We start from the raw sequence: 121,679 nt of genomic DNA on the forward strand, positions 1-121,679 counted from the left end.
ACCCTCAATTTTACTGCACATTCTGCACCATATATCACCCTACATAAATGCACCAAAATGCCAAAAATATACGTACAACGTGTAATGATAATAATAATCTATATTATATATACCAGTCGACATTATAAAACGAGGATATCAAATTTTTTTTTCAAAATAGTCTTTTACATTATATAAATAAGTAAAATTGATTTGATTTATATATATTTCTATATTTTTCTCAACTAACCAATAAATTGATAAATAATTTTTAAATTTATTTTTATATTATTCTAGAAATGAAAATAATAATAATTTTAAATATTATTAAAAAATAATATTTATATATAACACATATGCCCCATTTGGTTTTAAAAGCCAGGCCAAAAAAACAATTTTTTAAGTGCTTTTTATTTAATAAAGTTTTTGGCTGACCAGATAATTGCTTAAATAACCACTTTTTTAAGTCAAAATTAGAGATTTTTTAAAAACAAAAAATTATAATTTAAAAAAATGTTTTTTTTAAAAAATGTCTATCAAATCCAAACGGGCATATGCTAAAAATGTCCGCACTGAGCGTGAAAAATGTCCAGAGTCGCTTTCCCCTTCTCTGATTCTCATGACGAAAGCGACCCTTCATCTTCCCCCCTTTGAATTCATCTGTAGCTACTCACTCTTCTTCCCGTTTTTATGCGATACCCTAATTTTTTTTTTAATTTTTTTGGTAGTCATGTTGTTTATCTTTTTAAATTAAAAAATAAAATTAAACAGTAAATCAGCCGTCCCACCTACTACCTTATCCTTGAATTGTTTCTTTATATATATTTGCATAATTTTCTTTCATTTTGCAGTGGAGTTTGGAGTCAGGTCCATCTATGAGTTCGTTCATTAGAAAGGAGTATTTAGGGTTTCACTGCATACAAATCAAACATGATCCCTTTTTGTTGCTAATTCTTAACTCTGTGTGGTTTGTGATTTTTTTTATTATATTGACACAGCTTTATGGGTTTTTTTAATAATTGAAATTTAAATGAACCCTTTATTTGTTCTTTGAGATCTGTGTTGATATCTTGATTATTTTTCTAGTGCGAAAGTTGACACCCACTATTTTGCTGTCCCCCTCCCACAGTTTTGCAGCTATTCTTGATATTAATATTTACTTATTTAGCTAGATTTATTTGTTTAATTTAGTTCATAAGATTAGGGTTTGTGAAAAGTTGTTCTAGGAATATATATGAATTCACTATTGATCTTGAAAGGGTAAGAGCTGTCGATTTTATTAACACAAGTATATGTATACATGTGTCTTTGTGTGATTTAATTATTTGTTTAACTGTTTTTAGAAGAGGGTGTTGTTCAAGATTTACTGCAGTTTTTCCTGTTTATGTAGATTATAAATCAATGATAGCTTGTGGATTTTATTTATTTCTTTTGTTTGGTTTTATTTAAACAGAAATTTTGGGAGTTAAGATCTCTGGGACTAACTCCACTTTTCGATGATTTCTTTGATTGGTTCGTTTTATGAAATTTGCCTGAAAATAGACATTTTTCATTTGCTGTGAAAATATTATGTTGCAATTTACAGAAGTGGTATATATTGTCCACCGAAATATTTGCGTTCGATGTTTGATGAATCGTGGGAGAAATGTCTGTGGCCCGAAGGGATTGCTTGCTAGGTGGAATAATATTTTGACATGATTGTGGAAATGTCTCTAATTATTCATGCACATGATCAAAGAATGAACTAAAGCGAACTTTGTTTTGAGGTGCCTTAATATGGCTTGGCCTGTTCATTTTATTAATTAGTATTTGTTGTTTGCTAGAGAATCTACCAAATTTGAGTGTCGATTTTTCAGAGGGTTGCGGTATGTTTCTTGATTAATCCAATGATTTGGCATTTTTTTTTATATATTATTTAAAGAGTTTATGCGATTATGGTATTTAGTTGTTTGAGACGGTATAACATTGAAAAATTGTCTAAGAGAGCTTCCTTCAGCCCACTCATGGGCGAGATTTGGGGGCGGAATTACCTGCCGACTCATTCATTCGACTGCTTAGTAAAATATATGACAGCATTTTTTGCTACTATGTGATTGAATGAATGACGCGGGAGATAGTTTCACGTCCCTCTCCCTCTTTGCTTGGACTGAAGGGAGCTCCTTTAGCCCTCGGCTTCAATTCGATCATGTCACGAATCTTGCACCCCAAGAAAATGGTGTATACTCGGGGTTTATTTCATAACCATGTATACAAATATTATATGATGTCAATTATATGGTCTCTTATTGCTATACAGGTAATGGTTTTTATCCAATTCATATATATATTTCTTGTTCACACTCATTGTGAAAGAACTTCATCCATTTTCCATAACGTCACACAATGCAGAAACTGCCTTCTATGGTTGACGTGAGACGATAAGGGCTATCGGTAAAACGTTGTTTACTAATCATGAAAATACGCATTTCCGTGGTTTTTTGTCGATGTTATTAGTTAACATTATTGTATATACCTATCTGCTAACTAGTTTCATGTTGGTGATTGTGGACGACTATTTGCTAATCAAAGTGCATATTCATTTTTCTTACTAATAACAGAACTTTTCCTTTGCCTGATCTAGATGGGAGCGGGCACGAGCCGTTGTCGCAAAGTGATCATACGACGAGTTCTGTTCTACTATATCGACTAGAAGTATATATTCTTGGGCATTCGCCGATGGTTATGATTTAATAGTAGCTACTAGCTAGTGTTCTTAGTGATTTTAATGTATGAAAGGTACAATCCTAAATAATGTGATTTAGTGGTAGTTAGATTATTTAGTAATGGAAATCTTTGTAGTATTAAATTATTTAATAATCTTAAAGTAACATTTTCTTTCTTTTTTGATAGATCATATATACGAGATCTAGTTGGATTTGAGTAAGATTCGGAAGAATTGCTTACTTTTTGGTGAAAAGTGTACAAAGTACAAGGGCGCATTACTTCAAGATCTGACCTTTGTCCCATTAAGTTGTATAAAGGATACATTTAACACAGTTTCTTTTTATGTATGTTGGTCCCATAATGAAACTTTTTTAGTGATGTAAATGTTAATAATCTGGCACAAGATTCCGATTAGTGGTGGCCTTTTTCCATTTAATTGCATCGCTTTATCTTGTCTTGGAGCTTTAATTGTCCTTTTATTTCTTTATGTTATCTTAGTCGAGGTGGCATCCATTAGCCCAAAGTTGGAAAAACTGTAATATTACTTGTGTATGTTTATTCTTAGGTTTTGGTATCGTATGTTATCAAATATCAAATTTAGTTATCGCATAGTATAGATGTGATATCTATGTACGTGGTGTTTATGCTGTTCTTACATAATGTTATCATATATAATGCAGCATCATAATTAGAGCCGTCAATTTGGATTAAGTCTGTCAGGTCGGCCCGTCACATAATTTAAGTGGGTTGGGTTAAAATTTTTCAACCCAACAAAAAGTGGGCCTAGATGGACCAACCAACTAGGCCCGCGACCCGCAGGGTTTGCCCGTGGGCCTGGATAATTAATAATTTATTTTTATTTTTATTGTGATATATGTATTTTTTAATAAAAATTGTGAATTTTTTTTGTATTAATTACTTTATATAAAATTTATACACTTGAAATCAATAATTAAAATTTTTATTAAGATGTTTTTATTAATATTTATTTATGAAATGATATTTATAATTAATTATAATATTATTTATTTATTTTTATTTGTCGTGAGCCAATCCACGGGTCAGCCCACCTAACCGCAACCCACCTTGAGTTGGGATTTGATAAAAATCGAAGATCGAAATTATAAATAAACAAACATGCCGAGATAGAATGCATTTTTCCATTTTTAGTCACCATGTTTTCACTCATTGGGGGTATAAAACTGGATATTACCAGTATTGGTAAAAACCTTTGTGACAATCAAGATTTAACGTTGTAATGATTGGTGTTCGTATGGCTTGTTGACATCTAAAATCGCCATCATATTATTATGTATGTAATATTGATGAAATCAAAGCAATAGATTTTGTTTGTACGGTGGTCCCTGGTTTGTTCATAATGATGAGGCCAGTTGAAACTTTTTATATGTATGGGAATCAAAAGGATGTTCCTTTTTTATTTTTTTTTAGGCGTGTTCAAAGTCATAGGCCATTAATATATTACATGACAAAATCTTTTAGATTGATTTTTGTCTATTGATGGGGCTTCATATGTAATGAAATAATGTGGTGTCTATATTGATTGCTTCACATTTATATATGTCTTGTATTTTTATTTTTATTTTATAAATTTTTTTTCCAAAAGTGGATTTCAAACGATTTTATTTCGTGACCATTGGAAATCCAAATAAATTAACAGTAGTAGGTGATTATTTCAAATTTATGTACAAGCCAACTTCAGAAATGAAAAATATATATGTGCTTCTTTTTAATTTAATTTAATTTTTTCAAAAAAATGACGAATCTTCGTGTCTAATTTTTGTTTTTAATTCACAATTTTTCTCACGTCTAGAAACAAATTAAGATATTAGATGGTTTTATTTTTCAATCAAGATCCTAAATTTATGCCATCATCATCAGACCTATAATTTTTAAACTTATCAATACATTAAAAAAAAAATCTCCTAAAAACACAGCCAAGCCGAACGTATGCTATATTTTTAACTCAATTTTTGAATTTTCAATAGCGCGTGTGCTCATCTGATATCAAAATTTCAAATATGAGATGATATATTAAACTCGATACACAATTGTAACAAACCTCTCTTCCATTTCATAAATAAATAAATAAAAGGAACTCAATTTTGAAACTACAATTTAAAGAAAATGTTCGCCTCCAAAACACAAATAAGCAATATCTTATGTTATCTGTTATTTTTTGGAGGATATTTATTTTGTTTAATACGTTTCACTACATTAAAAATTATTTTGAAATTTAGGACCCATATATTTTACTTCACAATAAAAGTTTCATTAGTTTTACACTTCAACGATCCATCTTGCTTATTCAAACTATAAAACGACACCAGAAACAATATCAAAATTTCAGACAAATGTAAATATGATCTTGTCCAAAATGCCGCTATGTCTGAAGCAAATACCATTTAGAGCTTAGCCCTTGTATGTTCCTCATCACTGAACTCAATCAACACCTTCCCAATTGCTTTTCTATCCTTCAGGGCCGCAAAAGCAAGATTTGCCTGTAAAAAAACCCAATAAAATTATTTCAACCACATTTACTCAGATGTTTTCTTAATTCCTCTCACAAAACATTTTATAATATCCAAGACGATACATTGATGATTCTTCAGCCAAGAAGATATTGAGTCGAAAAAGCTTCTCACCTCCCTCAGCCTGAAAGTATGAGAAATCTTGATTGTAATGAGTCCCCTAGCCAACCAAGACAGCAGCTCCTTCAATGAATCCTCGAGAACATGCGGTCGATGCATTTTATAGCTTCCCCAGTAGAGCCCATGAACAGTCCAATTCTGGAGAACAAAAAAAATTGTGTTCCCATAAAAAGTACCCCACCAAGTCTCAGATACTAGATTCAAATTACACTGAGGTTTAACTAAAACAAAGCAAAGAATTAAGAGAAGCGCCTTGTCAAAGCTTGATACACGTGGGTCAGAGTTTTTTTTCTTTTGTTTTGAAATGGGGAAGTGGATTATTACAATTGGATCTCCATGTGGGTCGAGTTCGAGTAAAGCATCTGAGCTGAAATATGGTTGATCTTGACTCGGCTTCTGCTAATACGTAATTTGGGTAACACCACAGACATGTGGAAACCATGGACATACTACACAAACTTGACAGCTAAAACACATATTTCTGGATTTTGAAGCTCAGATCATGATCCAAAAATGTTTCAAAAACAGTTTCCACAGCTTTTATTTGCTAAACAAAATAAATTGGGAATTCAAACTTCATGTTCCATGACTGATGTACTACAGACTGCAGCATTCGGGTTCAAGCAATAAATAACAATTAGTGGCTAGATAATTATTAAAAGAAAATATCAATCATCCACAAGTGGGAAAAATACATTTTCAGTCCTCTTACTTTCATCCTAAAACACTTTTGGACCCTAAACATTTCAACGTAACACTTTTAGTCCTTCAACTTTGAAAATTGCAACACAATGAGTCCTTGCCATTGATGTCATGGTAAAATATATTTGTGAGGACGAATTCATGATATTTATTAAATTTTAGGGGCAAAAAATGAACAAACATTAATAACAAAAATATTATGAAAAGATAAAGACCATAAATAATCACATATCTATCTACAACATAAATATGCTTATTTTTATTTTTATAATATTATTATATGCAAATAAAATTTATTATAGTTTTTTTATTATTGTATGATACTTTAACTACAAATTTTATTTAATCTTGATCTGTTTATCTAAGTGCTTTTGTCCTAAACTTGATTTATTCATTTTTGGTCCCTAAAATATAATGAATGTCACGATCTAGTCCTTGTCATTATATTCAAACATATATAAAATCAAAAGCGATGACTAATTTTATTTTTTCTCTAAAGTTCAAGGACTAGAAGTGTTAAGTAAAAATGTTTAAGGACTAAGTATGAGGACTGAAATTATATTTTCCCTCCACAAGTAATAGCGAAATATAGGGTCGTGAAAACAATAAAAGAATATCAATTCCTTCAATGTTCACAATAACAATAACAAATTCCTTTTCCAATCATAACCACCGAGTTTTTCTACTTTGTGTTCATTACATAAATGATATGGATATATTAGACAATTTTTAGCTTTCACAAAATCTCCTGTGAGACGGTTTCAAAGACAAATTTTGTGAAACGGGTCTTCTAATTGGGTCACCCATCATAAAGTATTATTTTTTATACTAAAAATATTATTATTTATTATAAATATGAGTATGGTTGACCCGTTTCACGGATAAAGATCCGTGAGATCGTTTCACAAGAGACCTACTCGCTCTAGCTTTTTCAATAATATGTGTCAGTCATCAATAAACAGGAGTTCCAAACAACAATAAGAACTAAAGATTTGGATTATCTTCAAAGAAACAAGAAAAAAAAAAGGTTAATGTCTTAAGATTCCGAATCCTTTTAAAGAAGAAGTACCTTAATAAGTGCAATATTTGTGGGAATCACGGGAACTTCCCCACTTGCAAAACCAATAACCAAGATATTTGCTCCCCAGTTCAACAACTTCATGGTTTCTTTTGTAAGTTTTCCTCCAACTGGATCATACAAAACATCGACCCCTTTCAGCTTTCTTGCCTTCAGAAATCCCTTGACACTCTCAGTGACATTTTCTTTGCTCAAATCAACAGCATGATCCACACCTAATGACTTCAGAAATTGCACCTTTTCTTCCCCCCTGCCAGATGATATCACCAACAAATAAAAATAAGATAGCCACCATCTTGCGGACAATTTTACTTTGGGACACACCAACTGGGAGCATGGCGGTTGACTTTCTAAATCAAATAATTTTTTTTTTTTCAAAAGTGCGAGTTTTATTCTCTGAAGTACTCTCTATTTACCCAATCCAATCTTGAGCTCAGCCCTCTTTTGACTCCAAATTTTAGTAAGCAGTGACTACTTGCAGAATATGGGGTTACCTAGCAATGGCGATAACAGTGGCACCACAGACCTTGCCAATTTGCACCGCGGAAACTCCAACTCCCCCTGCCGCACCAAGAACCAGCAAGACCTACATTTTCATTACAATTACATCACAACATAAATAAACACATTGATACTTGTATTTGAATCCCAAAATTCAGCATAATGTTTTCAGGGCACAAAAAGTTATGATCATATTCTACCTGACCAGCCTGCAGTTGAGCTCTATGAACAAGTGCCACGTGAGATGTTCCATATGCGACCGATAGAGCTCCGGCAGCAACCAAGTCACATCCTTTCGGCACTAGAAATCTGCAGGGCCCCAACAGAAGTTATATCAAATCTACATCACATCTAAGCTAATCAGAAGTCTCACAAATTTTTATCTACAATCACACTCAGTATACAAATTTTTATTTCACATAGCAGATATCAACAGGTAGATCAACCATCAGTGGCTCACAGAGGCCTTCAAATAAAGGAAATCTTCAGTTAAGTTTTCTTTATATTTAACTTCTACCACCCCAATACACACTGGACTGACCCTCAAACTGATTTCCTAAACGGATAACTAAAGCAATCGTTTACAGAGCGGCATTTTAGTCGTGTTTATTCCCTTTTACACATTCTCACTCAAGAACAAATCTTTAATCCAAACTGACAAAATAGATAGGCTAAATTTGAAATAACATAACTATGCCTGCGTGATAACCAAGGGAGTGAAGTGGTTACAATTCGGATTCATCGGCAACGATGAATTGGGCGAAAGAACCGAGGCCAGCGAAAGAGCAAATGGGGTCACCGATTTTGAACTTAGTGACACTGGGCCCCACAGAATCGACGGTTCCCGAGTAATCCGAGCCCGGAATGAAGGGCAACGGTGGCTTCTCTTGATATTTGCCTAGGATTTGAAGGTAATTCGCGAAGTTTAAGCTTGTTGCTTTCACTCGGACTCGAACCGCCGTCGGCGAGTTGAGCTGTGGAATCGGGTACGCCGTAGAAATAGTGAGAGCCGAATCCTCCGCGCCATGCGGCGCCACGGTTGGGTCGCCGATTTTTCTGCACAGTAAAGCTTCCATTGCTAACGTTGGCCGTCTTTAACGAATATATAGATTGAATAGTACAACCAAATTACCGATGCCTTGTAATTTTTTTTCATGATCACGCAATAATTTAATTATTATATCTTTCAACAACTAGATTACGTGTATATATATATATATATATATATATATATATAGAAATGATACCCTGCACCCTAGGTGTGCAGGGTAACATGAGTACCGCATACGTGGCGGTCCATGATTGGTCAGCCAGTTTTTGTAAAAAACAATTGTGTGGTTGTGGGCGCGCCACGTAGGCAGGTGCCCACAGGTGTGCAGGGTAAGGGTGTGCAGGGTATCATTACTCATATATATATATTTACTCATATATATATATATATATATATATAAAGTATATTACGACATATATATTCAATATAAAAAAACTTGTAATCTCCAATTTTTTATTGGACTTGTCCATATAAAATTATTATTTAAAAATATTATTTTTCATTTTATTATATATAAAATATATGATAGATAAATATTTGTGATTTGATAATAAAATAATATTATAATTGCAATCTCCAATTTTTTATTGGACTTGTCCATATAAAATTATTATTTAAAAATATTATTTTTCATTTTATTATATATAAAATATATGATAGATAAATATTTTTGATTTGATAATAAAATAATATTATAAATTCAACATTTATGTTAAAATATATTTTGTTTTTTTTAGATTTGTTTATTGAGTTGTTACATCTATAATTATAATATGGAAAAATTATTTTTTTGGTCATGTATGTTTGTCATTTTGCGATTTCAGTCCTTTATATTTTCAGATTTCAGTTTTAGTCCGCTATCTTTATTTTTTTTTGACAATTTTAGTCCTTTTTCCGACGTGGCGCTGACGTGCCACCAATTCAGTGTTGATGTGGAACTGACGTGTACAGTGCCACATAAGCATTTTCGAATAAAAAAAGACCGAAAATGCCAAAAATCGGAACATGCAGGACTAAAATTGAAATATAAAAACATAGAGGACCAAAATCGCAAAGTGACAAACATACAAGACCAAATTTACAGTTTTTCCTTATAATATTATAACAGGAATAGTTAAAAATAGTATTTTATTATATAAAATATATTATAATTAAATATATTAGTTAATAATTCTAACATTCTTATAAAAAAAATGATAGTTATTATTATCATGTGATTTTAATTTATTTTACTATTTTAATCAATAAAATAATTTTGAAAACAAAGTAATTATCGAGATGAATTTAATAACAACAATTGGATTTAAAAATAATGTAGATTCATGTACCAATGTGTAATTAACGGTTTTGTTAATGTTACCCCATTAAAATAGTGCCCAATGAAATATCCAATGACTCATCTTTTTTGAAACATATCATTTGCATAAAAAGATGAGCCGTTGAATCTAACATATGGACATTGCTCATATTACTAACGTCGACGGAACTATAATTTACATCAATGTTTCATATATTAATTCATCAATAATTCATATATTAAAATATGAGTTAATTTGGGTACTGCTCCAAGGTTCTATTACCAATTCAAGTGGAGTCAACTGATTTTCAGTGCATTCCATGTTAATGGATAAATGTCTAGTATTGGATCTAAAAATTCTAAGGGTCACATAAAATTTTCCCACGATATGATATATCATATATATATAAACGAATAAATATATAATTACCTTGTCTGAAATTGAAGTATTCTTGCCGAGTGTTTCAAGTCTAAATTATTCACAAATAAATATCGAAATAAACAGGATCAGTTGGTCTCATGTGGTCTGCTACACACATTTTGCAACATGAAAACATGAGTAACTAGAAGAGATTAACAAGCTGCATGCCAATAAGCTACAACAAATTTAAACTAGAGCTAGGATCAGTGCAAATGTCAATTAAGTATAGCACTTCTTGAATCGCCGGGATTACTGAACCCCGACAAGAAATCGTCCCCGAAGATCACAGCACCGGCTGCCAATGCTCCGGCCCCTAGTACGGTCCCAAATCCAGGTCCGGCACCCCTTCTTTCCCCTTGAGGTGAAACTGATGAAGTCAATGTAGCTGCGTAACTATGCTGTGAATTAATCTCAGTTCTTGGAAGAAACGGAGACGTATATCCGACATTTGGCGGCTGTGTCGGAGGCGGACGATAGGCGGCTCCGCCAGTGGCAGGGTGGTTTTGTCCACCAAAGGATGGGGTACTAATACTACTAAGGTTAATTCCACCACTTGAACCCATGAGAGCTAAATCTTGATAGCCACCTGGTTTTAACCAACGCAAATTAATCATAGAAATGAACTTATATTATATATAATTCCACCACTTTGTTCTAGGATAATAATTTGCAAGATTTTATTAGTTTTTGAAGCTAATTCTGAATAGATTTTAATCATATTTTATTAATCTAATTTAATTAAAATGTAACTACTCTTCACAAAATTGTAGATAATATAGATACATCACCTGAAGTTGATGAAGCAGCAGCATGCTCTTCCCTTTCTTCAGAAACTCTGATGGAAACATCAACAAAACCTCGACATTTATTGGAATTCCTTTTCCTCAGCTGGAAGCTCCCAATTTCCTCAACGGGCTTGGAAATCTCATCAGATTCACCGCCATTGTACTTCTCCAGAAACTCTTTCATCGCAACAGTGGCAGTTCCCTGGAGCGTTTCTCTAAGAAAGACTGGCTCCCGGCTGCGTACTTCCACATGAAGAACCAAATCCTGGAAACCCGATTCATCTTTCGAATGATCGATCGCTGCCGAGAATTTGGTTTTCCACACGGGATTACCAGTGCCTATAGTAGAATTTCAAAATACAGAGCTCAAAATTAATCTGGAACTATTTTCCCCCCTTTTTTCGGTTATCGACCAAAAATTTATTAAATTTGATTCTCATAAGTTTTGCCCATCAATCAACAAGAGAGAAGATGTATTAATCAGTGGCTCTGGCTTCTAGCTACTAATTAATTACCTGAAACATCAATGTTGGTGCAATATTTGTTGTCTGGATCAATCCATCCGACGGCGAACCACTGCAACTTCCACAAAGAGGAGGTGCGCCGCAATCCCCGAGCAGAAATCAGGCAGATTTCGATCCATGTTTTCGCCATTTTCTGCGAGCTTTCCGCTCTGAAGCGGAGAAATGGTGGGAAGAGGTTTGTTCTTTAGTTGGCAAAGGAATAAAGTATGTTTTCTGCTTTAGATCGGGGGAAGGCTACCTTTCTTTATGCTCCTTCCATTTAAGTTTCTATTCTTTTTTTTTTTCGAAGGCAAATTTTATAAAATCAAACCGGGGGAAATATAAAGGACGACAGGTTAAGAGCATGTCGGTCATGATCAGTTGAAGAATCAGCCAACCTAGCTAGTGAATGAGCCATCTGGTTCGCTGATCTATAAACAAAAGATAAAATACAAGATGGTAGTTCTGATAAAAGAAATCTACAATCTTCCGCCAAAAGGCCTAGGCTTGAAACATCCATCACAGAAGAATGGATGACATTGATCACTAGGAGTGCATCTGATTCGATGATAACGTTGATGAGCTTTAGCTCCTTTATCCAGCTTAGAGCCTCGCGAACTCCTAAGGCTTCAGCTGTAGACGAAAGGAAATTGCCTTGGAAGCATCCATATTTAGCATTGATAATAGCTCCGGAGGCGTAGCGAATAATACAACCATAACCCATGCGAGGTGGATCTTTGAAAAAAGCAGCGTCGACATTGCATTTTACAAAATTTTTTGGAGGGAATGTCCAAACATGCGTGGACTGATGGGCTGAATGAGGAGGGCTTTTATTCCTTGAATTAGCTATCAGTCATTGGTTATGAGAATCTGAAGCTGATTGGAAAATAAAATTGCTGGTCTTGTGATTCCGTTCCAAATCAATTCATTCCTAGCAATCCAAATGTTCCACAATATCATGGCAGCTCTGTCAATGTCAGTAGGAGAGTGATTTGATGTTAAGGCAATCCACCAATCTTTGAAAGAAGAAGCTGTACCAACAAAGCTTCCAATGGAGGTGAGGCACCAAACATTTCTAGCAAAAGGGCATTGGACTAGGACATGAAAATCTGTTTCAGGATCGTGATTGCAGAAAGAGCACCAAATCTGGGTCTCGATTCTCCTGTTCTTCAGAGCCATTCTAGTTGGAATGCATCTTGTTAACGTTCTCCAGATGAAGTTGCGCACTTTTGGGGGGAGGGGGGGGGGGTCTTGAGTTGCCAGATTTGAAGCCAATTGATATCATCCCTTATATGATTATCTCCATTTGAAGACAGTAGTTTATATCCATTTTTAACTGTGTAAAGACCTTTGTTGTTGAAACCCCAAATCCATCTGTCTTCCGCATCGAACAAACTCAAGGGAATAGATTGAATCAAACTCTTGTCGCGCACATTAAATAGATCATTCAAAATATCAATATCCCACTCCCCTGCATTGGACGTCCGCAAATCACTTACTTTTGCATGTTGTAGCTCTGGAGGGCCAAATGAAGAGATATAAGGATCATTAGCATCAGGAAGCCATGGTGTTCCCCATATGAGTGTCTGATTTCCTGATCCAATACGACATCTAGCTCCTCTACGAATGAGATTTTGTGTAGCCAATAAACTCCTCCAAACAAAGCTTGGGTTGGACCCTGTTTTGGCTTCCAAAAAATTTGACGTAGGGTAATAACGAGCTTTGAAGATTTGTGCCACAAGAGAGTTTTGGTCTGTGAAGAGCTTCCAACTTTGTTTTGAAAGGAGTGCCAGATTATATTCATGTAACCTACGAAACCCCATTCCTCCCTCTGATTTGTGCTTCGAAAGTTTCTCCCAGCTTTGCCATTTCATTACTCCTCTGGTGTTACCAGATTTACCCACCAAAAAGAGTTCATCATTATTTCTAAATCGGAACAAAGAGTAAGTGGAAGAAGAAACACACTCATGACATAAGTGGGGAGAGCTTGGACTACTGCCTTGAGAAGAATCTCCTTGCCTGCTCTTGAAAGCCATTTATTTCTCCATCCTTTCATACGCTTCCATGTTTTTCTTTTAAGAAAGCAAAAACGTCCGACTTCTTTCGCCCAATCATAGAAGGGAGTCCTAGATAATCCCCATGATTCGAAGTATAATTCACTCCCAAGATTTCACGCATTAAGTACTTCTGTTCATTTGGAATATTTTGGCTGAAAGAGATAGAAGATTTGGAGAAGTTTACAGTTTGCCCAGAAGCAATCTCAAAATTCTGAAGGCAATGTTTGACAGTAGAACATTCCTCTGTTGTAGCTCTGAAGAATAAAAAGCTGTCGTCCGCGAATAGAAGATGAGAGATTTGAGGGCCACAACGAGCTACTTGAATACCATGTAATTTGCCTCTTCTCGTTTCTGCTTGCAAGATAGATGTGAGTCCTTTCATACATAACAAAAAAAGATAGGGCGATAATGGATCCCCCTGGCGAATCCCACGTTGTGGGATGATCGGGCCGATCTCGTGACCATTGTGAACCACCATATAACGCACTGAAGTCACACACTTCATAACAAAATCAACCCATAGGTTGTCGAAGCCTAAGCTGAAAAGCATATGCTTTAAAAAAGGCCATTCGACGCGATCAAAAGCTTTAGACATGTCTAGTTTAAGGGTAGCCACCCCTTTTTTACCTTGAGTTTTTCGTTTCAGATAATGACCCAGCTCGAAAGTTATGAGAATGTTATCAGTTATGTGTCTGCCTGGGATGAAAGCTCCTTGAGTTTTAGAGATGATCGAGTTGAGCATGGTTTTTAGACGATTTGCAATCACCTTGGCCATAACCTTATATATAACATTGCATAAGGAAATAGGGTGGAGATCAGAAAGGTAAACATGACGTTTCTTCTTCGGAATTAGAACAATTGAGGTGTCATTAAAGCCTTTAGGAAGATGACCCTTGTTTAAGAAGTCCAAGCATGCTGCAGAAACATGAGATCCCGTGATATCCCAAAAATGTTGATAAAATCCGGGGTTCATGCCGTCAGGACCAGGAGATTTATCCTTGTGCATTGAGAATAATGCTGCCCGAACTTCATGAGCTTCATAAGAGCGGATAAGCATGCGATTTTGTTGGTCACTAACCTTTTGCGAAACCTGAGATATAATTCAAGATAATTCAAGATAAGGTCTTCCATGCCTTGGCCCTAAAAGCAAGAATTTTCGAGATTGTCTTTGAGTTCCATGATTTGATTTTTCCTCTTGCGCGAGGAGGCGTAATTATGGAAGAGTTTGGAGTTGTTGTCGCCAGCTTGAAGCCAAAAAATCTTAGCTCTTTGTTTCCAAAAGACTTATTCTTGGGCTAGAAGAGAAGAGAGTTTCTGTCTTGTTTCCACAATTTGAATATCATTCAAGTTGTTTGATCGAAGCTTCAACAATCGAATTTTATTTCTGCAATGAGATATTGCTTTTTTTAAAATGAAATTTCACCTTATCTCCCCATACTTGAAGATGATTGCCACAAGATGCAATTCGGTGTTGAATATTTCCTTCGTCACTGATCAACCAACTATGGTTCACCACAGCTCTACACTCTGATTCAAGGATACATGCGTTCTCAAAGCGGAAGCGCTTTTTCTTGCTTGAAAATTTTGAATCAAGATTTAGGAAAATAGCGCTGTGATCAGAATAGATTACCTCTAAGTTGCTGACCTCTGCCATGCTGAAAGTATTTAACCACCGATTAGTAGCCATAGCCCGGTCAATCCTTTCTTCAACAAAAGAATTTGTACCTCGGCATCTTTCCCAAGTGAACCAGTAACCCTTCATTCCCAAGTCTACCAGACCACTCTCGTTGACAACTTCCCTGAAACCATTAATAAGATTTATAGGGTGCGAAATTCGGCCTCTTTTTTCAGAATGAGAGAGAAGATCATTAAAGTCTCCTATGCAACACCATGGAAGAGCCGATCTTTGGGAGAGCATTCGAAGCATATTCCACGATTGATTACGTCTGTTACGCTCCGGGAAACCATAGAAACCAGTTAAGCGCCAAGCCACCATACCCGGGATAGAGACTTCAACATCGATGAAATTAGAAGAATAAGATAAAAGCTTAGCCATATGCTTATATTTCCAGAATAAGGCAAGGCCTCCACCATTGTTTCGGCCAGGAACAAAAAACAGGCCTTCAAAATTCATTTTCTGCTTAAGAAGCTCAACTTTGGAGATAGAAGTTTTAACCTCCATGAGAAAAACAAAAACATGCTTAAACTTGGACGTGAGGCCCAAAACTTATTGGACTGTTCATGGGTTGCCAAGCCCACGATAGTTCCAACTGATGGTGCTCATTGGATTAGGCGGGTCTGGGAACCAGAGCCCGCCTTCAACAAGTTTTTTGGACTGGAAAGGGCCTTGTCCATTTGCATACCCTCTGGCCCAAAGGAAAATTGGTCCTCCTCTTGTGGGTCATCAACTCGACGACGTTTTTGCTCAGTAATGATCATGATTTCCTGGTCATGTGGGATAGAAGCAGCCACATTAGTGTTTACTGAACTCTCTTGGAAATTATCTGAACGTAACCATCTTGCACCAATACCAGAAGGAGTACGTCTGGGAGGTGCACGAAGCCAACTCCCGTAGAGTTTTTCAACTGATTTATCCGGATAATCGAAGAATTTTTCATAAAATTTTTCTGAGTGTCCAATGATGCCACAGAAAAGCAGAATGTAGGTATTTTTCGTACTTGAAATTTGCCCAGCTCCATTATGCTCCTGATTTTTGCAACTTCATCCTCCTTTTTATCGGGCATCGGACATCTAGAGAGACGCGGATTCGTATATAATCCTTCCATACCCCAGTAAAGTTGTTCGTATCTGCTTCAATGTATCGTCCAATGTAGTTACCAATCTCTATGGCCACTCTTTCGGACATGAACCCAACAGGAAGATCATATATCTGGACCCAAAAATCCCCTTGAAAAAGTGGCACCTAAAGTGTGATTATTTTGCTTTTGAAATGGTTTTTGACTATGGATTTGAATTTAATAAAAACATCATGAAGGTCAGATTTGCGTTTGAGAGGGTAGAGTCAGATGTACTTGGTAAAGTGGTCAACAAATATAGCATAGTATTTAAACCCATCACAAGATAGAATAGGTGAGGTCCATACATCAGAGAAGATGATATCCAGTGGTTTAGAAGAGAGAAGAGATGAAGTAGAGAATGATAATTTATGGCTTTTATTGCATTGACATGCATTACATACAAACTCAGATGACATAGAGGAAGATAATCCTAGGTGATAATGGGAAATAATATGTTTAAGAATGGGAAATGCTGGGTGACCGAGTCGATGATGCCATGCCGATGAAGGGGCCTTGATACTAGAAAATGCAAGTATTGGAGTAGACTTTTGGTTGGACATTGGCCACTCATAAACTCCATCCTTATTTCGACCCTGAAAAAGAATTGCCTTTGTGTGGAGTTCCTTCACAAGAAAAGTATTTGGTAAGAATTCAACATAAACATTGTTAGTTGTACAGAATTGGGAGATAGATATGAGGTTCTGTTTTATGTTAGGGACACAAAGGACATTATTAAGTGTAAAACTATTGGATTTAGTGGGAAGAGAAGTGGAACCAGTATGGGTGATGGGGAGTCCCGTGCCATCACCAATTTGAACATCATCAGAGCCGGTGTATGGAGAATGAAGTGATAAGTTACTCAAGTCCGCGGTGACATGATGAGTAGCACCGCTATCAAGGAGCCATGATGGAGTGTTTGAACTAGTATTGGTAGCAAAATGAGCCTGGGGTTGCCCGAATGAGGAGGTTCCAGGATCACGGGAGGGAGTGGACGCCTGAACTGGAATAAATCGAAATGATGGACAACGCTTGGCAGAGTGTCCCTGAACGCCACAAGCTTGACAAGAACCAAGATAAGGGCGAGGAGGAGGACGATTGCTTTTGAAGTGTTGTCCAGGATTGAAGTAGTTATCGTGATTTGATGGTGGGCGCCATGTAGAATTCCGATTGGGATGCGAAGGCGGCGGGCGCCTGCTAGTGTTGTTGCGGTGGGCTGGATTGGCAGAGGCAGGGAAAGGAGCCATGTCCATCTTTGGTCTTACAATTGATGCTTCAAAGTTCAAGAGCTTTTCATGAAGTTCATCGAAAGAGATCGAAGTGTCACGAGCTTGAACAGCTCGAACCAGCTCTTTATAATCATCTCCAAGGCCATCCAAAATTTTGTCTACGAGATCTTCTTCATCCATAGGTGCTCCAAGGATGGCTAGTTTATCAGCATGAACTTTGACAGAGTGAAGAAAGTCAGTAACACTTTGAGGGCCCTTAATAGGATTTTTGAGATGACTTTTCACTTGTTTGATGCGTCCTCGAGTGGATTTGCCATAAGTGTTGGTAAGATGGTCCAGGCATCTTGAGATGTCTTGGCTTGGGCAATGAATGGAATTATGGTGGGTGAAAGAGAACCAACAAGTGCATTGAGAATGAGTTGGTCTTGGCGAATCCAGAGAATGTGTGCAGGATTTGGTGATGTTTTGGCATTTTCAGTAATGGTAGGAGGAGGGCATGGATTACATCCATCAACATAACCAATCAGATCATAACCAACAAATAACGTGTGAAATTGCAGCCTCCATGAGGTATAATTTGTGCTAGTGAGTTTAATGGGTGCTTGTGCAGAAATGTTGATGCTGATGAGTGGTGATGGTTGTGTCGTGTGAACGTTGTGAGTGATGGTGGGTGGTGTAGTAGTCATTGAAGATTCTTCGGAGGCCAAAAGAGAAAAAAAAAAAAAAAAACTTGACTGTGTAGCTATATATATATGCTGGGTGTTCGAAGCGGAGACGATGTGATATCGGCAAGAGTGTTGTGTTCGGCAGAGGGTAATGGAAGGGAGGAAAAGAAATGCTCGTATGAGTTTGGGTGCTTTGATACCATGATAGAAGGTGGAGGATGGAAGAATAACCCAATATCTATTATTGAGGGAGATCACAGTAATATATACAATTCATGAAAGACCCAAAACTGATAATTATTCTAATCACCTACGATCAAGCCCGTAACTTATGAACAATCAATTTACATCTAGAATAGGAGGTAACAAATAACTAATTAGTATTCAGAATCAATTGTCCTTTGTATCTCTATTATTATCTATCTATTATCTATTATTCTTACAAAAGTTACACTTTGAGTTGTGAAATTCCACATATATCCTCTTTTATATTAAATTAGAAATTTTATTTGTTGTATGGGCTTTGTTGGCATTTCCAAAACTTTTTTGAGGTCTTGTATGTCGTCATTTTATAGTTTAACTAAATATGTCATCAATTTGTCTCCATTTATTTATTTTAGTTTGATTAATGGCTAATATTTAATATATTAATAAATGTCCTTGATATTTGTGCTCTTAAAACATTATAACTTAAAAAAAATTATTATTAATTATCACTAATATTATTTCCGTGTGCTTAAAACTATACAAATTAACATTTTATTAATTATTATTATTATCTAAATTAATTATTAATTAACAACTAGCACTTTGCGCACGCAATATGTGTGTTTATCAAATTGCGTGCGTGTGTTTATCAAATTATGATATGAAAAAAAGAAAGGAGAAAAACATCTTATTTCATGTCTTTAACTTGTCCTATATATTACTTGATTGTGTTTCATTGGCATGGCATTTCGATCAGATGAGTTGTGAACCATTGCCTTTCTGCTAGTCATATCTAATCTGTTATATATTTCAGGTTAGTATTATTCTATTTGAAGAAAATCGGAAACTTAATTTGGGTCAGTGGGATTAGCGTATTGTTATGAGGCAAATGACTCATTATGTGCTGATGATGTTTTAAGCTAGCATGTTTTAGACTAATTAGTCTAAAAGATCCATAAATGTCAAATATATCTAGATGCATGTGACAAGATCCGAAAGAATTAAATTGGTGCACTTTCACTTACTAGCTTTTACGATAAAATTATACTAATTTCAAAATGGCCGATTTGTGGTTTAAACAATGACGGAAAAGAATTATAGCCCAAAAGTTCAAGTCTGGCACAGTTTCACAAAATGAAACCAACTTTTCCATGACCAAAAATGTTGAATGGCATTAATGATATTCATTTGGAAGAATTGTGAAAACTTTGTTGGACATATATTCTTCCAGCCCAGCAAAGATATCTTCATCCATGAGATTCTTCACAGCTTGATCATCATCTACATAAGCTTCTTTCTGATTGTAGTCCGTGAGATTAAAATTCGCGTCTTCAATCGATAATTGGCCGCCATCCTGCATGATGTTGACATCTTGATGATCATCTACAACATTCTGATTAATATTCTGATCTTCATCCATTAATATCAAGTAGTCGTCGACATTAAAATCTGCATCATTCACTTTCTTGGCTCTCTTGGCAGAATTAGAAGACTCGCAGAAGTAGTGGTCGTCGTCGTCGTCATGATCTTTGATTCTAATCTTCATGTCTGCCACCTGTTTATTCTTGTATATTTTCTTAAGAACCCAATATTTCATCTGCAAAATTAAGTTTGATACGGTTTACACGACAAATTAAAGGAAAATTTAATCCATGATATGAAAATTATGTTTTTACTTTTATAAGTTACCTTGTTTGAACTACTCGTAGTTTTGACACAAGCAGATGATGTATATTCATGCATCTTGAACTCCGTCCTCTTATTGTGTTGGTAGAAATCGAGTGATCTTTTGTGACCGATCACCGAGCCAGTGCGATCGCACACGGGTTTATCTTTAGCAGTCGCTTTCCAGAACCCATCTTTGGCCTTGCGAGAACAACGCTTGCCGCTGCCCTCCATCTCTGTAAGGAAGTACCAGCCTAGTTCCGATCCCCCCATTTTCGGCATCCCTGCAGAGCGTACGTGGATCAACAAATATATTAATTAAGCAATTTATATATATTTTACCAACTAATCGGTGCATACGTACATACATGATAATTCTAAAATATATAAAATTGCATGTATAAATTCAAGATCCATCGATCGATCGATCCCAAGAATGCCAAAAATCCTTTTCTTTAAAAAACGGCTCTTCCAGTTTCTTTAAAAATTTCATGAACAATATATAATCGGATGACAGAAAAATAAATTTACATAAACAACAATATTAATAGATTAGTTACCAATGAGTTCTTGAGGGTTGTGATCGTAGAAGTTCACGCAAAGAATAACATGGTCCATTCCGTTGGGCAGCGGGAAACCGTTAATCTTGAGCGCCAAATAATAAGCTATCAATACTTCGTCCGTGGGATTGAATCTAAAGCCAACCGGTAGACGACGATTCATCACTCCTGCAGATCCAATCGTATGCATGACTAGCTAGCTGCTCGATCAAGTTGAATTTGAAAGTTGGTGAAGTTTCTTTTTCTGTTTTTTTTTTTGTGAGATGAGAAAGTTAGAATATTGCTTTTAGTTCGCATATATATATGAGTTATTAATTATGTTTATGCGTATGTCAATAGATAATGTAAATTTAATTTGAGTTATCTATAAAATTTTAAATTATTTATCCACTTTCAGATCTAAATATTTGAATCGACTGGACAAAGATTTATTAAGATTGCTACTAGATTCACTCTCTCTCTCAAAAAAAAAAAAAAAAAAAAATTGCTACTACTACTAGATTCCTGGCCCATTTGTTTTATGATTAATTTATTATTTTCCCATGACGAAATTGAAACCCAATTCGGAAGCCATGAGATAAATTAAGATGCATAAAAAGCTCTTGCAATTATAATAATATAATATTAAGATACCAATAAAGAAAAACAAAATAAAATAAAAAGAAAACGGTTATTTCAGTTTGAAATTATCAATTTTTTTTTTTAGTACGTTGTCCCTTGAAATTATCATATTAAAATACATAATTAGCTATATATAAATTGTAATAGTGTAATAAAAGAAAGAAATAGACATATTTTTTGAACTATCATAATAAAAAATATAACTAAATGTTTTTGAAGATTTTAACCATTTTAAGACTTCAATGAAAGATGAGTTTAAGATATATAATTTATGGATAGAGAATCATCATAAATGCTGTTATAATGATTTTAATATTTTAATATATTAAAACAAAAAATAAAATATCTCATCACAAATCAAACTCAATGATTTATGCCATCAAAAGAAAAATAACATTAACAACGGATTTTGTTGAGATTTAACACATTTCATTATATATTTTTGTACTGTTAGTATTTCTATCATCTGAATTACGTACACTTGATGTTCAATTTTTAATTGGTAAATAGAAAAAAAAACACAACAAAATACTAATTTAACATGCTAAATTTAGAATGAGATTAAAATAATAATTAAGACTATTAATTAACATGAAATAAGAATTTATGAAACTATCATTTATATATAATAATGATTATAAAACATTTATTTCAGATGACTAAATTATTATGACGATAAAATACACTATTAATTAATATAAAATAATATATTTTAGGGATAATTACATATACCACTCTTGTGAAATCATGAGTTTATTGAAAATCTTCTATGACTATTAACCCCTTGTGTTTTTAATTTTGTGCACAAATACCCCTGAAACACATACAGACAAGGGGTTGTGTGCTCAAAATTTAAAAACATGTATGAGGATGTATGTGCTCAAGGTTAGAAAACACATGGAACTAATAAATCGTTCTTTTTTCATATGAGTTTTTTTTTAGTAATCTCGGTATTTCAAAGGGGTAGTGTATGCAATTACCCCTATATATATATAAACTAATTACTGAAGATAAATTTTTTTGATAATTCCTCTTAATCTATCAGCATATACTACATACAAGTGATATAGAAACAAGAAAAATGGAGGATAAAGTTTTTTTCATTCTAAATTTATAACTTTGCCCACAAATTATCCATGGATATAAAAAAAAACATGCATGAATAATAATGGAAAATCGAGGTAGAAAACAAGGATGAAAAAGAGAATAAAAAGTTTAGTCTAATCTAAGAGTGATGTGATTTATTGTATCATGACTTTCATGAGTAATAGAGATGTATTTAATTTTTTCATTTATATCCATTATTATCTTAAAATTAATTATTAATAGAGTACTATATATTGTTAGGATCGAAAATATGTGTAGAGGGAGGGGTGAATATACACTTTAAAATATTTTGAAAAACTTTGACCGACAATTAAGCTATGTTACCAGCTCGATTGCTAAGATTGGCTTAGCATATAATTAGCTGTGGGAACTGAACTGGTAAATGCTGAAGTTTCTCACAGTCTAAGTTTGAAATTATATCTAAGGCGAGAGTAAATATGCAGTAAATTAAATAACACAAGGAATTTTTTATGGAAGTTCGAAGTCTAAGCTTCTACGTCTCCCCTTTTTTTGTTTTCAGAAGGATTTTCACTAAAAAAATTTGATTTATACAACTCTTTCCACAAACCCAATCCAATCCATCACTCGATTGGAACTCCTAACAACACAATCTCATATAAATTATTTTTGAATATTTTAATTGGATGTTAATCCTTTTTTTGGGTTAAATATCATTCTTGTCTTATAAAGTATTTCTAATACCTACTTTTTTCATATAAATTATTGTTGAATATTTTAAGTGGACGTATAATTCTTTTATTTAGTTATTATATACGATCATTATTGGTGATAATTTATTTGTTTCGAAAATGTAGGGACATAAGATAAATTAAGATGTATAAAAAATTCTTTTTATTATGATATTAAGATACTAATAAAGAATTTTTTTAAAAAATAAAATAGAAAATTATATTTAGTTTCAAATTATCATATTAAAATACATAATGAGCTATATGTAAATTGAAAACATGATGGAGCTCTCCCTCACGCCTTGGGAGCCAACATGCTTCTTCTTCAACACTTACCTCTATGGACCGACTCTACCTCTTAGAATGAGACTCGAACCTTAGTCCTTGGTTAATTGGCCTCAAAAAAATCAATTTTATAATTTTCGTAGCCGAGTTCTTAATTTTTTTAAAAATTTAGGCAGAGATCGGATCACGTATTTTGTCACTCTTCCTCGAGAATCCTTAAATTATGAAATAACACAAGTTTGAGTAGTGTTAGCTAGAAACTGTCACGCATCTCCCATCCTTTGTAGTTTTGCAGTGTTATTCCATTCCTTGGACTTTCCGGTGGATTGCACCATTTTTTTTCCTACTTCTTGATCCTGGGTCAACCGAAAGGTGGATCCATTTATGTGGCATCTCGTTCCAATCCTAAAATTTTTGGCGGTGCTCCTAGTCATGTGAACAATTGGAAAAAAATGTTTCTTCTTCATCCAACCCCCTAAATAATGGCAGTGCACCACTGAGTGGTATCCTACCTTCACTAAACATGACCCTCCCAAAAAACCTTAAGAAAAACAAAGCATATCTTTGCATGCTAGAGAAATTGGGAGATAGGTGTTTTAGCATTCCTCACCTTTTATCCGAAGATTTCTTATGTCACGCTAATCATAGCCCAGCTGGTGTTCAGTTGGAAGATGATGCCGATAACTACTTTTACTTTTTAAAATTTATGATGAAAATTTTATCACATCTTGTAAACTTCTCATACTTGTTTACTTTTATATTTGTAGGAAAAAATTTGAAAAATTGCAAACAAATAAAAATATAAGGCCAAAAACGTAGTTTTGCCCTTTATTTTTTATATTATAGTTGTGAAAAATTGGAAAGATTGATCGGATGTCGAATTTAATAAAATAATGATAACATGATAAAGTAATAATATTTTTTAGAAAATAATTAATTAATGATAATACATTTAAAATAAAAATAATAATTAATAAAACAAAAAATATTTGTTAAATATTTATAATTGGATTTTATTAAAAATTGCGTATTATGAGTTAAATAGATTTAAAAATTATTTTCACAGGGGTCAAATATGCATTTTTAATATTTCACATGGGTATTTGGTGCAAAAAAAATATCAAAATCTTTGCTCAGTCGCATGAGGGGCGCGTGCGCAACAATCACGCATCTGAAGGGACAGGTGTGCTAATGTTTTAAAATGTTAGGATTGAAGATGCCTATTAAAATTTCACAGGGAAGAAATGTGCATTTTCAATATTTCATAGGGGTGATTGATGCAAATAACTCTGTTAAACTGTAATGAGACGAGTGACTACAAGAAACAAACCTTAAGATTAAAGTTGTTTGAGCATGATCTCTTTTACGTGCCATAACCTCTGAATTTTTTTAAATAGCAACTCTTTCTTCTTCGTAAGGAAAGAAAACAAAGAAGAATAACATGAATTGGAAACAATGATTTGGGAAAATGTAAACGGGTAAAACTTCAGATGCTCATGATCGAGTGAATCACCATTTTTAGTAGCATCTACCACAAAGCACTCAAAACCTCACAAAATCGAACATATAAATAAGGATCTAAGTTAAGAGGAACCTGTGTGTCAAACCCATAAGAAAGAGAAAAGGGAAATAACCCTAAAATTTAGAAATTTACATCAATTGTGGTGTCATTCCAAGTTCCAATGGCTTGAAAACTAGTAGATGCTGGTCAAAGGTCCAAGGCCCATCTTTTATGACCCTTTGCATATCTAGATCGTGGAAGAATTGAAATAGATAAATATTCAGACCAATAGTCTTGATTCTAACACCTTTAACCGAGCGCCAGACGGAAGCCAGAGTATTTTGCATTGCTGTGAAATTGACTTGCCGATCAGTTAAGAGTCGGCCAACTAAGCACTTTTGAAATCCTGGATTTCCGTTTCTTCCTTTGTGGCTGTGAAATGTAGTGTTGCGCCTTCTTCTTCTTCCAAAGTTAGTTGTTTGTAGAAGTCCTCCACCGAGATGGGTGGGGTGCTAGAAGAAGCCATATCAGAAGAGACAAATAAGAGGAAACTGGTGCTATCGGAAATGCACAAAGACAAGGAAACACCCTGTTACAAAAGGACGAACATGAAATTTAAGAACTTGCCAAAGGGCAAGAATTTTTAGAACGAGAAACCACCAAGCACAGAGAGAGCTTTTTTATAATCTACGTTATTCACGTTTAAAGTTTAGAATTTGATTCCATCTTCCCCTCTCTTTGCCTTCTATTCCTTTACTTTTGAATGAATTTATATATATTTGCATTTGTTCTTATAAAAATAATTAATTGTGTGAAATGTAATTTCAAATTTTTATATTGTTTTTGTTAAAAAAGTTGACATTAAGGTTACTTTTGTTGTTTCTATATATTTGGATGATGACCAAGTGAAAATTTGACGATATCATATTTGTTAGTAACTACATTTTTTCTACCCGATGAGGCCTTAGCTCAATGGATAAGGTTGAGGCTCTGAGATCGTTTGGTCTCACGTTCGATTTTTACTTACTGTGGGTAGTTTTCCTAATTTATTTATGTAAATTTAGAAGTTTTTTTTGTAATTCTTTTGCTCGAGATAAGCATGTATCGAGTCCACGCCCAAGTCTCATCTGTAGTGCGGGCAACTACTTTATATAATTGTTATTGTAATGTGGATCAAGATTGTATTGTACTCTCTAAAAAAATTATATTTTTCTAAGTTTATGCCATGTTTTTTAATAACACAAAAATTCATATGAGACGTTTCACGATTCAATTTTTTGGGGTGAATATCTAATCCGAACTGACTCGTGAAAAAATATTTTTTTATGTTAAATATATTACTTTCATTATAAATATGGATCGGATCGGATCGGATCGGATCGAACTATCTTATGGTACAAATCGCAAGATAATGCACAAAAGCTCTTATATTGGTAATTTATTTAAGAAAAATTGCTATTAAAAATTAAATCTTAATCCACATCAAATTATATGGTGCGGTGCTATGTATTTTTATTTTTATAAAACCACATCGGCAACAAAAAAAAACCACATCGACCACACCACTTATTTAATAATTTGATAATTTATAATTATGTGTATATCTATTTAGTATTTCATGTGGTATTATTTAAACAATATATTTCTAATTTACTAATTATATAAATTTAAAATAAAAGAATACTGTTATTTTGGTATAATTTAACTAACTTATTTATTATCTTTAAATCAAGTTAACATTTTATTTTATCATATTAAGGACTTTATTCTTTCATAGACACGCGTATCAATTCATGTATTATTATGTGCTAATTAAGGATAGCGATATTTTTCGAACTCGATGGAGAATCTGATACCCGACCCTAATGGAGGAGGGTATGAAGACATTCGCGGAAGACAAGCCCCATAAAAGATAGACAGGGCACAACATTCTGTCACACTCTGAACTACCCATAGTCTATTTATTGCAGCGCTTGCGATTCTATTCTTGATAACCTGACACCAGGAAAGAGCCAAGGACCGGGTGAGGATGGAACTCTCAAGGCGACATCTGAGATGAGAAGAAACAAAGCGCTAACAACGGATAAGCATGGCACCTGGCATCGACTCATCCCGTCTCGATTACCCTTAACTACTATATTCTTGTGAAAGATTGCCATTAGGATATTTAGTTGGCATACAACTGTTTGAACAGCCTCAGTTAATCCCGTCTTATAAATTACAAGTAAACTTTAAATTCAAAAAAATATAAACAATATGACCTTCGTTGGAAATGAGATCCTTTTGACTAGTGATATATTGTTAAAAATTGCCAATGAACTTCTCATTTAAATGAAGAGGATTAAGTCTTTCCTTCATGGTTCTTCCTTATGTGAAAAGTTTCAAAGTTGTCAGGTCATTTTTGGATTTGAATAATAATAAATGGATAATTGGTATGTGTATTTTGTATTTGAGTGTATTTGTGGATGGAAGTGGATGAAGTAGAATCCTACCCATACTTTGCTGAATATTTGATTAAATATATATGTATTTTTTTTGACAATAAATATATATGTATTTATTTATATTAAAAATGTTAATTTTAATTTATTTTTGTTGGATGATGGTAGTTGGATGGAATATAAACAATTATTACTATAAAGTTAACGTTATTTTTTAAAATAATAATGTTGGGAAAAATTACACATGAATTATGATATTTTTTATTTTTTATATTATGTTTAGTCTGCTAATTTGTTTTATATTTCATTCTTTTCTTATTGTTTTTATAAAAAATGGAAAATAAACATAATTTTATCAAATAATCAAATTTGAAAAAAAAAAAAGTAATTGTATGTGTTAATATGATGATATTTGGGCAATATGAATATTCATTCTCCAATGAGTATGTTGATGTGAATGAAAGTTGGATATCCGACGAGATGTGGATGAGTACGAGTATTGGATGAATATAATAAATGAGAACGACGATCTCATTGTCATCTCTAATTTATACCGGTTATTCGATTTATTTTTTTTAGTTTTAATTTTTAACCAAAAAAACGGACCAAACCGCACAACTAACGAGTTAACCTGCAACCCTTAGGACGTACCAATCGTCTTATTCTCCCTTTCTTCATTCTCATCCTTTTCCTTTTGCGAATTCGGTCGCCACCTAAAAAGCACGATTACTTTTGCTATCCCAATTTCACTTCACAAAAAGCAAACCACATACGCCAGCTGCGCAACACAAGGGAGCAATGGAGCAGAAGGAGCCGAACGAACTAGACGACCATGTGTACGTGCCCGATGACGCGTACATGGAATCGGATTTTGACCAATCAGCTCAGAATCAGGCCGCCGCTGCCCCCAAAACTGAGGTACCTCTTTCTATTCGTTTGTTTGTGTGAAAATTTGAGCGTCTGTGTGTATTGTTTCTGGTGGTTATCGTGTTTGTATGAAATAAAGGTGTATTTTTACGCTTTTTCCCCCCTTCTAATACTGGGTTTAATTTTACAGGACTTGGAGAGTATGAAGAAGAGACTGCAAGAAATTGAGGAAGAAGCTGGCGCGCTTCGCGATATGCAAGCAAAAGTTGAGAAAGAGATGGGTGCCTCTGCACAAGGTTTTTGTTTTTGTTTTTAATTTAAAAAAAAACTCAATTTTAACTTGTACATGGATTTGGTTTTAAAAAAAGATCTTACCTTTATGCGTGAATGTTTTCGACAGATTTGAGTTTGGGATGATTGTCCAACAGGGTGGATTTGTATTTACTATTTATTTGTAGGCTTGAAGAGTTTTTGATTTGGGACGTACAGAGGTGCTAACTAATCTGAAGTAATGTCTGGAAGGAGAACAATTGCGGGCATTGTTGAAATCTTTAAAATTTGATTGTTTGAAGATAGATGCAGATGCTATTTGGCATTTGAGGATTACCTTTCTGCAGTTAAATATTAGTTTTCGTTAATTTCAAACAGGATACAATGATAGTGTGATCATATATATTGTCATGGCATGGAGAAATTGACATTTTCGGAGCATTAAAAAACTTCTTCGTCCTCTCGACTTATGTTATATATTGAATCCTGTTTTGACTATTTTCTATACGATACCTGACTCATGATTACTACTTGGAAGTAAATTATAGTTTGAGATAACTACATGCTGATTTGAAATGGTTTATTATTAATGCATTGGAATGGGATGCAAACTGAACAATGTTCAACGAAGAACAATTGTGTTTGTTTCGATAGTGTTAAGATTTTATGTTAGATGTTGGATGTGTGATTTTGTCTATGTATGAGTGACCACACATTGATAGTCTCATATATTTATGATTAAGAATCTATTAGGCATCCGCATTTTATGGTCAAAGCATAAATTTATTGAGCAAGATAGCTTTTTCTAAAAAATGATTTTGGTGTTTAAATGTACAACCATAGATCAATAATTGGAAAATAAGAGTATTATATTAGAATAAATTACTTTAATTCCACATCGTTCATGTGCTAATTATCATTTTTTCTATTTATCTTCCACCATTTCTTCTCACCATACCTCTATCCTGTCCATCTTTCTGACTCTTACTTTTTTCTGTTTTTTTCTCTTATCACAGAACTTTGTTAATAAATTATTCTTTTAAGAGAATACGGATTACACGTGTGTATTGTGCGCGTCTCCATCGCTAGTATTAATTATTCTCTTATACTGACGGTATCAAAGATAGTTACCTATTGCCAACTGTCACCTTTCATTTGCAATTTCAGTTAGGCAGTTATCATGTTTGCAGTTGGGTGTACTAAACCGAAAAAAACATTAGACCCAAAATGCTAAAATTAAATTTTGAAATGTTACCTATAGAAAAATATAACCAAGCTTTCGATGAAGATGAATATACATAAAGGAGGTGGACATGTCGTCTCATTAAAATTATGCCCTTGGCTTAATGGCCGTTGTGGCATACTGTTGTATATTGAATCCATCACGAAGCGAAATAAATTAGCAATAGTTATTACAATAAAAGGAATCAATCAGAGGATCCAATGGAAAATCAATGCGAGAACAAATAATGAACGATTGAAAATGAAATTTGGTGAAAATTATCTTGATTGAAATGTGACATGGAGATTGGTTTAATTGCTATTTCTACTTTGTTCACCTTAGAGTTCATTACTTAAATGCAAGCTGAAACTTTCACATCCCTGGTAAACAATCTGACATTATAACTTTGGAGATTGGTATTATATTAAAAGTGTATGCTTTTTGAAAATAAACTTTAATGAGATTTTTTCGTCCGACTGCTCCAAGATCTACTTACTATATGTAACATGGTTGACAAATATGCAGTAAAAGATAAACTTGTTAGATAAATCATGAATATACCAAGTTTCAAATGAAAAAAGCAACTAATCTTGTATGAAACTGAAGAATTAGTACAAGGAAATGATATTATTGGCTGCCATAATTAGTGATATCTCTTTCTTATCGTGCTTAAATTAAGTTTCTTGGAGGAAACCATTTGTTACCTTTGGAAATGTTGGGGAAATTCTTTACTGAACAACGTTTGATCGGCTAAATGAGGTCAGCCAACATAAATCATTAACAAACTAGAGAAATTAATTGGTCATTTATGAGATGAATCAGGAAGGGATAATTAGATAACACGAACTGAGTTGTTTCTATCTAACACTAGGGACTTTTATGCAATTTGATTGAATATTTTCTAGCCTTTTCATGCGTTCAGCCACTTAATTTTTTCATGTTTCTTCTGTTGTGAGGTGTGCTGCTTTTATAATCATTCTGAATGAAATCATCGTTTTTTTTTGTTTTGTGCATCAGAAGATCCAGCCGGTGTATCTGCTATTCAGAATGAAAAGGAGGAAGTGGATTCTCGCTCTATATATGTTGGTAATGTAAGTTCTGTAACTTCGTGAGCTGGTATCTGCTATTTTTGTCACTCCATTGATTTTTCGTCGTATTGTATAAGTTGCCAGTTTTCTCTTTACCATGATTGCATCCCTCAAGAAGGAATGTAAGGCAAGAAAAATATGGTTACGTATAAGTCCTAGGACTGAGAAGTATTTTGCTGATTTAACTGAACAAAAGTGAGACTTTTTTCTCGTATTGAAGACTTTTGAATTGTTTTTCCTTTTATCATTTTCCCACCTATTTGACTGGGTTGTTGCAACGACTAAGATAGCTGAGTTTGCTTTATATATATGTGTGTGTGTGTATGTGTGTGTGTTTTCAAATCACAAGTCATGGAAAGCTTTGGTGGATTGTATTTAAAAAATTTTACTTATTATTATTGGATTATTTACTTCCTTTTTATGCATTTGCTTTAGTTCTGAGTTTCTCACTACGTTGTACTGCCTCCAGTTGTTTTTCTTGAGTCTGCATGCTGATATGAACCTCAGTTTGAATTTATTTTTAATCTGCTTCTTTTAATACCACCAAAACCTCAGTTTGAATTTATTTTGAATGTGCTTCTTTTAATATGACTAAATGTCTAAAACGAGTATAGAGTACTTGTGTATTGGTGGAACTTAAGAACTTTAATCTTTTTGGTGCAACAAGGAAGTGTAGTAATTACCAGCCAACAGGTTGGAAAGTACCATTTCATTTATTTACTTTATCACAAAAAATGTATTTCGGTAATTATGTGATTGGAGGTTTTTCTGATTCCTGTATTTATTGGTATAGAAATGTCTGGTTCACCTCTTCACTGAATTGCTTTGCTAACTTTTTTCTCTATCCAAGTCTAGGTGGACTATGCATGCACACCTGAGGAAGTGCAGCAGCATTTTCAGTCTTGTGGGACAGTAAACAGGGTCACGATTTTGACGGATAAGTTTGGTCAGCCCAAAGGTTTTGCTTATGTAGAATTTGTGGAGATTGAAGCTGTTCAAAATGCCGTACTGCTTAACGAATCAGAACTGCATGGCCGCCAACTGAAGGTACTATTAGTATCTTGGTTTGGACATTGTGGCAAATGAATGTTACACATCCTGACACTGTTATTGGTATTTGTCAGGTGTCAGCTAAACGAACAAATGTTCCAGGATTGAAGCAGCATCGAGGAAGGCGTTCACCATATTTGGGATCGAGAGGGGCTTTCATGCCTGGTTATCCCGTCTTCCTTCCTTACGGTTATGGGTTAGTATTGTAGTTTTTTTTTGTTGCTTGGTTTGTGAATTATGTCTTCAGTTAGAGTTTCTGGACGGCATGCTATAATCCATTTCCGTCTCTAACGATAGTAGCTCGAGCTTTAATGGAAGTAATTATAGCCTCTCTCTCTAGTCACAATCATAGGCCCTCGGACAGTCATTTACTCTAGTTTTGTATCTTCACAGTACAAGATCCTTTTTGTTCACACGCTGATGAAATTGCAATTTATCCAAGAAGAATTGTACCGTGCATCTAAACAAGTGCTACATGTTCTTAAAAAGTTGAAAAAAAATTGTACCATTCATCTACTGATGTATCAGGTGAAAAGAAACTCAGGATAGGGCAGGAGATTATGCAGTGGTAGAAATTGCTGCATTTGATAAGCGTGTTCTTGTCGTTGCTGAGTTTCTAATTACCAAAATTCTTTGTCAACCTTATATTGTGCAGAAGGGCTCCAAGGTTCAGGCGTCCAACCCGCTACAGGCCATATTAGTGGATCGAGGTCAGTTCATGGCATGCTGCGTAATGGCTGAAACCAATAGAGCGGGAATTAATTTGACCCTATTAACCGTTCACCCTCTTTTCTTCTTTAACTTCGATTCTCTTGGCATGCCTTGAGGCCAATTTTAGCTTATTTTCATTCTTTGTAACTGTTGTTTTAAAATGAACTGACCCAAAGCTTGATACAGATTTTGGCCTTTTGAGAACTCAATACATTTTGGGGTGAAACCGTAACTTTATATGAAAATTATACATATTTAAAATATAAGAGATTCATACCTTTCCGCTTCCTTCACGGGCTATATATGTCTCAAGTGTCTCTATGATGTATATAGTTCAATCACTTATCTTTATCAAACAAATTATATATTTTGGAATATGATCTAGTGCGACCAACATAATATATTTTGCAGAAAGATAACCTTGAATAAGGTATGGGGGGATTGAAGTCCCTGGAAACACAATTGGATATATTAGAAATATTGCACAAGTTGGTGCACGTAGGGTCACCAAGTTGCTAATTAAAATATTTTGTTGCATATAGCTAGCTCTTAAAGGTGCGATTTGTCGTCTTCAAGATGAACCTGGACCAACATTATATTGCATGTGTTGGTCTGTTAATTTGTGTTTCACACCGATTGAGTAAATATCCTGGAAGCCTTTAATATAGACAAGGGCAACCTTTCTCCCTTGAGCTAGCTTTTGAGGTTGAGTTAGTTTCAAGTCTCATTTCTTAACATGAATGATATCAGAGCCTAGGTTTCGACCTTGGCCCAGGTCTCCTTGAGCTAGCTTTTGAGGATGAGTTAGGTCCAAGTTTCATTTCTTTAACACTATGGATCTTTCATTCCATTTTTTTTTTAAAAAAATATTAATTATATTATGTCTTACAAGTCCCTTTGGCTACTCCTAAAATTTGAACTATTTTCCCCACTGATTAAAATTAGGATCGAATGATCAAATTCGAGCAAATTTATATATAATTTTCAAAAACATTATTAATTTCTTTTTTTAAAAAAAAAAAAAATAAATTTCACAGACAAGACGAGTGTATGAAGTTTTTACGTACGTCCGTCCGCGATCCAACCCATGCATGCACCGGCAGTGACAGTGTTAAAGTGGCAGTGGAACTCTGACGTCAAACCGCCGAACTGCACGCGATTATGCAAGTCTCCATTCATTGCAAATCGATTTAATTTATTAATTATCGGGAATTGATAAAGGTCGTTTTTGGCTTCTTTCTAGTTTACAAACAATTGCTATACTGTACAGTTGTATGTACATAAATCTTTTTAATTCCCATGAAACATGGTCCTGATACAGAGCATTTTCAGCTCTTGATCGCCTATAAATTAATCCCCCCTTGGGCTTCATCCATGAATTATCCCATTTTTGTGAAACACCCCTCAGTAGGAAAAATGACCGAGAGTGCTAAAAATGAAAGAGACTTTGAAAGCTCTCATGATCAAGTTCAATACTCGAGTGGTGCAGGTCATGTCCCTCTTATAAGCTTGGATGGGATGTGCAATCCCGCGCGAAGACCCATTGTCGTGGAACAGATCGCAAACGCTTGTCTTCGTAAAGGTTTCTTTCAAGTAAGTGCGTGCATGAAATCTTTTCTTAGATTTTCAGATTATGAGAATAGTAAAATTATATGTACACGTTCAGTTACATGACGTGTAGCCATATGTAACCGAAAGTGTATTATTTATAAAAATAAAACAAGTCTTATTATAAAGAATTGATCTTGATGGAGACCTTATCCCACACGAGTTAAGCGGGCTTAGTTTATCGTGAACACGTAGGTTATAAATCATGGGATATCTCAACAAATACTGGATGGGGCCTTGTGCGTGGCGTCAGATTTCTTCAATTTGCCGACTCAGGATAAGGCTAAACTCTTGTCCCCTGACATCCGCAGACCGGTTAGATACAGCACAAGTTTTAAGGCCGGCGGTGCGGCGGCGGAGGCGGAGCAGGCCCAATCCTGGAGGGCTTTCCTCAAACATTACGCGAATCCTCTTCCATACTGGATTGGATTGTGGCCTCAAAATCCACCTCTCTACAGGTTGGTTTGGTACACCTCACACAAATTAAGCATCTTCTCTTTATGTTCCAAGCCCGTGATTATTAATCGACACACACACACACACACACTCCTCGTTACAACAGGGAAAAGATTGGAGAATATGTGGTTGAGATACAAAAACTAGCCCTGAAACTAATGGGTGCCATAACAGAGAGCCTTGGACTAGGCCCGACGTACTTATCCAGCAAACTCAATGAAGGGATGCAAGTGATGTCCCTAAATTGCTACCCACCTTGCCCACAGCCGCAGCATTCATTAATAGGCATTCCCCAGCACACAGATTACAGCTGCTTGACGATACTCCTCCAAGATTCACCGGGCCTACAAATCCTGGACTCGGGGGATCACGGGTCCTGGAGGGCGGTACCGGCCATCCACGGGGCCCTGCAGGTCCATGTTGGTGACCATCTCGAGGTTTTGAGCAACGGGAAATACAAGAGCGTGTTGCATAGGGTCACGGTTCGGGCCGAGGGGACGCGGATTTCGATCGCGAGCCTCCACAGTTTGGGGATGAATGTGAAGATGGAGGTTGCTGGAGAGCTCGTGGATGAGCAGAATCCAGAGAGGTACAAGAGCAGCAGCTTCGGGGATTTCTTGAATTTTGCTTCCAAGAATGAACTTGGAGAAGGGACCAGTTTCTTGGATTCACTCAAGTTTAGCCCATAGGCCGTGGTCCGGGCCCGTTTATGAGAAATTTGAGTCATTCACGGGCCTTATCCTGACTGTGTGTTACCTTGGCCCGTGACAAAGGACCCAGCCCATTAGTGGCTTTGGCCTGGTTGTAAACTTGGCCTTTATTAATCTTTTCTTTTTCTTTATCTAGTTGAGTTTTATTTATTATTATTCCCCTCCAAGTCTCAAATATATAGTCAAATTTATGTATTTAGCAGAATATTTCCTCGTGTCTTTTACTAGTATATTCACATTAATTCAGCTTTTGAAAACATGCAAATCATTTTTTTAAATGCAAACTAGGATGAAACAAGGGAGTTTGTATTCCTAGTAAATTTTTTAGTTTATGTGAAAAACTAAACAAGCTTATATATTTGGGACATTTTTAAAGGGTATTTTTTTTTTTTTTTGGTGTCAATTCAAGCAGGTGTAAAATATGTGTGTTTAAATAAAATTAGATGGCACCTTTTGCCTCGTTGTTTCATGGTGAAGTCATGGAGAATTGAATGTATGGAGTACTAGTTTGTTGTTAGAGTAATAAAAAATTGGAAAAATTATTTTTTAGTCCTGTATGTTTGTCACATTGCGATTTTGGTCCTCTATATTTTCATATTTCAGTTTTAGTCCGCTATCTTTATTTTTTTGGCAATTTTAGTCCTTTTTTGATGTGGCGCTGATGTGGTACCAATACAGTGCTGATGTGGAGATGACGTGTATAGTGCCATGTAAGAATTTTTAAATAAAAAGGACTGAAATTATCAAAAATTGAAACATGCATGAATAAAACTGAAATATAAAAATATAGAGGACCGAAATCGTAAAGTTACAAACATAAAAGACCTAAATTGCATTTTTTCCTACAAAAATTCTTATCATCGATTAATTTTACGAGACAAATTCCAATCTAATCATATGCATGAAAAATACTAGTTTTTACTGAAAATATGAGCTATGTCTCACATTTATAGACCACAAGTCTCATAAGAGAACTATTTTCCAACTTAATGAACCAAAAGTAAAAATTGAATTTGCCCACAGGAGCATAGGCGAATTGGTAAGACTTGAGGTGACGTGGGAAAAAAATTTTCTAGCGTTGCGGATTCGATCCTCGTGTGAAATATATTTCCTGCTGAAATAAACCTCTTACTCATGTGGAACACCGTTTTGTAAGTAAAAATTGAATTTAGTAGGGAAAAAAAATATTTTCTCTTAAATTAAATAAAATAAATAGAAAGATGGAGCAAACATGAAAAGATGCATGTGTTGCACTGTTGCACTGGGATAGGCACTTAACATGTGTAAAACCACCCCGAAGAATAGCACATCATGTATTCATCCAAACTTCTATTTATAGGAAATTAATTAAAGTTGATGTACATCCTCAAACTCCCCAAATCAGGACACATTTTTTAAAGATCACACAAGGATTTATTCCAAGAAAAAATACATAATTCAAATCCAACATATATAAATCCTCGAGATTTGGCACCCTAACATTAGAAAGAAAGATTCAAAATCATCCCAAATCCTTAGCCTTTTTAGTAGATCGACTTCTTTTTATATTTATTTATTTATCAAATTTTTTTTATCATATATACATAAAACTCGATCGAGCACAAAGCATGTACAGATCGGCTAGCACGAATCGGTTTTCGGACGATCACTTTAGTTACCATTCATCGTCCCCTTCGTCGAAGGTGTCGGCGGCTCTAAGGGCACTGTCGTTGGAGGAGAACGAGCTTCCGGTGTACGAGCCGCTGTCGGAGACGGCCAAGAAGGAAAGATTTCGCGCTAAATTTTCGGAAAATGCAGTTCATGTCATACCCCTTGTTCTGCTCGTTTGTGCTTTGATTCTTTGGGTTTTCTCAAATTCCGGTAAATATTTCATATTTTAATTTTACTCATCGCTTTCCCTTAGTACTATATAATATGTCATGGAATGAAATGTTGTGTATGTTACAGGATATTGAACATCGGTTGAGATAACGTTATGAATGTCACCATCTGAGATGTATATATGTTTATAATTTGGTTTGCATTAAAGCAGAGATTGATTCGAGAGGGAGTTCGATAGCAGCAAAGATCGAGGGTATGACGATCGAAGGGGACGTGGACACTGATGGAACAGGACATTTACCAGCTGAGTTGGTGGGAGATCTGGATTTAACTAAATCAGGAGATATTGTCAATAATAATCTTGCTAAAACCCTTCATTTCAGGAAAAAATAAATCTTCATTTATTAGGGTTAATTTCAAAACATTCAATGTCTTAAATATATCCATCCATATGATTTAGATTTTCTCGTTTTATACCCATTTGGTAACTTTGTTTCACTTACGTTGTGGATTTTCTTTCTTTCTTTTTTTGAAAATTTAAGGGATTTTGTTTCATTTTAGTTGTACTTCGTATCTTAGATAATAATAATAATAATAATAATAATAATATATAATAATATTAATAATAACTACAACAATAATAATAATTAGCATAATCCCTTATTATTAATTGATCTATTAAAAAATACTACTTTTATGCAATACTTTTCATTTTATATATATATATATATATATATATATATATATATAGATTCAACTAGTCTAAAAAATATGGATATATCCGTGTGAATTTAGAGCCGTCAATTTGGGCTAGGTCCGCCGGGTCGGCTCGTTCCGCCATAATATTTAAGTGAGTTGGGTTGAAATTTTTTCAATCCAACAAAAGGTGGGCATAGATGGCCAACCCGTCTAGGCCCGTGATACGCGCGGGTTGGCTGGCGTGCCTGAAGAATTAATATTTTATTTTTATTTTTATTGTGATATATATGTTTTTTAATAAAAGTTGTGAATTTTTTTTGTATTAATTATTTTATATAAAATTTATGGTAGCGCTTGATCGTGTCACGCCCAAATTACCCGACTCAATCAGATAATCACTAAAAAAAATGTAGTAGTGTGAGTAGGGATCGTTCCCACGAGGAAAAGTAAATTTAATGCGTTCTAAATAAATAAAAAGGGGTTTTGAAGTTTGGACTAACTACTAAAAAATTTAAGCAATTAAATAAATATTCAAATTATCACTATCATGCAAGATTGAAAATTAAACTGGAGAAATCAATAAGAGACGATACTTGGTATCAGTCGACTACACCCTTGATATTCATTCATTCAATCATCGATTTCCTAAAACTAATTAATCCTATTAAATATTCATCATTGAAAATCAAATTCCTGTTTCACCTTAATTTTAGTAAATTAGAAAACAACATTCTAAATTAACCATTACCAATAAATTAACCCAGATAACATCAATATAGATTTAAATCCACGATAGCATTCAAACTAGTAAAACTGACGAACCTAGACAACACAAACATCAGCGGATGTATTTAGCCCAGTCAATAATTGATCCTACAATTTAATAAATTCAACAGCAGAAAATATCAAACGTAGTTGCTTCGCAAATTAGATTATTCAAACAATTACGGATTTGAATTCTAATTTAGCTATAGCTTGCAAAACAAAATCCTAAGATGGTCAATCCTAAAATCTCGCATACAAACATGAAATAAACCAGATCAAATATTGATACTTAACAAGGATTAAACATTACAAATCGAATCTCATGAATAAAATATATCAAGGTTTCGTCTCCCTCAACCAAGTATTAAAACTTAGCCACAACGATTCATGAAAATTCAAGAATAATTAAAAGAAAAGAAGAAAACTTGAGAGAAAATTGAAGAACAAAACCTAGCCTCCAAGAGAGAGTCTCAAAATCTGATAATAATCTCCACAAAAATGGAATTAAGAGTCTAATAAAGCCTAGAGGCTAAAATAACAAAGTTTCCAAAAATATGAAATTCTTTCCAGATCGCGACCCCGCTCGATCGGTAAACATTGGCCGATCGAGCGACCAAAATATCCCAAGGCTACTGACTTCAAAACATGTGCGCCGCTCGATCGGTAAGCTTCTGCAGATCGAGCGGCCAAAATATCCGAGCATACTGTCTTCATCATAAAGCACCCGCTCGATCGGTAAATTCCTGCAGATCGAGCGGCAAAACATTCTTCAAAAATTCCAGCATTTCTATGACTCCAAAGTTCCTTCCAAATCTCCGCAAAGATGCACAACCTAACCACAAAACCGAGAAACCAATCATGCAAACACGGAAAATGCAATATGAACAAAATGCAACAATAAAACATGTAAACAAATGCAAAACGACAACAAAATGACACTAACAAATGCAATAAAAACATAACTATCAAACTCCCCCACACTTAACCCTTACTCGCCCTCAAGTAAGTCATGCAAAATAAAATGAAAGAAAACAAACACATAAGTAAGGAGAATTATGCAATAATATAGCCTCAGAGAAAACCACTTATATTTAAAACAAGTTCATAGCTACTCTCAATCATCAATGATACACCTTCAGTCGAATGCGAACGTGTGTGTGTGTCATGTTACCCCAGCTACATGCAACTTCAAAAGACAAAGTTTCAAGAGTGTTCGCTGACCTATAACAATTCAGTATAAGCCTCACCATCAAGAACTCTCCTCCCAACAATCTTTCAACACAACACAACTGCCTTGAGAATAATTACGCACCGTCGGATTTTGCACCCAACATTTTTAAAAAGTCCCAATAATTACCCGCAGACTTAGCTATAACTAGATAAATTCGTATTTCAATCCCCTCGTCTATAGCCCGGATGGAACTACAATCCGATTAGGTCCGCAAACTTAGCTATGAAATAGTGAATAGAATTTCATTCACATCTCACGCCCGGATGGAATTGTTATATTATTTTGTCTAAAGAATAACCCCATGTAATCCGCATACTTAGCCACAAACAAGATGAATAGGATTTCAAACATCTCGCTCGCAACCCGGATGGAGTTAATTGGTTTTCAAAAAATTTGTTTCTCTTTTTCATAAAACAAAAAATTTTAAGGTGCGCCCAAGAAACTGTATGCCATATCAAAAAAAAATCAAGATTCAAGCACTATCAAATTCCACAAACACCTATTATTGTGCAATGGTCCAACAACCATCCACAAAATCTAATACATCACTACACTTCACTGGTTAAACATGTGTGCTTAAAAATATTCAACAATCAACCTACGGTTTCTCATATCCCATCAAGAGTAATTTTTTTCAAAAAAATCATAATTTTTCAACTATCTCATCATAGACAGATAACTCATACTCAACTTATGCATTTTGACAACATAAACCACAACAACAACAATACGATGCATAACAACACAAGAAACATGCAATACAAACAAAGGAAACAAAATGCATAAAAAAAATGCATACAATGCAACCCCCCCCCCCCCCCCCCCCACCCACACACACACACACACACACACACACTCACACTCAACCTATGCATTGTCCTCAATGCATTACAAGACAAAATATGAACAAACAACTAAACAGAATGAGATGCAAAAATTAAAAACGGAACTCCCCTGGTTTAACAGTCGGCGGCGTTTTCCTCTTCAGCCTCCGGAGGAAGGACAGGAGCGGCATACTGGAACGGGAAAGGCGGCGGATATGGCAGAGCAGCCGGAACGACATTTGGATCAAGACCAAAGTGCAATGTGAGATTTCTCAATAAAGCATCCACAGCTTGCGAATTATGAGCCGCCACCATATTATATGCCTCTTGATGATAGGCGTAGGCAGTGAGCTCACAGATGGCATCGGCTTGAGAGCGAAGAGGAGGTGGAGGTGGCCTTGGCGGGGCTGGTGGTTGTTGAAAGTGGCCGTCCCTCATAAAATGCTTAACACGATACGCCCTCTTGGCTTCGATAAAAGCGGCGTCGAGTGGTCGCTTAGGCTGCAACCACTCTTCATCATTACAAATGACAACTCCGGCGCGTATGCATAGAAAAGAGATGATCATGGGAAAGTAGAGGCCCATTGCGACATTATGGATCGACCGATGGATCTCGCTATGAAGGACGCGCCCCACATTAATTGGCCATCCCATATCAAGCGCGTATAGGAGAAGAGCGCGCTCAAGATTGACCTCGCTAGAATGTAAAATCGGCATCAGATGCCGAGTCACAAAAGCATACCAAGAGGCCGGAAGCACACGTAAAAAACGCTCCTTGAAATTCACTACGGAAACGGGGTCAATCCACACAGTTCCAGGGTAAGCCAGTTGGTCAAGCAACTCATCCAAATCCGGGTCTATTTTCAGGCTTTGATAGAAAGAATCATCCACCTCCGGAATTTCAAATAAAGCATTCAACTCATGGGGTAAAAAAGAAATCAGTTTCCCCCTAACAACTGCCTTGCTATCCGTCCCCCGCATTAGCATAAAATTCGCGAACAATCGGTACTACGGCGGGGGGAGGTTGCTCGCAGAATTTTGTCCAACCCCGCTCTTGAATCATCCCAAAAATTTCACTATCGCCCAATTCTAACTCAAAGCCGCGTTCAAGAATGGGGGAACGATTTACCTTGGCGGTGATGTAACGATCACGAGCGGCGTCATTGACAAAGAGCCCGGTGAATTCGGCATAAGAGCGATCGGCGGCTCGAGAAGATGACTCGCTTTGAACGCGGGTTCATTTAGGTCCCATGGAAAAGTAAGAAGATGATGCAAATAGTAAAGAAGCAATTCGTCGAACACCTGACGTGTGACAAAATCCCGATAGATCCTTGAAGAAACGTGAGATACACCGGCGAAGAACAAAGTCCGGTAGAGGTGCCTGAGAGTATGGATGGCCTGAGAAAGGTAATCTGCGACGAGGAGAAATTTCGTGCGAGGCTGACTGGCGGCGTGAGCAATTTTCCGAAGGGAGAGGAGGCCGGAAAAAATTATCTGAGATGATCATGCCCGGAGAGTCGTGGTGTTGTCTCCGAGAAATTCCCTGCGGATTAAGATAAAGAACAATGAATCAAACGAGAGAAATTGGTAGAAAGGGTTTTGGGGATTTAGGGATTTGGTACGAAAGAGGGGTGAGATGGGATAGAATGAAAGGGGGGAGAAGGGAAATCTGCGTTTAATTTAGTGTAAAAAGTCTGTCGCTCGATCGGCAAGATGTTGCTGATCGAGCGACAACAAAAAGCCCAACTCACTGCCCGAACAAAAGCGCTCTCGCTCGATCGGTAAGATGTTGCCGATCGAGCGAGCCAAAAAAAATTAATATTTTTGGATTTTTCAAAAATTCGGAAAAAATAAGAAAAAAACTGGGAAATAAAATTAAAATTAAGGGAAAAGAAACGAAAAACCACTGGGTTGCCTCCCCGTCAGCGCTAAATTTTCAGTCAGTCTATAGCTCGACTGCACGCCACGAGTTAGTCAACATGTGGCGGAGCATCAAGATTGATATCATGCTCGCTTTCTCCGACATGTTCTTGGACTCCTTCATAATAGTGTTTAAGCCGGTGGCCATTCACCTTGAATGTTTTGGATGTGTCCAAGCTTTGAATTTCGACTGCACCATGAGAAAAGATATTAGTTACAACAAACGGTCCATTCCAACGCGAACGTAACTTACCTGGAAACAACCGAAGTCGGGAATGATAGAGCAAAACTTTCTGACCGACTTTGAAGTGTCATCTAGAGATCATCTTGTCGTGGAAGGCCTTTGTTTTGTCCTTGTAAATATTGGAGCTGGCGTAGGCATCATTGCGGATCTCTTCCAATTCTTGCAACTGCAGCTTTCGATGCTCGCCACTCTCATCCATCTGCATGTTAAAGTTTTTTATAGCCCAATAGGCTCTATGCTCCAATTCCACCAACAGATGACAAGATTTTCCAAAAATTAGACGATATGGATACATTTCAATCGGTGTCTTGAATGCGGTCCTATACGCCCACAAGGCATCATCCAAACGCAAGCTTCAATCCTTTCTAGTAGGATTCACGGTCTTTTCAAGGATAGATTTGATCTCTCTGTTCGAAACCTCAGCTTGACCGTTGGATTGTGGATGATATGCAATGAAGATTTTGTGCGTCACATGGTACTTTTTAAGCAAACTCGCCACAGTTCGGTTGCAGAAGTGTGTACCTCTATCACTGATGAGGGCTCTCGGAATTCCAAATCTAGAGAAAAGGTTATGCTTGATAAACTCTGCAACAACTTGAGAATCGTCAGTACGGGTGGCCTTTACTTCCACCCATTTCGAGACATAGTCCACAACAAGTAATATATAGATAAACCCATATGAACTTGGAAAAGGTCCCATGAAGTCGATGCCCCAAATATCAAAGATCTCACAAACTAGAATAGGTGTTGGGGCATCTCCTTTCGTTGGGAGATGTTACCTGTCTTTTGGCATTGAGCGCACGACTTACAGAACAGGTATGCATCTCGAAATAAGGAAGGCCAGAAAAATCCGCTGTCCAACACCTTCCTTGATGTCTTTTTCGCTCCGAAGTGGCCACCGCATGCATAAGAATGACAAAATGTGAGGATAGGGATTACTTCGCTCGCGGGTACACATCGTCGTATGACTTGATCAGCGCAGTGTTTTCACAAGTATGGATCATCCCACACATAATACTTCGCATCGCTCCTCACCTTGTCCTTTTGCGCCTTTGAAAATTCAGAGGGAAACTCATTAGTAACTAAATAATTCACAATGTTTGCGTACTAGGGTAATTCGGCGCTTGCTGAAAATAATTGCTCATCAGGAAATTCTTCTCGCAAATTCAGCTCCTCATCAACATGAACTAGGCGACTCAAGTGGTCAGCGACTTGATTCTCGGTCCCTCTTTTGTCTTTGATTTCTACATAAAATTCGCTCATAAGTAGTATCCATCGGATCAGTCTTGGCTTTGCCTCATTCTTCGCCATCAGAAAACGAAGAGCTGCATGATCAGAGTAAACAATAACTTTAGTACCAAGTAAATAAGAGCGAAATTTTTGTAATGCAAAGACCACAGCTAAAAGCTCCTTTTCAGTGGTGGAGTAGTTTCGTTGGGCATCGTTCAGGATACGCGAAGCGTAGTATATAGCATGTGATGCTTTCCCAACTTTTTGTCCTAAAACAGCGCCAACTACATAGTCACTGGCATCACACATGATCTCGAATGGCTTGCTCCAATCCGGTGGCTAGATTATTGGTGCAGATGTCAAGGAATCTTTGAGTTGATCAAAAGATGTTTTGCATGGTGCATCAAACTCAAACAGAACATCGTTTTGCAACAGCTTGCACATGGGGGATGCTATCTTGGCGAAGTCCTGAATGTATCTCCTGTAGAAACCTGCATGGCCAAGAAAAGAACGCACTTCCCGCACACATGTGGGATAAGGGAGAGACTGAATGATATCGATTTTAGCCTTATCTACCTCTATCCCCTTAGATGAAATGACATGACCCAATACAACACCTTGCCTAACCATAAAATGACATTTTTCAGAATTTAAAACCAAGTTGGTTTCGACATACCTTTTAAGGACAAGTGCAAGGTTAGACAGACAATTTTCGAATGAATCACCATAGACAGTAAAATCATCCATGAAAACTTCTAAGATATGTTCAATGAAGTCCGAAAAAATACTAACCATACACCGTTGGAAAGTGTCCGGTGCATTGCAAAGTCCAAAGGGCATCCGTCGATACGCAAAGGTGCCAAACAGGCATACGAATGTCGTCTTTTCTTGATCCTCTGGCGCAATCGCAATCAAAAAATAACCAGAATACCCATCAAGAAAACAATAATAAGGATGGCATGCTAAACGTTCAATCATTTGATCAATAAATGGCAAAGGAAAGTGATCCTTTCGGGTTCCCGCATTTAACTTCCTATAATCTATACAAACCCTCCACCCGTTTTGAATGCGGGTGGGAACCAATTCATCATCCTTGTTTTTCACCACAGTTATCCCGGTTTTCTTGGGTACCACTTGTACTGGGCTGACCCACTGACTGTCGGAAATTGGGTAGATGACTCCAACTTCAAGTAGTTTCAAAATTTCAGCCTTGACCATCTCCATCATCGGTAGATTCAACTTCCTCTGCGGTTGACGTGAGGGATTTTCTTCATCCTCCATCAAAATTCGGTGCATGCATGTGGACGGGCTAATTCCCTTGATGTCTGCTATAGTCCACCCAATAGCGGTCTTGTGCTCTTGTAGTACCTTGACTAGTTGTTCCTCTTGGTCGGCTTCCAAACTATTGGAGATTATGATTGGTAATGTTTCTCCTTCACCAAGGAAAACATAATTAAGATGGGTTAGAAGTGTCTTTAGTTCGACCACTGGTGCCTGCAAAACAGATGGAAGACGCCTAGTGTTAGAGATTGGTAAAGATATGTAAGAGACATTACCTGACTGAGGTAGCTTAGGCGAACTATTCAGAATTTCCTCAATCTCCTTCACTTCCTCGCTGAATCCAATTCCATCATTCTGCTGAATGGGTGCAATAATAGCCACCTCTAGATCATCTTTTCTTGCATGCTCACAATAATCTTGTGCCAAGTAATCCACAATATCAACAGAAAACACACAATCATCACTATCAGGAAATTTCATAGCATCATAAATATTAAATTTCACAACCTCGCCATCAAATTCCATAGTAAGTGTGCCACTGTGAACATCAATTTTAGTCATGGACGTTTTCAAGAATGGTCTGCCTAACAAAATAGGACTATTATGATCACCGTTTTCCATGTCTAGCACATAAAAATCTGCAGGAAACACTAATTCATTTACTTGCACTAACACATCCTCCACTACTCCCCTAGGGTATGCATTAGACCTATCCGCTAACTGAATAACAATTCCAGTTTTGTTCATTGGACCAAGTTTCAAGGATGCATAGATAGAATATGGCATAACATTGATTGATGCTCCGAGATCCAACATGGCCTTCTCAAGTCTAACATTCCCTATAGTGCATGGGATAGAAAACATACCTGGATCCTTGCATTTTGCGGGCAATTTTCGTTGGATCACAACAGATACGTTCTCACCAAGTTCCACTTTTTTACAACCCTTCAGTGTCTGCTTCCTCTTTGCTGTGCACAATTTCTTCAAAAACTTTGCGTATCGAGATACCTGCTTAATGGCATCTAACAACGGAATATTCACCTCACATCTACGAAAAGTTTCATAAAGATCCTTTATCCCTTCATTTTTTCTAGATTCCTTAAGTGCTAAGGGAAAAGGGGCCACATGCTTATATTTAGAAAGGGGAGGAAACTTACCTCTTGGCGCTTCTTCCATAGATGCTTCTCCATCAGTCGCCTTTGGTTCTTCTTGTGGCTTCTCCTTGGTTGAAACCTCCATTTCTTTTTCCTTGATCTTCAACTCCTTTCCATTCCTTAAAGTAATTGCACTTGCATTTTCTCTTGGGTTCGGAATTGTCTGAGATGGTAAAGCATTAGAGTGTTGTGCTTCCAGCTTATTGATGGCGGTGGCGAGCTGTCCCATCTGGGTATTCAAGTTTTGAATATTTGTTCTGGTTTCCTGTTGAAAAGCTACAGTATTAGTAGCGAGATCTTTAACGATATTTTCAAGAAACTCACCTGGATTTGGAATTTGAGGACGCTGCTGCTGTTGAGGATACGACGACCTATAAGTTTGATTGTGCGGTGGTGCTCGAGTCCCCGATTGATATGCTTGAGGGTTTCCATATCTCAGATTCGGATGATCCTTCCAACCAGGATTGTATGTGTTGGAATAAGGATCATATTTCCGCTGTGGTGGTCCAGGAAATCCTCCAGTAGCATTGACCTGTTCAATCGAATCTTCTTGAAGTGTGGGACACATATCAGTAGCGTGTCCCACTGCAGCACAAATTCCACATGCCTTTGCAGTCTGTCCATTCCCTACAGCCATATGACGCACAAGAGACGTCAATTCAATTAATTGTTGCTCAAGGGAAGAGACATTTACCTCGTTGTTCTTCTTTTGCACATGCTCATTTCTGATTGTGCCAAATTGTTGAGAATTTGTAGTCATATTCTCTATCAGATTCCTCGCTTGTACCGGAGTTTTATCTACAAAAACTCCTCCACTGGCTACATCTAGCATACTCCTGTCATGAGGTAACAAACCTTCATAGCAAAATTGTATTAATTGATTTTCACTTATCTGGTGTTGCGGACAGCTAGCACAAAGCTTCTTGAACCGCTCCCAGTATTCATGCAGTGATTCCCCGGAGTATTGCTTGATTCCATAGATTTCTTTCCGAATGTTTGCAGGTCTAGAGGCTAGAAAGTATTTTTCCAGGAAAGTTCTTTTCATCTCTATCCAAGTCGTGATAGACCCAGAGGGAAAGTAGTATAGCCAATCCTTAGCAGCACTCTTCAAAGAGAAAGGAAAAGCTCTCAGCTGAATCTGCTCATCTGTCACTCCATGGGGTTTCATACTCGTGCAAACCACGTGAAATTCCATCAAGTGTTTATTTGGATCCTCACCTGCAAGACCATGAAAGGAAGGTAGTAAGTGAATTAATCCAGACTTAAGCTCAAAAGTTGCATTATTTTCTAATGTAGGAAAAGTAATGCATAAAAGTTGTTGATTGGGGTCAGGAGTGCCCAATTGTCTTAGACTCAGGTTAGCATTGGCAGCCATCTCTTCTTCTGGAAAAGCAGCTCGAGCAGCGGCTTCTTGTTGTTGCCTTCGGAGTTCTCTCCTTTGTCTATGCAAAGTTCTTTCAATCTCCGGATCGTAGAGAAAGTCTTCTTCAGCAAAATCACCTGAAAGCATGAACTAGAGAGAACTAGAAACAAATAAAAGAGAAGAGAGTGAGATTAAACAAAATAAAACAAAAAAAAAACACAAAAAATTAACACCGTTCCCCGGTAACAACTCCAAAATTTGGTAGCGCTTGATCGTGTCACGCCCAAATTACCCGACTCAATCAGATAATCACTAAAAAAAATGTAGTAGTGTGAGTAGGGATCGTTCCCACGAGAAAAGGTAAATTTAATGCGTTCTAAATAAATAAAAAGGGGTTTTGAAGTTTGGACTAACTACTAAGAAATTTAAGCAATTAAATATTCAAATTATCACTATCATGCAAGATTGAAAATTAAACTGGAGAAATCAATAAGAGACGAGACTTGGTATCAGTCGACTATACCCTTGATATTCATTCATTCAATCATCGATTCCCTAAAACTAATTAATCCTATTAAATATTCATTATTGAAAATCAAATTCCTGTTTCACCTTAATTTTAGTTAATTAGAAAACAACATTTTAAATTAACCCTTACCAATAAATTAACCCAGAAACCAGCAATCTAGATTTAAATCACCAGCGGTTGTATTTAGCCTAGTCAATAATTGATCCTACAATTTAATAAATTCAACAACAAAAAATATCAAACGTAGTTTCTTCGCAAATTAGATTATTCAAACAATTACGGATTTAAATTCTAATTTAGCTATAGCTTGCAAAACAAAATCCTAAGATGACCAATCCTAAAATCTCGCATACAAACATGAAATAAACCAGATCAAATATTGATACTTAACAAGGATTAAACATTACAAATCGAATCTCATGAATAAAATATATCAAAGTTTCGTCTCCCTTAACCAAGTATTAAAACTTAGCCACAACGATTCATGAAAATTCAAGAATAATAAAAGAAGAAAACTTGAGAGAAAATTGAAGAACAAAACCTAGCCTCCAAGAGAGAGTCTCAAAAAATCTGATAATAATCTCCTCAAAAACGGAATTAAGAGTCTAATAAAGCCTAGAGGCTAAAATAACAAAGTTTCCAAAAATATAAAATTCTTTCCGGATCGCGACGCCCGCTCGATCGGTAAACATTGGCCGATCGAGCGGCCAAAATATCCCAAGGCTACTGACTTCAAAACATGCGCGCCGCTCGATCGGTAAGCTTCTGCAGATCGAGCGGCCAAAATATCCGAGCCTACTGTCTTCATCATAAAGCACCTGCTCGATCGGTAAATTTCTGCAGATCGAGCGGCCAAACATTCTTCAGAAATTCCAGCATTTCTATGACTCCAAAGTTCCTTCCAAATCTCCGCAAAGATGCACAACCTAACCAGTAACCACAAAACCGAGAAATCAATCATGCAAACACGGAAAATGCAATATGAACAAAAGGCAATAATAAAACATGTAAACAAATGCAAAACGACAACAAAATGATACTAACAAATGCAATAAAAACATAACTATCAATTTATACATATGAAATCAATAATTAAAATTTTTATTAATATGTTTCTATTAATATTTATTTATGAAATGATATTTATAATTAATTATAATAATTTTTATTAATTTTTATTTGTAATAAGTCAACTCGCAGGCTGGCCCGCCTAACCCACAACCCACCTTGGGTTGGGTTGGATTGAGGATTTTCAGCACGCCAGGATGGTGGGTCGGCCCGTCCTTGATGGGTTTTTGATGGGTCGGCCCGTCCCATCATGAGTTGGCTCATCTGATAACTCTACATGTGATCATCTTACAAAAAATATACACATACTAGTTATATACACATGCATCCAATAACAACGACAATAGATTCTTACGTAATAAAATAAAATAAAATTATTCCGGTAAAACATTTGAAAAAGATAAACTTTTCTTTGTGTATGCGCAGTTGAGTCCCTTTTCCCGAAAATATCTTCTATATTAATTAAGTCGACGAAGCAACAATTACAGTCCAAGGAGGGAACTGAAATCAGTAATTCATAAATGTCATCAATTGGTCAAAAATTGTGACAGCTAGCTGCTCATTTTTCAACTTTGGTTTCCATATTTTTCAAAGTTCTTTCCTGGTACCTTTTTCCTTGAAGTACTTTATTTAGCACAATACATAATTTTTTGGTGACAGCTATATATGTGATTTTATAAAAATTAGTGAAGATCAAATTTTCTATAATAAAATTCAACATTAAATCGTGTGGTTCGCATAAATACGCGAATAATAAACATATCACGTACAGTGCAAATGAATGTAAAGAATTTAAATAGTTAACTAATGTATATACATAATACATTATTCGTCAACGTAGATTAAAAAAAAGCATAGAATAGGAACGAATTACAATTAAACTTCGGGCTAATTGTATCCACACTCCTGTGAAAAGTCTAAAAGGTAGTATAGGGCTAATTGCATTCACATCCCCTGTGAAAAGTCTAAAAGACATAAAACCCCCTAAGAAATATTAATAGGCTAATGCATCCCTCAGTTTTTTAAAATGTAGCACATTTCACCCCTATGTTATACAAACTCGGGCACATTTATACCCTCTCATAGGGGTTTTTATGCTAATTTTTTTAAAACATAGGGTCTAACATGCTATTAATTTTACACAGGGTGTTTTATGCCTTTTAGACTTTTCACAGGGGGTATGAATGCAATTAGCCCAAAAGGCATAAAACACTTTGTGTAAAATTAATAGCATGTTAGACCATATGTTTAAAAAAATTAGCATAAAACCCCTATGAGAGGGTATAAATGTGCCCGAGTTTGTATAACATAGGGGTGAAATGTGCTACATTTCAAAAAATTGAGGGATGTATTGGCCTATTAATATTTCTTAGGGAGTTTTATGATTTTTAGATTTTTCACAGGGAAAATTAAGGGATAGTAGAATATAATTATTGTTGGACCCCGGACACATTCTTGCATCCATCGAAAAAAGTACATGCTTATTTCATGCATTATATGATGTTGTATTATAGGAGTAAAAATAATATCAACAAACAATTGTAATTTTGATAAATCGAATTCAAGAGATTTTACGTCAATGTTATGTCGTTTGAAAGATAAATTAATTGTAATCCATAAAAATAGTTTCCGAATAAAAGAGGTGGCATATATAACTTGTTAGATTACATGAAACAATACATAAACCCAAATTTAATTAGTAGAGAAAACTAAGCAATATAATTTTTTTTGAAAATGGGCCAAGGAATATGTAATAAACGTGGGATTTGAATCTTTCATAGTTGAATATATATATATATATATATATATATATATATATATATATAATCCCTACCAACCCTTCAAATTTTATCTTAACTCCCTAACCACAATTGTCTTTATTTCAACTCCCTAGTGGTCTCCATTATTGAATTAAATATTATTTAGCAACTAATCCTTTGTACGTGGCATTGTTAACCTATCGAACCAGTCCCGGCCATGCAAGACTATCAGTTACGCAAGGTTTTCAGCCGATATACTCCGAATTAGGGTCCAACATGCTTCCGTAAGATGAAATAAATTTAAATACCTCTTTGACCAAAATGTCGCCGGGTCATACCTGCCGAGTTTTACGAAGTGCTCCTCACACTCCAACCATGCAGTCGCAACAGATGATTTCTGCACAAGCTCCTTCAACGACACCCAGCACAGCCTTAGTTCGTTTTCTACCTTAAGGCTTATGGTATATAAATTTAATTATAAAATATGAGCATGAAAGAACAAGAGGCTTTAAAAAAATTATTCAGACATGATATTATTACATAAATCAACTCCTTTGAAGAGGAGAAGACAACTTGTTTAGCTACTCATAGTAGCCTTGTTCTTGTAATACATAAAGAAAACTTAATACAATAGAGAGAGAAATATTACAACAATTTATTTGTAAGAAAACTGAAGGGAATGATCGATATCTTCAGCTTTCTTGAATGCTTGTATTTATAGCTGAGGTTCCACTCGTTTCACCGAAAAACTTCAGGGAATCTTACAGCTATCTTCTATTTCTTTATGCCATTATTGATGGCATCTTTTACTCGTGGAGGAGACAGCTGTCTTGTATTTTTTAAGCCATTATTGATGGCATCTTTTACTAGTAGAGGAATCACATGTCTGCCACTTTCTTTTGGCTTTATTCTCCTCACATGTCTGCTTTATTGTTGTCGGGGCAACTTTTGCTTTTGAAGTAGGCCCCTGTGAAAACGCATCTTTGGTGGTCTTTGTCCACCTTTGCTTGTCTCGAAAAAATCTTTTCGATCCGTTCGGGGTCTGAAGTTTTTTCTGAATTCTGGCTCCTTCTGGTTAGGACACTCTGGGCAGATGTTCTCTGACCATCTTACGATATGAGCCATGTTACAAAATTTTCGGCGAGTCTCTTTACTCCCCGGTAGCTTGTTGTTCCATAAAAAGTTTCTCTTCTTTTCGAAGAGTTATTCCGCAAAAGCCGTAGTTTTTCCTGTCATTGTGTTTAACAGGAATGATCCGTTCACAGAATTCTGATAAAATTTGAACGAAAACTTGACCTTGTCCATCTCGGTGAGACGAACCCAAATACCCCATGCCCTTCTGGTTGAGATTTCATTTTCTCCAAAAGTGGACACTAATGGTATTTTCTCAGGAATAGAGTCCTTAATGAATCTTTGATTATTCATGTCAGGTCTTCTTAGCTTGATGAAATGAAAGGGTTCGTGTGATCCTTTCCCTGCTGGTTCTGGAGCTGCACTAAAGAAATATAATTCAAGCACATCTCCTCTGGACAAATGATCGTTATTTGCCCATATTTCTTGGACTGCTTCCTGAATCCATTTGGGTAACTGTGATATCTCCGGGAAGCTTGGTGACGTTGTATAAACTGAGACCAAGGCTCCAAATTCATACCTGTAAGGCCCGAAAATATTAAATTATTAATTATGGGATTTGAGAATTAAATTCCATATTATGGGCTAATATTGATTTGAAAAGTTATGGACATGATAGATTTAATTTCCGAGCCGAAAATATTTAATTTGAGAATTTACGGATTTTGAGAATTAAATTTCGAGAATTCTTAAATTAAAAGAATAAATATTCAATTTGAATATTTATGGGATTTAAGATTAAATTCCATGTTTCGGAAATTAAAGAAGATTAATTTTGAAGATACAACCCGATCAGGGACTGATTTTCAAATATCGAAGTTGCAAGGGCTAAAGTGCAAAAAGCCAAGATTATTTAATTAATCCAAATTTATTTAATTTTAATGCGAGTATATTTAATTTTAGAATATTTAGAGTTTCGATTTTAATTCTAATATTCTTAAATTATTTTGGATTGAAATTGAATTAAAAAGAAGGCCGAGGACTCAATTGCAATTAATGAAGACTTGAGGGACTAAATTGCAATATTGATTGAATATATCCGAAATTACATGTCTTAGTCAGATTCAACGTGTAATTTAGATATTTCATTCAGAATTTTGAACAGAGGTAGCCGAGACCTTCAAGTTCTTTTGATTTCCAATTTTCAAAACCCCGTAATTTTTTATCCGATTGTCCGATTTTGATTCCGAAAAGTGTTCTGGAATCCTTGCGACGAGGCATTCGATTTGATGTAAGTATTTAATCATCTTGGCATGTTTTGAAGAACGAAATTTGGTAGAGATCAGTACTTTGGTATATGATTATGTTCTTGACATGTTGTATTGTTTATTTTCGAAACCAGATCGAATATGGATTAAAGAATGAATTTGTTATGATATCCAGCTTGTATTTGATATACTTAGTTGCTGTTATGAGGATTAGAATGATGTATTAATGATTTGGAATGGACGTATGAATTGGATTGAAGTTAAAGAAGTTAGCTTCGAAGTCGATATTAAGTTGATTACCGATTTTGAATCGCTATGCCGCCGGTTGATGTTTTGACATCGTTTTGATAGCCTATAATTGAGTTGAGATAGTTGTTTAGATGTTATGAATGTTATGACATTTTTATTTCTCGATTTCAGTTGAGTTTCGAAGGCTAAAGATTCACGACTCCGAGTTGTACCGAATAAGAAGAAGTTGAAGTTTGAAATGATGTTGATTGAATCTATATTGATGATTTTGATTCAATTTTGAAATGATTGAATAGAATGAAGTTTGATATGAATGTTTTGATGATATGTTTCAGAGTTTAATAGGAGACTATTGACTCAAGAACCTCAACTTGAAACCGAAGAAGAAGTGATCAAGATTGAAGTGAATTTGATTGAAGATTGATTGATGTTTGAATGATCAAATTTTTGTAGGAGTTGTGGTACTTCCTATCCAGATGTGGAACATGACAAACTCGAGAATGAAAGGTATAAGATGACATCGAGAGTCAGGGATTCGATACTCGAGAATGATGATTCTTGAGTTATCCCGAACAAATCACATACTTGTTTAAATACTTGTTCTTGAGGTAGAACTTATGTTATTTTCGATACATCACAGGTAGTGGATCTTTATTGCTTTTGATATTATTGTATATTGAATTGATTCTATGTCAAGGTTGCGGTTAACCTTATTTTCTAGCCCGGAATGGCTACGATAGATGGATATCTATGTCAAGATCGGTTACGAATCTTGATGGCAATGAAGTGATAAGAATCAATTCTTGAGATAAGCGCGCTATATAAATTGAAGTCTTGATTTGAAGTTTGAGTTGATATATGCGTTATTTTAACTCTATTCTTGAATTGACATGTTTAGAGTTGATATGAATTTTATTTAACGCATTTATATGTCGATTATACTGAGAATGATTTCTCACCGGAGTTTATCCGGCTGTTGTCTTGTTTTGTATGTGTGCATGACAACAGAGAGGGCAGGAGCTGATCAACAATGTTATTGACAGCTGGGAGAGAGAGTCTAGCACGTGAGGACTCGGGTTATAGATGAAGTCTTGAGATATAGAAGCATCAAACCTTAGAACTTGTTGGTTTTGAAATGCATGTATGAACTTGAGATAGTTTATGTCGTTTATCGTTATTTAGAGACTTGTTCGATGTAACAAATGCATATATAGATGCTTGAGATCTTGTTTATATTTATATGCATGATTTGGATCTTATATATCATGTTTTAGACTTGAGTTGGATGGATTGAAAGGATCAAGTTGTTGACAAAAGATCAGAACAGATTTTTCTGCCCAGGATTCGCCCGAGCGGCAGAAAATTACAGCCCGGGTGCACCCGGGGCTCAGCCTACTATTTTGGAAAAAAACAGGGGCCCCCGAGCGGCTGTTTTTAACCGCCCGGGCGCACCCCCACTTTGAAAAAAAAAAAAATTTGTTTGATCCTTATTCTTTCCTTATTAGATTAATGATGCTTATTCAGTAATTGCCCCTTAAGATTTGAGATTAGCAACCCGAGGTCCCCACAACAGGTGGTATCAGAGCGTAGGTTCTGGACTGAGATAGAAGTTGAGCGGGGAAGAGTGAGTCACATGCATTTTTATTATTGCATGATTATGCAGTATTTGATTCGATGATTTGATAAAAGGCATGTGCTCGTGATCTACCTTTGAAATTGAATTGATTAATTTACTAATTTGTAAATTTTCGAATTCTTATCGATGTTATTATAAGAATTTCCCCGGGTGATGTAAGCACCCAGAATCGAAGAAAACATTGTTCTTTCGGTGACGTAAGCACCCCAGACTGACAGAGTTGTATGGCCAGACTGAACAGAATGGTATGGCCAGATTGAACAGAACTGTATTATTGCTCAGCTGAATGAAGTATCTCTGATTGAATAAAACAGAATATCAGCGAATGAATAGAGGTATTGCAGGTAGAAGTTGTTCTAAAGACCTAATGTTCGGATATCTGAAAGATACCGATGAAGGATGTATCAGATGGATTGTATACCAACTTCGAAACCTAGCAACCAACTGATAGAGTTTGACGAAGAAATTCTGACAAAATAAAGGTATATTTATTTGTTGGTAAGTGCTTAGAACAGAGTTTTATTAACGTTTCTTTGCCACAACAGATAAATAAATATGAGAAGGAAAAATATACCCTCTTGAAGCTGAATATTTTGAATTTTGAAGAATGTCTTATTAGATTTTCAAGCCTATTATAATTCTTTGAATTATGGATAATAATAATGAAGCTCAAGATTGAGTTGTTTAATTATGGCTTGAATTCGAAGAATATGTCTGAATAAATGTTGACGACTGAAACATGTTATGAAAAACATAGTCTTGTTTAATAGAACTGAAGCTGAATGATGAAGCAAAAGGACTGAAATTGTAAAGATGCTACGGTGTGTGAGAGAAACACATATTTAGCTACAATTTCTATTCCAGAAGTAAACAGAGAATCAGAATGAAATTGCACCTGAGAATGAAATTTCAGGTAACAGATTTATTTTGTTTTGACCTGTCTATTATTGGTGCAATAGATTCATGATAGCTGAAAGCTTATTATATGATCACCTCTGTATCAGAAAAGAGACTGTGTGAATTGAACTGAAGAATGGAACTATTGCTTCGATGAACTGAAACTGAAGATGATTTTGTTCGTATTGAAATATCTGTTTATATTGCATGATAGATGATGATGCAATAATTGAATACAGATGAGTAGAAGAATTGATGATAAGAAGCGATTAAATTAGATCAGTAAAAACATAATGTGCAATTGAATATGATGATATAGAATCTCGAATTAAGATTCTGCGATTTCGGTTCGATATATGATGTTTGATTACAGAAATATTCTGAAATAAGTATATTCAATACATTAGATATGTTCATGATCTAAACCAGAATTGAAAGATATGCCGATGAGTAGAGATGGTAGATTTATTTCAGTAAGATTCTTGACTTTAGTTTAAGTTGTGACCTGAAATTTATCAGAGAATTGATGAGTTTGTGAATTGACTACTGTTTTTGAGGTTTACAAAATAGATGATGATATGAAAATCAGTTACAGATGAGTCTTTTATTTGATTTTACTGAAGTTATTACATCATAAATCATGATTTTTAAAATTCTTGATATTGATTTTGAGGTTTTGGTACCGACCTCAATCGATTTTGATGGACTCTTATTCTTTGTTAGGGTCTGATTTGATTTACTTGTCTTAAGTTGAGATGCTAGTGAGTTGTTTTCACTTAGCATATTGTCATTCATATTATTGTTCTGTGGATGATCTTGACTTAAGTGAGTTTTCCTGATTATGAATTTCAAGAGTCACTGATTGTTTGATGTATACATTCAGTATATTATAATATTTTTGACTTGTAACTGATAGAATTTTCAATTGAGATTTGGGAAATAGAACAAAAAGAAGAGATGAATGCGTGATTGATTGATCTTTTGAATTTATGTGCTTGAAGTATCGAGATAGATACTAAAACAGTCAGAATTATTATAATCCAAATTAAGTGAGAATTGATTTGGAAGGATTAAAGCACATTGAGATGAGATCAAGTTATTAGAATTCAATTGAGAAATATAAATGAAGAATGAAACAGGCATTCGATCAATTGATTTCAGATTTTGTGTATTTTGGTTTGAATATTCAGATGAATATATGACCAATTAGAATGATTTTTAATTGAAAGCACCAGAACTGTTTAGAAGATGAAAGAAACACAGAAAGTAAACTGAAGCGATGAGAATTCAGTATAGAATGCCATATAGAGATATGAATTGAAGCCTCAGATCAGAATATTATGATTGATTATCTGATTGTGATTGATATGTCCGAAAAAAAATATCAGATTTTGAAGATAATGCACGACAATGAATTTAAGATTCATCCAATAATTGTTTTATCAGAAGATAAAGCAAATAGAGGTAACAGAATTAGTACGTTTTCGAAGTTAAACGTACAGAGAGTTTCTGATGAAGTTGAAAATCGTTGACCAGATGAGTTCAGTGATAGTTTAGAAATTCCAGAATTGGTTTGAAATCATGATTTGAAAGAGTATTTTGTGAAACTACCAAGATGAAACAGTTTATATGAAGTAAACAGGTGGTAGTTATGAACAGATTGATTGAAATTACTGGATACGATAATCTGTCTGTATGATCAAATCACTGAATTGTGATTAGATTCGTTGCAAGACAAACAGTTAGCCAAGAAATAATGTTTCAGATTGAAACATTGGGTTTACTATTACATTGTAATACAGATGATTCGAAGACTTTGAGTATTTTTTTGAGGTAAAACATGATATCCTTGAATTGGAAGAATAATCAGAGTAGATGAATTGAATTTCGAGAATGAATTTTATCTGACATGATACCGATTATCAACAGCTCTGAATACACTGTATGAGCTGTGAATAACAGCTATCTATTCAGATCTGTGAAGAAGATAGAGATATGATGAAATTACAGGAATGATTAAAATCGATTGTCAGGATTAAGACTTTAGATTTATTCGACAGATGTGGCATCGATTGATTGATTGATGTTCTGAGAGTTGGTTATATGTGATTACATTATACCATTGTTCGATTGATGGATTATCTGACTTGATTTTCCAGATTTTGAGATTATTCTCAGAACTTTAATACCTGATTCGGTATTATTTGTCTTGATATGTTGCCACTTAATGATTACAATTCCTGTAACAGCTAATGAGTCGATTTTGAGATAATGTTATGATGATATGATGAAAGAAAATCCAATTTCTTTGTGTTGAAATGCTACTATTGAAGTATATAATATCAGATCAACCATGATTTGTCGATATCAGATCAGATTTGATTTGAGAAACACAAGTATGATGAAGATGAATCTGTACAAAGCAAAAACAGAAAAGAAGAATCAGAGTAAGTAATTGAATGATAAATATAACTTTTGAAGCTGAAACTGACTCGTTAAGCATAAAAGTTATTCCTAAACATTATTCGATTCAGAATTGAGAAAGAACGAAGTTGAGATACAGATTCAGAATATGAATGTGAATACTAATTTTGAAGCGATGAATAGAATAACAGTGCAGACTTGATATATCTTCTATGCGGAGCATAGAATGATATCGAGAAAGAAACAAGTCGTTACTGAAGTTGAATTTCACTGACTGAGATATCAGATGGAATTGATGATTCGATTGAACGATTTAATCTTTTCAGTTTGATATGATGGATCTGATTTGTTTCACGTATCTATGTGAAAGAAGTATCAATCGATTTTCTTCCTACGTGCGTTAATCCGATGAGATAGATATTGAAAAGATTCTGAGTTAAGTCGATTATTTGACAGATCCTTGATTGAGGAAAGAAACCACTCAGAAAGAATTCTTATCGGTTAATTAAAATACACGAAAATAGAAACAGATTCGTAGAAATAATCTGATAAGAGATGAAGAGATGAGATACGAAGATTAGAATTGAATGATTGAAGTAAGAATAACTTCAGATAATCATTCAATCTATCAGACTTGATATTTGGATTGACTACGATTTCGAGGACGAAATCATTTCTTAGAGGGGAGGAATTGTAAGGCCCGAAAATATTAAATTATTAATTATGGGATTTGAGAATTAAATTCCATATTATGAGCTAATATTGATTTGAGAAGTTATGGACATGATAGATTTAATTTCCGAGTCGAAAATATTTAATTTGAGAATTTACGGATTTTGAGAATTAAATTCCGAGAATTCTTAAATTAAAAGAATAAAGATTCAATTTGAATATTTATGGGATTTAAGATTAAATTCCATGTTTCGGAAATTAAAGAAGATTAATTTTGAAGATACAACCCGATCAGGGACTGATTTGCAAATATCAAAGTTGCAAGGGCTAAAGTGCAAAAAGCCAAGATTATTTAATTAATCCAAATTTATTTAATTTTAATTCGAGTATATTTAATTTTAGAATATTTAGAGTTTCAATTTTAATTCTAATATTCTTAAATTATTTTGGATTGAAATTGAATTAAAAATGAGGTCGAGGACTCAATTGCAATTAATGAAGACTTGAGAGACTAAATTGCAATATTGATTGAATATATCCGAAATTACATGTCTTAGTCAGCTTCAACGTGTAATTCAGATATTTCATTCAGAATTTTGAACAGAGGTAGCCGAGACCTTCAAGTTCTTTTGATTTCCAATTTTCAAAACCCCGTAATTTTTTATCCGATTGTCCGATTTCGATTCCGAAAAGTGTTCTGGAATCCTTGCGACAAGGCATTCGATTTGATGTAAGTATTTAATCATCTTGGCATGTTTTGAAGAACGAAATTTGGTAGAGATCAGTACTTTGGTATATGATTATGTTCTTGACGTGTTGTATTGTTTATTTTCGAAACCGGGTCGAATATGGATTAAGGAATGAATTTGTTATGATATCCAGCTTGTATCTGATATACTTAGTTGCTGTTATGAGGATTAGAATGATGTATTAATGATTTGGAATGGACGTATGAATTGGATTGAAGTTAAAGAAGTTAGCTTCGAAGTCGATATTAAGTCGATTACCGATTTTGAATCGCTATGCCGCCGGTTGATGTTTTGACATCGTTTTGATAGCCTATAACTGAGTTGAGATAGTTGTTTAGATGTTATGAATGTTATGGCATTTTTATTTCTCGATTTCAGTTGAGTTTCGAAGGCTAACGATTCACGACTCCGAGTTGTACCGAATAAGAAGAAGTTGAAGATTGAAATGATGTTGATTGAATCTATATTGATGATTTTGATTCAATTCTGAAATGATTGAATAGAATGAAGTTTGATATGCATGTTTTGATGATATGTTTCAGAGTTTAATAGGAGACTATTGACTCAAGAACCTCAACTTGAAACCGAAGAAGAAGTGATCAAGATTGAAGTGAATTTGATTGAAGATTGATTGATGTTTGAATGATCAAATTTTTTGTAGGAGTTGTGGTACTTCCTATCCAGATGTGGAACATGACAAACTCGAGAATGAAAGGTATAAGATGACATCGAGAGTCAGGGATTCGATACTCGAGAATGATGATTCTTGAGTTATCCCGAACAAATCACATACTTGTTTAAATACTTGTTCTTGAGATAGAACTTATGTTATTGTCGATACATCACAGGTAGTGGATCTTTATTGCTTTTGATATGATTGTATATTGAATTGATTCTATGCCAAGGTTGCGGTTAACCTTATTTTCTAGCCCGAAATGGCTACGATAGATGGATATCCATGTCAAGATCGGTTACGAATCTTGATGGCAATGAAGTGATAAGAATCAATTCTTGAGATAAGCGTGCTATATAAATTGAAGTCTTGATTTGAAGTTTGAGTTGATATATGCGTTATTTTAACTCTATTCTTGAATTGACATGTTTAGAGTTGATATGAATTTTATTTAACGCATTTATATGTCGATTATACTGAGAATGATTTCTCACCGGAGTTTATCCGGCTGTTGTCTTGTTTTGTATGTGTGCATGACAACAGAGAGGGCAGGAGCTGATCAACGACATTATTGACAGCTGGGAGAGAGAGTCTAGCACGTGAGGACTCGGGTTGTAGATGAAGTCTTGAGATCTAGAAGCATCAAACCTTAGAACTTGTTGGTTTTGAAATGCATGTATGAACTTGAGATAGTTTATGTCGTTTATCGTTATTTAGAGACTTGTTCGATGTAACAAATGCATGTATAGATGCTTGAGATCTTGTTTATGTTTATATGCATGATTTGGATCTTATATATCATGTTTTAGACTTGAGTTGGATGGATTGAAAGGATCAAGTTGTTGACAAAAGATCAGAACAGATTTTTCTGCCCAGGATTCGCCCGAGCGGCAGAAAATTACAGCCTGGGCGCACCCGGGGCCAGCCTACTGTTTTGGAAAAAACAGGGGCGCCCGGGCGGCTGTTTTTAACCGCCCGGGCGCACCCCCCCTTTGATAAAAAAAAATAATAATTTTTTTTTGTTTGATCCTTATTCTTTCCTTATTAGATTAATGATGCTTATTCATTAATTGCCCCTTAAGATTTGTGATTAGCAATCCGAGGTCCCCACAATACCAAAGCTTTACATCCTTAGGATTGACATTGTTTTTTAGCCATACCCTTGGATATATCCCTGCAACATCAACCCTGCAAGTGTTAGGATTAATTTCACTTCTTGTACTTAATTTCTCCCACCTTTGTCGATAAAAAGCAACTTTGAGTCTTTGAACGATAATTTTATGATCACAAATTGTAGTGAACATAAGTCTTCTTGACTCATTGTCTTGTGTGCACTTCTTAAACATTTGTAAGAAGTTATTTCCTAACAGGATATCAGCTCTTGTATCATGGAAATAGATTGGTGGTGTCTTTACCTTGTACCAAGGTGTTTGACATGCTCCTCCCATGAGGATTTCTGCTTGTTTTATTCCTTTGCAAAGAATTAAAATTCTTCTTGAGAAATCTCGTCCAGCAATTTTTGGCAATTCTTCTTCACATTCTTCAGGGAAGACTCCTCTTTTTGCTGTACAAATTCCTGCTCCCGAGTCAATATAAGCTGCAAAGTATTCAGCCTTATATTGTTCATACAACATTCCTATTGGAATGTATATGGAGAAAGGACTTGTTGTCATTTTTTAAAGGGATTATGACCGCTTAATTTGGTATCAATTAGCAAGTGCACTAGGTCAAGTAGTAGTAAAGTGGACTGAGAGTCCAAGTATCGATCCTACAGGGACTGTAGTCCATTCTCAAGAATTAATTATTTAGCTTAATCTAGACAAAATAATAAAAAGGATTTTGAATTGAATAAAAATAAGAATTTAAAAATAAAAAATTCATAAGAAATAAGAATTAAAAATAACTGAAGATAAAATTAATTAAAACGAGACAACCAAGACACACGCAGGTACCAAATAAATTATGTAAACAAGTGACTAATCTAGGATCCAAATTTAATCTTAAATCACGGCGAATTATCCTATCTTGTTTAACAGTCTATTTCTAGAACATGTTAAACCTATTCAAGTTATGACGGATTAATTTTCATAATTCTAATCAAACATGAATGCATTCAATATTTGTGATAATTCAGTTTTCACCTAAAACCGCATACTGAAACCGAATACTATTTCTAGTCGGTTTAACCATATGTCAATTATTGGAGTGATCGAAATCAATTCCTAACCTTTCGACTCAGAATCAATTAACATGCAAGTAAATAATTGATCAGATTATTCACAAGAACAAAATATAAATCCAACAATCAATAAATTTTATAAAGATCTAAAAATCCCAAATCAAAATCCACAAATTCAACATAAAATTGTCTGGTCCAATCTCGCGGTCTTGGTTGAAGAAAAACTACTCAAATAACGAAAACAATATTCAACAAAAGTTTAATAATCTAAAGAAGAAAGGAAGAAAAACTCGAATGGAGCATTCTTCAATCTCCAAGCCTCCTAGCCGCCGTCTATCAGATGCGATTCGAACCCCTTTTCACATCTGATAATCTCCTATTTATATGTCTTTGAAAGCCCAAGAAATAAAGCCCGAAAACTTGAAAGTTTTAATTCCCAAAAATTCTATTTTTTTTGATTCTGCGACATGCACGGACCCTGGATAAGGGTCTGTGTTCAGGTCCGTGCATTAAACTAAAAACGCCGATTTTTTTACGAAGATGCACGGACCCTTATCCGGACCCATGCACGGGGTCCGTGCATACATCCTTGCTTGCGCGCAATTTTCTTGACAAATTCATATCTTCAGTTTTAGCCGTCGGATCGAGCTGAAATTTGGACAGCAGCTTCAAAACATCTTGAACTTGATTTTGAACAGTGAAGATCGTATTTGGATATTTCTAGCATTAAAAATATATTTTTGACCATAGGTGCTCCGTAATTCATGCTTATGACTCTTCTCTTTCTCCAAAAATCATGATTTCTTCAATATTTCTACAAAAATCAACCTGGAGAGTGAAATGTATACACATGCAATAAATCATGAATAAAACTTATAAAACAATATGAATGCACACAAAATATACATAAAAATATAACAAACTAATGCATACAAAATGCACTTATTAACACCCTCATACTTAACTCTTGCTCGCCCTCGAGCAAGACATGCAAAAACACAATATGCACACAAAAACATAAGTAAGGACGATTCATGAACAACATAGCCTCCGATAAGTTTCAACTTCAAGAACTAAAAACCAAAAACTTCTGATTGTTCACAATACACTGTCAGTTTAATGTAAACGTGTGTGTGTGTCATGTCATTCCAGTTTCATGCAACTTCAAAAGAATCTGTCCTAAGAATGCTTAGAGACCTATGACAATTCAATGCAAGTATCACAATCCAGCACTCCTTCATCCCAACAATCCCAAACAAAAACATGCACTTTTTTGAGATTAATTACGCACCGCCGGATTTTGCACCCGGTTTTTCTCAGGCCCCAATAATTACCCGCAAACTTAGCTATAACTAAGATATGATTCGAATTTCAATCCCCTCGTCTATAGCCCGGATGGAGCTACAATCCCATTTAGCCCGCAAACTTAGCTATGAAAGAATGATTAGGATTTCAATCATTTTCCAAGCCCGGATGAAATTAACTTCTTTTTTTTCCACAAAATTTTTTCAAAAAATTTAATAGGTACGCCCAAGATCATACATTCAATGTCTAACAATCATCGGGAATCCAAAGACACTATCATGATCAACAAACACCTATTGCCGTGCAATGGTCAAGCAAACACGAACTTCATCAATTACATCGCTACACTACACTAGTCGAACATGCGTGCTTAATAAGATTCACGATTCAACCAACAGTTTCTCATGTTCAATCAAAAGCAACATTTTTTAAAAAAAAAATTTCAACTATATCCTCATCGGCTATTATGACTCATCCTAATCATTCACACAACACAAACACAAAAAAAAAAAACAACAAAAATGAACGAGATGCAAACAAACACAAAACATTACTTATGCAACACAAACACAACAAACAAAAAAATAAACTAGTCGACCCCCCATACTTATCCAAAGCATTGCCCTCAATGCTTCAGAACCATGAACAGAATGCGAAACAAACACACAATGAAAACAAAAATAACACTCCCCTGGTTTCGTATTCGTCCTCTTCATCTTCCTCTGTAAAATTCCAACATCAACTTCTGGTGGCGGGGCAATATACTGCACATATAAAGGCGACAGGTAAGGCATAGGATTAGCAAAAGATAATAAAAAGAAAACAAAAAACAAAAATAATAATAATAATGAAAAGAGAACACTGGGTTGCCTCCCAGTCAGCGCTAAGTTTATAGTCTACAGCCCGACTATGAAGAAGCAACCATCAAAGAGCGGTTGCCGCCCATAGTACGAATCATACGACTCTACGTATGGGTCTTGATTTCCTACGCCCTCAAGCTTGGCGTGATATTGACATGGAAAGCTCGTCGGTCCAACAACACTGGACATGAACTGATATTCATCTTTATCATCAAAATTCACTTTTGGCTCATCATCGCATGCGAGCTGTTGGGTAAACCTTGTGAAAATCCATCGATTAATCATCTCCAAGTACCTCACAAGGTAAAATAAATAATTAAATAAACAAAAGAAAAATAATAATAATAATAATAATAATAATAATAATAAGTCTAGTCTCAAGCAAATAATCTATCCTAATATTAACTAAACAGTCCCCGGCAACGGCGCCAAAAACTTGACCGCTTAATTCGGTATCAACTAGCAAGTGCACTAGGTCAAGTAGTAGTAAAGTGGACTGAGAGTCCAAGTATCGATTCCACAGGGACTGTAGTCAATTCTCAATAATTAATTATTTAGCTTAATCTAGACAAAATAATAAAAAGGATTTTGAATTGAATAAATCATGACTTAAGTTCCTATGTCATGAATTGAATGCATCCTAGTAAATCATGTTCATGACTTACTAATTTCAATAGTTGCTTCTTCCTATGTTTGTAAACAGAGTTTTCGAATCTGTTTAAGGGATTGTCCCTTATCCAATTCTCTTGGTTTTCCATCTCGTAGAATTTTTATTGAATCCTCCAAGTCTTCTCTTTTGCCATAAACTATATTCTTTTTTCAAGGCGTTTCCATGGTTTATGGTCCTCCAGAAATTCTAGGCCAAGAATGAGCTGATCCATTTTTTTTCCTGGAATTCCACAGATTTGAACTTCCAATTCTCCAATATTTATCACTCCTTGGTAAGTTCCTTTTTCTTGTTGTTCCAAATAGTAAATCGAGTTACAAGGGAACTGATTCCGATAACTTGTAATTTCGAATACTATTTTTACTTCTTTCCATCCTTCTGGAGATCTAAGTTTTCCCATTATAGAAAACTCATTTTTTTCTGGTGGAATTTCTTGAATAGGAGATTTGTCCCATCTCCTACTTGTCATTCGGTCTCCTTAGAAAGATAACCTTCGGGGTTCTATTTTAAGGTCTCTGTATAGAACAGGTCTGTCTTGAATTTGAATGTCTGTTTCCTGAATTAAAGAAAACTCGATTCTTTCCGGGTATATTTCATGAGCAACTTTCCCAAATATCTCTGGAATTTCATTTCTAATAAATAATTCAGAATGGTGAGTATTATAAAGAGCATATGAAATTTGATATGTAATAGAATATGGCATATTACCTTCCTTCATTAGTCTTTTTTCCTTGAAGTTTTGATGCAACGTCAAGGCTCGACTAAAATCTCTATCAGCTAAATTGTAGGCTATTTTTGGATAAATAACTCACACAATTTTTCCTGCGCACAAATTTCCTGAGATAGTTCCTAGAACCGCATCTTGTATATTCCCCATTCTTTTATCGCATACTACGATATCTATGGGTGAATCTATTCCTTCTTTAAAAGTAGCTTTGATCATAATCTGGATTGCTCCAATATGAATCCAAGACATTGTCTTTTCTACTTCTGCTTTTAATTTCTGTAATTCCTCTCGAATTTCTTCAAAGGGAATCAACTGCATCTCAATTTGATTACTGGTTAATTCCATAGGAATCGCCATTTCCCTTCTGGATACCTTATAAATCAAATTATGTCTTCTTTGTCTTAGCCCTAGATTTCCTAAAAATCTTTCAACTTGTCCTGCCGAAAATCCTTGGTACTTCTGTAGTGTTGGATTTTCTCTCATAATCCTTTGAACCATATTATGAGATATCGTGGTTTGACTAAAGAACCCAGCCAAACTTTCATGTGTTTCATGTCGAAACACCTCCTCTTTACTCTGATTCTGATTCATCCTCAGAAACTTCTTGACTAAATAATATCTCTTCTTCGTATATGCTTTCATCTGAGGGGATATCCTCAAAGTGATATATTTGGACTAGATCTTGACAGAAAACCGCATCATCCATATCTGGTGTTGCTTCAAAGAGTTCGACTCCTTTTTTCTCGTTTTCTGGACAATTTGTAGATATATGTCCTTTTGCTCCACATGTCCAGCAGTTGCAATCCTTGAAACTTTCACTTGCCCTTATATGAGTTCTTCTGAAAGTTCTTCTTGATGGTGTTCTTTCCCTGCTTTGTGATGAGTCTGTTGCTGGGGACGTTCTTGTAGGTCCACTTCTTCTACCTGATCTATAGGATCTGGCTTTTTGTTTGGACCAAAATATTCTTGGTTTCCAAGAACTCTTCATTCTTTTATTATAGGGATTATTTCTGAATTTCTTTCTTTTAAATCCCCGTGTTCTGTTTCCAATGATCGTTGGAAGATCATTTTCTCTACATCACAAAGATGTACGCTTATCTATACCCCTTATTTTCTTGTAGTTCTTTTGTAATGCTGCCATATGGCACCATTCGGCCAATTTTCCTTTCAAAAAGGACGTGCGTCTTGCCAATGTATCAAGATTACCTGGAACGTATTCTTTAATCAGCATTTCTCTCCAGGGACTTGGCATTTTTGCGAAAAATAGCTGAATAGCTACATTTTCCTCGACTCCCGAATTTCATCTGTATTTAGTGAATAACATAATGTATTCATCAACTAAATAGATATCATGTAACTCGAGGCTATACAGAGCTTGAGTATATCTTCTCTTTTTTTCTGTATCTTGATTATTGAAATAGTCTACCCCTATGAATTGTGCTTTAAATAGGGTGACCATTCTTTCTCCAATCTCGCTGAGGGATTCTCCTGCTAAGATTGATTCCTTAGTATCTGGCATAGTCATCTCCCATGCGATCTTGACAGATCCCATTAGACTCATTTCTAGAAGTTTAATGAATCTTTCTTTATTGAGATCTAATGTCCATGCTGCAATTCTCATAGCTGACGTCCAATCATCTATAAGATCTTTTCTATTTTTGAAGTCCAAAATATCAAGGTTTAACATAACCCCATAAGGATGTATCGGGTCTAAAACAGTTTTTCCATAAGGAGTTTGATGTAGTGGTATTTTACTCCTTCTTGATCTGGTTCCTACTGGATATGAATTTTCTCCCACATGGAACTCACTATGTGGTTCTTCTGTTTTTACCACATATCTTGGGGGATTTCCCATGGGTTGTTCACCCTCAGGGGAATTCATTTTTAGATCTACAACTTTGAGATTCGCAAAATAATCCGCAAGATCTTGTAGATCCTCGAGATTTAATCTTTCTAAAGTAGTCATCAGATAGTATTTTTCTCTGATACTGTTTTTATAAGATTAATCATCATTTCATCATTAGTTAAAGGTTTTTGAACCATTTTGGTTTTACCTTTATGATGTAACAAAGGTTCGGTACCAAACGAGAGTGGTAACCTTCCTCCTTTATTTCCTTTTCTAGAACCAGAAGTATGTTCTAGGTTTAGAATTTTATTTTGAAGATCCTTTAGAGTTCCAAGAATTTCTTCTTATTTCTTAAGGATTTCTTCAATTTGCCGAGGTATTTCATACAACTGATTGCTGTAATATTGTACCGTCTTTTGAATTTCTCTAAGATCTCCGGAGAGTTTAGAGGAATCTGGGGTAATCTCTAAAAATTTAGAGTTAGAAATTGTAGTGACCCTTACCCGGATCACCTACTAAACAGAACTTAGGCATGCAATCAACTCAATAAAACAGATATCAGAATAAAACTGCGGAAACCATTAACATTATACAATTCCAAGTAAAGGAATCTGTAATTCGTCCAATAATATACAACCAAATCGAATAGCTGTAAAAACCCAACAGTAATAAAACCTAGACGAAGCTCCAGCTGTCCACCCACTAACTAGCCCCTCCTGGATCCACCCTCCTCGTCCAATCGCAAACCTGCCCCATGGAATAGGGTGTCCAGAAAATACAGAGTACAAGATGTGAGCATAAAACGCTCAGTGCGAGAGTATGAGTATACATGCATGCAAAGTGAACTCCCTATAGACTCGAGGTCAAGGATCAGATAACAGAGACAGACCGGGCCCTGGTATGTAGCACGCTGTGCCGTCGCTTCAGGAGGTGGCTCCCATACCGAGATAATCGTGGATACGCCGGACCCAAATCGATGGAACTCCATCCACTAACAGGATAGGGTACAACCCTACTAACAGACATCTCGAAAGAGATACAGCAAGATGCAAATGAATGCAGCATAATATCATGGCATATAAATCATGCAGTCACATAATACATGCATACTCAGTCAGGATATCTCGAACAGTACTTTCGTACCTCAAAACAGTGAAAGCTCTACCAACTCTAGGTCCACGCCTATAGTCTGCTCTACACTGCCAAATGATACTACTATCATTAAAGTGCTCTAAAAGCCTTAACTAAGCTATTGCATACTCCTAAATATTTATAGGGAGCAAAAGCTATACCTTCGTCCGTCGTTAGCCCTTTGATGTCGATGCCTCCAGAACTTGGGCACAACTCCGCTACGACTACCGAACGCCTCTTCGACCTCCGGACCAAGCCTAAGAAGACTAGAACAGCTCCAAAAGGACTAGAATCGAAAGGAGAACTCGGAATTGGCAATTGAAAGTGAAGCCTCGGCCTTCTATTTATAGACAACAATCGGAACGTCCGAACCCAGATCGGAACGTCCGATCCTGCCATCGGAGCTTCCGAAGATCCTGATCTGTCACGTGTCAAAATATCACTTGTTGACTCCGGATAGGGGTGATCGGAGCTTCCGGTCCTGATCGGAGCTTCCGATCCAACCACACGTCATGCCTGACGTAAATAACATCGCTGCCTCCGATCGCTCATCGGAGCTTCCGATCCTGTTCGGAGCTTCCGATCATGCCTTCGGAGCTTACGATCCGTCCGATACCTAATTCAATTAATTAGCATTAATCCTTTAATTACTCAATTAGGGTACGGGCTACTACAGAAATCATTTTTCTTTATTTCTTCAAAATTGAGAGCATTAGTCGCAACCTGTTGTAAGTAATCTATTGTGAATAGATTAACTTGTTTATAGGATTTCGTATAAATAAAATCCTCTTGATTCAAACCTTCGTTTGAAATCATTTTTATTTGTAAAATCTTCTCCTCAACAAAGAAAAGCATGAATTAACGAATAATATTATGTCTGAATAATTAACCTAAGGCTCTGATACCAATTTTCCGCATAATTTTTTATACTGCAAATGAGCACAAAATCTTCAGATTCAAGCATAAAACCTTTACAAGTTAAGCATAGAACCTATAGATTTCAAGCATAGATTAGCATAAATCCAGCACAAGAATTAAATATTAAAATATTCAAGTTTGGTGGTCCTAGGGAGTTATAGTAAAGAATCTTTTGCCTATGGAGTTATAATAAAGTTAGGAAGGATATTAGGGATTTTAGGACAATTCACTAATATCATATTACATATATATATATATATATATATATATATATATATATATATACATAATATTACAGTTTTATTATCCGTTTCATAAAAGTAAAAACTATTTATATCTTTCTCTGTAATTACCAATTAAAGGCTCAGTTTGGTTTGGATGATAGGATAAATAATATATAGATAAGTAATGTAATCTAATAAAAAATAATAAGAAATGATAGTGAATATAGTAATTGATTTGATTGATAGATTATAGTTTATTTGATTTGATGAGTTGAATTTTATATAAAAATATAAAATTACCATTTTACCCTTTTAATAATAAATAAAATATGAATAATATTATTTATAAAGGGGGGTAATATAGTAATTTAAATTCGATGATTTGATTGATGTAAGATAAATAATTAATGATTTGATTGATGTAAAATAAATAATTAATAGAAGGATAAATAATATGGCGAGAAGAACGTAGGATTAGATAAGATAAACTATACATTGATTAATAATAATCCAACCAAACGGAGCCTTTGTGTTTATTTTCTAAAATACCTCATATAATAATGGGATGAAATTTTAAAATCAATAGTTCAATACCACTCAGCATATTAACTAACTACCTAGTATTAATTTATACTAGTAAATATATGCACACGATGTGTGCACATAAGTTAAAATTTTATCCAAGATATAGTTTTATATTTGTGCATAATAAAAATGTTATATGAAATATACTAAGATTTGAGTAATATATATTTAATGTTATGTTTTTTGTTTATATTTAAAAATAATTACAGTAGTTATGAGATAAGAGTATTTTTGAGATAAAAATTGTTATAACATAACCTACCAAAAGTAGTTATTATATATGCCTCAAACACAATAATATAGATAGATAGATATATAATTTCATATTATATCACATATTTTAGTATAACTGCCACAATATACTTCATACATATCATATAATTAAGCTAACATGTTCTCACACAAATTAAAAGATTTCAGTGAGAAAATAAATTTTATTTAAAACAAAATCTCATTTGTATGTACCTTTATTCAGCATATGTTTGACTTTGAGTAGGAAAAAAATATCGAAATTAGTTAATGTATTTAACAGGGCCGATCCTAATAACTTTTGGGTCTGAGTCTAACTTTTAAAAGAGGCCTCTAAATCATAATGTGTGTTCATATTCTTTTATACTAATAACAAATTTTTCGATTTAAGAAATGTGCAATACTAGTCAAAATATTTCTATTTTAATTGAGTAATAAGATCAAACATGTACAAAATAATTACTATAAAACAACTCGTCTAACAGTTTAGAGCTAACAATATTGATCAAATTGTTCAGGAATTTTTTTTCTCAATTAATAGCATAACCAATTCATTCAATCTTTTCATATAACATGGTTTATTGAGGAAATGTTTTGAAAATCTTTAAATTTGAGAAATTTTGTTTTGCACTTACAACTATAAAAAGTATAGTCAATAAGATTTTATAAGCAATATGAGTATTTGAAAAATATCCATCAATTTTTTTTTCAAGTAATTCACTATATCCATTGTCGATTTTGTTTCTCTTGATAATGAGAACTTCAAGAATATCAAATCCAAAAATAAATCGTGCTTATTATAAATATCAGAACAACTCTTATGAGTCAAAAAATATGTTTTTATATTGGTCCAATTACACTAATATATAATAAATTTAGGGAATAAAAATGTTTTTTGTTTATATTGGGCACGAAAAAAAATAATTTATATTTGAACAAAATTATCAAGAGACATAGGAATAATAAACTTCATAAATAAATTTATCAAAAAGCCCAAAAATAATAAAAAAAAAGTTTATATTAGGCAGTAGGCAAAGAAAAAATAATTTCCTGAGATATGAATGAAGAAAGCCCAAGAATAATTATTTTATATTGGATCAACTTACGCTTTTATATAATAATTTTTTTTTCAAAATTATGGGACCCGAAAAAAAATGGGATCGAATCGAATGACTCTTCGGCCTCCAAATAGGAACGGCCCTGGTATTTAATAACGATGAAAGATCGATAAAATAAATTTAAAAAATTAAATAAAAATAAGATCTTATATTTAGAACGAACGAAAAAATGAAATGAATCGGCTTCCTGCTTCTTGCGGGATTTTTTTCGCTTAATCATCTTTGATTTGAGTGTTGGTTATATTTTTCCTATCAATGGATCCTGATGAATTAGTTCGGCTAGTGGAGGAGATGAATTTAATTAGATCCAATCCTAATGAAGTAGTCAATCTTGATGAATCAGAGTTGCGAATCGGAGAAGAAAGGCTTTCTCGGTGTTTGGCGGCACGAGTGTTCTCATCGAAGGCAGTTAACAGGGATGCCTTTTGTTTACATATGCCGAAAATTCTCCAATCTGAAGGGAAAGTGGTGATCGAGGCTACGGGTGATGATACTTTTGTGTTTGAATTTCACTCTTCACGTGATCGGAGCCGTGCACTCAAAGACAGCCCTTGGAACTTCTTTAGGAATCTCTTGATCTTCAAGGAACTCACTGGTCTGCAGAATCCGAGATGCATGAGTTTTGAGGAAACTTCTCTTTGAGGAAACTTCTTCTGAAACTTGGTAAACAGATTGGGGTGGTGGTGGACTTGGATAGGGGAGAAAACGGAGCAATTCTGGGCCGTTTTGCACGCATACGGGTACGTATCAATATAACGTAGCCTCTAAAAAAGTGTATTCGCATATGTGCTATGCCGGATGAGGAAGAGACCATCGTTCTGTTAGTTTATGAAAGATTGCCTGATTTTTGTTATGCTTGCGGAAGAATGGGCCATGTGTATCGGGATTGCGACGATAATACTGTTGATAAGTTAAAACTTGATTATGGGGTGTGGCTGCGAGCCTCGTCACATATTGGAGGAGGCAGAGGTAGTAATGGGAGTGGAAGGAAATCGGATTCAGGTAAGAACACTACAAGAAAAATGGCAAACGACAACGCTTTTTCCGCGTTGTTATTGTCACGAAAAAGCGTTGTCGTAGCCAATGTTGTGAAAGACCGCGGTCAAAGACAACGCGGAAAAAGCGTTGTCTTGACAACACTGGCTACGACAACGTTTTTTCGTAACAATAACAACGCGAAAAAAGCGTTGTGATATTTAAAAAAGACAACGCTTTTTTCGCGTTGTCTTTTTTAGCAACGACAACGTTTAAACTACCTATGACAACGTTTAAAAAACGTTGTCTTTTCTCAAATAAAAAACAAAAAAAATAAAATTTAATTCACAAATTTTCAATATTATAAATCACTCAATATTCAAAATTTTAGAAAATTAAATCTAATATACAGTATTTCAATGTTATAAATTATTCAAATATAACAAAAATCATTCAAATATAACAAATAATCAAATTCTTCATGTTCATCTCGGGCATGTGCGCTATGCTTTCTGCCTCAAACCGGAGTCGGCGATCAGACCAACTCTCAGAATGCTAAATCCATTTGGAGGACTGGGAATGTGCTGAACAATAGGAGCAAACAAGAATAAAATTTCAAAGTCATGGTTATGAATGGCACAATAAATCAAACATCAAAGAAGAAAATTAAAATGAAAACAAATTTGACAACACAATTCAGCCAAGAAGTTAGACGGGCTACTTTGTGTCTCACTTGATGTCTTTGCGGAGGAATATACGGCAGTCCTGAAGATACTTGAATCTATATATGCACAAAACATGCAAATATGGTTGATGCATACAAGGCTCTGAAACATAAAAGCTAAGTTTACAACTTCCAATGCATATTTTTTTATAAAGGCGTAGTGCCCCCTTGTAGATAGATAACACTAACAACAACATAATTTAATGTGATTCAAATAGATCAATAAAAATTCCTTCTTTCTCTAAGCTCGCTTCGACAATGCGAAATAACATATCGTGTTACAAAATGCCACATATGTATATGACCGATGATGAATGTAATTCCTATATATAAAAAATTTATAAAAAACATTAAGCCCTTCACCTTGGACAGTATAAAGTCACCAATCCACCGATTGCAGTCAACATAATTAGTGTGTACTGATGCAATAAATATCTGAAACACAAAAATGTTGATTCAGATCAGTGGGAAAAATAACTCACTCCAGCTACCTGACATTCAAGGGAAAAAAAAAAGGAGAAAAAGGATGAGAAGAAAAACTACTAACAGGGAACTGTACATATTTAGTGGGAAACTTGGAAGGTAGGTCTGTCCAAGTAAATGATTTCTCCACGTACGTCCAGAATTCTGAATCAAATTCAATTTATGTCAGCTACCATAAGTCCAGGTAGAATCATGTTAGCAGATTATATTACTGTTAGACACAAATCTCAATTATTGGAATTAATGAAGAAGCATAAATTTTATTGATGAAATGGAAAATCAAAACTATGATAAAATATAAAATAAATTAAAATGAAATTCCTCTATTTGAAATTTAAGGGCTCGAGAGGTTGATCCTTGCACGAAGTTATTTTGAAATTTCAGCAAAAATTTCTCTACAGTGTTATCCATTCCACAGCTTGCAATACGATACATGTCCGAAGGGTGGAAGTCCTACAATATTCATAACAAATGAAAGGATAGATGCTCAGAGTAAGTTCTACCTGAAGTTCCTACACCATATTCAGAGCATATTCTTACAAAAAGCAATATAGGGAAGACAAAAGGTCGGATAGAACATACCACACTAAGAACTTCATTACGATGTCCCCCAGCACCAGAAAATATCAAAATACATATTCCAGTATGGATGTTCCATAGCCGAACTGATTCATCCTGGCCCATGTTTTATCGTTAATCAACTTTCATGCAAGATATTGTATGATAATCTTAACTTCTTTCAATAGAACAGGAAACAGATTAATTATCATAAACATATACAATATATTTTGGTGGTTAGTAGGTACCTTTGCTTGATGGTGAACAATGGTTGAGGTATCACCATCGTTGGTCGATACCCAATCTCCCTCTGTCGTGTAAATTTCTCTTCTAGTTCGACTCGAGCCAATTAAGTACATAAACTTATATAAACCCTCAATATATAGAAGTTTAATTAGAAGTGATCGCTGCTTTCTAATGGCCGAATTAATTAAACTTGTAACTTTTGACAGGTAATATCCAAGTCTGATAACGAGATCAATTACAACTACTGTGTTTATGACTCTTGCAACCAAGATTACACTCTGAATTGATTGTCAAGCAAACCAAAGTACTTACTCCAAGTCTGTGGGTTTAATATGCCTGTCTGCAGTGATCTCGCCAGAAACTACAGAAGTAGTCACGATGCTGCACAAAAGGGAAACACACGATTCTTAAAATTAACTGTGAGATATAAATACTCAACTAATGGCTAACTGCAAACATCACAAAGCATCATACGAGTTTCGCGGTAAGAATATCTAAAAACTAGAATATAAAAATACTCAACTAATGACAAAAGAATAAAAGAGTTACCATTCCCGACGAAAGTTAAAAGAAATAGCAGAAAGAAAGGAAAGAAATAAATAAAAGAAATAGCTAAGACTGATAGTAAACCAAAATTAGATTAATAATCTGAAGGGGGTCATTAGGTACCTTTGTTACCAAACATGCCTTCAAATTCCATCTAGTTGTGTTTCAAGCGTCTAGTACAGGAGAAAAAAACGATCGTGTAGAAACCAACATGTTAGAACTAAAATTAACTGCAGCATAAAAAACATTTAAAAAAGGGGAAATATATGCTAAACTTTCAACAAGCAAAAAGGTATACTTGAGCACTTGGGCTATGTTCTCGAAATTTCCTCTAACTTTATTAAACAAGATTCTCTCAACTTTCAACAAACAAAATGATAACTAAATCGAACCCCTAAAATTGAGACATTAAAGACAGCAAATTGAAATACATACCAGGCAAGTAAACTTGTAGTTTAGTTGCATTTGACGGGTCGCAACCAATTACAACACCTTCCCACCAGCCATCGTACCAGTGGGCATCAACTGCCACTCCCACCTCAAGCTTAGAATCTGAAGAATCCTCAGAAGGCCATGGCCTAACTGTAAGGCGGCCAGCACATCTTATACCTAACTTATCAGGATCTGCCACTCTGGCAACTGGAACACATTCCTGTACAATTCATATTTCGGTAGATTACTAGGAATAATATATATTTAGCTACTTGTCAAAATCACCAAGTACTCATTTCCAAGTATGCGGTCTGATTATTTTACAGAGGAAACTGCAATGGATATTGCACAGAAAATTAGAGAAAAATAAAGCATGCAATGCATATACACCTCAAGTTTCCCATTTCCATCAGCATCATCGACATCAAGGTGTTGAACCCTCGGGCACTTTTTTGCTAAACACAAGATTTTGCACCTGAACTAACAGCCTCGCATGCCACTGTCCTGACAAAAAAGCTCAATGTTATCACCGACCTTGAATGGGACAGGACCCAGTGGCTCAGACACAACAAGATTGTTAATTATAGGTCTCTTGCCTGACAGTTTGGTTTTCATTCCTTGGCTACGTGTTTCACATTTTTTACCCTGATTGTCCAATGCTGAAGTGAGATCAAGGCCATCTTGTAGAAATCCATTTTCCTATTTAAAAAAACAGGGTGAATAAACAAATGAATAATATGAAGGCAAAGGGGCATAGCAGCCATTCAATTCAAAAATCTAGATAGAATTGTACCTGCATATCTTCACAAATTCTCCTCCAAGAAATGCTTCCAAGGAGATAATAAAGACCTCTACCGATTCATCCCATGTGCACATATTTAAGGAATCTCCACTAATCTTCATTGACTTCTCAAGGTATAGCCATCCTAATCTTTACAATAGATTATTCCTTTTCATGTAATCAATTTTGAACCCAAACGACTCTAAACTAGTTCGATGAGCGACTGAAGCTCGACCCTAAATATAAGCCTGAAAATATTCTAAACACTTGATTCATTCTTTATTGGTTTACACGCCAAAAAAAATACATAAAGATCACTTACTTAAGAGTAAGCATTCATATATACCCATTGGTTATTGAAAGGACGCGAGAGAGAAAATTGGTAATATGATGGAGCAGAAAATCCGATTTAATACCTTGTCGTTGATTAGTTTCCAAATCACCCTTGTCATCTCCTCTCCTGCACAATATATATATATATATATATATATATATATATATATATATATATATATATATATATATATATATATATATATATATATTGAAAAGGCTATGTACTTTCTTAGGCTACTCTCTCTGTTGGGTTTGGGATTTTTTGGGCTAAAGTATAATTCACCAAACAATCAGCCAAGATTGTGAATGTGATTTAAAAAAAAAAAAGGGACTTTAGACAAAGATGAATCAAGCAAAGAAATTTATATACACAAAAAATGTGAAATATGAAAATTTAACTGTACAGGAAATACAGTGAATCGGAGAAAACTATAATAAGTCTAAAGGTTAAAAAAAAATATGATACAACCATAAATAAATAATGATAATTTATAAGTATCGGCATCAAAAAATTATTGGAATTATCAAATAAACCTAATCACTGAGAAAAATTGACGGGAACTAAAATAAAGGTTATCAAGTCACAAATGAAAATATCGATAATCGTTTCACATTAAGAACACGGGAGATGCCCTGAATTTTGAGAAGTTCGGCGTGAGCAGATCTCCAAAATAAACAAAAGAAAATCACCACCCAAAAGAGAAATCCATACCCTTCACAGCTCCTGATAGCATGATTTAAGTATAGCCTGTAGATAACACATACAACTCTAGATTTCAAACATTGATTATCTTAGCGTCGTATGCTTGCCCGCAAAGGCTTTCAAACAGAGAAATATTAGGTAAAGCTCTAACCTCCACCAGCTCCGTTTTCAACTCTCGCTCTTTTCATCGGATCCACGCTATTCAAAAGCCTAGCGGCGATTTCTTGAGCCTTTTGTTTCGCGAGCTCGATCTCGCTCATAGAAGGCCACCTCTCCTTGACCAGCTCCGACACCTGTGTCATGCTAAAAAAAAACGGAACAAAAACAAAAGCCCAAGTACGCAAAAATCCATTAAAAAGATGAAAATCCTCCCCCACATGTATATAAGAAGACATATGAAGGGAAAAAAAAAAGAGGGGTGTACAAGCTAGGACAAAAGAGAGGCCAGAAGAATTGAACACTTACGGCTTGGCTGCGAGAGACTGCAACAGAAGGCAAGGGTTAGCAATGACACCGATGGTCATGTGTTGATTTTGCAAAGCCCTAGACCTTATGGCCACCGCCTCGTCGCCGGAGTTGCCAAGTACCAGGGCAAGGTTCCGGACTGCGAATAAGCTCATCAACAACAATATGTCCCTCATCAAGGCCTTATTCAAGCTCGTCAACTACAAGATTTTTGCGATTAAGCGGCAAAAATCACGAATGATGGAAAGCAGTAGTTGGAATCAAAAGAGAGAAAAAACGAGAGGGAGAAATCGCGACAGGGTTTGGGGATTTTGGGTTTATTTTTTCAACGTGAAGGATAGGGTAGATGTATTTTAAGTTTTATTTAAAATAAAATAAAAAAAATATTTATCCACAACTCATTTAAAAAAGCGTTGTTGTAAATAGAAAAAAAACGCTCAAAGACAACGCTTTTAAAAGCGTTGTCTTTGACCTAAAAAAACGCTCATAGACAACGTTTTTTAAAAAAAGCGTTGTCTTTAATGAATATAAAATATATATAGACAATGATTTTCACTAAAAGCGTTGTGATTTAAAAAACAACAATGCTTTTTTGTAAAAAATGTTGTCTTTTAAGTGTTGTGTTTGAGCATTTTTGTTGTAGTGGAAGGCTGAGACCTCGAATGGGGAAGCTACCCAACAGCAAACCCAAACGGGAAACTCACAAGATTTGGGTAAACAATTGATTCCAGTTGAGGCTGATGGAATTGTTGCTAAGCCAGGGAGAGAATTGCATGCAATACCGAAGGAGATTAGATCTGCTATCTGTATTACCATGGGAGACACAGATACTATTCCCCTCGTGATCTCTTCTAAAGATCAGTCAGGAGACATAGTACGAAATCTTGATAAGAAGGAGGAAGAGTTAATTACTGATAGTGTAGTTGCTACCGAAAGTGGTTTGCACAATGCTAAAAATTGGAAGCGGAGGGCACGAGCGAAGGGTAAGGAAATCGCAACGGTTGTGGAATCTCACTCTTTCACGGGCTCAAAAAGACCATTTACAGAGGATCTTGAATCTGTATCCCAGGAGATTACGAGCCCTATGAAGAAAAGAGCCAAAAATGGTGAATTAACTCCCAGAGTATTGAATGTTTCGGCGGAGGTTGCATCGCAACCCCGCCGATCAATATGAATCTCATTATTTGGAATGCTCGGGGGATCGAGAACCCAAGAGCATTCTGGGAATTGGGGCGACTTATCGCCGAAAAGTGTCTCACCCTCTTATTTTTTAGTGAAAAGAAAATGAGAGAGGTTAATTGTAGATGGTGGAAATTTAAGTTGGGTTTTTCAGGGAGTTTTATGGTGGATTGCAATGGTAAGAGTGGCGGTCTTGCACTGTTTTGGAAGAGTCCAGCCATAGTGTCTGTTAAATCTTTTTCACAGGGTCATATCGACTGTATTATTCAGGAAGATGATGTTATCTGGAAATTCACAGGTTTTTATGGTCATCCAGAAGCTGCTTTACGTCGAATATCTTGGGATCTTCTGCAAAGGTTGAAGGCAATCTCGGAGTTACGGGATTTTCCTTGGTTAGTGGGGGGTGATTTCAATGAAATATGTTATGATAGTGAAAAGCTTGGTGGCAACAGGAAATCCCCCTCACATCTTCAAGCATTCAGAGATACTCTTGAGTTATGTGCTCTCCAAGATATTTCCTGTTTTGGTGAGTTCTTCACATGGGTTAACAGAAGAGAGTCGAATCATGCCATATTTGAGCGGCTGGATCGGTTTGTCGGCAACTTGGGATGGCGATTGATGTTTCCAACAGCACGAGTAGAATCTCTAGAATTTTACCACTCAGATCATAGGCCATTATGCTTGAAACTTTATGGTGATCAGGCCAGATATAGTGATGGTAGTAGGAATTAGTGCTCGCGGTTTAGATTTGAGAAATGCTGGTTGATGGAGGATGCTTGTTCGGAAGTGGTTAAACTCGGGTGGGGTTCTCAGGAGCTGTCATTATCTCTTCAAGAGCGTATTTCTTCTTGCAAGGAGGCTCTATCTCAATGGAACATCTCTTGTTTCAGAAGTATCCCGCGGCAACTCAAATCCAAGAGAAGTTTATTAAATCATCTCAAAACTTGCTCTCAATGGTCGAGAAGTGGAGACCAGATTAAGTGTAACACCCGGAAATTTTAATACGTAAATTCGCATGCATAATTAGGAGAAATTAATTTTAAAATAAGGGTTAAATGAATTTATGTGTTATTATGTGATTTATATGCATAATTTAAGTTATTTTAGCATTTAACCCAAAATTAGTGATTTTTGTGATTTATGGAAATTAATTGGTTTTGATCGCGTAGACGGGACCGTGGACGGACGAGATACCAAAATATTTAGCCAAAAATATTTTATGAGTTTTATGAGCCTTAAAATAATATTTTAAGGTATTTTGTCAAGAAAATTTTAGTATTTAATTATATATTTATTTAAGGGGCTATTTTTAGCCAAAATTAGTCTCTTTATTGACTTTTATTAATTTTTAAAATTAGCCTATTTAATAATTTCGAGATTTGGAGTTATCTTATCAGATTATTATTATTATGATTAGAGTTTTAATTATATTTTCTATGATATATTATCTATATTAATTAGTTAATATTTATTATACAAAAATTAATTTAAAAACCTAAACCTACCCCAAACCCCACCACCCACTACAAATTATTTAGCCGACACTCATCTCCCTCCTTCACGCCTCCATCTTCTTTTTCAGCAGAAAACAAGCCACCATAGCCGATCAACTTTTTATTTGAGGATTTATTTGGTCGTTCGTCGTCCCGGAGTCCCGTAAACGCATCATCCGTTCGTCAATAATTTAAAGGCATGTCTAAAACTTTTCTTTGGCCACCATATGAGCTATTATTGATGCATGATTGTTCTTGTTCAGAAATTTCATAAGTATTTCGAATTTATGCAAACTTTTGATGTTTGATGCATGTATATGAGAATTCATGATCATAACTCATGTTTTTGCCTAGCATGGTTCGGTCCAGGGCTAAGGGCTTGGTCAAGGGGTGTCCTAGGGTCCCTAGGGTCGAGTAGTGTGGTCGGTTTGAGGCTGGAGGGGTCCAAGTCGAAGCCTTCCATTTCTGTTGCACAGCTCGCGCAGATTAGGGTCCTGAGGAAGAAGACTTCGTTCTCCTTCCTCAGGCCATTATTTTGGGTGAGGTTTGTTGGGTTTGAAAGCTTAGGATGTTGGCTAAGATTGAGGACTAGTTTCGTGGCCTTTGGTGGTCTGAGTCATCGGCACGAAGCAAAACGCTGGGACTGCTCCGGCTGCGTGCGAGCTGAGGAAGGGCCAACTTGCAGGGCTTCGTTCTCTGTCTCTAGGCAATGGTTTGGGCTGGTTCTTGTCGTGAAAGAACCGCCTGGGAGTTGGCTTGTTGAGGGTGGTGGTGCTCCGGCCATTTGTGGTCGGAGTTGGCCGGCCGAATGCCGGAATAGGGGGCTGCTCGCACGGCCAAAGGTAAGGAGAGGAGGGGGAATCGGGTTGGGGGTTCTGGGTGGTTCCGGGTCGGGTCAGGGTAGTGGTTCGGGTCAGTAGGGTCTAGGGTCGGGTCAGGTAGGTTCGGGTCCGGGCTAGGTGGGCCGGGCTCGAGTATTTTAATTTTAAAATGTTTAATGCTTTAATTGGATTTTTGGGCCATTTAATTAGAAATAAAATTATTTGGGCTTCCAAATAATTTTATTTGGGCTTTTTAAATTTATTTTAAGTTAACCCAATAATTTTATGGGCCCGTGGGCCCATCGGAATTTTTGGGCTAGTCAGTGATTTTATTGGGCCAGTCTAGGAATTTTTATGAATTAATTAGTTATTGGGCCTAAATATTTTTATTTAAGCCCAATAACATTTAAGTATTTTATTTTAGTAAAAATTATATTTTTTAAAAGTAGTTATTTAATTATGGGCTTTAAGTTAGTTAACAGGCTTTAAGTCAGTTAAGGGGTTTAGTAGAGAGACCAGCAGTCGGGACCAATCCATGAAAATAAACTAAGTCCGGAATATATATTTAATTATTTTTATGCATGAAGTCTATTTTAAGTAAAAGTATATTTATTATTAAAATTAATTAAATATATATTACGGACATATTTTAAGTGCATGCATACATGAAATATTTTATGATGTGTTTATGATTAAGAATTGAGCATGAAAAATATTTTTATGGAAATTGAAGTGATGTGACAGCATAGAAGTGGTTTTACCACTGACACAGAGGTAGTTCTACTACCGGCATAGAAGTGGTTTTACCACTGGCACAGAGGTAGTTTACTACCAGCATAGAGGTGGATTATTCCACCGCCACGTACGATGGTTCTTTAGACTGATCAGTCGGCACAGTTATTAGTCACATTCATGGATATGACCATACTCAGTTTTTATGTTTATGACATGCTCAATTATGTTATGTATGATGAAGAAAGTTATGTTATGTATAAGATTTATGATTCAGCATTTATGTTATGAAAAATGTTTCCATGCATGCTCATATACATGTATATGTATTAGTATTTACGTGATGCATTATTTTAACCCTTGTTATAAAGGATTAGACATGTTGAGCATCTAGGCTCACTACGCTTATATGGTGCAGGTGAGTATGATGTAGCTCCTACCGGTGGCGAGGACGTATGAGCGAGCATGGCAGTGGCCCCGTGACCGTCTCGCTAGAATTTTATTTATGCATGAGTTATTTATTCAGGATATTTTTATGTTTTCAGTGGTTATGATTACTTATTGATTTTTCATGGTTTTTAGTAGACATAAGTTATAAATTTTCACCATAGACATTATTTTATCTATTGCATGACGCGAGATTTTATCAAATAACTGTTTATTATTTTATTAAGCGAGTTATGATTTGAAATATTATTTTTAATATTTATACATATATGTATGGGCGTATATGTATATAGTAGATAAAAAAAAAAAAGTTTTTCCGCATTTAGTAGTACTAGGCGTTTCAATTGGTATCAGAGCACGGTCCTCGGAGGGTGTCCATCTGCCACGTGAAGCTCAGAAATCCTGCTACTGGTCTGTAAGTTTTAAATGTTTTAATAAGATTTAGAAGGAGCATATGTATTAATTTTAAGTATTTCATGTTCAGTAAGATTTTTGAAACCTTTAGTTATGCATTGCGATTTACGTAAAGAAATATGTGGTGGTACAGAATGCCTCCCAGACAGATGAATAGACGCGGAAGACCTCCACCGCCACCGCCACCTCCGCAGAACCCTATGACAGCACTGGAGCAGGCCAGTGCTACGATGATGGCAGGGATTACTGCTCTGTTGGAGCAGCATGCTGCACGTCCCAGACTATCCCATGAGGAGGACGTGGCTGAGAGGTTCCAGAAGAAGGGACCTAAGGAGTTTGCTGGGACCACCGATCCTTTGGTGGCTGAGGGATGGATTCGCTCTCTTGAGTCCATCTTTGATTACATGGGGATCACAGACACCGACAGGGTGAACTGTGCGACGTACATGATGAGAGGGGATGCAGCCCTTTGGTGGGAGGGTGCAGTTAGGGGAGTTCACTTGCCCACACTGACGTGGACGGAGTTTAGGCGTATCTTCTACGCCAAGTACTTTACTGAGGATGTGCGTAGCCGCATGATCCGTGAGTTCATGAGTCTCCGTCAGGGGGACAGGTCTGTTGTGGAGTATGTGAGCCAGTTTGAGAGGGGCTGTCACTTTGTGCCCATGATTGCTGACAGTCCGCAGGAGAAGCTGCGACAGTTTGTGGAGGGCCTGAAGGCTGAGATCAGGCATGATGTGCGTATGGCAGACGTCTTTACATACGAGTCTGCAGTGAGTAGAGCCTTGCGTTCCGAGGAGGGTCGGAGAGAGATCCAGAAGGAACAGCAGCGTAGGAGACAGCTCCAGCTGGAATCTTATCAACCATCTTCGCAGCCACCCACGAAGAAACAGTACACAGGGCCATCTAAGGACCTTAACCAGCAGAGTCAGCAGGGTCAGCAGCAGCAGCAACAGAGGGGCGGGGCCCCTAAGGCAGGAGGAGTACCACTTTGCCCGAAGTGTCAGAAACCACATTCGGGTCTGTGCCTAAGTGGGTCGAATGTGTGTTTTCATTACAAGGAGCCAGGGCACATGTCCATAAATTGTCCAAGGAAGAAGAACACCACCGGGAGGGTGTTTGTCATGCAAGCAGCTGGGGCAGACCCAAACACCTCTTTAATCTCCGGTATGCCCTAACCTATTCTTTTAAGGGAACTTTGGTGAAGTTAAAAATATTTTGTTATCAGAGTGCGCAGCAGAAGCATTACTTTTGGGATACCGAAACTTGGGAACTAGATATGTGATAATGAGTTTAGCGAATTGGATTTTGAAGAACTCCGTTATTAGAATTTGATCCGTCGGATTTCGAGGACGAAATTCAATTTAAGGGGGGGAGAATTGTAACACCCGGAAATTTTAATACGTAAATTCGCATGCATAATTAGGAGAAATTAATTTTAAAATAAGGGTTAAATGAATTTATGTGTTATTATGTGATTTATATGCATAATTTAAGTTATTTTAGCATTTAACCCAAAATTAGTGATTTTTGTGATTTATGGAAATTAATTGGTTTTGATCGCGTAGACGGGACCGTGGACGGACGAGATACCAAAATATTTAGCCAAAAATATTTTATGAGTTTTATGAGCCTTAAAATAATATTTTAAGGTATTTTGTCAAGAAAATTTTAGTATTTAATTATATATTTATTTAAGGGGCTATTTTTAGCCAAAATTAGTCTCTTTATTGACTTTTATTAATTTTTAAAATTAGCCTATTTAATAATTTCGAGATTTGGAGTTATCTTATCAGATTATTATTATTATGATTAGAGATTTAATTATATTTTCTATGATATATTATCTATATTAATTAGTTAATATTTATTATACAAAAATTAATTTAAAAACCTAAACCTACCCCAAACCCCACCACCCACTACAAATTATTTAGCCGACACTCATCTCCCTCCTTCACGCCTCCATCTTCTTTTTCAGCAGAAAACAAGCCACCATAGCCGATCAACTTTTATTTGAGGATTTATTTGGTCGTTCGTCGTCCCGGAGTCCCGTAAACGCATCATCCGTTCGTCAATAATTTAAAGGCATGTCTAAAACTTTTCTTTGGCCACCATATGAGCTATTATTCATGCATGATTTTTCTTGTTCAGAAATTTCATAAGTATTTCGAATTTATGCAAACTTTTGATGTTTGATGCATGTATATGAGAATTCATGATCATAACTCATGTTTTTGCCTAGCATGGTTCGGTCCAGGGCTAAGGGCTTGGTCAAGGGGTGTCCTAGGGTCCCTAGGGTCGAGTAGTGTGGTCGGTTTGAGGCTGGAGGGGTCCAAGTCGAAGCCTTCCATTTCTGTTGCACAGCTCGCGCAGATTAGGGTCCTGAGGAAGAAGACTTCGTTCTCCTTCCTCAGGCCATTATTTTGGGTGAGGTTTGTTGGGTTTGAAAGCTTAGGATGTTGGCTAAGATTGAGGACTGGTTTCGTGGCCTTTGGTGGTCTGAGTCATCGGCACGAAGCAAAACGCTGGGACTGCTCCGGCTGCGTGCGAGCTGAGGAAGGGCCAACTTGCAGGGCTTCGTTCTCTGTCTCTAGGCAATGGTTTGGGCTGGTTCTTGTCGTGAAAGAACCGCCTGGGAGTTGGATTGTTGAGGGTGGTGGTGCTCCGGCCATTTGTGGTCGGAGTTGGCCGGCCGAATGCCGGAATAGGGGGCTGCTCGCACGGCCGAAGGTAAGGAGAGGAGGGGGAATCGGGTTGGGGGTTCTGGGTGGTTCCGGGTCGGGTCAGGGTAGTGGTTCGGGTCAGTAGGGTCTAGGGTCGGGTCAGGTAGGTTCGGGTCCGGGCTAGGTGGGCCGGGCTCGAGTATTTTAATTTTAAAATGTTTAATGCTTTAATTGGATTTTTGGGCCATTTAATTAGAAATAAAATTATTTGGGCTTCCAAATAATTTTATTTGGGCTTTTTAAATTTATTTTAAGTTAACCCAATAATTTTATGGGCCCGTGGGCCCATCGGAATTTTTGGGCTAGTCAGTGATTTTATTGGGCCAGTCTAGGAATTTTTATGAATTAATTAGTTATTGGGCCTAAATATTTTTATTTAAGCCCAATAACATTTAAGTATTTTATTTTAGTAAAAATTATATTTTTTAAAAGTAGTTATTTAATTATGGGCTTTAAGTTAGTTAACAGGCTTTAAGTCAGTTAAGGGGTTTAGTAGAGAGACCAGCAGTCGGGACCAATCCATGAAAATAAACTAAGTCCGGAATATATATTTAATTATTTTTATGCATGAAGTCTATTTTAAGTAAAAGTATATTTATTATTAAAATTAATTAAATATATATTACGGACATATTTTAAGTGCATGCATACATGAAATATTTTATGATGTGTTTATGATTAAGAATTGAGCATGAAAAATATTTTTATGGAAATTGAAGTGATGTGACAGCATAGAAGTGGTTTTACCACTGACACAGAGGTAGTTCTACTACCGGCATAGAAGTGGTTTTACCACTGGCACAGAGGTAGTTTACTACCAGCATAGAGGTGGATTATTCCACCGCCACGTACGATGGTTCTTTAGACTGATCAGTCGGCACAGTTATTAGTCACATTCATGGATATGACCATACTCAGTTTTTATGTTTATGACATGCTCAATTATGTTATGTATGATGAAGAAAGTTATGTTATGTATAAGATTTATGATTCAGCATTTATGTTATGAAAAATGTTTCCATGCATGCTCATATACATGTATATGTATTAGTATTTACGTGATGCATTATTTTAACCCTTGTTATAAAGGATTAGACATGTTGAGCCTCTAGGCTCACTACGCTTATATGGTACAGGTGAGTATGATGTAGCTCCTACCGGTGGCGAGGACGTATGAGCGAGCATGGCAGTGGCCCCGTGACCGTCTCGCTAGAATTTTATTTATGCATGAGTTATTTATTCAGGATATTTTTATGTTTTCAGTGGTTATGATTACTTATTGATTTTTCATGGTTTTTAGTAGACATAAGTTATAAATTTTCACCATAGACATTATTTTATCTATTGCATGACGCGAGATTTTATCAAATAACTGTTTATTATTTTATTAAGCGAGTTACGATTTGAAATATTATTTTTAATATTTATACATATATGTATGGGCGTATATGTATATAGTAGATAAAAAAAAAAAAAAAGTTTTTCCGCATTTAGTAGTACTAGGCGTTTCATTAAGAGCCTGGAGGGGGAAGTAGAGGCATTGGCTTCTAAAGAAGAAATGTATTGGCGGCAAAGGAGTAGAATTTATTGGCTTAAAGATGGTGATCGCAATACCCGATTTTTCCATACCAAAGCTTCTATGCGCAGGATCCAGAATACCATCGCTAGGTTGGTCTCAAACCATGGTGATTGGTGTACGGACAATCAAGGTATGGCAGCCATTGTGTTGGATTATTATGATACTCTATTTTCGACATCTAACCCTCTTGCAGCTGAGATTTCAACGGTACTGGATACAATAGAACCAGCAGTAACTGGACAGATGAATCAATCTCTCTGCTGTCCATTTACTGTTTCAGAGGTCCGGAAGGCTCTATTTGATATGCACCCTGATAAGGCCCCGGGGCCTGATGGTATGTCTGCTCTTTTTTATCAGAAGTTCTGGAGTGTGATTGGAGGAGATGTAACTACTGCAGTTCTGAGGGTTCTCAATGAAGGTGAATCTCTTGAAGGATGGAATGACACTTTGGTCACCTTGATCCCTAAAATAAAAAATCCAATGCTGCTGAAGGATTTCAGACCCATCATTTTATGCAATGTTTGTTACAAAATTGTAGCTCGGGCTCTAACAAATCGATTCAGGCCAATCCTATCTCAACTCATAGAGGATACTCAGAGTGCTTTTATCCCAGGAATGTTGATCACTGATAATATTACGGTGGGTTTTGAAGTTTTACACTGGATGCGGAATAGAAAATCTGTGCGTACTGGTTATTGTAACACCCGGTATTTTTAAATACGTAAATTCGCATGCATAATTAGGATATTTAATTAGTTAAATTTATGATTTATGGGTTAAATAATTATGTGAATTATTTGTGCATGATTTAATTTATTTTTAAGCATTTAACCCATAATTAGTGATTTTTATGATTTTTTTTTAGTATTTTATTATTTAATCGCGTAGACGGGACCATGGACGGACGAGATGACGACTTTCCACCCAAATTATTTTAGGAGCCTTTTTGGAGCCTTGAAATATTATTTTGAGTTTTATTATCCCAAAATTTTAAGTATTTAATTTTATTTAATTTTAGGGGTCATTTTTATCCAAAATTAGTCAAAACATTGACTTTTTAGTATTTTTAAAATTTCCCTAAAATTATATTTCGAGATTTTTAATTAGGTTATCAGATTTTTAAGAGTTTAAGTTGTTTATTATTTATTTTTAAAACCTCTTTATTTAATTAGTTAGCTTATATTTTAATTAAACCAAAAATTTAACCTATTCTACCCAAAACCCTAGCATTAGCCGACATCTCTCCTTCCTCCCAAGCAGCCGACACCCCATCATCATCTTCTTCATCGGTTCAAGGCACCTCCTAGACTCCATAACCATTTTTCTTCGAAGCTTCAAGTTTGCTCGTCGTCCCGTCGTCCCGGAAGTTGTCTCACGCTTGTTTATCTTCGTCCTTCGGTGAAAGGCATGTTTTTATCCATTTTTTTAAAACTCATATCAGTATATATATGCGTGTGGGTGTGTAACATCAGAATTTATATTTTTTTTTGACATCAAGCTTTTCGATTTTTCCTCCTTACTTGCTCTCGGTTTTGACATTAGTGTTGCATGCTCACGTTTCCCCTCTCCATGTTTGGTTCGGCTGTTGGCGAGTGTTCCAGAGGTGCCCTAGGGTGCCTAAGGGTCGAGCCATGGCAAGGCTTGGGGCTGAGAAGGGCTCGGCCGTGGGGTTTTTGTCATGGTTGGTGCAGACGGCGCAGAACTGGGGCTCGGATAGGAGGCTTCGGCCTTGGTGTTAGGGAGTGCATGGGGCTGGGGGACTGGTCAGGCTAGGTCCGCCCGGACGTGGGCTACGTCCGGGCGGCGGCGCCCCGGCCAGGGGCGGCCGGAGCTGGCCGGCAGCAGGCCAAGATGGCCTGCTGCTCACGGCCGAGAAGAATAGGGATTAGGGGCACGGGTCTAGGGTTTCAGATGGTATTCGGGTCGGGTCTTGGGTCCGGGTCGGGTCTAAAATAATATGGGTTAAGTTAAGTGGGTCCGGATCCGGGTTATTTTAATTGGGCTCGGGTATTTTTATTTTTAAGTTTTTAAGTTAATTAGGAGTTAAATAGACTAATTAAATTCCCAAAAATTTAATTAGTACCATTTAATTTATTTGGGTTACTTTAAATTATTTTGGGTTATTTTATTTATTTTTGGGCTTTTAATAAATTTTATTTAAATTTTTAAGTTGGCCAGAAATTGTTATGGGCTTGGGAGCCCATGAAAATTATTGGGCCTGATATTGGGCTTTTGGGCCCATTGGGCCAGGAACAGTGTTATTGGGCCTAAGTTAGTTTTAATGGGCTTTGGTTGATTTATGGGCCAAGTCTTAAGTTAAGTTAATGGGATTGAGTGTAGGGCCAGCAGTCCAGAACCATCCATGAGAAAAGTGCATGTGTCCTGATTATATATTTAATTATTTTTATGCATTTAAGTTATTTTAATATTTATATGTTAGTAAGAAAAATTAAATTAAATATATATGAAGGACACACAATTTATTTAAGTACATGCATTCATGAAATCCATTTTTATGCTATGATTTAATTTCTATGGTTGAGCAAAATAAAATATTTTAGGTGGAAATTGAAGTAGTGTGGCCATTTATGTATGGGCAGTTTCTGCCATTTATGTATGGGCAGTTTTCTGCCATTTATGTATGGGTGGTTCGCCACCAGCCTCGTACGATGGTTTCCTAGACTGATCAGTCGCACTATGGGTCACACTTACGGATAGGACCATACGATGTTCAGAAAACAAATGCTCAACAACTTATGTATGTATGATATTATGTATGTATGTATGTTTAATTATGTAATTTAAGTTAGAAATTTTGAAGCATGCTCATTCATGTATATGTATGTATTAGTAGTTTAGTGTTTTAAATTATTTTAAACCCTTGTTAGTATGCATGTTGGGCCTCTAGGCTCACTACACTGATATGGTGCAGGTGAGTACGTAGAGGAGCAGGTTACTCCTACCGGTGGTGAGGATCTATGAGCTGTGCTGCAGTAGCCCCGTGACCGTGACAGCTTCTGAGTCACCGTGCATGATGTCATGTGAAACATTTTATTATATTTTTAGTGGTTGAGTTTTATGGGAATATTTTATTAAATGTTTTAGTGCATGCACATATTTTAATTATTTTATTTATGCAGTATATTTTTAATTCTAGGGTTGACTCAGATATTTATTTAATTTAAAGAATGCCTTTTATTTAAGTATTTAATTATTTATTTATTTAGTCTTGTATTTATTTTAAATATTTTATTCTGTGCATATATGTATGGGCATATATGTACATGTTTTATCTAGTAGTAAAAAAAAAAAAAAGAAAAAAAAAAAATTTCCGCATATTTATTTATTATAGAGTTAGGGTCGTTTCAGTTGGTATCAGAGCACGGTCCTTGGAGGGGTCACTACTGCTATGCTAGCTCAGAAATCCACGCTACCGGTCTGTAAGTTTTAATGTTATTAGTATGATTTAAATTTCTAGAATTTAAGTTAGCCTTAAATTTTAAACACTTAGTTATGCAAGGTGATTTACGTAAATAAATATGTGGTGGTGCAGAATGCCTCCCAGACAGGTGAATCGACGTGGGAGACCTCCACCTCCACCGCCACCTCAGCAGCACCCCATGACAGCACTGGAGCAGGCCAGTGCGACGATGATGGCAGGGATTACTGCTCTGTTGGAGCAGCAGGCGGCACGTCCCAGACTGTCCCACGAGGAGGACGTCGCAGAGAGGTTCCAGAAGAAGGGGCCTAAGGAGTTTGTGGGGACCACCGATCCGTTGGTGGCTGAGGGATGGATTCGCTCTCTTGAGTCCATCTTCGATTATATGGGGATCACAGACGCCGACAGGGTGAGCTGTGCGACGTACATGATGCGAGGCGATGCAGCCCTTTGGTGGGAGGGTGCAGTCAGAGGAGTCCATCTACCTACACTGACGTGGGCTGAGTTCAGGCGTATCTTCTACGCCAAGTACTTCACCGAGGATGTGCGCAGCCGCATGATCCGTGAGTTCATGAGTCTCCGTCAGGGGGACAGATCTGTGGTTGAGTATGTGAGCCAGTATGAGAGGGGCTGTCATTTTGTGCCCATGATTGCTGATAGTCCGCAGGAGAAGCTGCGACAGTTTGTTGAGGGCCTGAGGGCTGAGATCAGGCATGACGTACGCATGGCAGACGTCTTTACCTATGAGTCTGCAGTCAGCAGGGCCTTGCGTTCCGAGGAGGGACGGAGGGAGATACAGAGAGAGCAGCAGGGTAAGAGGCAGTTTGGGCAGACAGGGTATCAGCGACCATCTTCGCAGCCACCTGCGAAGAAGCAGTCTACAGGGCCATCTAAGGGCCCGATTCAGCAGAGGCCTCAGGGGAAGCCACAGCAGCAGACTAGGGGCGGGGCCCCTACTCCAGGGAGATATCCAGTGTGTCCGAAGTGCCAGAAGATGCATTCCGGGCAGTGTCTATTGGGAGCAGGAGTCTGCTATCGTTGCAAGGAGCCAGGGCATCAGATTGCCAACTGCCCGCAGAGGCAGAATGTCAGTGGGAGAGTTTATGTGATGCAGGCTGAGGAGGCAGACCCAGATACCTCCTTGATCACCGGGAGAATTCTAGTTGGAGGAAACTCCACGTTTGCGTTGCTAGATTCAGGAGCCACGCATTCGTTTATCTCCCGGGATTTTATCAGACGGATAGGCATTACACCAGAGGTTGTAGACAGTGGTTACGATGTTACCATGCCATCCGGACAGATTATCACTACCACTAGTGTCATCAGGGATCTGGCATTGGAGTTGCAGGGACACTCCATTCGAGCAGATCTAGTGGTTCTTCCATTGACTGGGTTTGACTTGATTTTGGGTATGGACTGGCTATCAGTTAATGGAGCTTCGATTGATTTCCGACGTAGGACAGTGTCAGTGAAGCCAGCAGGAGGTGAGATGTTTACTTTCTTTGCATCTCAGTCTAGCAGTATTCCTCAGATGATATCATTTGTTCGTGCGAGGAAACTGTTGCGCAATGGATGTCAGGGTTTTCTGGCTAGTGTGGTCACTACCTCAGATGTTTCTAGCAGATCTTTATCAGATATAGATGTGGTACGTGACTATCCAGATGTTTTTCCTGACGATGTGACAGGAGTTCCACCAGTGAGAGAGGTGGAGTTCAGTATTGAGTTGTTGCCGGATACTGTGCCTATCTCTAAGGCACCGTATCGACTTGCTCCTACAGAGATGAGAGAGTTGAAGGAGCAGATTCAGGAGCTGTTGGAGAAGGGTTTTGTTCGCCCTAGCTTTTCTCCATGGGGAGCTCCAGTGTTGTTTGTGAAGAAGAAGGACGGTAGCATGAGATTGTGTATTGACTACCGAGAGCTCAACAGAGTCACAGTGAAGAATAAGTATCCACTACCGAGGATAGAGGATTTATTCGATCAGTTGCAGGGAGCTTCGGTATTCTCCAAGATCGATCTGCGATCTGGTTACCATCAGCTGAGGGTCAGAGATTCAGACGTGTCTAAGACTGCCTTTAGGACACGATATGGACACTATGAGTTCTTGGTGATGCCCTTTGGGTTAACCAATGCTCCAGCAGTGTTTATGGATCTTATGCATCGTGTCTTCCAGCCGTATCTAGATCAGTTTGTCATTGTATTCATTGATGACATATTGATCTACTCGAGGAGCATTGAGGAGCACACGCAGCATTTGCATACAGCCTTGCAGACTTTGAGGGAGCATCGACTGTTTGCGAAGTTCAGTAAGTGTGAGTTTTGGTTGGAGCAGGTGGCGTTTCTAGGCCACATTATTTCTAGAGACGGGATTGCAGTGGATCAGTCCAAGGTACAGGCAGTGAGAGATTGGGGGATTCCAAAGAATGCTTCGGAGATTCGTAGCTTCTTGGGTTTAGCAGGATACTATAGGAAGTTCATCAAGGGTTTTTCCTCTATTGCAGTACCCTTGACTTCCTTGACCAAGAAGAACGCGAAGTATAGTTGGAGTCCAGATTGTCAGAGGAGCTTTGATCAGCTGAAGGATGCACTTACTTCAGCACCGGTGTTAGCTATGACAGTGCCACATGAGGAGTTAGTGGTGTACACCGACGCGTCTAAACTAGGTTTAGGCGCAGTGCTTATGCAGAGTGGCAGAGTTATCGCATATGCGTCGCGACAGTTGAAGATTCATGAGCAGAACTATCCGACGCATGATTTAGAGCTTGCAGCAGTGGTATTTGCGTTGAAAATTTGGAGGCACTATCTTTACGGCGAGAAGTGCAAGATTTTCACCGACCACAAGAGCCTCAAGTACTTCTTCACCCAGAAGGAGTTGAACATGAGGCAGCGCAGATGGCTTGAGCTTGTGAAGGACTATGACTGTGACATTAGCTACCATCCGGGTAAGGCTAATGTAGTGGCAGATGCTTTGAGTCGGAAGTCGTCAGTGGTATCATGTTTGACTGTGCAGTTACCACTACAGACCGAGATTCAGAGATTTGGTTTGGAGTGCTATCCGAGCGGCCATGCACCGAGCTTGTCAGTGTTGGCGGTGCAGCCAGTTTTGAGAGATCGGATTAGAGAGGGACAGTCCACTGATGAGGAGTTACAGCGATGGAGACAGAGAGATGAGGCTAGAGGTAATCTCTTGTATACAGTGGAGGATGGCATCGTTCAGTACCGTGGTAGGATGTGGGTACCGAACGTCGATCAGTTGCGAGCGGAGATTTTGACAGAGGCTCACGCATCTCCGTACTCCATTCACCCCGGAAGTACGAAGATGTACAAAGACTTGCAGCTATTGTATTGGTGGCCTGGTATGAAGAGTGACATCGGGAGAGTGGTGTCAGAGTGCTTGACTTGTCAGCAAGTCAAAGCAGAGCATCAGTGTCCAGCAGGACTTCTTAGACCTCTTCCCATTCCGGAATGGAAATGGGAGAATATTACGATGGACTTTGTGGTTGGCTTGCCGAGGAGTGCCAGAGGTTGCACAGCGATTTGGGTGATTGTGGATAGACTCACCAAGTCAGCTCATTTCTTGCCGGTGAGGACTAACTATACTTTGACACAGTATGCAGAGCTTTACATTAGAGAGATTGTTAGACTGCATGGCATACCAGTGTCTATTGTGTCAGACAGAGATCCGAGATTCACATCTGCGTTTTGGAAGAGTCTGCACACGGCTATGGGGACTAGGCTTCTGTTCAGTACAGCATTTCATCCCCAGACAGATGGTCAGTCTGAGAGAGTGATCCAGGTTCTCGAGGATCTTCTGAGAGCTTGTGTCATTGATTTTCGGGGCTCTTGGGAGACTAGACTGCCATTGGTGGAGTTTACCTATAACAACAGCTTTCAGTCGTCTATAGGTATGGCTCCATATGCAGCACTTTATGGGAGGAGATGCAGATCTCCGGTGCATTGGGATGAGGTTGGTGAGCGGATTTTGTTGGGTCCGGAGATTGTGCAGCAGACAGCTGACATCGTGACGCAGATTCGAGAGAGGATGAGGACTGCGCAGAGTCGGCAGAAGAGTTATGCAGATGCCAGACGACGCGATTTGGAGTTCGCAGTAGGTGATCACGTATTCTTGAAGGTGTCACCTATGAAGGGAGTAGCGCGTTTTGGACGGAGAGGCAAGCTTAATCCGAGATATATAGGGCCATTCGAGATCTTGGAGCGAGTTGGCACGTTGGCCTATCGTTTAGCTCTACCTCCAGGGCTAGCGGCAGTGCACAACGTGTTCCATGTATCCATGCTTCGGAGATATGTCTCCAACCCGTCGCATGTACTGGATTTTGAGCCCTTACAGTTACCACCAGATCTTGTTTACGAGGAAAGACCAGTGCGGATTTTGGCTAGAGAGGAGCGGAGGCTTAGGACGCGGGTCATACCGATGGTCAGAGTCCAGTGGCTGAATCACTCGGAGGAGGAAGCTACTTGGGAGACCGAGGAGGATATGAGGACTCGCTACCCGGAGTTGTTCGGGTAAGTACTTTAATTTCGAGGACGAAATTCAATTTAAGGGGGGGAGAATTGTAACACCCGGTATTTTTAAATACGTAAATTCGCATGCATAATTAGGATATTTAATTAGTTAAATTTATGATTTATGGGTTAAATAATTATGTGAATTATTTGTGCATGATTTAATTTATTTTTAAGCATTTAACCCATAATTAGTGATTTTTATGATTTTTTTTTAGTATTTTATTATTTAATCGCGTAGACGGGACCATGGACGGACGAGATGACGACTTTCCACCCAAATTATTTTAGGAGCCTTTTTGGAGCCTTGAAATATTATTTTGAGTTTTATTATCCCAAAATTTTAAGTATTTAATTTTATTTAATTTTAGGGGTCATTTTTATCCAAAATTAGTCAAAACATTGACTTTTTAGTATTTTTAAAATTTCCCTAAAATTATATTTCGAGATTTTTAATTAGGTTATCAGATTTTTAAGAGTTTAAGTTGTTTATTATTTATTTTTAAAACCTCTTTATTTAATTAGTTAGCTTATATTTTAATTAAACCAAAAATTTAACCTATTCTACCCAAAACCCTAGCATTAGCCGACATCTCTCCTTCCTCCCAAGCAGCCGACACCCCATCATCATCTTCTTCATCGGTTCAAGGCACCTCCTAGACTCCATAACCATTTTTCTTCGAAGCTTCAAGTTTGCTCGTCGTCCCGTCGTCCCGGAAGTTGTCTCACGCTTGTTTATCTTCGTCCTTCGGTGAAAGGCATGTTTTTATCCATTTTTTTAAAACTCATATCAGTATATATATGCGTGTGGGTGTGTAACATCAGAATTTATATTTTTTTTTGACATCAAGCTTTTCGATTTTTCCTCCTTACTTGCTCTCGGTTTTGACATTAGTGTTGCATGCTCACGTTTCCCCTCTCCATGTTTGGTTCGGCTGTTGGCGAGTGTTCCAGAGGTGCCCTAGGGTGCCTAAGGGTCGAGCCATGGCAAGGCTTGGGGCTGAGAAGGGCTCGGCCGTGGGGTTTTTGTCATGGTTGGTGCAGACGGCGCAGAACTGGGGCTCGGATAGGAGGCTTCGGCCTTGGTGTTAGGGAGTGCATGGGGCTGGGGGACTGGTCAGGCTAGGTCCGCCCGGACGTGGGCTACGTCCGGGCGGCGGCGCCCCGGCCAGGGGCGGCCGGAGCTGGCCGGCAGCAGGCCAAGATGGCCTGCTGCTCACGGCCGAGAAGAATAGGGATTAGGGGCACGGGTCTAGGGTTTCAGATGGTATTCGGGTCGGGTCTTGGGTCCGGGTCGGGTCTAAAATAATATGGGTTAAGTTAAGTGGGTCCGGATCCGGGTTATTTTAATTGGGCTCGGGTATTTTTATTTTTAAGTTTTTAAGTTAATTAGGAGTTAAATAGACTAATTAAATTCCCAAAAATTTAATTAGTACCATTTAATTTATTTGGGTTACTTTAAATTATTTTGGGTTATTTTATTTATTTTTGGGCTTTTAATAAATTTTATTTAAATTTTTAAGTTGGCCAGAAATTGTTATGGGCTTGGGAGCCCATGAAAATTATTGGGCCTGATATTGGGCTTTTGGGCCCATTGGGCCAGGAACAGTGTTATTGGGCCTAAGTTAGTTTTAATGGGCTTTGGTTGATTTATGGGCCAAGTCTTAAGTTAAGTTAATGGGATTGAGTGTAGGGCCAGCAGTCCAGAACCATCCATGAGAAAAGTGCATGTGTCCTGATTATATATTTAATTATTTTTATGCATTTAAGTTATTTTAATATTTATATGTTAGTAAGAAAAATTAAATTAAATATATATGAAGGACACACAATTTATTTAAGTACATGCATTCATGAAATCCATTTTTATGCTATGATTTAATTTCTATGGTTGAGCAAAATAAAATATTTTAGGTGGAAATTGAAGTAGTGTGGCCATTTATGTATGGGCAGTTTCTGCCATTTATGTATGGGCAGTTTTCTGCCATTTATGTATGGGTGGTTCGCCACCAGCCTCGTACGATGGTTTCCTAGACTGATCAGTCGCACTATGGGTCACACTTACGGATAGGACCATACGATGTTCAGAAAACAAATGCTCAACAACTTATGTATGTATGATATTATGTATGTATGTATGTTTAATTATGTAATTTAAGTTAGAAATTTTGAAGCATGCTCATTCATGTATATGTATGTATTAGTAGTTTAGTGTTTTAAATTATTTTAAACCCTTGTTAGTATGCATGTTGGGCCTCTAGGCTCACTACACTGATATGGTGCAGGTGAGTACGTAGAGGAGCAGGTTACTCCTACCGGTGGTGAGGATCTATGAGCTGTGCTGCAGTAGCCCCGTGACCGTGACAGCTTCTGAGTCACCGTGCATGATGTCATGTGAAACATTTTATTATATTTTTAGTGGTTGAGTTTTATGGGAATATTTTATTAAATGTTTTAGTGCATGCACATATTTTAATTATTTTATTTATGCAGTATATTTTTAATTCTAGGGTTGACTCAGATATTTATTTAATTTAAAGAATGCCTTTTATTTAAGTATTTAATTATTTATTTATTTAGTCTTGTATTTATTTTAAATATTTTATTCTGTGCATATATGTATGGGCATATATGTACATGTTTTATCTAGTAGTAAAAAAAAAAAAAAAAAAAAAAAAAATTTCCGCATATTTATTTATTATAGAGTTAGGGTCGTTTCAGTTATGCTGCACTAAAACTAGACATGAGTAAAGCCTACGATCGATGGAATGGGTTTTTATACAGGAACTAATGGTTCGTTTGGGTTTTGATATCAAGTGGATTAACAAGATCATGAACTGTGTTAGATATGTCTCCTATTCTTTTAAAGTTAACCAGCTAATAGCAGGACCAATAATTCCTTCCAGGGGTTTACGCCAAGGAGATCCACTGTCCCCGAATCTTTTTGTATTGTGTGCTCAAGGCCTATCGGCCTTAATAAAATCTTATGAGATGCGGGATCTATTTAAGGGAGCAAAGATAGCAGCTACTTGTCCGTCTATTTCACATCTATTATTCGCAGATGACAGTTTGGTGTTTTTCAGAGAAACTATGGAAGATGGGGCTAGGGTAAAAGATTGTCTAAGTTTATATGAAAAAGCTTCTGGGCAATTAATAAACTATGACAAATCAGCTTTATCTTTTAGCCCCAATACCAACCCAATGCTGATGGAGACGTTGAAATGTATTTTGACAATACCAGTGGTGCAGCGGCATGAATTATATTTGGGTTTACCGACAGTATCTATGAGAAGTAAAAGATTACAGTTTAAATATTTGGAGGAAAGAGTGAGCAGGCGCATTCATGGGTGGGGTAACAAATGTTTTTCATCAGGAGGTAAGGAAGTTATGATAAAATCAGTACTTCAAGCTATACCCACTTTTGCTATGTCATGTTTCAAGATCCCGTCTCTTGTGTGCGAGACTATTGAGGGGGAATGTGCAAATTTTTGGTGGGGTGTGGAGGATGGTAAACGCAGAATGCATTGGAAGTCCTGGGAATTTTTATGTCAACCGAAAATTAGGGGAGGACTGGGCTTCAGGAAACTAACTGGATTTAATCGCTCTCTCCTTGCAAAACAGTTATGGCGACTCATTCAAACACCTAAATCCCTTTTAGGCCGATTACTTAAGGGAAGATACTTCCGCCATGGATCTTTATTATCAGCGGGGTTGGGTAGTAACCCTTCTTACATATGGCGCTCGCTACTCTGGAGCAAAGATCTCTTAGTTAACGGGCTTTTATGGTGAGTTGGTGATGGTCGGTCGATTAATATATTTGAGGACAGGTGGATTCCAAGTATGCAATCAAACCTGGGAAATCCAATAGTGCCCTGGGATCGAGAGGTTAATGTCAGTGCTTTAATTACGGATGGCTCGTGGGATACTGATTTAATTCATGCCAGATTTAATCCATATGTAGCTGGTGAAATTATCAGAATCCCTTTGCCCCATGCCTCTAGAAGTGATGCACTTTTCTTGAGATTTGATGCGAAGGGTAAGTATTCAGTAAAAGATGGGTGTCGGTATCAGCGAGGTCTATTTGCTGTTCCAGAGAATCAGCAGACGTTTCCTAATGAAAAATGGTGGTCTTTTCTCTGGACTCTCTCAATACCACCTAAAGTTCGTTTATTTTGGTGGAAAGTCTCAAATGACTGTATTGCATCAAGACAAAACTTAGCCCAACATCATGTTCCGGTAAGTGAATCTTGTGAGCTTTGTAGCTTTGCTTTTGATTCAACATGTCATGCTTTATTCTTCTGTAATGCTATTAAACACCTCTAGAAGTACACCCAACTTGTAACATCATTTCGTGGATGTCAATGGGCTTGTACGATGGATTTCTGTTGGTGGATGAAGGAGAAACTGAGCAAGGAAGATTTTGAGGTTTTTGCGATGCATACTTGGGCGGTCTGGAAATCTAAACAGAATTTTCTGCATGGGGATCGAAGAGGTCCAATTCCAGATATGTTGGGATGGAGCTTGGCACTTCTGTCAGATTTTAGAAAAGCCAGAGAAGTTGTTGACATTTGTATGGTGTTGGAGAGGCCTAGTTCGGTGAGGAGATGGATTGCGCCAATCCTGAATGATTTGAAGCTTAATACTGATACTTCTTTCAACTCAGCCAGGAATCAATTTAGTATCGGAGGAGTGGTTAGGGATAGTCAAGGTCGTTTACTGCTGGCCTTTGGCAAGCAAATTAATCAACCTCTTTCCGTTGTCCATGGTGAACTCTTGGCAATCAGGGAAGGGGTCTTGCTTCTTTATGGAAAAAATTTCAGTAATGTGCAGATTGAATCAGATTCGCTGTTGGCAGTGCAAGCAGTCAATACCAATCAGGAACATCTCGGATATGTTGGCAGTTGCGCGGAGGAAATTTCATCAATGTTGAAGGAGCCAGTGGTCACTAAGATTGGGCATATCCGCAGAGAAGCTAATAGAGTAGCTCATAGTCTAGCTCAATTTGTTTTTTCTTCTCAATTACCTTTTGTTTGGGTAAATGGTGAATTTCATTCTTAGTTGGTTATGCTTGTAATGAACGATTTATCTTAATAAATTTTACGAGCTTTTCTTTCAAAAAAAAAAATTGAAATGAATCTTTTATATATTTATTTATATCTATTTCACAACATGTGTCATGCAGGCTTGACTTCTTAACATGTACATGTGATGTGACTCCTATATATATCTATATATATATTATATATAGAGTCTCTGTGTGCAGTGTACATAGATTATCTTATCTTACGTAGTTGAAGTTTTGTGTCATTCTTCATGACAACATCAGATTCCTCGTTAACGTTGGACCTCATACGCCAACACCTCCTCGGGGAGTTCACTTCCGACCTTAACCCGAACCCGAACCCGATCGACTTCACTTCTGCTGTCCCGGAGTCTGGTTCGGGTCTATTAAACCAACCCGACTCCTTCGTTTCTGGATATTTCAAGCGCCCCTTTGAGGCTGAGCCGAGACGGCCTGCGGACATGACGACCGTATCGAGGGCGGCGGCGGATGCTGTTGCTGCGGTTGGTAGGCGTTACAGAGGGGTGCGGAGGCGGTCATGGGGGAAGTACGCGGCGGAGATCCGTGACCCGACCCGGAATGGCAGTCGGGTCTGGTTGGGGACTTACGAAAATGAGCTTGACGCGGCAAGGGCGTACGATTGTGCCGCGTTCAGGATCAGGGGAAGCAAAGCCATTCTGAACTTCCCGACGGAAGCCGGCATATACGGGCCGCCGGAGAATACTGGCCGGAAGAGGAGAAAAGAGGTGTGATTCGGAATATATATATATATATAGTTGTGCATGGATCCATCGGAGTTTCCATCTGAAAATATGCCTATGGTGTTCTGCAATATGTCACTTTTTCTTGTAATTTATGTTTTTTTTTTACTTGGATATGATGCATGAAAATCTCGGATATTTTGAGGAGTCTATCATTATTTTTATTTTTTTTTTGACGTGGGAACCCGCAGCCGCTACCTTTCGGTACGCTTTGGGTAAACCCCGGATTAACGCAATAGCCTGCAAACTACGCCAGTCAGATAAACCACACTAGACAAGCCCTGTGTGACAAGCTAGTCCAAGAAGGTGTTGGTAAGGAGAATCGAACTCCTGACCTATGATCAAGAGTTCACCTACTCCACTGACTTGGACACTCCATTGGGGGCGAGGAGTCATCATTATTATTATTTTCGAGTTGTAGGTTAATTAAGGTCTCCAAGATAAATCAATTTTGTTGTTCCAAAATTTTCTTTTTTTAAAAAAAAGAAAGCAACAAATCTCCGAATAATAAATGAGAATAGATACCAAACGACTTGACTTGGTTTTAATTAGAGTTCGGACGGTCTACTTCCATTGCATATATTTTTAATGGTTGTACTGTCAGGGACTAGTGGCTGGAAACATGTAAATTTAGAAAATTGTGATGATTATAAACTAAAATACTTACAAAAAATTTCATGAGACATTCTCAAGGATAATTTTTGTGAAACGAGTGTCTTAATTGTGTTATCCGTAATAAAATACTATTTTTTATATTAAAAATATTATTATTTTTTATAGATATGCGTATTCTCGACTCATTTCACGGATTACACACGTAAACATAATAAACAGAAGACGAGAGTTAGGCTCCGAAGAAATCAAACAAAACTATTCAAATTATATTGTGCATCATAGATTAGAAGATTTGACATCCACATGCATCGAAAACACACCAAATTAATACACATACATGTAATTTTATTTGGAAAAAGCAACAAAATGGGAAGCACCGAGACTATAAAGCGATGGTTAAAATTGAAGACATTTTGCTCTATATATGAATTAATGACGGTATTCGAATCACAGACAGAGATCATATACACAAAAATTCCCATAATTAATATATATATATATTTTTTTTTTGGACTTGTTTCCAGGAAGGCCAAGATTTCAAACCTTGTACCATTTGAAATTACAAGCCATCGTTTTCGAATACTGACATAAGAGAATATTAGTCCCAAGAATCCCAACTGTATGGTATTTTATGTTATAATCCATCTTCCTGTCACTGGGTTTCTATAAAAGAAAATGATCTATCAAATGTTGTACAACGTCAGCACCTTCGGAATGCATGTTCTGATCCTTGACCTATAAATCGTAGACGAGGCAACGTAAGAATGAAGGCAGAAGGCGGAATGAAGATGATATAAAAGCACGATAGAACCCCTAAAACATAGGGTTGACAGTTGTAACATGAGCAATTACACTAGTTAGAAGATGTGAAATTGAGTGAACTGCGACCGAGCAGATTACAGAAGGGAAAAGGGAGGAGCAAAATGCAATGAAGTTGGGTTCTGATTTACAACAGAAAACACTCTATGCGACACCACGACAATTAAAGCAACTGATAGGATTTCCAAAATAAAAAAAAGGAGAGATGGAGCAACATATGGGCATATGGCATATATATTGGACTCCTTCTAGGAGGGTAGAGGGGAATGCTTGATTCAGCTCCTCACAAATAAAAGGATACAAAGTTGAATTTAACTTAATTTGAATCTATACTAAATAGTTTCTTTAAAAAAAATTATTCCAAGAAGATGTGGAAAGAGAGAATGAGAGCCACACCTGAATAACACTATGAGCAGCGAATCTCAGTCTGCTGCTGTGGAAGCTAACATCTACTTTCTCCCATGACAGCCGGGATAGACCATTTAATAATTCTTCTGCATCATTGACGCCAAGTATAAGATAACTTTTAACAAGAACTCAAAACAATAACCCAACTATACACAAACACAGCTAGTTACACAAACAAAGAAAATGAAAGAAAGTTACAAACCTTCCAGCTTGTCCAAACCGTCATCTTCTTTCGGAGATTCACATGGCACATCACATGCTTTGCAGTGCTCTTCGTACACAACATGAGGATATTTTTCATCAACAGAATCTTCCCACTAGAAAAACGAAAAAATGGTTCGTCAAGTGACTGGAAACAAGATCAAGATCACACCTGCGTGTGTTAAAGATAATACTACCTCAGGAAGTTCACTGGTGCGTCTAATTGATGAAGTTCTCCAGCCCACAATATCTAAGCATTGTTTGTTAGGAAGACGAGACATATAATGATATAAATATTGAACGGTGTAATCAACAAAAAGGAGGGATAATAGCTTGCTAAATATAAACATAGTATCACACCCACATGACCAAAGGTTCAAAATCCCCATAGAGCAAAGCCCCATGTATGTCATGCAGTTGATCTCAGGTGCCCTTCATTGCTCAGTGTACGACCAACTTAATGAATGTTACATCCCCGGCGTATGATCATAAGTTTCTTCTTACAGACGTTGAGACATGTTAAATATAAAACTATTGATTATGTCAAATCCTATCAGCTTAATTTGGTATAAGGAGTTATAAAATAATCAGTTACAAATTGGTGAGATGATCACTTGGAGGGGAATTGTCAGAACAGTGATTGCTGCCGCTGAAAGAGCAACTAAAATATTTGAGTTACACTCTTGCTAGCGTAATTTTTCGTTAAACGAATGACCATTGTAATCAACAAAGATAATAATAAGCAAAAATCAGTATCAAGGATACGATCATAGCCAACATTAGAATATGCCACTCGGCGTCGAAAAGATCTTAAAGCAGACCTACATGAATGAGTTGCGTTACTGTAAGGCACTCAATTAAAATAGTAATCCTATGAATAACAATCATGAAACAGATTATGAGTTATCAAATAGTTCTTATCAGTCAGATGGGAAACCTACATGAAGTGATATTCCCCATCATCTTCAATCATACGCCTTAGCAAAGGAGGCTTTCCTTCATCATCATCCGTGAGAAACAGGTGTCTGCCTGTTCTCCTAAATATCAAGTGAATAACAAGGCCAGCAACTTTCTCAAATGCAGATACACCAAAAAGGAATGGTACCTGAAATAGGATATCAGATAATACAGAAGGCATCGTGTGACAATGAATAAGAGTTTGATTGCTAGTAAGAAGATTCAGAATCCCTGGAGATTATAAAAAAGACTCTTAACCTTGCTCCCCATGTTCTACACACCTTAAATTGATCATGCTTCAAGATAGAACGACACATCCCTAACACCCACCTTAAATTGATCATGCTTCAAGATAGAACGACACATCCCTAACACCCCATCTCAACAACAGATAAATATCGAAAACAAATGGCAGAGAATTATGTGTCCAAAACACTAATGTTTTTGCCTTTTTGGTTTCAGATGTTTAATCTACTAGCCAATATTTCAGGTGAGCTATAAATTTGTGCTACCCTTCTTCGAAATTCAAGGCTGAAAACAAACACGAAAAGCAAAGTCAATGAACCTCTGACCATTCGGACAACTAAAGAAATACTATGTGGAATATGTATATATTTGATACAATCAATCAGCCCCTAAAAATTCTCCCTTGAATATGCATGTTGGTATCACTTGAGTCATTTGTTTAAAATATCCATCATCGAAAAATTCAAATAGTAGTTGACTTATTAATATTGAGCTAAGGAAATAAATGAAGCGAAAAATAAGAAATTTACCTGCTTATTACCCCTAGAACCAAGATGAGGGGTGGCGACAGTAATAAAGTTCACAGGTTCCAAATCCGCGATTAGACCCTTCGACTCTTCTTTACATTCATTGGTGGACAGTTGTTCTGTGCTCCCAACTTTAGAAGGTCCGTATAATTTCCCAATAGCAAATCTGGCCACAAGGCCCCCAACAGAATGTGCGACGAAAGAGATTTTCTTCAGACCACGTTTCCTTTTGATTACTTCAAGGACCTAATGGCAAGTTAAAGTTTAAACTAAAGTGATGGTAGACATAAAAAATTCATAGATGACATCAGAAGATACTACACGGAACAAAAAGCAGAAAATAAAAATACAGCCCACAACTGAATGTACCTCCTCAGCCAGTCGCTCGCCCATTACATCAACACCATCTAGTGTCAGTATAGCCATATTTCTTTCACTACCTACACAGACAATGATGCTCAGTGAGAAGCAGACAAAACAAGCCACTTTTACACAGTTCTAGAATATAATTAGGTCCATTAGGTCTTGGCACGCTAAATAGATGTGAATTCTTCTAAATTGTTTCCTTTTGAAACTAAACTCTATCTTCTGGAAAAAAATCAAAGAATTCGAAATTGAAGGTCAACCACTTCTGTAGCTACAATACCTAGAATTCCACCTTTGAATATGCTAACAGAAAGGAGCTTAGACAACAGCTTATCGGTCCATTGGTCTTAATAAAACTGAAAGGCTGGGTAAGTTTGTGGCAAAACCAGCACCTGCTCTTCACCTGTTGGCTGAGGTTTGGTAACTCATAAATCATATTGTACCATAGACTAGGAGAATAATGGAGCAAAACAATTTTTTCACAACCTTATCAAGTTTTAACCATGACAGGAGACAAAGGCTAAAAATCTTGTATCTATCTGTGCAAAAGTTCATCTTTTCTAACAAGAAGAAGAAAAATGTAGTACATTAATTCCATTTTGTGACAATAAAAAAAATAGGTGAATAAGATGCCACTGAATCCACTAGCTAAACAAAATGAAGCAGTCAAGCACAGTCCGCAGAGATCATGGTAAGGTGTCAAACATTAAATACCATCACATAAGATCAGGGAGAGATTATTGGGATCTCTTATGGATTCCTTTTAGTGTATGGATAAGGAATTCACAATAAAAAGGGCCATTTCAGTCTTCAGATAACGTATAATTCAAATTGCGATTAGCATACAGAATTTGCCACTCACAGTGAACAAAAACTTTGTCTGGAAGCATCTTGACAAATTGCTCTGCCCCATATTTCCAATCTGAGGAACTGCCGTTAACATACAAGGAACAACAGGAGTATACATCTTGAGAGAAAATCTAAAAACAACATGATATCTGAAAGAAAACTGCCGTTAAAGTATATTTGCATGAAATGCTTTACAATCCATTCGTGAATTCTCCTCTCACTCGAGCAAGATGAAAAAATAAACTCTCACAGGAGGAACCTCTTTATCTTAGAGGAGCCATGAGAAGATTAAAATTAAGAATCATTATCTATACATCAACTTTTTTTATCATTCAAGTCCAGGTAATTCAGATTACAACACACCCACTAACCAAGAAAAACATTCAACTTTTCTGGACAAGATTAAAACTTTTTGGGGAGAGAGCAAAATATGCAGGAATTCACCTTCCAAGAATACCGTGGACCAAAACAACAAGATGATCAGCGGCCGAAGCATCAGATTCTTCGCCAGCGAACACATCTTCCCCACCATCATGCTCTCCCATCGAACACACGACACCGTTTTTTCCCCCAGCTTCAACCCCTTCCATGTTTTACCTAAAATAAACTCCTATTGCAGCGAATAAAGAAACTAGCCAAGAATTCGGTATAAAATGAAGCTCACGGGTAATAATTCCGCCACCAAAACAAATTAAATTAAAGGTTCGGAAACTGACAAATGCCCAGATGGAGGGTTTTCGAGTTAAACAATTAATTAACGGTAGTCGAAAGTTTGATCTGAGGAAAAAGAGAGTTGGCTATGGCGACAGCGACCTCGGAAAGCGTGGAGACGTGGCGTGGCGGTGGAATCGCAAGCACAGCAAAAGAGAGTGGCCTCTTCTTTTTCTACAACTCAACTGTACACGTATCCATCGGGAAATTTTATATTCATCATATATTTATATATAAAAAAAATATTTAGTAATTTCAAAATTTTAAAAAATAGATAAGATAATAAGTTATATTATGTATTTTTATTTTAAGATTATCAATAAGACTTTTTTTTTATAGTAATAAGACCCAATTTATATAATATAATTAATAAGTGAGATGTTATGCTTTTTGGAAAAAAAAAACTTTTATGTAAGGAAAATGAAATAATGAATATAAAGTAATCAATATTAACGTTGACTTGAAAAACCGAAAACGGAAAAGAGAAAGAAAAGGAAATATTATACATCAGAAATATTTTGACTGGGAAAACTCGTGTGCATCAGTTGAACAATTTTAACCAATGCTTGAAATAACTCGATATTCTAGCGAACACTAACTTGCATAAACTTTCTCATGAGACAAACTTGAGATTCATATACAAGGTAAATGAAGCCAACAGTTGAGAGTTTTAAACTACAGACCAACTCCAAAATGTGCAACACCTAGAGCTTCAAAACATTGAGTTAGCCAATTCAGATAATTCTGATGCAACCTGGTCGTAGTCTTCCTTCAGTTTCTCTTGTTCCTCCTGGCCAAGTTCCCCTTTTGTAGGCCTCGTTAGTACCAACACACAGCAAGTTGGCCTCTTGGTGGCTCCAGCATTTGCGAGATCCTAAAACAAGGTGTCATTTGGTTCCAATTCTGTCAATCAAGGTGTTTTGATAGCTGATAATGAAAATAAATCAAGTGGTACTTGATGAAAACTAGGATTATAGGCTTATAGCAAGAATAGAGAAGTTTCAGATATCAATGACAATGAAAAATATCATGCATGGAATAGAGAACAAAGGCAGGGCTATAAAGGGGTAGCAGAAGGCTGCTATGGTGCAAGCTTTGCCTAAAATTTGTTGTATGTTGGCAACTGAGCCCCATTTGCCATAGTTTGATAGTTTCCACGTCAAGCTGTTCGCAGAGGAACACCAAAAGGGAAAAACAACAGATCGATATTTTAACAAAGGCTAATTTACTGGAAGTGAGTAAGATACACTTACTTCCTTTGATTGAACATATACGTAAGGTATATTGGCTTCTTCACATAAGATTGGAACATGGGTGATGACATCAATAGGTGATATGTTCCCGGCTATGACACATAACCTGCCATCAACACAAGTAAGATAGGCATCAAGATTGTTCAGTCAAATACAAGGCAAATTCTGGAAAATTTATTTTGAGATGGGGCTATCCACACATTTTTAACCAAAAAGTTCATCACAAAAGTGAAAATTGGCTCTTGTGCAAACCATCAGCCTCCTCTCCCACACACCCTTCCCCACCTGGAGCGAAAAATAAAGGGGAAAAAAACATCTGGAAAACCAAACTGAAAAATCCAGCTATGGAGATGACAGGATCCAGCTCTGCCACCTATGCATTAGGGATTAATATTGATGTTCTAAAAGCTAACACCAAGCTCAGTCAGATTCTAAAACCCATCAACCATCAGTCAAGAAGGGTACAGATCTCTAAAGTCTAAAGTAATTTTCAATTTATGGGCTCTACGAAGCTCCAGAAATAGGCCAATTTTTCTTACAGTAGACATCACAAAAAACTTTTCATAAGAATTTCCAAATTTTGCGCCAAAACGGAGAAGAATTAGTTTTAATCATACAGAACAATGTACCCTCAACAGCTAGTAGCTAAACATCTCCATTAATAACACATCCTTGATTAAACTGCTGTGTATGCCAAATACATTCAAAATTAACATTGCAAATCCACTTCAAATTACAGTCCTTGATACATATCTCGTAAATTCAATCCTCAATGAGTAAATATATTGGTCATGGTCAATGAGCCATATAAAGTTTTTCAAGATCAATCCTCTAATGCTTCACTTTCTTGCGTCACTAGCTAAAATAACTGTGCCTAAAGAAATATCAAAACATGCAAATTGCAAAGTATTACCCATACTCATTGCTGGTCACTGCCACTATCATATTATTACATAAGCCAATATCATCAAACATAAATGTACCATTCAGATGATATAAACCAAAATAGCAAAAACAGGGAACCATGCAAACTCATCATTACATGACTATACCCTTTGTTTCCACGGCGAATACTTTTCACCACCTCCTTAACCCCTCTCTTCAAGCACTTGTGCTCCGCAGCTGAAATTTAATCCCAAAATACACAGAAAATTGACCGCTTCAATAAATCGACATAACCCAAAATAAATTACGGACATTATGCAAGCACATGTCAAAAAATACTATATCAAATGTAAAATGAGGACCTCTGCGGACAAGTTTGAGGGTACGTTTGCAAAGCTTCTTGCCGGCGAGTGGTTTGGCGATGGGAGCAAGTGCCAGCTGCTTCTTCTTCTCCCTCTCCTTCTGCTGCGATTTCTCCGTCTCGCTGTCGCTTCCCATTGCTCCCGGTATTGCAGAAAAGGGTTCGTGCTAGCAGAGCAACAACAATTTAGGGTTTATGGGATGGGCCATAATTGGGGTTTTAGCATTTATCGGGCATTGGGCTCTGTCTGTGTCATATAATTTTATTTACTTATTATTTTTTTTTTTTATTTTTTAGCATGCTGTCGTATAATATTTAAGGTTTTTTTTTTAAAAAATGAAATAATATAAAAAAAATTAAACAACTGACCCTAATTTGAAAATTGATGTATCAAAATAATTTTACTCCTAATTTAATAATATTATTTATGTATGGTTCATAGAAAAAATAGGGAAGAAAATAGTTTTTTAATAAATAAATTAAAAGAAAGTCATACATTTTTTAAAATAAAATGATAGGAACAGGAAACGTGAAGTATGAAAATGAGTGGGTAAAGATATTTTTGGAATTATAAAAAAAAAAATACTTATGAAGTTTTATTTTAATTAATTAAATAAAGCGGGATCCAATTGCAATATATATATATAAACATATAACTTATTTGACTAAAATCATAATTCGAATTAAGGTAACGTAATTGAATAACATAATCACAACGTATCTACTCCAAATATAAGAAATCAACCCAAAAATTAAGCAAATAATCATGCATTTACCTGTTAGCACAACTATAAGACCACCTTCGAGCAAATTCTGAAAAATCAACACAAACATGAAAACCAAACTTGATACAAAAGTAGATGAACAAATCACTGAATCGAGTCACATTGTTGCTTCCATCGAAGACTTGTTGGTCCAAATTTGCTTCATATTCCCATAACATCACTATTTCACTTCAAATCTGTATCCAAGAACTGGCATTCGCTCATCACCAATCCCAGATTTTACAATCTTCGAAACTCGATTCTGGATCCTCCGGTCGGCCTTTTCTTGTCGTCCGCCGCCACCAACTCTTGGGAGTATGTCCCATTCTCCGGCCAGCAATCAAGAAAACCTCCGTTTGAAAAGCTCGACTTCGACTTCGTAGAACACTCGGCTTCCGGCATCATAATCCTACAATCTTGCAATGGTTTGTTTCTTTGTTGCAAGTCCGATGTTTTCACTAAAACAAGGTATAAATTGTTAAACATATAAATTATACATATAATTTTATTCAATCGTAGATTTTGATTTATGATGATTTACAAATAGGTATTATGTATGCAACCCCACGACCAAACACTTCACGGAGCTTCCAGGGCACAAAGAAAGAACTTGGATGGCTCATTGGATGAGCCTGGCTTTTGATCCTGCGAAATCTCATCATTACAAGGTCGTCTGTGTCCGGAGATTAGAATCAAACTCCCGCAAACACCAGCACCAAATCGAGATTTACTCACCCAATACCGGATCTTGGAGAATTTGCATCGGGCCATTCACAACAGATGCAAGTTTCGAAAATGGGGTCTATTGGAATGGCGCGATACACTGGTTGAGTAACGAATTCGGACAGGCGTTATACTTCAAAATCGATGTTCAAGTACTAATGTCGATGCAGATGCCAAGTATAAACCCTTTGGATGGCTGGAATTGGAGAACAAATTGTTACTTTGGAGAGTCTGGTGGACATTTAAGTTATATAGACACGAGGCGCCGAAGTATGCAGTTCGATGTGTACGAGATGAAGAGGGATTATTCGGAGTGGTACGTGAAGTACAAGGTTGATCTTTCATCTGTTGCCGCCGTCTATCCTGAGATGTTGCAGTGCACGTCGAGGTCGAGGTACTCGATAATTTCGGTTTTTCGGGGTCGTGAGAGGAGCGGAGGCGATTCTTTCCTGGTTTTGCAGATTCAGGGCAAAGTTGTGAGATTCAATCTTGTCTCCAAGACTTCAGAAATGTTGCATGAGTTGGAAGGTGGCTTGAGACATTGGAGTATCAATGTATTTCCATACATTGAATCCCTGTGTTGTGTATGATCACGATCTTATATTTTTTCCACTTTCATGTTTTGAGGCATCTCATTTTCACGTACAAAAGTACCATGTTTTAAAATGAGGTGAAACAACAATTTTTAGTCCGATATATGCTTATTTTATACCAAATTTCATTTTGTTCATTTTCAGTCTTAGTCATGTATCTTTCAATTTTCAACAATCTTAGTTACTTTTCGTAGAAAATGAATATGTAGCATGACACACATTAGAGCTTTTCATCGAAAAAAAACTAAAATTGCTAAATGATTGACAACACGATACACGTATATTTCAAAGCAATATCATACAATAGTACAAGGAAAATGAGGTTATGTATAGTATAAGTTATTAATACCAGAAATTATAATATTTTAGTTGGAAGGGGTGCTATGGTTTTGACTTTTAAGCAATATCTTGGCTGAACAAGTCTTTAGAAATATATGGTCACACTGAATTTTCTTAACTAAAGCTTCTCGTGCAAGGGTCTTGCATCAATCATAAGTCCTCTGGGACAATCTATTTTTTGTGCAGCTTCTTCAGTAATCTTTGATTGCTTAAATAAGTAGTGAACCTCAAAATCAAACACAAAAACACGTCATGAAAATCAAAATCAAGATTTCCAGAACAGCAAATGACGCTGAATCAGCTCATGTTGTTGCTTCAATCCACGATCTGTTGGTCCAAATATTGCTTCGTGTTCCCATCAAATCACTCGTCCGTTTCAAACTAGTATCCAAGAAATGGCACTCTATAATCACAAATCCCCAATTCTGTCATCTCCGGAACCCCGATCCCAATCCAGCAATCGGACTTTTCTTGCCCTGCTCTCGAACTCGACAGGATCAAAGTTTCCAATTTGTACCCTTTTCCGACCAGAAATCAAGAAACCCGCCATTCAATAATCTCGACTTCACCGAAGATCCTTCCGGCATCAGAGTTTTGCAATCTTGCAATGGCTTGCTGCTCTGTTGCAGCTCTCGGGCCAGGGAACGTAATCGAAAATATTACGTTTACAATCCAACGACAAAGAACTTCTCCACACTCCCGAAATTGGAACCTGGAACAGGATTTTCGAATCGAATTCGTGGGATGAGCTTGGCTTTTGATCCTACGAAGTCCCCTCATTACAAAGTCGTCTGCGTCCGATCGTTCGAAACAGAATCCGGTCAGTACCGATTCCAAATCCAAAGTTACTCGTCCAACACAGGTCCTTGGAGAGTATGCGGCGAACCTTTCACGGCAGAGGCCACTTTCGAGAATGGTGTCTATTTCAATGGCGCAATTCATTGGATCAAAACGGGAGTAGGAGATTCTTTATATTTCGATATCGAGAATCAGGCATTGGAGACAATGCAGATGCCTCCAATCCCGCATGGCTGGGATTGGAGAGACAATTTTTACTTGGGGGAATCGTGCGGCCACTTGTATTACATAGACATTCGTGGGTCGAAGATCGAGTTCGACGTGCACGAGATGAAGAGGGATCACTCTGGGTGGTTTGTGAAGTACCACGTTGACTTTGCACCAGTTGTTGCTGCTTATCCGACGATGATCAGGGATGATTATGATCCCACGGACTGGTATTACTACGCGTTCTCGATATTTTCGCTCGTCGGGGACGGAGGAGGGGACGACTCGTTCTTGGTGTTGCAGATTCCGGGGAAAATTCTGAGGTTCAATCTGGATTCCAAGACTTTTGAAATGTTGCATGAGTTCGAGGGTGCTGAGGTCGAAGGTTGTTTGAGGTTTCCTGGTACAAGTGGATTTCAGTACATCGAGTCCCTATGTTGTGTTTAGTTTATGTTATCATTTATCCCTATACTGATGTATTTTAAGATAATGGAAGTAATCGAATTTCAAAATTGTATCTAGTATGTTCTGATATATGATAGTATTTTCCGAATGTGACAAACTTGGGGGATCATTCGAGTGGGAAAAACTGACTGGGACGATAATTTTCTCCGTGGAAGAATCTGGATATTCGACTCAAATGGAAATAATTAAAGAAATAATCAGCTATCTGGATTTTCGGGTTTGGGAATGAAAGTGGGTCCAGCAGCATCTCACCCAGCCCAATTGTTTTTTTTTTTTAAGTATATCATGAGATTAAGGGCCCATTTGGTATAAATGATTGCCTAGGATTGTGGTTGGTTTTATTGGTTAATATGGTGTTTGGTATAATTTTTAATAAATCAAGTGAATCTAATGTCCAAAGGATAAAGAAGGATAGTAAACTCATCTACCTAGTACCTCTCATATATTAACAATCTTTTTTGTAATCAGATCCCTATTTCCAATTCTACTCCTGCTCCTACACCCAAGAAAAAGAAGGGCCCATCATCTTGCTCATTCCATCTCCATGTAAACGATGGAAGAAAAAAGTTGTGTGTGTTAGGTTTCCTCTCACAGGTGCAAAACCATCAGAAATCGAACTCGTCCTCGTAGAGAAGTAAAATCATACAATGTCTTAATTTCTCGGTAATTTCCCATGAAAACAACACAGCAGAAAACAACACAGAAACATTATATATATTTCTTTCTGGAATATTTCGAGAACATAAAAAAATGATGGATGAGAAGTAACAAATTGTCTACCTACCCACAATATTTCAAAAAATATCACAAAGAATGGTTCGATATGAATAATTTAAGAAATATGTAGAAGTATTTGAAAGAATAAGGGTGAAAACTGCCTTACAAAATCCAAGCAGTAGTTGAGATAAATAAATTAGGGCAGTACTTGCATTATATTTGAAGGGTAATTTAGTCCAAATGTACAAAAATTCTTAATTTATCACATCCACAAAAATCATACCAAACAAAATACTATTTAACACAATATATTATATTTCTACGTCTATTATTTTTTTTATCATTTATGTACTAATCATTCAATAATCACATCCTTCGAACCAAACGTAGCCTATAGGAACATATATATCCATTATAGTTTTTTTATGGTTAAATTTCACATAGCCTCTCTTTGACTATTCTTTATTAATTTTTATTTATAATATCGGGTGTTCACCAAAATAAATTATTAACTTTTTATTAGTGAGTAAACTTTCTTGGGAATATATTAATTTGTACGACTGTCACAAGTATAACATGAACTTGCAGCAAATTAATAGAAGAACGATAAAATCTTTTATTTAATAAAATTTAACTTCGCAAATTGTCTCTTCACCAAAAAAAAAAAAAATACTTCGCAAATTGTTGAAAAATAGAAATTTTGCATCTAAGTAAAACTTGTTAGTAGACTGTGAGGGTTACATTTAATTTAAATATTAATAGGAAACTTTTGGGAAATGATATTGTATCTATCCTCATCTCTTACTATCTCTTACTATTTAATAAAGAAAGAGTGGTTTATAGTAACTACATTTGATATCTTAATGTGAAGATCTTAAAATGCCCCTAATTATACTATTTAAATTTAAAAAAAAAAAAACAATACAAGAAAGGTAAGAAAGTAATATTTCATTCTCACTATCCCACTTTCTCAACTCCCAATTTCTCAACCTCTACCTCATGTTCATCTCTATTATTGTAAAAACATAAAACATTTCATGTTCTTTTATCTTTTTTTCACTCAAATTTGTCTTTCAATTATTGTATCTTATGTAGTTTTCACACACAACGTGTGTTTTTTTACTACTATTGATATATCGTTTGATATATTACACTAAGTTCAAATTTCTCATAAGTTATAAATTTAACTTATAGATTCGTCTTAATTTGCTCATTCTCGATCTGAATACCCAACGATGGTGAAAATAGGATATAACAATTGGACATAAGAAAAAAGATATAAAATACGGGTCATGTCAAATTAATTGTTGTTCTAAGTGACTAATTGAAACACGGCCCACGAGCATGTATGTTTGATGAAAGTTGTTGGGCTCGTATAATAAAATGGGTTTCTGCATTTAGTTTTCCATGTGGACATGTCAAATTGTGTTTGAGAACTTGGGACCCAAATTATTAAAACTGTTATCTTACGATTACCATTATTTTTTTTCGTGGGATCTTTTGTGTGTGTTTGTATATATATAATATATAGACACACACGAGAAAGGGGCACGAATTTTGAGCTACTGATAGGGAAAGGTGGGTGTTAGTTGGGACGAAATAAAATACAAGTATTTGGTTCCATATTGATATAATATGGAGTACAAGAAAAAAATTATGGTCAATCATAATTTGTTGGTGAGTCAATAAATGGATATCAGGCGTATCCGATAAGTGCTAGCCGTTTCTTGAATTTTAGGCTTAAAAACCGAATTTAATAGTGTACTTTAGTTTTAAAACCTCAATAATAACGAATAATAAATACATGTGTGCTACAGCAGAATCAAATAGGGCAATCCATTATGCTGCTTAAATTTTGTATTTACTTTTGAGAGAACAAAAGTGGCTGCACAAACAACAATACGGACATGTTAACCATTATAACTACTAGCGAGATAGGGGCATGTGTTGCGTATCAAATTAAGAACAAGACAATGTAAAAATTATCCATTTGTGATTGAGGTTTTCAAACGTATTGGTGTTTCAGTTATTTCTATTTTTTGGGATAGGTGTGATGTTGGTGATTCAATTATTTTCATTTTTTGGGAAACGTGGAGTGAAACAGTTGATGTTTTTTAAGAGATATATTTTTTAAACTGGAAACAAATTCTCACGGAAGAAACTAAAAATAAAAGGTAAAATGAGCAAAATACTTGGTGTCCGCAGATTAGATAAGAAGATGCGGTTTTTGTAGGTATCTCAGTTTCATAAAATAGTAGAGATTATGTGCTAGTTTTTTTTTTTTTTTTTGCTTATGGAAATAAAGGTAAGACGTACAATAATTTATTCATAACATGAGTAATGTTTATTTTAAACGAATTTCCATCGTTGAAATAAGTAATTCATTAAATTTTTCTTCGAATTTGAATGTTCAAACTCATTTAAAATCATATAAGATGTAGATAAAATTTGATTTTTTAAGTTTTTACTATAATAATAAAAATAAGTAGGCACATTACTACATATGCCCTTCATGAATAAGGATTGAAAATCGTGCACGTTAGAAAAAGAAATCCGCATTTACCATTATTGACTAATGTCCAAATTGTACAAAATTTTCCTTAAAAATCATCAAAAATTACATAATCTGGAATATCAAAGTTTTAAATATTTCCATTACGAATGTGCTTGTGACTTTATGACAGCTTTTAGTTAATGTCTGTTTACAAATTATTCAACGTAATTGCTAATTATATATATATTAGGATTGATGGAATTAAACAGGGGAATAATAATGTTAATTATATGTCTGTTTAAAAAAAGTTATAATTAAACTATTTAACAGAGTTGAAGATATGGTATGTATGTCTCTTGCATGTGCTCATTACCAAACAAATCATATTAACTAGATTTTAATTTGTGTCATTTGACAAATTCGGGAATTCCCATTATTCTTAAAATCAAATACCTCAATTACAAACACACAAAATAAAACATTTAACTTTAAAGTTTACACCCATTACTTTTATTTGAGGGAAAAAAAGGTTGGAATTAAGTGATTTTTTGAAAATCCCAAAGATGAAAAATATGCACCCATTTCCGGTCAAAAAGATTTTTAATTTACATATACACACATTTATGATTGCTGTATATTTGATTAAATTAAAAAAAAAATTGAAAGTGCTCAAAAAGAGCCTGGCCAAACAAAAAGACACTTTCTCTATATGCGAGGATTAATTTTTTGGCCATAAACTTGTCTCACTTTTTGCTCCAAAAGTTATTCACACGTGGGGTAAGGGATCACATTTTTTCGTATGTGCTAATAAAGTGAATAAAATTCTACTTATTATTGTGACATTAATTGTTTCTCTAGAATTATTTAATATTGCGTTATGAATTTTGATTCTGAAATTTAATGAGTGAGGGGCAATTTTCCAGACAATTAAGGGAGTGTTTGCTTCTATTTTTAAATAAGTGAATGAATTGACATAAAAATATCTATGAGACTGTCTCATAGGTCAATTTTGTAAGGTGAGTCTCTTATTTTAATTCGACTAATGAAAATTTTTTATTACTTAAAATTATTACTTTTCATTGTAAATATTAATATGTGAGATCGTCTCACAACAAACTTATTCTTAAATTTATAAAATACAAACAAATGAGGAAAATCAAAAGTATATAGTGGTTGAAACCTAAAATGGAAAACTGAATCGGAATCCCACCAATTTATGATTTTAAATTAATTTAAAGTAAAAAAAATTTATTTTTATTTTTGAAAATAAAACATCCATTACATATAATTGACAATGTCACGACATACATATTAAAAAACCACACAGGTAAAAAACCATCAACCCATTAAAAAACCACCAGAATTTTTTTTTTTTTTTAACACAAAATTGATTTTTTAAAGTTGAAAACCGGTTTGCCAACGGAAAAATAAAATAAAAATTAAAAACCGTGAATAACGTTTTTTTTTTCCTTGAGTTATTTTATCACCATTAATGAGTCGTTGTTTAGGGACAATAACAATTAATTGATATCATTATCAGTAATTGAGACAACCAACCACCATAGAAAAAAGCAAGATGTCGAAGAATTCGAGATCATCACAAGTCACATGTGCGTTATATATAGTATATGTGTGTGTTAGGGGTGAGTACGCTACTAGGAGATATATTTCATACGAGTGTGTTTACTTAGCTTGATAACAAATTAACAATATGATAAGTTTATTAATCCAGCTTAATCCATTGTTTACTTAAAAAAATCAAATCTTTCAAATCTCAATGTCCGTCATTTAACCGTAATTCATGAGATTAGACATCCTTAATTACACAAGGGATAAACATTCTAACCAATATTTATGAAAAAATACACATAAATCATAATCTACCCTCCTTCAATTATTTTGTTTCCCTCTTAATTTCTTTCCGTCTCTCTCTTTTTTATAACTCAATTTATCAATTTTATTATTTTTGAAAAAATACATATTTTTATACCTAATAATTTTGATAAATGAAAATGTCTCCGTGTGAATCAATAATAATTTAGTTCAAAAATAATTCAATCCAAATTATATGAATACAAAATTAAGCATAAGATTGTATATCATAAAATACTAATATGATTTATCCACGTGTAATATCATTCTACTGAGTAAACGCAGCCTACGTGTCTTATGTCTATATAAAATTTTCAAGGAAACATCTCAATGTAAAATAAAAAAATATCGAGGGGCTTCATATATTTATATATATATTGAAATAAAATGTTCGTACAAAAATCTTATACAAAAACAAAAAGAATAATGCTAGAGGTACAACATATATCGTGTACAATGATATTTACAACAAATATGTCGTGAAATTTTTTTATTATATCGCGATATTTTACATTCAATTTATCATGAGATTTTGATTAATGAAATTTTTGTATTGAATTTTTTGTGTTGTACAAATTGATGTACAAATTTGGTTGTACATATAGCATTGCTCAAACAGAAATCAAGATATGACATACTCACTTGTGTGCGTGTGTTTGAGATCTTTAAAAGTAGCACCCAAGGTATCAAACATATTCAGACCATGGTCATTTTGCAGAAATACTCCAACTGAGTACCGTATGAGGTAAACAAATACACTCGACAAATTTTTATGGAGCTAATCGGGATACTGAAAATATCCTCATTTATTGTTTTCATTTATTTTTACATGTTTTTAATGAAAATATATATGACATGAATATGATATGTACGTATCTATATTTATATATTTGATAAAATATATTCCCGATTTAGAAATACTCGTATCAACATAATATAACCTAAATATTTGATTGATATCTATACTATTAACTATTTGAGATCTCATAACTAGCTTTCTGGGGAAATTTCACTATCACCTTTGAGAAAACCAAAAAGAGCATAAAATTCCATATGAAAAATAAATAATTGTATACAACATCGTGGTTTTCTTTTTTTTAAAAAAAAAAAAAAAAAATTAATTAATTAAGAAGAATCAGAGGATGCATTAGAGAACGACGACATTGTAACTTTCTTCTTTGCAAGGAATTGTGAGATTTTTCCTTCATTAATTTTTTGTCAATTGCATAAACTTTTATGTATTTTTTGGGATACACGGGAAAATGGATTTGGTCAACTATTTTTTTTAAAAAATAACATCCCCAAGTGTATTTAAAATACATTATAGAAGGTCGTTTTTTAAAAAATAATGGTTAACCGAGTTTAGATCACAAAATATCCTATATTTTTCTTTGAGGTTGCCTAAACTTGTTTAAAAGAACTTCTATTTACAAAAACCTAAAAAAATTATGATTGGCTGTAAAGTTAAGCAAGATAATGCCAGTTTAATTGTATTTTCTAGAATAAAATACTTTTGTTTGATTTTTTTTAAATAAACACAGTGAATCCATGCATGTCTCTTAAAGTTGTTCGAGTCGGTGAAGTAGACAAACTCTTGCCAAATGATAAGAAATTTGATTCTTCATAATCATACCAACACCTTCTTAGATGAGTCTGTCGTACAAAGTTTTCTCAGTATAATTGACCTTCACATGACTAACGTAATTTGTAGGCTATTGTGTTAGCCCAATAATTTATCTCTTATTATCAAGTTTATAAACTCAATGTCATTTGAATTTTCATAAAATATATTAACTAAATTATTTACCATTATTATCTTTTGTATGCGATATGTGCCTATATAATTTATTTGTTTTTGTTAAATATGGATTAAATGTTCAAAATTTTAGTAATTTTAAAATTTTAAAAAGTAGATAAATATATCGTAATTATAGATAAATTATAAATAAGTTAATTATCATAATCTCCTTAATCTTTTTAATATATCGTATCTATGAATGGAAATACAATTGTAATTTTCATTTAGCATTCACCAATAACTAATGTACTTTTAATATATATATATATATATATATATATATATATATATATATAAAATACATATTATATCTAAAGAAATATTCATATTTATTTAATTAATATATATATATATATATATATAAAATACATATTATATCTAAAGAAATATTCATATTTATTTAATTAATCGAACAATCTAATTGAATTATTACAACAAAGATGGACCAAGCTCTTTTG

The 121,679-nt window shown here is 36.0% G+C and overlaps 11 protein-coding genes and 1 long non-coding RNA gene across 15 annotated transcripts; 7 read left to right on the top strand and 5 right to left on the bottom strand.

Moving 5' to 3' along the window:
* Positions 1–4,916: 4,916 nt before the first annotated feature.
* Positions 4,917–8,786, bottom strand: LOC140871617 (uncharacterized). The gene is made up of 6 exons (XM_073274210.1): positions 8,362–8,786; positions 7,833–7,941; positions 7,626–7,717; positions 7,123–7,381; positions 5,346–5,489; positions 4,917–5,201 (listed from the first exon to the last, which is right to left on the bottom strand). Exons 1-6 carry the CDS (start codon positions 8,706–8,708, stop codon positions 5,106–5,108), a joined length of 1,047 nt encoding a protein of 348 aa, XP_073130311.1. The 5' UTR covers positions 8,709–8,786; the 3' UTR covers positions 4,917–5,105.
* Positions 5,562–108,119, bottom strand: LOC140871616 (lipid droplet phospholipase 1-like). Of its 3 annotated transcripts, XR_012147724.1 has the most exons (11): positions 107,686–108,119; positions 107,255–107,322; positions 106,396–106,466; positions 106,030–106,272; positions 105,238–105,401; positions 105,062–105,117; positions 104,494–104,546; positions 104,298–104,412; positions 104,084–104,181; positions 103,456–103,603; positions 5,562–5,572 (listed from the first exon to the last, which is right to left on the bottom strand). XR_012147724.1 is itself a non-coding variant. In XM_073274208.1 (10 exons), the coding sequence occupies exons 1-10, from the start codon at positions 107,829–107,831 to the stop codon at positions 103,532–103,534; spliced, it is 1,086 nt and encodes a 361-aa protein (XP_073130309.1). In that variant the 5' UTR covers positions 107,832–108,119; the 3' UTR covers positions 103,285–103,531. The 3 variants fall into 3 exon arrangements, 2 of the variants coding, with proteins under 2 accessions (XP_073130310.1, XP_073130309.1); XM_073274208.1 differs by lacking the exon at positions 5,562–5,572 and having other exon boundaries at positions 103,285–103,603; XM_073274209.1 differs by lacking the exons at positions 5,562–5,572; positions 107,255–107,322 and having other exon boundaries at positions 103,284–103,603.
* On the bottom strand, positions 10,422–11,958 carry LOC140872272 (uncharacterized). The gene is made up of 3 exons (XM_073275090.1): positions 11,702–11,958; positions 11,190–11,525; positions 10,422–10,987 (listed from the first exon to the last, which is right to left on the bottom strand). Exons 1-3 carry the CDS (start codon positions 11,838–11,840, stop codon positions 10,617–10,619), a joined length of 846 nt encoding a protein of 281 aa, XP_073131191.1. The 5' UTR covers positions 11,841–11,958; the 3' UTR covers positions 10,422–10,616.
* On the top strand, positions 28,161–32,951 carry LOC140871338 (polyadenylate-binding protein 1-like). Its single transcript, XM_073273805.1, has 6 exons — positions 28,161–28,429; positions 28,569–28,674; positions 30,888–30,961; positions 31,814–32,005; positions 32,083–32,204; positions 32,664–32,951. The coding sequence occupies exons 1-6, from the start codon at positions 28,310–28,312 to the stop codon at positions 32,707–32,709; spliced, it is 660 nt and encodes a 219-aa protein (XP_073129906.1). The 5' UTR covers positions 28,161–28,309; the 3' UTR covers positions 32,710–32,951.
* Positions 31,293–31,807, bottom strand: LOC140871339 (uncharacterized). The gene is made up of 2 exons (XR_012147678.1): positions 31,509–31,807; positions 31,293–31,460 (listed from the first exon to the last, which is right to left on the bottom strand). It is a non-coding gene; the product is annotated as an uncharacterized lncRNA (long non-coding RNA).
* LOC140872238 (flavanone 3-dioxygenase 3) lies at positions 34,125–35,646 on the top strand. Its single transcript, XM_073275048.1, has 3 exons — positions 34,125–34,312; positions 34,523–34,785; positions 34,890–35,646. Exons 1-3 carry the CDS (start codon positions 34,136–34,138, stop codon positions 35,470–35,472), a joined length of 1,023 nt encoding a protein of 340 aa, XP_073131149.1. The 5' UTR covers positions 34,125–34,135; the 3' UTR covers positions 35,473–35,646.
* On the top strand, positions 37,101–37,707 carry LOC140871491 (uncharacterized). Its single transcript, XM_073274022.1, has 2 exons — positions 37,101–37,353; positions 37,526–37,707. The coding sequence occupies exons 1-2, from the start codon at positions 37,101–37,103 to the stop codon at positions 37,705–37,707; spliced, it is 435 nt and encodes a 144-aa protein (XP_073130123.1).
* Positions 80,250–80,990, top strand: LOC140871495 (uncharacterized). The gene has a single exon (XM_073274028.1). The coding sequence runs from the start codon at positions 80,250–80,252 to the stop codon at positions 80,988–80,990; it is 741 nt and encodes a 246-aa protein (XP_073130129.1).
* LOC140871499 (ethylene-responsive transcription factor 2-like) lies at positions 101,744–102,244 on the top strand. The gene has a single exon (XM_073274033.1). The coding sequence runs from the start codon at positions 101,744–101,746 to the stop codon at positions 102,242–102,244; it is 501 nt and encodes a 166-aa protein (XP_073130134.1).
* A 310-nt stretch (positions 108,120–108,429) lies between the features above and the next one.
* LOC140872143 (H/ACA ribonucleoprotein complex subunit 2-like protein) lies at positions 108,430–110,668 on the bottom strand. Of its 2 annotated transcripts, none has more exons than XM_073274911.1 (4): positions 110,453–110,668; positions 110,258–110,327; positions 109,206–109,311; positions 108,430–108,826 (listed from the first exon to the last, which is right to left on the bottom strand). In XM_073274911.1, exons 1-4 carry the CDS (start codon positions 110,586–110,588, stop codon positions 108,665–108,667), a joined length of 474 nt encoding a protein of 157 aa, XP_073131012.1. In that variant the 5' UTR covers positions 110,589–110,668; the 3' UTR covers positions 108,430–108,664. The 2 variants fall into 2 exon arrangements, with proteins under 2 accessions (XP_073131012.1, XP_073131013.1); XM_073274912.1 differs by lacking the exon at positions 108,430–108,826 and adding an exon at positions 108,833–109,116.
* Positions 110,669–111,283: 615 nt separating this feature from the next.
* Positions 111,284–112,528, top strand: LOC140871500 (F-box protein At5g07610-like). The gene is made up of 3 exons (XM_073274034.1): positions 111,284–111,360; positions 111,453–111,683; positions 111,763–112,528. The coding sequence occupies exons 1-3, from the start codon at positions 111,284–111,286 to the stop codon at positions 112,526–112,528; spliced, it is 1,074 nt and encodes a 357-aa protein (XP_073130135.1).
* Positions 112,529–112,908: 380 nt separating this feature from the next.
* Positions 112,909–114,322, top strand: LOC140872327 (F-box protein At5g07610-like). The gene has a single exon (XM_073275148.1). It carries the CDS (start codon positions 113,123–113,125, stop codon positions 114,320–114,322), a length of 1,200 nt encoding a protein of 399 aa, XP_073131249.1. The 5' UTR covers positions 112,909–113,122.
* Positions 114,323–121,679: the final 7,357 nt, after the last annotated feature.

This window comes from Henckelia pumila, unplaced genomic scaffold (assembly GCF_033568475.1).
Source record: "Henckelia pumila isolate YLH828 unplaced genomic scaffold, ASM3356847v2 CTG_461:::fragment_3, whole genome shotgun sequence".
Classification (NCBI taxonomy): domain Eukaryota; kingdom Viridiplantae; phylum Streptophyta; class Magnoliopsida; order Lamiales; family Gesneriaceae; genus Henckelia; species Henckelia pumila.

Bases quoted from the DNA above. Each gene is read 5' to 3' on its own strand.
- LOC140871499 (XM_073274033.1), top strand. From the start codon at position 101,744: ATGACAACATCAGATTCCTCGTTAACGTTGGACCTCATACGCCAACAC.
- LOC140871500 (XM_073274034.1), top strand. From the start codon at position 111,284: ATGAAAACCAAACTTGATACAAAAGTAGATGAACAAATCACTGAATCG. The intron at 111,361-111,452 runs GTTGGTCCAAAT...CACCAATCCCAG, and splicing joins GTTGCTTCCATCGAAGACTT to ATTTTACAATCTTCGAAACT. The intron at 111,684-111,762 runs GTATAAATTGTT...ATTTACAAATAG, and splicing joins GATGTTTTCACTAAAACAAG to GTATTATGTATGCAACCCCA.
- LOC140872143 (XM_073274911.1), bottom strand. From the start codon at position 110,588: ATGGGAAGCGACAGCGAGACGGAGAAATCGCAGCAGAAGGAGAGGGAG. The intron at 110,328-110,452 runs GTCCTCATTTTA...ATTAAATTTCAG, and splicing joins CCTCAAACTTGTCCGCAGAG to CTGCGGAGCACAAGTGCTTG. The intron at 108,827-109,205 runs GTAAGTGTATCT...ACCTTGTTTTAG, and splicing joins TATATGTTCAATCAAAGGAA to GATCTCGCAAATGCTGGAGC.
- LOC140871338 (XM_073273805.1), top strand. From the start codon at position 28,310: ATGGAGCAGAAGGAGCCGAACGAACTAGACGACCATGTGTACGTGCCC. The intron at 28,430-28,568 runs GTACCTCTTTCT...TTAATTTTACAG, and splicing joins CCGCTGCCCCCAAAACTGAG to GACTTGGAGAGTATGAAGAA. The intron at 32,205-32,663 runs GTTAGTATTGTA...TATATTGTGCAG, and splicing joins TTCCTTCCTTACGGTTATGG to AAGGGCTCCAAGGTTCAGGC.
- LOC140872272 (XM_073275090.1), bottom strand. From the start codon at position 11,840: ATGGCGAAAACATGGATCGAAATCTGCCTGATTTCTGCTCGGGGATTG. The intron at 11,526-11,701 runs GTAATTAATTAG...ATTCTACTATAG, and splicing joins CACCAACATTGATGTTTCAG to GCACTGGTAATCCCGTGTGG. The intron at 10,988-11,189 runs GTGATGTATCTA...GGTTAAAACCAG, and splicing joins TGCTGCTTCATCAACTTCAG to GTGGCTATCAAGATTTAGCT.
- LOC140872238 (XM_073275048.1), top strand. From the start codon at position 34,136: ATGACCGAGAGTGCTAAAAATGAAAGAGACTTTGAAAGCTCTCATGAT. The intron at 34,313-34,522 runs GTAAGTGCGTGC...GTGAACACGTAG, and splicing joins TTCGTAAAGGTTTCTTTCAA to GTTATAAATCATGGGATATC. The intron at 34,786-34,889 runs GTTGGTTTGGTA...TCGTTACAACAG, and splicing joins CAAAATCCACCTCTCTACAG to GGAAAAGATTGGAGAATATG.
- LOC140871616 (XM_073274208.1), bottom strand. From the start codon at position 107,831: ATGGAAGGGGTTGAAGCTGGGGGAAAAAACGGTGTCGTGTGTTCGATG. The intron at 106,467-107,254 runs GTGAGTGGCAAA...TTGTCTGTGTAG, and splicing joins AGACAAAGTTTTTGTTCACT to GTAGTGAAAGAAATATGGCT. The intron at 105,118-105,237 runs GTAGGTTTCCCA...TCATTCATGTAG, and splicing joins GATGGGGAATATCACTTCAT to GTCTGCTTTAAGATCTTTTC.
- LOC140871495 (XM_073274028.1), top strand. From the start codon at position 80,250: ATGAATCTCATTATTTGGAATGCTCGGGGGATCGAGAACCCAAGAGCA.
- LOC140871617 (XM_073274210.1), bottom strand. From the start codon at position 8,708: ATGGAAGCTTTACTGTGCAGAAAAATCGGCGACCCAACCGTGGCGCCG. The intron at 7,942-8,361 runs GTAACCACTTCA...GGGGCCCTGCAG, and splicing joins GTTGCCGATGAATCCGAATT to ATTTCTAGTGCCGAAAGGAT. The intron at 7,718-7,832 runs GTAGAATATGAT...ATGAAAATGTAG, and splicing joins CTCAACTGCAGGCTGGTCAG to GTCTTGCTGGTTCTTGGTGC.
- LOC140871491 (XM_073274022.1), top strand. From the start codon at position 37,101: ATGTACAGATCGGCTAGCACGAATCGGTTTTCGGACGATCACTTTAGT. The intron at 37,354-37,525 runs GTAAATATTTCA...GCATTAAAGCAG, and splicing joins TTGGGTTTTCTCAAATTCCG to AGATTGATTCGAGAGGGAGT.
- LOC140872327 (XM_073275148.1), top strand. From the start codon at position 113,123: ATGAAAATCAAAATCAAGATTTCCAGAACAGCAAATGACGCTGAATCA.